This window comes from Hyalella azteca, unplaced genomic scaffold (assembly GCF_000764305.2).
Source record: "Hyalella azteca isolate HAZT.00-mixed unplaced genomic scaffold, Hazt_2.0.2 contig9456, whole genome shotgun sequence".
Lineage (NCBI taxonomy): Eukaryota > Metazoa > Arthropoda > Malacostraca > Amphipoda > Hyalellidae > Hyalella > Hyalella azteca.
The window spans coordinates 158,000-302,178 of record NW_025939527.1 but is presented as its reverse complement, the minus strand read 5'-3'; the positions used below and the strand labels follow the sequence as shown (position 1 = coordinate 302,178).

The 144,179-nt window shown below is 36.7% G+C and overlaps 4 protein-coding genes across 5 annotated transcripts in view; 2 read left to right on the top strand and 2 right to left on the bottom strand.

Annotated features, from left to right (window-relative positions):
• LOC108681937 (zinc finger protein GLIS2) overlaps positions 1-1,833 on the bottom strand; it is an 8,769-nt gene extending 6,936 nt beyond the window's left edge. Inside the window, exon 1 of the mRNA XM_018171021.2 lies at positions 1,497-1,833. Coding sequence (XP_018026510.1) covers positions 1,497-1,555 — 59 coding nt within the window. The 5' untranslated portion in view covers positions 1,556-1,833. The remainder of the gene's footprint in view (positions 1-1,496) is intronic.
• Positions 1,834-35,481: 33,648 nt separating this feature from the next.
• Positions 35,482-40,560, top strand: LOC108681950. The gene is made up of 9 exons (XM_018171037.2): positions 35,482-35,562; positions 36,277-36,381; positions 36,865-36,979; positions 37,259-37,426; positions 37,674-37,748; positions 38,067-38,289; positions 38,529-38,734; positions 39,452-39,624; positions 39,880-40,560. The coding sequence occupies exons 2-9, from the start codon at positions 36,319-36,321 to the stop codon at positions 40,153-40,155; spliced, it is 1,299 nt and encodes a 432-aa protein (XP_018026526.1). The 5' UTR covers positions 35,482-35,562; positions 36,277-36,318; the 3' UTR covers positions 40,156-40,560.
• A 2,353-nt stretch (positions 40,561-42,913) lies between these two features.
• On the top strand, positions 42,914-59,226 carry LOC108681947 (soma ferritin). Of its 2 annotated transcripts, XM_018171033.2 has the most exons (5): positions 42,914-43,327; positions 52,993-53,257; positions 55,806-56,030; positions 56,876-56,962; positions 58,060-59,226. In XM_018171033.2, exons 1-5 carry the CDS (start codon positions 43,248-43,250, stop codon positions 58,156-58,158), a joined length of 756 nt encoding a protein of 251 aa, XP_018026522.1. In that variant the 5' UTR covers positions 42,914-43,247; the 3' UTR covers positions 58,159-59,226. The 2 variants fall into 2 exon arrangements, with proteins under 2 accessions (XP_018026522.1, XP_018026523.1); XM_018171034.2 differs by lacking the exon at positions 56,876-56,962.
• A 2,276-nt stretch (positions 59,227-61,502) lies between these two features.
• Positions 61,503-137,264, bottom strand: LOC108681938 (high affinity cGMP-specific 3',5'-cyclic phosphodiesterase 9A-like). The gene is given in 14 exon segments (XM_047882029.1): positions 61,503-65,112; positions 65,565-65,726; positions 66,421-66,510; positions 66,806-66,956; positions 67,838-67,950; positions 68,556-68,678; positions 69,855-69,990; positions 70,640-70,741; positions 71,196-71,365; positions 72,408-72,519; positions 72,680-72,728; positions 86,677-86,826; positions 92,734-92,855; positions 136,990-137,264. Coding segments are annotated over 13 exon segments (2,943 nt in total). The 5' UTR covers positions 92,831-92,855; positions 136,990-137,264; the 3' UTR covers positions 61,503-63,624.
• Between the last annotated feature and the right edge of the window lie 6,915 nt (positions 137,265-144,179).

The window sequence follows — 144,179 nt, the reverse complement described above, 5'->3', positions numbered from 1 at the left end:
ATAATTTATTTTTGTACTACATTGACATCAGTACCCTATATGGGTTGTGAGTTACTTGCATCGTGAGACAGTTATAAATAATGACTATAAATCCAACATATTTTTGGCGATGATATCGTAAACACTTCATTCGCAAACGAACTGTAATCGTTATAGTCTAAACATCAAATTGTTAACATGTAAAATCATTTGACGCAAATTGGCAAAGTACGTTCATGGAAGAAACAGTAACCCCAACAATCCAAAAATTGTAAGCGAACGAGGAGCCAAACCCTTCATCATTGCGAAGTTATTGACCATTTCAATAATTTGTTATTGAATTTGTTATCCGAAGTTATTGACCCTTTATTTTCTTCAATAATTAGAGACGCATAAATATTATAACTTATCGTTATTAATTAATGCAAACACAGAACAAATGAAAGGCTCACACATGCATAAACAGGAAACTCATTTTCACGCGGCTCCTTCTCAGACATTCCAAGTTTGTTAAATTTATTTTTCTGCGCCGTCTACGGTGCTCCATCGAAAAAGAATCCGGTGATCTCCAAGTTTTTGCATTATAGTGAAGTAAAATTCGCAAATATGTCACAGGTAAGATTGCAGGAATGCTGAGTTGTGAGTCACACATACCGCCAACATTCCTTCACTAGGTAAAAATGAACGTTGGTCGTACATTTGTGACCGGTTTGCTATGATATCTGGTACCAGGAACTAATTTCTCAGGTCTAAACAGGCACTTTTTATCAGAAATATTCTAGAGTTCATTGAGAAATCTCGTGCTCTAGATTACTCAACCGCTGTCATTCATTGCGGCAGGCTACGTGAGCTAGGCTAGGCCAATGCAATGAATGTATTTTATGTATGTTTTGCAATATATTTTTTATGTGAGTCATATACTCGTAATATTGTGATAGCTTAGCATAATTTCTCATAAAAATAAACTATTCAAGACCAGGGAGTAGCAAATTTTATCATTTTGTACTCTTTTTAACAAGTTTTATTTGGATTTAATGACAAACATTTGTAATACTTTTATACATGAGTCTAAAACTTTTTGGTTTCATGCGAGATTTTCCTGAAAACGAATGTCAAGGAGAACAAACGAATAAAAAGCCATAATTATCGTTACAGGAATTATGTTGTACAATATTTCCCAATTTATTCAAATTCCGCGGAACTAATTATAGTTTTAAAGAGTTATAACTGAGCGGTCAGTTCTTATAGTTATCATCTATTAAAATTCTCCTTCAATGGCCCATAGCTGAGACAACTAAACCCTATATGGAGATGAGCAGAGCTAATTAAGTTCTACCTGATTCAAATTTTCAGATCAAATGAAATTTAAATCAGGGTAATATGTACTAAAATTAAGTTTATTATATATCAACTGTCGCAAGAAAAATTCAGGCTAGCGTATCATTCAAATAATTTAATTAATTTATCACCAATTTCATCATGACAAGTAGAAAACGTCTAATTTTTCTACACGTTACCTGCATACAAAGTCGCGAGATTCTTGTTCTTCGGTTGACATCGGAAGATCAGGTGTCATCGTTGTAGCCGGAAACAATATTTTCTGAATTTCAGCAGCCTGAGCCGATCAACTTTTATTTGCCGTTAATTTCGGATATGTTTTAATTACCCTATTATAAATCAAATCTGGCTCAAACTAGCCAGGGGTTATAAATGCCTCTGCATTTTGAACAAGGGAAAATTATTCTGAAATAAGTTGTTTTGAAAATCCGTATGAACGTGAAATTTTAATGGATGGAAGCTTACATACAAAATGGCGACTGAAAACAGGTAAAAATTTTCTGTATGACGGGCGAAATCTGTTCAAGGGAAAAAGTCAATTATTTACTTTTAAATTAAAATTTAATACACCTTAAGAGTATGTTGTTTGCATCATAAAAATTGAATAATTATAAAAAATTTAAAACCAAACCACAAGATACATAAGAAGAGAAATGATAGAATCTTCCAAAAGTTATTGATTACGTAGCGTAAATAAATCTACATGTTTTTATTTTGTTCAACGTAAAGCGAGAATAATTGATGCCATGGGAAAATTTTGGATTTGTTACGGTGGAAAAATTAAGCTCAACTCTTGCTTCCCGGGGATGGAACTTTAATCGATCGAGGGGAAATTTCCTGTAGGTGTCCTTCCATTTTTATATATGTGTGGGGGATGAATTATGTAAGTCATCCTCCATCGTGGGAAGCAATTAGCAGCAAAATTAATTGCCGATATTTATTTTTAAATTTTAGATAAATGATTTTTTTGTGTCATCCCTAATCGTAGATATCCCGTCAAGTAAAATTCTTCAAAAATTTGTCATTGTATCTCGTGCCTTGTTAAATATCGTATTGAGATTAGATTCGAATTCGAATTGAAGCTATTCGAATTTTTGTACCCTTGAAGAAGAATTAGGTTTTACATGTCATTAAAAATTTTTATTTCACAATATATTCCTTTGGTTCATTGTATAATCTTTTGTGTTTCTTGTTATAAATAACCAAGATTTACAATATACTCTTCGGCCTACGAAAAAGGTTTTAGTTGACATTTAATTATTTCGGTTACAAAATATTCTATGATTAAAAAATCGCTAAAATATTATATCGCTAAAATAAAATATATAATTATATTTTTCGCCTATAAATCAACGATAATTGGATGAAAATCTAGCGTCTTTAATCGTTGAAATTAACTAGCGACATATTTTTAAAATCATTCATTTTCGTAAGAGGATGACGGGGCAAGGCGAGGACCATGTTAGGTGAGACGCGCGAGCTTCGCTCATCGCGGTGCCCAGACGCCGCTTGCGGTGTGACTGGATGGTCTCGCTCGCCGCAGACAACTTTCTTCCAAATTACACTGATTTTTTATGTAAATGATCGTCGCCGGGGGCCAAGTATGCGCACCGCCCCGCGAGTACGGCAGTCCATCGAGAGCTATAGGCCCCTGAGCCGAGAGAGCTGTTCGAGGCACTCGTGGAATCCTCGAATGAAGTTAGTAACAACGACCGAGTTGCTACGGTGTCAAACTCAATCATAATGATTTATTGTATTTTATGTACGTGTGTGCTTCATTATATAGAACATTATTTTTACCGTAGTTGCGTTCTACCTAATCGATGTCACTGTTTGGAATGTCAGTGATTTTTTTTAAATAAAAGAAAAGGTTATGCAATTTGAGGATTTGAAAAAATACGTTCTTCTTAAATTCACCTCATTCCCCAATAAAAATGTCTAAGGCAATAGTTAATCGTTTTTCTCGAGTCAAGGACTGTAATAATTTTTGTGTGAAGTTAAAATTTTTGTCGCAATTTTTTGTCGCAATGTGTGCTTATTGTTCAGATTGCCGTGGAATTTTCAATTTAAACTTTATCCTCTAGCAGTCAAAATAAAATTACTTTTTAGACTTGTTCGTAATTGACCAAAATTTATTTTGCGAACTTATTTCAATCGCAAATATATTTAGAAGCCCTCAGGAATCGATGCAAAACATTTGGACAAATTGATTACGATAATGTAAAATAATTGTACGTTCACTTAGCAAACTAATAAATAAATCTGTATTTGCTTCCAGGAAAGTTTAAACTGAATCAATTGCCGTGTTATTGTTTACAAATTAGTGTGTAAAAATGATGCAAACAAAAACAATAAATGAAGCCCAAACTCGTAAGCAAATGATTAAATACTAAGCTTTGAATTTTTAAGAATTTACCACTTCGATAGCGATGCAATATGTATTTAGTTCTATAATCATGCAGGTACTTAAGACAAGCAATTTGAAACGACTGAAATTGGTAATCATTCAAAACTGATAATGTCTGAAAATTTTTCAAATTAAAAATTATTTATGCAGCTTTCCTCTGGCAGACATCGATCTCTGGCACACTGAACTTGTTCATGTTGGCGCTTGACTCATAGTCACTGCAAATCAGTAACAAATGAACAATATAACAAAAATTTTCTAATTAAGAGAGAGCAAATATAAACTTGATCTTGGTTCCAGACTTTGGAGTAACCAATCATCGAGATGCATTTCTGAATTGTAACGATTAAAAAAATTTATTTAAGCGGAAAAATATACTCAAAACAATTCCGGAATAGCAATAAATACATGTATAATTTTATTCACATGAGAATTATTAATTTACGAGACCAACATCACTGGATCAAAGACATTTTTTATTTTAATGTGAATGAAAAACAGCACTGCAGTAACACCAAAACACTTCATATACAATCAGTGATTCGAAAATAGGCCACATTTGTCTTATTTATCGCACGAATTAAATTTTTTCGCAAATGGTGAACAGTCAAGCATTAAAAACATAAGAACAGTTTTCACTGATTACCGTAGGAATTGTACCTTCACGTTTGATTGAAAAAATTATAAAACGTGCATTCCCACTGCCTATTGCAATAAATATTTCAATCGCAGTTAGATTGCAGTCGGAGAATACATCGATCAGCTGATCGAACCACGGGGGGCAGTCGGTACGCGAACTTTTGTAGGTCGTACAACAGCGATCAAGTGGCGGCAGATACGTAAGTAGTCTCAGCTCCTGGTGTGGACTGACGATGTTAAAGGAGCGTCTTTTTGGTGTGTGTTCACGAGGAGACGTCGGCTGGCTAACTGCGGCTTCATCTCATGGTCGGTAATAGGCCCAGAATAGGAGCCACCCGCCAGGTAAAGCCTCTGTTTTTGGTGCTGGATCAATGGGGGTACGGCCTATTTTTGCTGCGGGCTATGTCTGGCTATTACGTGCGTTCATGTACAGAAATGGACGTTTAGCTACTATTGCTGTGATGATATATATAAGTACCAAGATCTGATTAATTTGTAGCGTTTGTGAAAGGAAAAATTAGCAAAAATTAGATTCGTTAGAACAAAATATCGAACATACATTCTCACGATGTAGTGCAGGTATGGAAAGGACAATTATCTATTACTATGCTCCAGAAATATCGAGAGAAATTCATCCTTCCTTCAAAGCAGGAATATAAATTAAATCAAAATTGATTGTTAATATATCGGGCACATAGGATATTGTCAAGTGTGACCACGTATCACGAGATCCAACCGTTCAGGTTTGAAAACGATTAGAAAGAAAAAATCGGGATGAATACCGAGTTTCGATAAGCTTTAGTCACATAATTAAATAGATTTAATTACATTACATCTATTACATTAACACTAAGAAACTGAAATGTTTTGATATTGAATGGTGTGCTGTTGTGGAATAAGCAATAATAATTAAAGAAAGTTTTTAAAAACAGGCAAGAAATTTTTTTTTTGCTAGTTGGCAAAAGCATTTGGTGTAAAATTGAACGGTGAAATAAACCTCATTTTTCATTCGAGCTAACCGAGGCTTGCATGAGTAAGTTCACTCCAGAACTTACCCAGACTACACTAAAAAGTTTTATCGAAAAAGCCGTTCCATCTAAATTCTAAGGTTTCGAAATCTGATTGCAGCAAATCCATATGTACTTTAATAGCTGAAGGACATTTTTGACACCAGTTTAAAAAAATAATAAAACAGCAGATAAATTGAACTATACAAGTACAGACTGTCAACCCAAAACGTGAACTAAAAATGCACAATCCACCTTCTCGCTAGCCGGACATCAAGAGAAATAAGACTGCCGAGCTTCACAGCCTTTAAATGCTGCTAACAATGATTAAAGATTATATTTTCACACATTTTTGTCTCGTTTCCTTGACTGAAATCAGTCAAGATTGCACGAGCGGTCGGGTTCAGAAATTCGTAATCATCATGCCAGGCGGGCCCTCAATAATCGAAAAATGAAATATTAAAAATTTACATAGTATATATATCATATATATCTTACCTTATAAGTCCGAAAAAGTATTTGTGGTGATGGAATCTATGTTGAATATGAGATGAAAAAAATTCTTGCAAGATCGATCTCATGTTTGCTATTCTTGCATTCATTTTTCCGATTGAAAAGTGTCATGATACCGGTATTCTTTTTCGTCATTCGGAACGTTTGTGAAAAAGTCTAATTTAATCAAAACCATCGAGGAAAATATCACATCAAATATAATATTATTCCTGCCCGATGAATTCAGTTAATTTATGCCTTAACTATTTCGCTAAACTTTTCAATGGTATCATCACATTATTCCACGGCTTAATTTAATTAAATTTCAGTCACTATCAATTTCTTCTAAAAACTTCAACATAATTACTGCACCAAAATCCTGCGGTCAGTCGCGCGCAGCACAAATCTCAAAACCCCTTAACATTTTTAAACGACTAAATATGATAGATGGTCGGAAATATTTCTTTGGACCTCCTCAATGGCGTGAAGGAAACACGCGTGGTTCGTTGCCTCATAATCTGCCGCGCGTCTGTTTCCTCTCCTGTACTGCAATGCCGGGACGTATCGAGGATGACGCTCACCTTGTGACAGCAGCAGTTCAAGCTTTTTAGCCTCACACGTCATCCCAGAAAATCCCTAGTACCTAGATGATGACGTAGGCTAGATGAATCCTAAGATGATGGTGACAAGAGTGCCGAGGCCTAGGTACAAACAGTATTGCAACTCGCACTTTATGAAAGAAACACTTTCCGAATTCTGACTGATTCGACTTCTGGCGGAATCATTCGAAATTTTGTAAGTTGTAATAGTGAATGATTTACTGAATTCAGTTTGAATACGTTTGCGGATTCACGAGCTCACAAAAGCTTCCACTGCCAAACCTCCTCCGAAATGATTTTCCTAGACTATGTACGGTATTTGTACTATTCCATCTCTTCTATAGCAACGAATAGTTAAAACAATACATAGTTCTTAAATCAAAGAGAAATTCAATACACATTTGAACACACAAACTAATAATAAGTTTCATGATACTGGAGCTCTGATTGAGAACAAGACATTAACTTCGGAATGCTGAGCGCTATGAACGCCTAACCATCACTGGGCAGCAGCGGCGCGCGCCGTCCACTGAAACACTTTAGTCTGCAGGAATCGCGCGCGTCGCCTAACCCACGCTTCGTGGGAGGTACGGAGCTCAACAGCGCGAGCGCGATATTCGTGGGGGGCAACTGCGTATTGTAGGGTACCCGTCTTGCCTCCCATTAACTTTGCATTGCCGTAATCGTGACGGCGATAAATATCGGATTCGATGGGGAGCGCTAAATTCTGGTGTTCTAAGAGCAGGAGCCAGCCGCTTGAAACGAGATAGGTGGCAATGACGATGTTATAGGAATAAATGGTTAAAAAATTTTGTAAACTACGACTAACTACTTCACCTGATAATATCACCTAACTAATACTAACATTTTTACTAACTACTAACTAATCAATTCGTGAAATATCGATTACATTATTATTAACCCGGATTAGCAAATACTGATTTTTTTTCTTTTAGCATCTTAGCTCAGATCAATTCGAGCGCACAACAAGCTACTTACATTAGCAGCCTACCATTGAAGTTATCAAGTTAACATCGAAAATAATCTACCTGAGATGTTCCATCGGGCTGAGGCAGAAGCACATGGCCGCACCTGGCTATGCCTGCCATGTATTATACCAGGCCTCGCTACGTAACTGCAATTACGACCACGACGCACCATTGCCTGCTATTTTCTTTTGGGCTGGACAAGCTTGCATCGGACGAGCAACGTTTGCTTTGTTGAAGAGGACTCGTTTATGATGAACTTTTATCGGATAAAATGGCTCATGATATTAGGATTTGTAACTTTAGGTTTGCAGTCGATCGACTCACATAAAAAGTTTAGCACACATACGAAGGCTAAAGTCAGAAAACAACTATAGCTCGAAAAATTACTTGTAAATGTGGCAATTTTTAATGACAAAATCTGCTTTGCTAAAGTTGTCACTTTATATCGATTATGTTTTTATTTATCTACGTCTATTCGCATTAACAATATGTTCTTTGTTACCACTCGGGTTCTTCACATAATGCAGATGTGATACGCCTTCAATACTAATTAATACCAAAATTAACTTCCTACAATTTTTCATTGGCCTGACCAATTGTGTTTCCACATGTTCACTTGCAGCAAAAAGAGTGCAGCCTCTATTCAACGAGTAAAGTCCCTGCTATGAAAAGCTATTTCACTATTTCCGTTCATAACACTATGGTCATCACTGTTTGAAATGGGAACAGAAAATTCCAATTTCCACCACTTTTGACCAGTATAAAGGAAGCGAAATGAAGGAGCCAGCCACGACTACGTGAGCGTCTGAGCAACTGAGGAGGATCACCTCGTTTGGTATTCCCGCGCTCTGCGGACCCCATGCAGCGCTTGTCGACGTGAGGGGACCTTCTATCGCGAGCCAGGGAGCGTGTCGTCGTCGAACATCTCAAACTTCGATAACATTTCCGTACAATCACTAGCGACATCTAACAATGAACAACGGATTATATATGAGTAAATTATACCCAAATTAAACTGATGTAGCAAATTATTGTAAAAAGAAGTTAAGTAAGTATAAAAACGCATGTGTACTGCTATGAGTCCGGAAAGGTTAACTTAATGTCCTTTGTGGCGAATTTAGTCCAAATGATGGATCTTTCTGCTCCCAAACACTACGCACATGATCCAAATGAGAACAATCGGAGGGCGAAGACGATAGTAGGAGACCTAATCTACAAATCACTGTCACAAAATGGATACTTTAGGAATAAAGTTCTGCTTGTTGATTCTCTCCAGCCTCTAACATGAGAGATCAAAAGCTTCTGAGGAGAACACGCCATGTTCTTCGGTGCCTTTGAGGTTGCCACTAATTCTCGATGATCAAATTATTCGATAAATCGCCAGTGATGCTTCATCACGATTTGTAAGTTGTCAGTTCGTCTGTGCTTTGTTGTGCAAGTAAATGGACATTGAAGAAGGCGGAACTGCCAGACTGTGTAGTCTGTGACTTTGCAGACTGTAACGTAATGTCCCCGAGTGACTCATTTCCAAACCCAAACTCCAATTCAATTGAGCCCATAAAAATGTCCGTAGTGGATTTCAGTGATATTGGATAATTTTCCTCTAAATCTGGATCAAAATCAAACTCTGGGTCACTAACCTGAGAATTTAATTAATTTGGGTGTGATGTTTATAATGTCTCTGTTTTGGAAGGTATAACGGTTTAATTGAACAGATCGGAAACAACTTTAAAATTTAACCTTAGGATTGTTACTATCATTTTGCATTATTTTTCCTACTCTGTACCGAATCTCGATTGAAATAATGCATACCAATTACTAATAATATTAAAAACTACTGAACTTCCACACGAACGCGAAATTTTATCTCAGACTTGATTCATCAGCGACATGGAATATGCGGAGGAGCAACAATTGTATATGAATTCCCATAACAGGAACAAGATATAGTACGTTATTAACGGCTGTCCTTGTTATCTGTACATTAGGATCAAACTTAACCTGATTAGTTATTAAAAGTTGTACAATAAGTTTGCATTGTATTTATTTACAGAGTAACTCGTGTAATTAAGCTTTTTGCATAATCGAGTAACGATCAGGCACCAGCGTATTTTGTACCCTCTGTACTGTTGAATTTCTATCGACAAGCAATGCAATGAGCTATTTATGGCATGTTTCAGGCAGCCTCAAAGTTCGACTGAAAAAAGTCTCCAAGCCGCTGCCCATAAAGCTGAACTCTGCCTCTGGGTTCCAGTTGTTGATTGCAATCTCATTCAGCGCCGTGTGTAGTGTAGACTATACACACACACACACATTGCATGAACCGGTTGCCTGCATGACTTCGTTTTCTGGCTCACAAATACCCAATTGGAAAATGTAGCTGCTTTATCAAATGCTTACAATAGTAGACGATAGTTTTGAATTAGGTTCTGCCTCTGGCTCTTTTGCATTCCGAGAGTTTCAGAGTTTTGATGTCCTTTCCTAGAAAACAGTTTTAAGACCTGGCTTTTAATTTCTTTTACTCTTCACCACAAAACAGTTTCTTTTACAGTTATTTTTCTTTTGATTTAATATTTTAAAATGCTGTTACAGATTTTTTAGCTCTCCAACCCAACCAATGCTATTCGTCTGAAGATTTCGTGATATCAGAATCTAATACGGTGTAATCTGTCGCAATGCAAGATCGAGCGGTGTTGGATTAGAGTATAGTAATCCTATAAATCAAAACTTTACCAATCACTACAGTGCGCTTTTCGTAATCTGTTAACTTCACTACAAGACAGATTATGAAAAATATAAAGGTAAACATAAACACCATATAACATTGCGAAGAAATAACCTTCCTCCTTCACGAGTTATCCCTCAGTGACCAGACTCGTAACTTACGGAAAGCCTCTCTAAGTTTGTCAACCGGACTCTCGCCAAGACAATTTTCGCAAAGTATTAATGCATTAGTCATCGATTAATTACAGGCGTCTCGAGTGTCGTGCAAGAGTTGTTCATTAACCGATATTTAAGCCGATATTATAGTAGGCTGATCTACGAGTCAGACACTCGTACTTCGTGTTCATATCTTCTCATTATGCAAGCGTCTAGAAAACAAAACTCTTGGAAAGTCTGATATAGTTAAGGAATAGAAATTTTCAAGAAAATCTTCGAAACGGATCATCTCATCATGCACCCAGAAGTTTCTTATATAGGCGCGAGGTGCTCTTCTTCTAACAACATAAACACGTTAGATAAACTACAATCAATCATCGAGTTTTCAAGCATGCATCTTCAAACAAGAATCACTCGTCAGACGTACAGAAGTTAGTCATCGTGCTTTAGGAGCAGGAGTTCGCCAGCGTTCCAAGCATACCTGCCAGCACCAGGACCAGCATTAGTTGCGCCGCTATCCCTGGGCCGCAGGGCTCTCGTCCAGTCCACCATTAACATTCCTTCCGTTGAAAAAATGGCATAAAGTACGGCAGGCGTAGCATTAGATAAGAGGGCGCACCGTACCGCCTGGCCAGGGTATAGCAGGTCGCAAAATGGTCTGGATGTCGCACTCGATCTTGACCCACGTCAGGCCGAGAACTAGAAGTCGCAAATATAATTATGCATTTAGCTTCATCTGAGTTAGTTATGTGCTTGCAAGGTCAAAAAATGATTGTGTGTTGGAATTAGCCTTCTCTAGTGGGTTTATCAAATATAAAGAGGTATGCTGTACTTTGTGATGAACAGATAGGTATTTGGGTCGCATATCTGTCCTGCCCTGAAGAACAGCAAAAAATTTATGGCTCTCGTTCTTGGTTTGTTTTAATTTTTGTATTTCGTACTCTATTGCCCATCCCAAATTCTTTTACGTATTTATCACACCTGCGTTCCGAATCTTCTTCATGCAATCACGTGTGAGTGAATGGCAAGTAATTTAAAGTAATGTGATCAATTCGCCCTAATGGCACTCAAGCATTGCCAGAGCTCTTAATAATTACATCACACTATGCTACAGCAATAACCAGCTCACGTGTCAGATAAAATAGAGTTCTGTAATATACCTGACGCTTATTGAACATTAGAATCATTTACTGGCCATCACTACTCATGTCTCAGACATTGGGACAAACGAATGCTCTTTAAACTCGTCAAAAAAGCCAGCCCAACTTGGAGGTGTAACTCTCACAAAACTGGGCGCTTAAAGGGCAGCTCGCTGCAAGTCTAATGGTGAAGCCTCTTGTTAATGGGCATTGAAACGGCTGTCCTCAGGCGATCAGCCCTTTCCAACCAACGCTGAAAAATATGTGCTGCTACTTCTCCTGTAATTAGTACCATGTTTGTAATACAAGCTCGGACCACGAGGAAACTCGTCTTTAATTTTAGGAATTAACGGGATTTGATAAGTGAACTGGTAGCTGATATAGTTCAATTTGTACTCCAAAAGTAAATCAACGTGAATAAAAAGCTCTTCATCGAATAATTTTGATTCAATAATCGTCGTAGAGTTTGAGAAGAGAGAAAAAACTAACAAGGTTTAATATCTGAGAAACCGGTGAAAATTTTGACGCCTCTTAACTTAACTTAAATAAAATATATAGATAGCATTCATCGTCCAACTTTAAAATTCGACAAATCCAGCAGGATTTATTTAACAAATCAACAAAAATAATGTAGAAAAATAAGTATCGGGTTACATTTTGGATCAGGAAAAACTCTAAGAACGTAGACGTGGCGCATCATCGTCTTGGGAGCGTAGACGTGGCACTTCGTCTTGGGAGCGTAGACGTGGCGCATCGTCTTGGGAACGTAGACGTGGCGCTTCGTCTTGGGAGCGTAGACGTGGCTAGCGTAGACGTGGCGCTTCGTCTTGGGAGCGTAGACGTGGCACTTCGTCTTGGGAGCGTAGACGTGGCGCTTCGTCTTGGGAGCGTAGACGTGGCGCTTCGTCTTGGGAGCGTAGACGTGGCGCTTCGTCTCGGGAGCGTAGACGTGGCGCTTCGTCTTGGGAGCGTGGACGCGGCGCTTCGTCTCGGGAGCGTAGACGTGGCACTTCGTCTTGGGAGCGTAGACGTGGCACTTCGTATTGGGAGCGTAGACGTGGCGCTTCGTCTTGGGAGCGTAGACGTGGCACGTCAGTTTTAGATGATCCAAACAACCAGGTTCGTCACTGTAATGAAGCCCCAAACATCTACCCATAGCACGCCCCGTACAAGCCACTATTTTGAGTGCTCCTGAGCCTTTGGCTCCAAGACTGGTTCCATCATTCCGGTAGGAATAGCATCATGAATTGAGGCACGAATATACCACACGGTCAGTCAGTAAAGGGTTCAGATTTCAGATGTAAAAACTCCATGAGCGGTCCATCATTTTTGCCTGGTGCGATACCGGCACATGCAAATTACTCAATTGCTATTCAAGTTAAGTTCCGTGCTGTAATTTAGAAAAATAGTTCTTGCAAACACCTCATAATCTCAATTTGGAGTAAGCCGAAATCATCCGTCAGATCTCTTCGGCCAATCAATGAACAGCAATAAAACCACGAAGATTTTCAATCGGGTTTAGATGGCCACAATGCGAGTTGGCCCTTCGATATCAACCTGATCTGATATTCAAATGAACTGGAAGCCTTTCCTGGAAGTGGCGTGATTTTAGCAGGTGATCACACATTTTTTCCAGCTCGTGTAAGGTTTACATGACATCTCTAACATGCATGAAATTTTTCTAGCTAATCTGCGAGAAATATGAAAACCAACGAGTTTTACGAAGAATCTAGAAAATATTCCTCAACGTTAGATAAGCTTATTTAAAAAGTCAATACAAGCTTTTTTTTCTTGCGATTTAACGCAAGAAAAAAAATCTTGTCATGAATTCCGAATTTTTTGTTATTATAATATTAGAAACGATTATATTATATGAATATGTTATTATAATATTACGATTGAATATCGAAAAAAAATTATTATATTATTGTCTTCTTCATCATAAATTGTATTAGTATAACGTGATTTGAAGGGAATGACATACTTCGTAGTTAGTGTTAACTAAACTTCTTTTAATTTCTCCCTATTCTAATTTACAAAAATCTATGTAATTTACCTATGAAATTATGGAGATCTTTAATTTATATCTCCTTGTATAAAAAATCGAAAAATTCAATTGCCGAAAAAATATATTCATAGGAAGTTCATGAAATAGCTGCAAGACTCACCAGTCATCCTGCCTTTCGTTCACCGTTCAAGCTGGCAGAACTCACTTTTAATTTATAGATGAAAATCTTGTTTGGTTTCATAAAGGGTCCAATGGAGAGCAGTTCGGACAATAGTTTAATGGCATTTTCGAAGTTGAGGAATGTGGCACGACAACTTCAAAGTACAGCGGGCAGTAGATATTGCTGAGTCACCGTGCCTCCTCAGTGTTCGCTTCTATAGACCATTAAAGTCACCCCTTGCGGCTTATTTCTTTAAGAAAATGAGACCACAACGAAGGTGCTCCAAATGAGCTTCTTTAGAGGCGGCGTCGAGCAGAGACCGACTATTAAGCAGCGATGGCTCAAGTCGCCAGCTCGGGATTGTAGAGACCTCCTCGTTCTTCGTTCAAGATTTAAGAGCCTACTTCGATCTAAAGTGATGTACCGGCGCCAGACAAATTTCCTGATAAAATATTCGCCAGGATCTAAAGGACCATCAATCGAGACAATCAAAGTTAGCAATTGTCATGACATGTGATGTATTCAGGCGCCGCTTGCCAGCTCCCTGCCGCGAAATGTCTGCCTACTGAACGCATGTTTAAAATTGCCCATACAAACTTTAGTCGCTAAAAACGCTAAGAACTTAAAAGCCTAAAATTACCAATGGCGTTGGTGGAAGTCGGGAATCATTAAATTTTATTTTTGACAAATTGTGCGCATTTCGTTGATCTCATGAGTGTTCATGTACAAATGTACACGCAATCATAGAGATTGCTTTTACAATGGGATAATCGTCTAGCTGTGTTTGATTTAAAAAATTTTTGATGGAGGATATGATAATAAAAGTGTACCTTTCGCTGCACCGATTCCAGGAATATAAAAAATATTCAAGGTAAATGCTTATTCATGGGCATTAACATTCTTTCATGAGTTTATTTTGTACCCAAACTCGGCCGAATCACTTCATACTGATCTTGCCTTGAATTCCTTTACTTAGTATCTACAGTGGTAATAGCATAAAAGCTATAGCCATATGATGCCTTATTTTTATTTAGTAAATAAAATATTGGACTAATTCGATTGCATTTGGATTTAGGCACAATCTTTTTATGTGTTGCCGCTGAGAAGTTCATAGCACTGAATTTTGTAACTGCTATCATGACTTTAATCTCGGTTCCCGTTTATCAGCCGAAAATACTTGTGAATCTTAATTAAAGCGATTGCTTGTGATAGGTGCGTGAACATGTGAACATGTTTCCTCGACATAGCCAGGACTCATGATGATACAGGTTTCATGAAGATATTCGCCTCATATTGCAGGCAAGGCAGGCAAGGCAGGCAAGGCAGGCAAGGCAGGCAAGGCAGGCAAGGCAGGCAAGGCAGGGACAGCAGTATATCCCAGTAGCCCCACGTTGTTCCCTGTCGTTGGCAGGGAGGCGTTCTAATCGAGTGCCACGATACTTATTAAGGAACATTACCAGAAGTGAAGGATGAGCTTCAACTCGCTGCCAGCCGCGCCGAAAAAAAAACTTTGCCGACATTTTCGCTGATGTCTCCAAGGTTACTATACTCATGTTTCCAACTCAGTATCACCGCAGGGTTATTAACATCGAGTTCTTGTAAAGAAGCAATCACTGTAAAATCTGATGTGTCCGTGCCGACTCGGTATTAGCCCCTTGGTTTTTATCCCCAACAGCTTTTCACAAATTTAATATTGAACATCGTCGTAAATTTTCAGTGTGACAATGATTCGTCATTGATGTACCAAAGTTGAAAAATTTCGTACGATTTTTGTGTGTAATATTCTCTGTCTAATATCTATGTTGAAAATTACTTATGGAACACCGGATTCTATTCGATGAATGGTGAACTCTTATGAAAAATAACATCGCTCAACTCCAAGAAGATGCAATTCTTTAAGAGCAGGATAATTTCAAAGTGGAAAGTGAAAATTAACTTTAAGAAGCGACAATTAAAAGAATACTGAAGTCATAAAATAGAGTACTTGAAGTTTGGTATGAAAATGAGAGGATGGTGGTGGTCTGCATATTATTTAGTGGCATCTGTCGCACGCACCCGTGCAGCCACCCAAGACGTCCCCTGTCCTAACGAGATTCCTAAGCAGCAAATAACTATTGATCTATGACTGCATTATGTACATGATCAACTGTAACTATAATTATAAAATCGAAACTCTTCATCAGAAATGAAAAATTATATTGATTTTGGTATTTTCCGTGATTTAAGCAAAGTGGATCTTTTTTATATCGAAATCATAACTTATTCGTTCATTTACTATTCTATGTAGCCATTTTCTTGTTTCCTATCTCATACTACAGGTTGTGAACTGCTTCTGAATATCCTTGAATTATCTTGCGCTTAGAAATGCAAACTCAGACGCTGGTTTCTTATTTTTTCTGTTCTGGTTGGACTGCGACACGCAACATTCAAATCTGTCTATGCTGCACGAATGTCTATATATTTTGCATGATTTTCATCGTCTAATTTATCATAATTTCTGGCAAATGCCGTCGACATCGGTGAGATATGGCAGAAGGTTCATGTTCAAGACCAGTAATTGTATACCAGGAGACATTCTTGTAAAAAAAAGCGTCTCGTAATGGATGGACTGTGGACAGTCTCCGGGAATAGTTTTTGGTCCATTGTTATAAACAGGCTCTACAGAATTTGTGGAAATGATTGTTCGTAAATGAAATGTAGCTCTCTGTTCACAAATGAATATGGATGCATCATTTGCAAAAATGTTTCACCTCTGAAGAACGTCGAGTTCGTTAATAACTGAAAAATATATTTTTTAGATTTTCGGAAAAATAAAAAATTTAGCCCCTGTCGATTATTTTCACCTTTGTTTCCATTGAAGTAGATTTAGAAAAGTTTCAGATCTGATTAGCAGAGAATGGCATGGTCTTATACCTAGCAGGAAAACGTTAGTCATATGATAATATCAGGTTTTTTAAGCATATGGTCTACGAAATCACGAAAGTTATATATTTTTAAGTTGTTACTCTGTCCATGCACTTTCTGGGATTAATCAAGTGCAACATAGAATGGGTAGTAGATATCCAAATTTAGATAGTTAGTTGATGTAGATTGATGTGCCCAAATATTATATTTGATTTGATGTGCCCAAATATTATAACCTGATGAAAGTTTTGATAAACTCAGTTCTCAATTAATTGTCATAATAGGAACCTGATAAAATACTCCAATCAAATGTCCCAATATTCCACATACAATGTCTCTCTCATGAGCTAACTAGAAACTGAATTTCATTCATAAAATATTTATCTGTCCTGCCCAATGATTTACAATGGAAAATCAATCTATTCGTTACCATGGCATTGACGCCGGGAATGAATGGCTCGCGTGCCGCTTCATGGTAAGCAAATGCTTATACCTCGTGGCCCGTCTGTATCATTAAAGCTTCGTCCTTATAGCTTACTTCGAATTATTTATTACTAAGTGGACCCGAACGACCTGTAATATCCGGTTTTGCCTTACACGTGCCAGCAGGCGAAGCTGAAGTTCAAATTATTTGGCTTGTTTATAAGCAGTGCGTATAAATTATCAATCAAAATATCAATGAATTCTCGTAATTTTGAAACGATTTCATTCTTAGTTTTACTCCAGGTCAACTATGGGTTTACAAGGAGAAGGCTTCTGGATAACTAACTTCATGATAAATTGTATTAAATTAATATATTCTATATTTTTTTTCGATATGCGCTTGTCTCGACTTAACTCCGGTGGACTCTGCTTCTCAGCTACTTGACTTGACCCAATAAACAAACATATGAGCAAATTTAAGCTCGAAACAGTCACTTTTATCATGGTTATGTATCAATTTTGCTTCTTCTCTCCTTTTGATGTGTTAAATAACCAATAACCGTTGATTACCGCGGACTACTATTTTCAAGAATTGAACTTCTCTTACTTGAAACTTGCGAGTAACCGAATTATACAACAAACCTCAGCCTGCGCGGCCTGAAACAACAGCATAACATAGCAGCCACCATGCCTCCTAGGACAGCGACTTGACGAAGAGCAAATGTTGATCATAAGAGAATTGTGGCCGCGACCTCACGGGGCGCAGGCAGGTTTATGCGAGGCTCGCTGGCTGGGACGGTCGTATTTTTCGGACAGTCCATCTATGAAGAATTTTTTCTTGTTCGTACATTTTAAGGTTCTTTTTAAGTGTTGGCAAAAACATATAAAAATTTATAGGGCAATAAATAAAGATCGCTTCCTAATCTAACTATAGAGCAACTTTGAATGATTACAGCCATAAAGCTCAATATTTAGGTTTATAGGAATAAGTTATACTATCATTTAAAGCATTGAAATAAAATTTGCGGTTTTTCTTAAAAAGCGTGGACACACATTAACAATAACATTGGTCATAAAAAAAATCATTGGTAATTTTTAGCAGTATCAACTCAACAAGTTCATGATTTATTAAACGACGTAGGTCACATTAAAGTTCTATTTAAATTAAATATATAAAAATTTAGCTTCTATGATCTGTACGGCCACGATTTGAAATCTAGGGACCGACTAGTAATTCACCAGAAGAAAAATATGCGAAGCAGCCGACAATAATTATGTAGCGTGTGGACGTGCTGAGTTTCAATATATCTCTGAGCAGTTTCCCTCCATGACTTAGGCCGCCGGTGCCTTTCTTTAGAGTTGAACCTAATTTAAGCGTCCATCTCTTTCGAGTGGGGGTAATTAATTTCCTGCTGGTGGCCTATTTGTGGTCTAATTGCGCCCTAATGACACCCTTGGTCCCAAGGGCCGACATCTCGACTTCTCCTAAGGCCCCTCGCGAGACGCCCATGGCGGTCACTTTTTGGTCCTGAGCTAACAATCGACCACACATGACCGAGCGATCAGCTCCCTATATATACTCTCTTACGTCGGCCTACAAGCCCTTAATGCTTCATACAACCATTACGTCAACGCGTTAAAATTCCTTATCGGCTATAAAATTTGGTAGTTTTAAGTAAAAAGATACAATTTGTAGTACGAAGATCTGAACTGCTCAGCTGCCTTCTGTATTTCATTGGAATATCATTAAGTGAATTAACGTTGTAATACATGCTTAAAAATACGATAACGTATTTAATAAGATGAGCTAATTTAGCGCAGAGGAGCAATATTGCGCTGAAAGATCCTTCATAGGAGCTAGTTGAAATCACCCAGAATTTCAGCTGCGGAACTTGTGGGAAGTGCCAATTGACTAGAACTGTTTTAAAAATATTGATGAAATATGAAATTTTTATTTTATTCTACTTTTTTATAGGTGTTCTCAATTTTTCCGCTTTTGGAGGTAGAGGTTGAGATCTATAACATTTTTGTAGCTACAGAAGGAGCTGTACTTCGCTCATGGAGCTGCAAACGGAGAAGAGTAACGCATTCGGTGCCGTAAATGAAGTTCAATACATATGCTGAAGCTTCATCTACACACGAAGCTGTTAGAGACGTAATAACGTTGGCAGGAATGTGGTAATGTAACGTCAGATGAACCTGTCCCAACAGATGCCCACCAGATGCCGGCAGCTGCTGTCATTACTAAGCACCTGCTGCTAACGACACCTGCGCCCACCTTCTGAGTATTTTCATTTTTTTCTGTTTCTTTTATTTGGGCGTACGTCGTTTGACTTCGTCTTTTACTGTCATTTTCCTGTACGGCATTGAAAAATGTCGAAGCTATCCTTCAAATTTTCTGGTTTACTTAATTTCCTTACACGTTGCTGACTTTTGAAAATATCGAATTTTTTCATACCGCTTTTTATTCAAAATATTTAACTATTTTTCGCATGCTATAGTTTTCAACAAAATTTTTTTAAGCTCACCAAAGAAAACACTAATTTCAGTGGCTAAAAATTTGCCTCTTATTCATCACTTTATATGTAGTTTTACCAGGAATTCTTCGTGCACTAAACGTCGTAGGTCTTGTTCATTTTATCTACAACCAAAGGTCGTCACCCCGTCTGATTTAACGTCACTATCAACAAACAATGATTAAAAAACTAAAAAATTTAATAATCGCAATTGATTTTAACTTCTAAGCTGCCTGATCTTTCATCTTTTTGAGCAGTTAAGGTCAATGTGATTTCATTAAACTCGCTTCAATATTTTGCATAATTGGCATAATCATCAAAATTAGCATCAATTTAGTTCATAAAAAATTCTGCTGTGAGCTACTCGAGTTTCTATTTCTTTTAATGGTTCAGAGTCAAGTTATCAAATAAGAAAGAAAATCTTTAACAAAGTCTTCTTGGTCACCAAAGTCGAATTCTCTGGTGATGATCCGCTACGAATTGCAAATGGGGAGCCTGACTCACACAAAGTCACCTTTGATAATTAATTATGGCTGTGCGACCAAATTTAGTTTCACGACAATGTTTTTTGGTCAAATTTATCGAGAACTTTAAAGTCTGATAAGCCACATATGATCAATAACGCGTTACAGCATGGAAGACATTTAAACGTAAATTTATAAATGTATAAAATTAAAATTCTAAGAAACATTAATTAAAAAGTTCATGTGCGCAAGTTTTAGAACTAAAGTATTTCAACAACTGGAAATACATGGCAGGCATTGGAATTATTGACATTTACCTGCAGTTGGTCCGTGAATGGTTGTCTACATAGAATGGGGGCTTTCCAGTCTCAAAATCGCAAATAGTAACATCTAAAAATCGTATTATAATCACCAAATTATAAATCTTTATAAAAGTTAAAATTGAACCTACATTAACCAAAATGAGCATTTGCCTGTATGACATTATCAGAGGGAGTGAGATGCTGTTCTTTTCACCTGTATACATTTAATGTCACAATCGTGAAAATGTTTATTTATAGTTAGGGGTTAACACACCTTTAGTATACAAGTTACACTGCTTATAGGGTATAATTAACTGTGCTCTGAATCAAATTTTAAAAGTTTTAATTTTAATGTAAAACGGGGAAATTTTGAGGCAAGTGCATAATTCGATTCAACATACATACATACATGTTGAGTTATAAAATAAATTATGTAAAATTGTACAAATCTTTAGTGTTTTTTTAAAGCCTTGATCGGAAAAAAAATTATTGTTTGTCATCCTCACTCTGAAATGAAATCATCTTCATGAACTTAATACCAAGTATCTTAACTGGACATTTCATGACATTGTGAACATTTATTTAAAATTCAGAACCCTAACAATGCAAACCACCCAACACACTTACAAGGCTCAGATAAAAAAATTAATTGCTATTCAAAAATGTCGATTTTGGGCACTAATTTCCTAGAGCATAATATTATTAATATTTATTATTATACAAAAAACTACCACTCATAGATTAATGTGTGAGTAGTAGAACCAGGCCGTGCTATACATCTATACGCGACGCTCACAATAATGGACGTTACATTGTCAAACTCGAGATCGGTTAATTAAATTGCAAAATAGGAATAGAATTTGTCCCATTATCTTGAACGTTATGGACATTTCATGCTAAAAGCATCTAGTCGACGCTTTGGCTACCCTCGATCTCGATCGAGCTGCATCACTGATTTTTTGCACGCGGAATGATCCCGGCCAAAATGATTCTTAAGTTTGTGTCCTAAACAAAGCGCATTTTTGCACCAGCCCAATGAAGCTAGGAATTTAGATTACAGCTGGGTAGGCCCCTAGCCGTGTTGAGGCAGAGGTCCTTTTTCGGTCTAAATTACAGCAGCCACAAAAATACAACTTAGATGATCGTCAGAAAAAGATAGCACTATCGAGGATAGTAATTATTTGAAGCGCCAGGGGCCCAAACTGGAGACACTAAGGCATACTTCATCGCAATTATGAGGAGGCAGCCTGGAGAGCCATAAGAAACTTGCGGTGTCTGACCCTTGAAGCAACGACAGTATTTTTTCATTGTACCCTTTGGAGACCAGCGACTTCTGATCGTCGCACACTCGCACTAGCCCCGTCTTTTCGGTATCACAGACGTGGTGCCTTCTTGAACCGTCCACACATTTCGCATTGTTCGATTTGTGAACCAAAGTTAACAACTCGAACAATTTGAGTTTGAGTTGTAAACGAAAGTTCACAACTCGTGATTAATTAATGACAAATTTTTCAGAAATTTTGTCATCATTGCATTGCTACGTGTCATGCATGTCGGTTGAGGAGAGGTTTGTGTCAGTGGTTTTGCAACGAATTCAAATAGTGGATAAAGTTCCACGGCTCTCTAAAAATCTGCAACTTATTTCTACGATGACAATGTACGATCTGAGTAAACGTGAAATAAGTAAGCAATAAGTAAAACTGAACGCAAGGTTCAACGAAGAGGCAAGCAACCTCTTGAATTGAACAATGAGCATCGAAAAGAAATTTTGATCTAAAGGCCTCCCAAAAAGTCTATACCAAACCAAGAAAATAGAATGTAGAAAAATTTCCTCAAAATTAATTGAAGAAATGTTCCCTCACCATTTATTTTTATAGATATTTAGAACATAAGAATAATTTGGGTCTACACCATAAGCAACTAATTATAATGGTCTCTACAGTGTGATTATTCTATTTATTAGTTATAGTTTAGCAATAAATAATTCCCTGCATGAATTATTTTATAGGAGATGAAATGCCAAAAGCCAAGTACAAATTCAGTTGTAAAACCAGGGCTGAAAATTTTTGCATAATTGAAAAATTTCCCGTTAAAGGCTGCAGCTGTGTAATAATTTTTAATATAATAAGGCTGCAAATAATTTTTTCAGTTATTTAATTTTAATTTCTAGCTGGCGCATAAGATTTTCTGGGGGCGAAAATAGAGTTTACCCAAATACTCAATTACCATTAATAAGCCACGAATTGATCGATGATTCGAGGTAAATCGCGAAGCAACAGCCTTACTAAAAATAGAATTTTTAAGCCCAGGACAAATAGTTCAGTATATTCCGGATAATTATTAACCGAGAAATTAATACTGACTAGATTGATAAGGAAATTGGGAACAACGTTTATTAGGACCCGATAAATAAAGTTTCTGCAAACATGCTTCTATCCTTCTAACCGACTTCGTTAGGAAAAAAAATTTATCGAAAATGTCATCATTTCCGTCTACTGCATGTGAACTGAATGATGATACCTTGCAAATAATAATAATCTGTCGTGAATAATGATTATTTTCCTACGTGAGATATCCTATTCGTTGGATCTCAGAAGTTGATCGTGGAGGCTTGGAGCTTCTTTACCTGCTCACTGCAGTTCAGGGCCGGTGCATGGCGGGATATCAACCGCAACGCGCGTGGTGCATGTAATGCGTACCTCGTACTCGGTGCACGCGCCCGAACAAAAAACACTGACCGCAGACACAAGTGATGATATAGTGGCATGGAGCAGCTGACCAGGACGGTACCTCAACACCATAGTCTTCGCCTGTTTCTAAGTAACCTGGTGAAAGTTGAACGGGCTCGTCAGACTGCAAGAGTTGCCTAAGTCCGACTTCCATGTAGCGATGTTTCCTGACCGAGTCGCATGCCTGGCGTGCCACCACGAGGCTCAACTTCCTCCGCTACCTGACGTCGCACGCAAGAATTCGACTTCGCTTCCGCGCACTCGACAAGTCGTCGGAAATTTTCGCGAACTGGTGACGGCGAATATTGGCATGCTTACCATGGAATAAATGAAAATAACAATGGCGGTATAATGTTCTTTAGAAATTCTATTTTTTACCACAAATTAACTGTAATAAAGGTATCCGTTTTCGACTCGATTACTTTTTTTGAGTATTCGCTTTGAGGAAAATGCAGTTGTTACCAGTTACTTGTATGTAATGCATCAATCGATAGTATGTATGACCATATATTATACGTATTTTAAATTGTGAATGTTCACATTCACAATTCACACTGGATGTTTGAGCTCTTGTGTTTAAACTCCTGTGTTTGAACTCCTGCGTTTGAGCTCTTTGTATCATTTCTGGCTTCCATCAAGGTGTCGGCTCCCGTTGATCTTGTTATGGATCCGTCGAGCTCAATTCCATCAATCAACTGCTAGGAACTTTCTGTAGTATATGTTAGAAATAAGCGGTGGTAAGTGCGGCTGTGAACATTTTATTGTTCTAAAAATCAAGCACTCATGCCTTGAACTTCTCGTAACGTGAGTCTATTTCTATTTATCTTTTTTTTATCATTTCAATAGCTTACTTAACATTTGTTTTTAGTCCATCGCATGAGACTAAAAAGTTTGCATTCCATTGTTCATTTAATTTCATTATATTTGATATGATTATAAACGTTTGATGCATTTTCCAAATAGTTTTTCCAGTTTTTTTATGAATTTATAAGTTAAGGATCAGGCAACCGCATAATTTCGAACATTATTATGGGCCTATTATGTTTTCTCTTCTAAAATACTGTCAAACCTAATTTTTCACTTATTTTTTTATTCTGATGCCAGCGATTTTCCAGCAGTTGGTTCAACTTCTGCCTCTTTAGAGATCACCCCGACCTCTGTGAACCCAATTTCTCCTTGCGTAGAGTAAACTCCCTAAATTCGTTAGCCTTGATATTGTCTCCTATAATTGAATCAAAATTTAACTCATAATAATTCGCGGCGTTACACTCTATATATAATATAATTTTATAACCAAGCTAATATCAAACTGAGCAAAGACAAATAATGTTGTGATCCTACTCGTAAAACTTGATTGATGGAGGCTGATATAAATATATTTCTCTCCATAATTAGTCAAATTATGTACTGCGGTTCGTGAGAATCTCATTTTCGTGAGAATCGTGACCGTATGATGGGGTGAATGGCACTACCAACAATGCGTGCATTTCTACACTGTTAGAAAAATTACCGTTAACGGTATTACCGGCGTTTCAGTGGCCGGTCGGCACGTGAAAAGAAACACCGTGTCGCCGTTTTTATTCTAATTTAACACTATAAATCCGTAAAACATCTGATAAAAACAGCGAAACAGTTTATTTTCACGGGGCGACCGGCCACTAGAATGCCAGTGGGACCGTTTTTTCACCGTTTTTTTCTAACAGTGTATATCTTCATTAAACAGTATTTCCGTTCACAATTAAATGTTACATTGTTCACCTTAATTCATACACGCGAGTGATTAACAGGTTAACAACATTCATTTCTTCCGCTATGGACTTCATGTGTGATCATTAGAAACTTCGATTATCACTTATGTCAATTAGGGATTTTAATCCAGTAACGTTTTCAATGTAGATATGGAGAATTTACTGCTTGGAAATTTTCGATGAACATGCAATTTATGAAGAGTCATTATACGGATAAGTAAAATCATATCAATCATTGACAAAATTTACCCGTAGTCAGACAGTAGCTGAGAAAAAGAATCAATTGCACTTTTTGGACGAACGATCTTACTACGACATGCGTCTTTGAATAGGTCAATGAGATGCACACATCCACTCTCTAGAACAATCCACGTTCTTACTCGCTGCTCAGGTGTACAACGAACGGCTAATAAGAAATGCAGATTTTTTAGAGCATTATTAATTTTCTTTTAATCTCTTCAAACTAACTAATTCAACTCGAATCGTTTTTATTTAAAATGAAAGCTAAAATAGCGTTCAAACTGCTACGAATTAGGTCAGACCGAGGCTAATTAAAGTGTGAGCAATATAACTGTGTTGTGTCACCAAACTCCTTCCTGAAAATTTGCGGGTGGTTCAGCTTAGATTTAACATGGAACAACGCAATGCAGTTAGTTCACAAACAAATTAGAATTTTAAATTGATTACTTTAAAATCACCTAACCTTACTTTAACATACCTATATTATCGTATTACTGACCACTGACAATAATTCTGCAAATACATTTCAGCATCCACTTCAATACTTGTAACGTAAAATCTTATTTACATTTTTCATTAGTCGAAATTTGTGTGAACATATATCAAATTGGCTCAAGATAAAAAGAAGATTTTTACCTACAGTATCTTTGTGTGTCAGCCACGTGAATTTCAGATGCAACTAAACTGCAACGAATGGATCGAAGAAAAACCTCCACATTCCGAAATTAGTCTACGGATGTTGCATACCAAATTTCAGATACATTTTTTTCATCAATGTTATCAATAATAAGAGACAACGCCCTGTAAGTCATTCAAGATCGTGTGAAGAATGACAAAGATAATACGATGATTCAGTACCCTCATTTTGGAGAATATTTAATGATTATATCACAAGACCCTCATTCCTTCTATAATCAATTATTACGGCAACCTGGTTACCCAGTGTTTGAATCTTGCAAGTAAATCTCATTTGTTCTCTAAGTGTCCGGAAAGAGCTCACATATTTTTACCTCACGACTAGCACGTTGCTATTGAACTCTGCCTGTCGATGCATTCGGAAAATATAATTCAAGATAATCTTGGGTCAACTAAAAAAATCTAAACCATCAAAAAAATTTCTTCAAAAATAAGACTTTCTCTCCACCCTCTATACATGTAGTTGAACACTTGAGACCTAATGTATTCCAACTTATTCATCACAGAAAAAAATGTGACCAAGTTAAAGAAGGCGAAATGATGTATAGAAGTCATACGCAATGAATGCAAGGAGCATTTCTTGCGCCCCTAATAAGGCAAAGCTTCGCGAGCTATGCACTTGCCTCTTCGTCTGCTGTTCCACACACAACACACACATAACACAACACACATATACACACACGCAAAACAGACACACACACACTTGACCAGACGACATTCCGTGCAACTCGGATGCAGCGCCACGCAATGCCCGCCTAGTTTGATTTAAGCCAAAGAACTTCTACGCATGAGGTTTGATCTTCCAGTTTCAGCCACTGTCATTTGATATAGCCCCGCATTTTCCTACTGTTCGTAATTACGGTTTTTTATGATTCCGAAGAATTTGCTTGGCTTGATTTTGCACATGTAGGCATTGAACGATGTTAACTCAAGCGATACGCTCTGCTGTACGGTTTTGTCTCGTGTCAGATGTCACTAAGGAGACAGGTTGCAAGCAGAAATAAGTCTACTATCTGCAAAATTTCCTTCTCTACAATTAACTAATATTAATTCTTCGCTCATTTCTGAAGGGCTTTTTCATCCTTATGGAATACTATTTACCCTTTTTCATATTCCTTTAAATACTTGTTAAACGTTCTTCAAAATATTTAATTACATTTGCGGAGGATAATTGGCTTCCAATTTAAGTTTTTTTTAAGATCGCTGATATAATAGTTTTTTTCTTATTTCACTTAAGAACAATTCTGATTTTCGAAGAATCTAGAGAAAATGGTTATTAGAATTAACACACACCGATAATTATTTCCTTGCCAAATTCATTTATTAGCGGAAAACCGTGACTTCTGAAATCAAACCTGAGCTTCGGACGCTGGACATGGCAGTACACAATTTTCATTTAAGACTCTAGTCACACGCGCATAGCCAGAATAATAATTGTATTGAAAAAATCCGTTCAATAATTTAAAACAATAATTGTCAAGAATGACATACAAATTAAGCCCTAATCAATGACGGCTCAATTTTTTTTATTGATTTACCGAGCAAAAATAAAATTAATATGAACTTTCTTTCGTCTTTCTTTTGTTTGTGCGAGGAATTTTTTTTCGTTTTTCCCTTCTGGTTCTCTCGCTCGAGACACCCCAAACACTATCCTGGCGCACTTTCTTAACTTTCATTGGTCGCGAGTTATGATCTTACAGGTAGTCCCTCGTTTGATCGAGCTTTCATTAAGAGTTTTTACATGATTTAATAATCGCAGTGTCCACCTCCACGATCCTGATAGAATGCGCCTTTGGCGAGCGGTCTCACTATCATCATAAATACGGCGCACAATCTGATATTGGAGCACTTCTAATTGCCAGCTAATTAAAAAGTAAAGTTTTTAACGATGATCTGAAAATTTCATAGTAATATTATTAATGGACATTTTTGGCTAGTTATCTATGTACGTAAATTCCAAGTAAAATGCCAATTTTCGAGGGTAACTCATACATCTTCAAATCTTCAACCTGTCGAAATATCAATAATATACGAATACTTAATTTTGAGGTTTTGAACGACAGAGATTTATCACAATTTCGCTCGCCGAACAAGATGATTAAAATTGTGGAGTAAATACATATACTGTTCTATTTCCTCAATTAATACATATCTTATGATATCTCACCTACCTGCAAGAAAAATACATAGTTTAAAGAGTCGTATTTACTCTTTTTAGAGTATGATGCCAGATTAATCATCTTTGGTTCACCTGCAACTTTTCATCAGGATCTCACCCAACAGAGTTGCAGTACAAACAAAACATAAAAGCACTCATTCCCGTTCTGCATTTCAGCAGACGCCTGTAATCTGCCTCTTCTACAAGTGTGGTTCGTTATCATACTGGGCGGGGCAGAACCGATTCAGCAGTTTTGAGGCAAAATAAAAGAGCAATGGAGGTACATAAAGAAGAAAGTTTATTTTCCTCGATGTTAGCATAACGTACCATTTAGAATACTTATGTTTTGAAACGATATTAGGAAGATGGGGGCCGTTAGCTGCAACACACTGTTGGAGTCGTTCTCGGAGGAGAGAGTAACCGTGACAGTGAATTCCGAAAGCCATGCAATAATCAGAGCTGGGCAGCGTTACTTTGAAATGTAGCGGCGCTACCGCTACCGCTACACCCACTAGATTGTAGCGAGCGCTACCGCTACCGCTACAGTAAAATGTAGCGCCGCTACATTAGCCGCTAAAATGGCCAAAATTGTGGAAATCTCTAAAAATTTATTGTTCTGCTATTAGGATTTACTCATAAACATTTAATGATAATAAAACATTTTCAAAACATAGCAATGCAACTTTATTGCAATTAACCTAACCGAACTAGTACGGGTAAGATACAGTAAATAAAAGTTAGTTATTTTTATGTTTTACCTTACCTACATGGATGACTACTTTAATCTACCAATCTCAAAAATTATCCACATATACATATAAAAAATCAGTCTTTTATTTGTATATATATGTGGATTATTTTTGAGATTGGTAGATTAAAGTAGACATCCATGTAGGGAAGGTGAAACATAAAAATAACTGTGTAAAAATAATTGTATGCAAACTGAAACATGAAAAGTGGTAACTGGTAACAACTTTACAAGTAACAACTAACATGTTGACACTAGTAACAGGCTGAGGTTGACAACATTATACACCGAAATCTTTCGTACAGTTTTATTCTGTAATTTATATTATGTATGTATCATGCTGGTTTTTAAATAATATTTAATACTATTAAGTAAAATCTAAAGCAGTGGTTCCCAAACTTTTTCAGGCTGGCGCCCCCTTTGGCTCCCTAGTGAATTTCTAGCGCTCCCCACAGACACATATAAAAACATACGCCTCTTTCTTGAAATTTAGTACGCTGCAATTTTAAAAGATAAAGGTTAAACACAAATGTGTAATTCACGAATAGAACCCCATTTTGTGAACCAATATGTTTTTCAGCTGTTTAAACTGTTGCAGCACTAGAAACCTAGGACGTCTCGGGTAAATGTACGGCCGGACTAATGGCCGGTCGCACGACCAATCTCAAAATTCAATTATCAAGTAATATCTCCCAGACTAATGAACGCAGTTCAATGAAACTTGGAACACGTATTCATCAGAACCTAACGTGGATTTTTAGCTTGTAAAAACTACTAAATTTTACCTTCATTCGTGAGTTATATTGCGATACAGGCCAAAATTTACAGTGATCACAGAATTTCTTCCAAACTACTGAACAGATGAGAATGAATTTTTTAATATATATTCCTAACTGCCAAACGGTGATTTTTTTTGCTTGTTTAAAAATTTTCGATTTTACCTTCGTTTGCGAGTTTTATTTTTTTATTTCACCGTCATTCTTGATTTCACACTTCCTTATATTCGGCCCGTATCGCCGGATAATTAGTCGCTTAAATTAGCGGCGATCAAGAATTTTTTTCTAAACTACTGAACAGATTTCAACGAAACTTTGTATATAAATACCTAACCTCCCAACAGTGATGTTTAGCTGGTGACAATTTTTCTATTTTGTTTTCGTTCGCGAGTTATACATATATAGGCCGGAGAAACGACCAGCTTTTCTACCGGCCAGTTTAACCATGCAGGAGCCGTTTACGTATATCCGTATACGTATAGCCGTATAACTCGCAAACGAAGGCAAAACGAAAAAGTTGTAGCGAGCTAAACATCACCGTTGCTGAGGTTAGGTATTTAAATACCAAGTTTCGTTCAAATCCATTCAGTAGTTTTGGAAGAAATTTCTTGATTGCACGTATTTAAGCACGTATTGCTGTTTAAATCACGAATGAAGGTGAAATGAAATAAAAACTCGCGAACAAAGGAGCAATCGAATAAATTTTCACGAGCTAAACATTACCGTTCGGTAGTTAGGACTGTAAATTCAAAATTTCGTTCGAATCTGTTAATTAGTTTGGAAGAAATTCCTTGATCCCTGTAAATTTCGGCCCGTATTGCCATATAACTGCAGCAAAAAAAAAATGAAAGCAAATTTTAAAAAATTTCACGAGCTAAACATTACCGTTAGGTCCTATTGGATACGTGTACCAAGTTTCATTGAGTTAAGTTCAGTAGTTTGAGAGATATTCCTTTATCATTGAATTTGGAAATTGGCCGCGAGTCCGACCGTTAATTTGTCCGCGACGTAAACCCAGAAGAGGTTAAAAAAGCAGATCTGGGTGAAAAACCATAGATGTGAGTCATAATGTGCTGCACGTGTTGTGTACAAATCGTCAAACAAACTTTGAAACTTCTGACTCTGACTTCGGGCTGCCGCCCCCCCCGCCTACCGCTCCCCAAACGCCCTTTACTTCCTTACCGCGCCCCCCAAAATCTTTCTACCGCCCCTAGGTGGCGACATCACCCACTTTGGGAACCACTGATCTAAAGGCTTTATTTATAAATGTAGCGGTAGCGCTGTAGCGGCAAAACCTCGTATCGCTACTTATATATGTAGCGGGCGCTACCGCTACCGCTACATTGCCTTAAAATTAAATGTAGCGCCTATACCGCTACCGCTGCATGTAGCGCGCTACTGCCCACCTCTGGCAATAATGTTGCAAAATTTCTTGCAGCCCAGGATGGAAACATTGTTGAAAATGAAGCATTGGGAGACGTGTGGTTACAGCAGGATGGGGCTACAGCTCGCACAGCCCGGATGTCACTCAATGTTTTGAGACACATGTTTCCCGGACGTCTGGTGTCTCTGAGAGGTAATTTAAAGTGGCCTGCGAGGTCACCTGCTTTGAGCATTTGTGATTTCTTTCTTTGGGGACATCTAAAAGAAAGGGTGTTCAGAAGTCACCCTCACATCCTACCACAGCTAAGGGAACGGATTATTGCAGAGGTTATGGCCATACCTCGCCAGATGCGTGAGCGTGCTAAAGGAAACTTCCGAGAACGACTCCAACAGTATTGTGCAGCTAACGGCCACCATCTTCCTGATATGGTTTTCAAAGCATAAGTATTCTAACTGGTATGTTATGCTAACCTCGAGGAAAATGAACTTTCTTCTTTATGTACCTCCATTACTCTTTTATTTTGCCTCAAAACTGCTCAATCGGTTTTGCCCCATATGGTACATCTAACAGTATTGTAATAAGTAATATAGACGACTTTCGTTGCACTATTTTGTCCTATATAACAACCATTCCTTATTCTTTGAGCTCCGACTCTGAGGCTCACACCTACAAAAAAAAAGCAATTAAAATTCAATCACTATGGGGGAGTAATTCACCCGTGCATGTTCACCGCATACGTATTTAGATTAGTACTACATATGTTACCGAAAAAATGTCACAATTTCAAATCCATGCTGCGTCAATGGAAAATACTGAATCTATGAATGCAGAATTAAGGAGCGAATGAAATCCTTCATAGAGATGGAAAGCAACCTTTAATATTTAATTATTTTTAACTTTTTTATTTATCGCAATTATCATTTATGCTTCGGCATTCAAGAGTTAAATTAATAAACAAAAGTTAAATAAATAGAGTTAAATAAATAAAAACAAAACTTTATTAACTTTTTTGCGTTTTTTATCTTATTACTTGATTAAAAGAAAAATATCGGTACAAGCGGTATAACGCATTTTATGAAATCCTTTACCGTTTAGTGCTTGCTAAGCTCTATTCATTATATAACTCATTCCACATTAACAAGAAAAATTGACGAACTTTCGTCAAAATTTAATTATAAGTTCTTAACAGGTGCATTTTCATTTTCAATTCTCCACATCGTCTTGCAAGATTTCCCCACACCTAGCATGTCTTATCGTGGATGCCGTGCCGGCCGAAATAGGCGTCCTGCTGCCACCTATCGAGCAGCGCCCGAAAACGGTGTGTTCGTTATCACTGGCAATAGGCCGTTGTTACGGCAGCAATCATTTGCGCTGAACTCTACGAATGATTCTGAGCATCGGCCTGTGTCGACCCGTAGACCTCAAAACCTACTAAACGTTAGTGTTGATCGCCACTTGCTGTGTGCAGCCGTGTCGTCAGTTTTCGTTCGGCTGCCTTAACATCCGTTCGCCGAACAACAAGGTTGAGTGGCTGCTTCACATCAGCCGCTCGCGCTTACTAGATTTCGTCTTTCTGTCTGAGACCTGGCACGACACTACTCGGTTTGCATCGCGCGTCTACGCGCTGAAGGACTCCAGGTATTCGAACGCGCGAGGCCCAGCAGGCCAGCATGCAATTCTACACGCTGGCGACGAATTACGGTGGAGTAGTAAGGTACAGCAGCGGCGTGCACCTTCATCCTTGATACCATCGCCCGACCCACACTGCTATGTGCTAGGGTCACCTGCGCCTCGTTTAGGGGCGTTGCAGTCGCCATCTATCGTCCTAGATCGGTTGTCATGACGCGCGATTGTTTCGTCGAATTGAGCGATATCTTCACCTAACTCCTGATTTTTCCCGCTCAAGTCCTTATCACAGGCGCTTTAATCTTTAGACTAGATCGTGTCGGCGACCCATCGCCTCGTCAGCTGAACGACCTTCTGCCCACCTATGGCATAGATAGTCACGTGACCTTACCGACGCACGAAATGGACAGATTGCTGGACGTTGTCATCACGCGTGCTGACCTCCAAATTAAGCCAGTCGACATCATCAGGATCGCAATATTCGACCATAGACTAGTGCTGTGGACGAATATTGCGTAGACGGTGCTGTGTGGACGAATATTCAGTGAACGGTGCTGTGTTTGCGCTCGGTACCAGCGTACAAAACAGTTACCTGTCGTCCGTGGCGCGGTCTCGACGGCGGTGTCTTACGCGGAATACTGCAGTCGTCACGACTACCGTATGTCGGCCTGACTCATGGTTGGCGCTGTCAGTCAACGATCTAGTGTAACTATACCTATGGACTCTACCTTTACCTCGGAGACTCGTTGGGGTGTCCGAACTGTGCGTGCAGGTATGAGGTCTGCTGACCTGGTGCACGAGATGACCTCATTCATGCACGCACAGTTCGGATCCCGAACGAGTCTCCGACCATGAATATCGGGTCACGAAGCGGGGTGTTCGACTGCCCCAACTGGCTGTCTACCTGATGAACAGACGTGGCAATCCTGCTGCTGCAGCTGCTGTGGCCTCCATCTGGCGAGATGCGCGGCGCAATTATGTCGAGCTTCTTCGATCTAAAAGAGAGTCATTTTGGCGCCAGAGAGTCGACACGCAACGCAGCGACTCTCGAGCGCTGTGGCTATCGCTGGATAAATTCGTGGGAAGAGGTCATATGATGCTTCGGGTGACGTGTGCGTAATGGAATTCCATGCCTTTTTTTAACAAAATTTCTGCTGTACGATCGACGTCAGCCGCTGTTCCGTCGGCAGCTTTTGCGCTGTGCCCGTTCGACTGCGTGCTCCAAGAATTTACGAGTGTAACAGCTGATGACGTCGACAATAGCTGATGACGTCATCAGGTGATGACGATAACAGCTAATGATGTCGTCTTCATCTGAACAGCTCTAGCTCAGTGCATCAAAAACAGACTTTCTTTGGTATGCGACTGTTTGGTGGCAGCATCAGTCTCCAGCCAACACTGTTTGTGTGGGCAACGGATTCGTCTTCGTTTCGTAACCTGAGCATTCTGCTGGACTCGGAACTTTTTATCAGCAGTCACATTACCAAAGTCACCATTGCATGTTTCGACGCTCTGCGACGAATACGTAGCGTCCGCCGCTATCTCTCGAGACCCTTGTGATGGCGCTCGTACTGATCAGCTTGGACTATGGTAATGCCACACTCTATAGACTCCGGACCACGGCAATAAATAAACTGCAATCCGTAATGAACGCTGCTGCGCGACTCGTAAGCCATAAGTTAAAATTCGACCACGTGACGCCGTTATTGCGCGATCATCACTGGCTGTGCATGCAGCAGAGCACGCAGTTCAAGGTCACTGTTCTGTTCATGTCGGATCTGCCTTCTATAAAATGACTTGGTTTGTTATCAACAGCAGACCTCGTCGTTCCGTCTACACGTCTATCTACCGTCGGCAACATCGCGTTCCCGGTCGCCGCCTCCAGAACCTGGGACAGTCTGCCGGCTTCCGTAAAATCGGCTCCTTCGGTGCAGGCGTTCCGTCGACTCCTAACGACGGAACTATTTCGTAGATCCAATGAATCAAGTGCTTGGTCAATTTTGTCCGTTCTCATTCTTTCTCGTGGTTATTTATTTTTCGCTTGCTTCTAATCTAATTTGTTACGTGCCACGGTTACGGCTTCATGGAATAATGATAATAATAATTCTAAGTGATATTTATACTAATAATAATAATAATACTAATAATATGTTTCTGTTCAGTATGTCTGCCGTTTTAAGTTAATTTGACAGATGCGCAGTGCAACGCGATATAAACCCGATACCGTTTATTTACTAGAATTAGTTTCATTCGTTAAGAGTGTCAAGCCATAAATATCTAAGTGCAAAAACGGGACTTTTATCGTTTAACATACTTATTTCTTTCAGTTGATGTTTACCGAACAAAAACAATATATACACAATTTATCGAAATTTTTTCGTGTTTCATGTTCGAGTTCCAAAACAATGATAACTTCAAAGTAAGCACTCGCTATAAATCTAAATTAAAATTACCTTACGTCAGTGACAATAAGCATTAAATATCAACTGTACATATAGTGGAAAGTTACGTGATTTTATTTCCTTACTATCCAGCTAGTGAGTTCCAATTCATTTTGGAATGCAAACTAGATCAACGCTAAGACGAGAATTAATTTTATGTTAATCCAGCCATTATTTCAAATTGTTTGCATGTCAGTTGTGGATAATATAAAACAACGGTGTTCTTCGAATTCAATTGCGGCAGCGTGTTCACCTTCAATTGTATCAACTACAAATTCGACCCAAAATTCTAAATAAATTCTATGTATTCGTGAATATAATCTGCGGAGTGTAAGCATCAATCTTTCTTCTATCTGGCGTCCCAGACGTGGCACGGCTCGCATGCCACGTGAACGCCGAGCTCCCTTAAACTTAACCTTGTTGGCGGATTGCTCACGTTGCTGTCCGCTCTTTTCATTACTAAAAAGTCAATAGCTTTCATTTTAACCATAATGCATATGAATCGTCTATTTACTTTACTACATATTACAATACAATAGGTAAAAGTGTTTCTTTTTTTTATATACCCTTATAAAAAATTTGACTGCGGCATCATTTAGTTAGTACAGCTGCCATGAGGGCCACTACTGGGCTGCCGCTGACCTTGAACCAGCAGTGTTGCTGGGGATGTGGTGATATTAGCATCGCACTCGTGGAACTTAATGTTAGATATAATCACTGATTACTTATCGCAACCTTTGCAGCTACTTCAATATCTAAGTATCACTGTGGTAAGATGTTACTTGTCTTCATTTACTCGTGACCTGAGCACGCACACGCTAGGTGGTTATTCAATTTCTTTCCATTTGTGCATAACAGATTTTATTTCTCTGACAGTTGGACGATATTTTCTAGCAAACATCGTGGAGATGTTCTGGACATTGAATTTATGTCGCTTCCATGAGCATGAATTAATCAGATTAATTGAATTTCCGCTAACTAATAGAGAATTATATACAAAAATGTTTATGGAATATAGTTGTTGTGAACAGTTGGAAGTTTTCTCTTCGTTTTCTTGAATAAATGTCAAATTATATGAAAATGTTTTTATTAACTAGTATGAAGTTTTGTAGTATATTTAGCAAGGTTAATAAAATGATATTAACATGGGTTAGAAGGCTATAATTGGAATGTTAAAGTATTAATTTGCCTAAATTGCGCTTGTTACTAAATTTTATTATAATAAGATTGAATTAATGACCTTTACTTTGCCCGGTGGGTAATTAGTCTCGCACCATTTATATCTAAATAAAAACTTCGTAGTAGTAGCATAATCTTTCAATTAAATTGTGCGACTACTATCACGTATCGTAGAATTATGTGCATCTATACCTGCGATGCAATACATCATTGAAAATTGTAAAATATTGCCGAAAAAATGCTTATCCGCACTTTCACAGTATCGCGTATCCGGTTAACCGAGTTTTCTGATCCTCACTCCTCAGATTCTTTAGTCGTAGTCTTTTATCCTCACGTTAGTGATAGGCATGGCTTCTCCTGAACGGTTACCGGGCTACGGGATTAATTATGATAACTACCCCTTCAAAGACGTGAGTATTTGTAGTCACCATCCCAGAGTGAGCATTCAACTCTTGAAAATTATTCTTTTATTTGAGTTTTACTTCGATGTATTACATACCAAATTCGCGAAACCAAAAATAAATTAGTATGTCCATTTAATCGTTTTTTACGGAACAGGAGAAAACGAACGTTTCTGGGTAAACTAAATTATTTGGGAAAGTTCGCGAAAGTTTATAAATTTGTGAGATTCAAAATTTTATGTAACCATTCTTTGTTTCATTTTGAAAATTTAGATACCCAGTTTTGGATGAACTTGATTATAATAAAATTTTAATGAAATGCATCCCACCATTAAAATAAAATTACCAGCCACAACAATACTTTGACAATGAATTGCAAGAATATCTAATTAACCCGACGAATAAAACTATACTCATGAATCTATATAAAAATTGTAATGGTCAAAATAAAGTTTGTATTCCTCTCCTTATTAATTCACCTGTAATTTACAGACGCTGGACTGGTTTGTTCACGTTCGCTCCCCTGCGGATGCGTTCGCTGCTCAACCGTCTTACCTCCTCTCCGAGTATACGTTCTACGTCATAGGGCTCCTTACCCTCGTACATTGTAAGTAACGTGTCTTTATAAATCGTGGATTTCAGTTCATTATTGAGCAATTATTTTACTTTTTATTTTGATTTGAGTTTTTTTACGTACGGAGGCATACGTGGCTTTCCTTCATCATACACTGAAGGTAGGATGTGGTTTGATATCTCATCTGCAAGCATGTAGCTAAGATTCGAAGATTTCTCTGTCACACAAAGACTATATCCATTAATATACCGTATAATACTAGATAGCTATAAGCCAATTAATCATCATTTAAAATTGCTCTCGGTGCCGCAGCGTTCATCGTAGGTGGACGTTGGAAGTACCTGTGGTTGGGGTGCGTGTTCCACGGCATCACGACTGAGCTTGTATGCTTCGCGCTGCCTGACATCGACAACTACTGGCACTCCCAGACCACCGTCATGCTCGTCGGCAGGAGGTTGCCCCTGCATATTCCTCTCATATGTGAGCCATCAATGCAAGATATATTTTCATGAATTTTCGCGACATTTATTGCGTACACATTTCTTGAAGTAAATGGGAATTTTCTGATTCAGGGAATTCGTTCCGCAGCTGCGAAATGTTCATCCGGAATGTATGGCTGATTTTATTATCATTCTCTACTTATAAACATACTCTATAACTATAATTTAATATCCTTATTTGAAGAAATTGTTTTTAATTTTTAAAGTAAATGTGTGTTCTTTTCCAGACCCGTCGTTCATGTACCCAGCCGCGTACGCTGTAGCGCACCTGAGACTGCCTAGATGGGCCGAGCCGATGGCCGGTGAGATGAGACTTGACGAGAAATTCTATTGAAATATAAAGAAAATTTACGTTGCAATAAATTAATCAACTGTAAGCTAATACGCTAAACCCCTATGTGCAATTTATCTCATAGGCGATGACTTATATTGTTCGAATTGATTGACATTCTGATTTAATTTACATAGATCATTAAAGTTCTTACACATTATTTAGCGTACATATAATTGAACTCGCTGAAGACACATTTCGAAAACTAGGCTGGGTATATTTGTGTTCGGAATAAAGTTTTTGGTACATAAATATCTGATTATTATTATAAAGAGTTTCCATTTTGCAGCTGGTCTGGTGGAGGTGCTCGTCGACTTGCCATACGACATCGTGGCGGTGAAGTTCCTACACTGGACGTGGCACGACACTGATCCCAGCATTTACGACCGACATTACAGCGTGCCTTGGAACTCTTATTACTTCCATCTAACTTTTGGCACGGCATTTACTTTTGCTATTCACTTCTGGAGGAGGAAAATCACCGGCAATGATGATAAGAGCCGATCTTCCGGGTTAGTTATTTTTCATGTCTATTCCGCAATGACAATTTGAAATTTTCTCGCTCGAAATTTCGAATTTTAGTTCATCAAAGGCGCATGTACTAAATTTTTTATATTTTTATATATATATATATATATATATATATAATATATATATATATATATATATTATATATATAATATATTATATATATATACAATATTATATATTTATATTATGTAAAGTTTTATGTATACAAAATGTCTTGCAGGTTTATTAAGGAGACACTATGCGCCTTGCTCGCTGGTCTGTGTGGCATGCCGGGAGGTGTGCTGCAGTTCATATTCCTGTACCACCCCCTGCACGACAACTACCTCATACACACCGAGAACTGCTTCTTCTTCATAGTCGTTCTCTACATCCTGATCGTCTGGACCGCGGACAGATCGCCTGTTTTGGCGTCACGCAGACAAAAAGGTCAATTTTTATAGAAATTGGTGGATTTTTTATTCGTATATGAATTTTAGAACCTCGATTTAAGAATTCGGCCCCCCAGATTTATTACTTTATCTTCCACGAATAGGGATTTAATGAGTGGTAAAGTAGTTGGGAGCAATTGCCGAAGTTTTTCTTATGAAAGTTGTCAGTTGAAGCGAAAAATGATATAAATGATATTAATTGTCCATTTCTAATGATTGAAAATCTTTCCAAAACAATATTTAGGCCTACATGGGCTAACTGCAGCCCGTTGGCTGCTTGTGGCTCTCTACGGCCAAATTGACGCTTCGAATGCCGTCCGATTTAGATGTTCAATTGACATTTTGTATTCATATTTTATTATGCAGTTGATTATCATTGGAATATTTTATATAAATACGTACGATTATCTGATAACAATCAGCTTTCCAATGCGGCTTGCCGTTTAATAGATTTGCGCTTTCTTCAAGCGAAATTAAAATAGTAAAAAGGTTATTTGCAGAATGAGTTTTTCAAACACCGGATTACATACCGGTATGAAAGAAATTTACTAGCTTTAGACATGTTTTTGACGTGTTTTAGCATATTTTTAATTGATTTCAGTTGTTATCAAAAGATATTCAAATTTATAAGCGCATTTCGTGGAAAGTGAAACGTCTATAATACTTGGCAATTTGAACTGCGCGACCGCGAGTGCTGAAGTTGCCGCACTTGTAGGCGAGTCCTCGCACTGGTCCGTGTACCTGCTGGTGGTGGGGCTGGTGCTGCACTACTCCCTGTACCTCGGCCTGACTATCGCAGCGTCGCCGGAGAACGAGGTCTCCATTGGACTTCACGAGACCGTCGGCGCCTGCGACAAAACTTCCGACGTCAATACGGCCTTTGGAGCGGTCGGTTAATCCGCTAATGTAACAACAATTTTTCAAATAATTATTTGAGGTGACTTGGCTACATTTTTCAGTATTACGTCATTTTCAACTGTTGGAATTTTTTTAAAGTAATGAAGGTCACGTCTTTATGCTTCTTTTGATATCAGCTTGACATTGGAGTGATGAAATAAATCGAAAACACAAATTTATCGAAAAATCAACCTTATTCATTCATTTATCCTTCATATTCCTCGCCTAACGTTCAATTTCTCGCAGGTGCTGAAGAAACGCACGTATCTGTGCGCCAGCGACTACGATGAACCTTACTTCGATTTTCACTGCGCGCCTGGAGGTTCGCCCCCGCCAGCCAGCTCGTCGTGGTACACAATCTGTGGCACGCACTTCGCTAACCGCGCCGAGTACATCTCCATGTTGACGGGCATTTGTGTGGCCGCCATCTTCGTATTTTATAACATGCTTTTCAATAGCGCGGGAACGCTCATTAGTAAAAAGCAGCTGAAATACACAAACGATAAAAAGAAAAGAAGTTAAATCTGAGTGTTCACAGTCCATTGGATTAGGAAACATTGTTTCGTTTACGCATGATTCATATGTTAAGATATCCGTCGCAAAAGCGTAGTCACCCACATCAAGGGCATTAGTTTTCATTAACTTATTATACAATGAACTTTTCACAGTGACGTAAAGAAAAACCGCGAGATTGTAACTTCCCTATGATAATGCTAGCAAAACTCCCGTAAAGCTGATTTTAAAAATGTATTTCTTCTCAAATTAAATCAAATTAAATTGTAGAAGAAAAACAGTATGTGCCAATTCAACTTGCTGCTTATTTCGAAAAATAATCTCGCACCTATTGCAAATATAAGGTGCGAAAAAAGGTCACATATTTTGCTAAAATTATATTATTTTGTTGCTGGGATTAAATATTTATTGCTATTGGTGTTTCACTTGCTCATCATCTTGAAGGACGGGCTGCAGCGACGTAGAAGTCGCGGGAAATTCCACAGCATTACATGTAAATGGATTCACCCTTTTATTTTACTATTTTCTCGTTTTTTTCTGTCAAAAATTATTCTGTAAAAACGCATTGATCGGTTTAATTTTTTTCTGGAAACATTGTAATGTCGTGAACCAACAAAATGCTTACTGATATTGAAATATAAATTATAAATATTACATATTGACGCTGAGCATCACTAAGACAATATACAAATTTGATTTTTTTTTTCAATGAGCAGTTTCCCTAGATAAAAAATTGGTTGGTTGAAATTGAGAAATTTATAAACTTTCCCTTCGGTTTCTTTCGCTTTAACGGAGACCATAGATATCGTTAAAAATTAACAAATACAAAATTGATTGCATACGCAGGCAAATAGAAAAAAGTCTTATATTTGAATGCATTTGCATCGCGACCGTGCATGATTCATAATCAATTAAGGCAATGGAGATATCTGAACGTAGCTGCTCTGTACCCGGACTGGCATGAAGCAGTAATGAATAGCCGAGACTCTTCATTTTGCCTTGAAATTAATACGGTCCTAGCCCGTCTTGATTATCCATGAAAAATTTGTCGAGAAGAGAAAAAATAAACATCCCACTGAGATTCATTAGTGAGATTCACTATGAATGTTAAATTCATCTATTGTGCTTGGTTTATTCTACCGATTATAATACTGAAAAATACAGTTCTTATTTCGATCTATTTGCAATTTTTTGTTCCATTTACATTTTCCAAATCGCAATCATCGACACAAAGAGCCCTAATCTCAGAACCATCAAACTCGACGAATCTTATCCCTTTCATTATATTCTAGCAGAATTGTTTTCTTTTTTAATGTAGAACATATGGCAGTGCCCTAACATTATCTCATATTGCATTAAACCCCTGTTAATATCACAAAATAAATCAACTTATCACTTATTTATGTGTCGAACAATTCGCTAAACAAGCAAGACTTGTTGTGAACATTAGCAAAGGGGTTGCGTTCAGTAGAAACATCAGTTAATGAGACAACTGTGGCCACCCAGCCCTGCTCTGAAGTGCTTCAACACCACTAACAAGCTCTTATCGTCTTCAGTATTCGGTGCCAGCTAATTACCAAGATATCCGCCATGTAACAGACATCAGTGCATGTATGACTCCAGTTTAGCACCGTGCGGCGTCTGGCAGCTTGTTAATTGCAACATACGTTTAATCGTCTCACTCTCTCTCTTTCTAATCGCTATTTTGTTTAAAGCGCTTATTGGAGCCCAATTAATTATATGTGTTGAAGAACGGTACGTTCTTGATAAAGCTGCCATAATACTCTCTTTCTTACCAACTGCGATCAGGGATGATGGTTTTAATCAAACAATAGTTATTATATCATACTCAATGTTTTTTACGAAGCCAGGTATTTATATTATAAATGCATTATAAATCGCATGTTTTCATATAACTGGAAAAATTCGAAGTTGAGTAAAAATGTCAAAGCAAGAGGCCGTGGTTCAACTTAAACTCGTTTGTTAATATAGTGATACTTGGCTAATTATGTACCGTTAGGTAATAGAATAGAATGGAATAGAAGTGTCGGCACTGAAGAAATAGGCCCATGGCCTGTTGCCGATTCTTGAACTTTTCGTGACTTGATTCACAAGGGATCCGGCCTTTGGAACCCGATCTTTCCATAGCTGACGATTGATTGAGATAGCTGCTGGACTTATTGCCTGATCCGTAATTTGCTAGGCATTTTAAGACTGAACATATGCTCCTGCATAGCTTCGTCTAGTCTGTTTTTGAAGGCGTTGAAGGAGAAGAAGAAAGTTGAACTGTGAGGGGAAAACGATTCGAGATAATCTTGAAGCTATAGAGCAATGCTAAAAGTCTCCTCTTCATCGGACAGATAACTAGATTTATTAGCCCATCTGTAGAACAAAATTTTACGACTTCAGACTGGTCACCCGCATTAACACACGCAATATTTCCACGGAAATTCGCTTCAGATATTATGTGCGACGTCCTTGTTGACGACTGCTCAGAAGAACTGTCTTGAGGCAGGCACGACTCGAAGATTTATTAGCCCCTCTGTAGAACAAATGACAGATAATTAATTAATACATGCTCCAAAACTTTATTGGTTTTAATAATTTTACAATTCACATTCACTTGAAACAGTACTAATGATGGTGCCATTTTTGGCCCTGAATGTCGTGGATGGCCGCATGTGGCCGCTGGCCGCCTCTAGTGCCCTCTCGCAGGCCGCTTCTATAAAGCGGCGGGCAACCGAGCGAGACGCGATGAGTGCGACTGAGGAGGCAGTCTGAGCAGCTTTGCGTCGACGTCTCTCGTGAATTCCTCACTGCGCATCTGATCAAATTGTTTCTAAATATTTCATTGTAACTGAACTTTATTTACAAGAGTTGGGGAACGAATAGACTCCTCACAAATTTTTCATGATTGTTTACGTGAGAGAACATTTTTGTAAGTGTTGAACAATATACTTTAGTTATTTTATTTTTATACAGCAATTTCTCTTTTCGGAATATACAATTTAAGGAAAGAAGAATTTATCGCATCGTGTAAAGATCAACTCGAAATTTGATCGAACCGAACTTGATCCTTGAATTTGTCTGTGCCGTTCGCGATGGCTTCGATCAAAAGTTTTCTTCCAGTAACTGTACTGATTTTGGCAGCCATAATTTCGTGTGGAGGCAAAGCTCAAGAGTAAGTAACTTACAATAATTCATTCATACACCCATTTCTTCGAACATATACGAGGCTAGCCTTGTTCCTGTCACACAGAAGAGAATCAACTCTCAATGGAGCCGTTCATTTTGAATGACACATGGCAGCTTATTATACGATGAACATAAAATGTGCAATGTCCCTCGATTGTACTCTGGTCTCTGTGTCGAGGTTACTGAACTCCAATGTAACATTTGGCTCTGACAAAGCTGACTGATCAATCAATTTGTGATGGTAATAATTCAGCGCTTATTACCATTTGAGGCAAAGAGGCGGTTATAGTCAATGAAATTCACATCCATCAAATAAAAATATAAAACATAACAGAAGAAGAAAAAACTTGAATGATATCGTCTGTTTTAAGTTCAAAACAACGCTAAAAAATGGAGACGGATTTAAATTATGTGCAAAACCTAAACTACATTTATGAAAGTAGATCATAGAAGAGAGGGGTCTTTTCAAGAAATAAATAATTCCATTTAATAAAGCAAACAGTGAAGCGGACATGTAACTAGATGAGCCGAGTTGAAGAGTTTTTGCGGTGATCAGTCAGCCGGGGCACCTCATTGCAATTGGCTTCACAAGCGAAAGAGTTCAGAAACATGCGTTGCACTTGTCGCTTGTCATCACATGCATAATGTTCAATTCTTGTGTAACTGATCGGGTGTGATCACGAGACTGATGCTCTCACTGCACTACAGGAGCAAAGGTTTTTCCCCCTCAAATTTATTTTTGATCAGGCATTATGTTCCGAAAAGAATCATTTGCATGCAGTTGCTGGGAAAAATAAAATATTCATGGGTAATTTTTTTTCGGAAATTTCGTATTCAAGTTGTTTCATTTATATAAATCCAGGCAAATTTTATAGTTTAATACAATAAATTCATAGGTCCAATCCATGAGATTTACTTCCTGTTTTATAGAATATTTCAAAACAATCAAGATGAAAACCAAATTCCGAAGTGAACACTCGCAAATATCATGTTGCTTTCTAGTCAGGAGTAATAAATATATTTGCATCACTACGAAAGCTTTTTAAAATCGACCAACGCTGCAGCGAGCTTGCCAGATAATCTTAAATACGAGAGCACTGATCTTCAAGTGCTCGGTCACGGCATATAATGTACAAGAATATTGTCCCTGCCATGAACAAGAAGCTGAAGAAGATCAAAGTATCGTATAAAAAGCGCGTATATACCTCAGGAACTAGGTTTATGAGCTCGTATTTGTAGCTCGCTTTCTATAATTGAACGCTTGCAACAAACGCTGAAGAGGCATCTGAGATTTTAAAAAGTAATGAAAGCCAAGCATAAGCTGTTGTTCCCTTGAACGAACGCTGACAATTATGTCGGATTTCAATTTTAAAGAATAGCCCATTTAGAAAATGTTCATTAGTGATCAAGATTTCAAATCTATATACCGTGACCAAATTACTTAATTAAATTTGTAGACAAGTTATTATAATGGGTTATCTGTACGATGAAGTGGAGATTTTTAGCACTGCTCTTTATCTTCAAGATTATCTTGAATCGTTTTCCCCTCACAGTTCAACTTTCTCAAAAAATTTTACGACTTCAGACTGTTTTAATAATACATATGAAAATTTTACGACTTCAGACTGTTTTAATAATATATATGAATCTACAGGGAATGATTCAATACCTTAAACTAACAGCTCTAGTACTTCGATGCATTAATATAGAGTTTATTATTCATTGCTCACCACTATCAAAGCTTACTCGCATGGGTCACCGGCAGTATATTATTAACACACGCAATATTTCCACGGAAATTCGCTTCAGATATCATGTGCGACGTCCTTGTTGACGACTGCTCAGAAGAACTGTCTTGAGGCAGGCACGACTCTAAGATTTATTAACCCCTCTGTAGAACAAACTTAATACGAATGTCTGGCCTGACATGTGCTCATACTGAGTATTTATATCTGAGTTACAGCAACACCCTTTTAAAACTGAAACATAAAACTGAGTAAAACACAGAGTATTTGTATCTGAGTTACAGCAACACACTTTTAAAACTGAAACATAAAACTGAGTAAAACACAGAATCTTTGTATCTGAGTTACAGTAACACCCTTTTAAAACTGAAACTTACAACTGAATAAAATACAGAATATTTTTATCTGAGTTACAGCAACATCCGTTTAAAACTGAAACATAAAACTGAGTTAAACACAGAGTATTTATATCTGAGTTACAACAATACCCGTTTAAAACTGAAACATGATACTAAGTAAAACACAGAGTATTTGTATCTGAGTTACAGCAACACCCTTTTAAAACTGAAACTTAAAACTGAATAAAACAGAGCATTTGTAGATGAATTACAGCAACGCCAGGTTAAAACTGAAACTTAAAACTGAATAACAGACAGAGTATGTGTAGTTACAGCAGAGTATTTTGAGTTACAGCATACATGCACAGTTGCACACGGTCAAAACTGAGACCAAAACCGAGTAGAAAACAAAGTATTTGTAGCTGAGTTAGCTATGTAGTTTTGGAACCTGAAGCTAAATTAGAAATGAAACTGAAAGCCCCGAGTATAACACAAAATACCCATAAAAATGTTTTCAGGTTGAAAATGCCAAAGCCGGAACTTGAAATTGTGCGTCGAGAGAAGCAATAACATTGACTGTATATAACATGTACACGGAAGAAAACTTTACAATGTATATTCGATTGATATATCGATTTTAAGCCAATTTAAACTAAAGTTATTTTTCGGCTGCTTTCTGTTGCAGGGTAGGCACTTTCCTAATTAACCGTCTAACGTTGTCGAGCGGAAAACTTTTTTTAGTCGAAAATTTAGTTTCCAATTAATTTCTGCTCATCAATGTCGAAACATAATTGCCGGATTATCCAAAGATAATGAATACACCCAGCCAAATAACTTATTTGTGTATACAATAAAGCCTAAAACTTTATGCAATACTGAACACTAGTGCAGGTCATACAGAGTAATTTAAGCAGCAAAATAAAACGCAGTTCTCCGGGTTATTAAGTTTCGTAAGAAAGTGCGCCGTTTAAAAAATCTGCTCGATCTCAGATGATCTTTGCAGGGCGGAGCAGAGCTGAAAAAAGTTATATCCATAAGTGCATTGTTGTAATAATGTATATTTTGTTCGCAATATCAATAAATTATCTTTGAAAAAAAACGTTTATTTAAATCAAAGTCTCTCCGCTCCGGCAATCGTTTGATCTTCAGTTCCTAAATTAAATATATTATCATTTATGACCATAATAAGGTTATTTGTTACAAACAAGGAACGTAAATAGTTCTCTATTACAACCCATGACCATAAAAGTCCAAAGATCATCTAGTCTTCATCTAGGCCGAACTAGCCGCGTAGGAATATGAGTGACGAGACGCAGCGAATTAGTTCCCTCGACAGGTCTGGTTACAAGAAGGAATAAACTTTACAGCTTATGACTGCACACAATTATATTCAACTGCTCCTTTAATAACCAGGATACGGGACTAAGTCGACCAGGTTTCTAGGAAGTCATTGACATTATATATGTTATGTTTTTAACTCGATAGAATTTATGCGAGTGATTAGCAGCGTAATTAATTAATTGGCATCCGACATTAATATTGGAGGAAAATAATAGAAATATATTTTCTCGTTTGTTTATTCGAAGCAGGACGCTCTGCCTGAGCCCTCTGTGCACATGATATTTATATTGATTGCGCAGAGCCGTACGTTTGGTTTCAATTCTTATTGCTTTGAGGAAAGTGCGTAGTGGTGACTTAGAGAAACAAGCTGATGATGTGAATAAGATGTCTGCAAAAAATATTGATTCAAGAAGGATATTATTGACTGCTTGATTGATTTGAAGCCTGCAGAAATGAAATAAAAATATTATGAAATGACTTTTTTGAAGAATATCAAAATTGATTATCATATGATATTTTGATAACAATTAATATTTTTCAATCAATACAAATTATGCAATATTACTTTCCAAGCATGGAAAATTTTCCTGAAATTATACTCAAATTTTCTATCAGAAAGTTCCAAAGTTTGTTAACAAAACAATTATGTTTAAATGTCCGTGTATTTAAGAGATCAAAACAAGTCGATGCAGCCATGTTAAAGAGAAACCATAGAGACCGCAACAGTTGATCTTCACCCGCCTCGTGTATATATCACCTCGCAGGCCATCTTTTATGCAGTCACCATTTGCAGAACTGATGTTTTTGCTGCATCTTTGAGGTGGAGACTCCCAGAGGAGCACGACCTGCATCACATCACTCAGTGAGAGCCTAATAAGAGTTCTGCCTTTTCGATAGATAAGGGAAGCAGGCGATTGATGAGCGTTCGTTAACGAGCTCGAATGTTGCTTATTTATTTTGGGTTGCGTTGTTAACATTTCAAGTCAAAGCGAGAGCACGCATTTACTTCATTGAACAAGTTCATAATTAGTGCCAGCAATCTAAAGCCGTTTTTCTACGTGTTGTTTGAAATTCACTATCCAATTGTAACCGAGAAGTTTAGTTTTGATTTTCTAGATCACAAATCTAGAAAATCAAAAATATCATGGCGCCCATCTCATCTCTCAGTGAAAAAAGTTGTAATAAAACATGTGGAAAACCGGCGAGTAACGATAGAATAATAATTTGCTCAACGTTACAGCGTCCTGAAAACCGTGACGAAACACTTGCAAGACAGGCATCAAATCTGTGAAATATTCTATTTCAAATCAACGTAAAGCCTTTCACTGCAATTGGTTCAAGAGCTCATGGCTAGAAACCTTTTATTAATTATCTATTTGATAATTGCAGCTTGTAAAATTTAATTTATTCGGAATTAAATTTAATCACTATCTATAAACTATTCTTATTCGAAATAGCAATAAATAAATTATATTTTCACGGACTTCACTCAAATCACTATTTAATAGAAACACAGGACGAAAGAAAATGCAATATACTTTTTATTGAGAAAACAATGATAAATTCGTACATTTATTGCATGTTTGAGTAGATTTATTTTTCTTAAATCGATCGTTCATCCGCTACAATTTCAACGCAAAACTACTCAACAGACTATTCACATTATTACAAGTTTGCTATTTCTGTTATCCTTGAACTGCACTAAATCGTGCAGGATATGGCAAATATTTTTATAGGCAAATAATTAATTGGTTGAATTTTATTGCACTATGTGGGAACAGACGTAAAAACCTTAATTATGTTACGATGAGGCCTTGATGTAGGTGCTTTTCGAAAATCGGTGAGAATATTAAAGTGACATAATTGATTGTTCATTGAGAGGTGCATGCAATAAGGGACTTCAGTCAATACTAGAAAATGCCGCAAATCCGATTCCCATTCTTCTTTATTATTGATGGTGAAATAAGTTACGACTCAAATTTCATGGAAATCTATATATATGACGTTCGGCGCATTGGTCATTTTCAGACGGAACTTGAATGGGGTTATAACAATCTGTGTGGTAGTGTGATCAATGATGGCGTTGGGTCCTCAGGAAAAGATTGCGAACTGATCTTTTTACAGGTAGCTTGTAAGGCATTGATCGAGAAAAAGGCGCTGAGTTGACAGTGTGCTGTGACTGTTATATCAAGTCTTTTCAAATACCCGCAAAAGGAAGATGGACTACCACGAAAGTAATATGATGAAAAATACATTGAGATTTTATAATTGTGCCTTATCGTCTGAATGTTTGTAATTTTCTAGATTTACAAATTTAATTACGAAAAGGCAGTCAAGAAAACGAATCAAGCTTCAGTTAATACTCAGTTCAGTTCAGTTCCCAAACCCTCATGTCAATGTAACTGCAAAAAAAATCCGTTGAGCGAAACCAATATGGTATGGTATGGTATAATAGTTATGTATTAAACATTCTAAATATAGAAATACAGCAAATCAAAAAATTTTTCCCACAAAATGTATATATTATTCATGTGAAACATGGCATCTACAAATATATTTTATGCATAGTCGAACTTGGAAATCATTAATGCATGGAAGTTACGAAAAAGAAAGTTCGTTCTCCCACATCATGTGGGAGAAACTTTAAACTTTACTTTTGAGAAATTTATTAAGATATGCCACTGCTACAATCTTTTACGTATCTGATTCATTTTATTTAAATTTTCTCTTATTTTAGTTTGGCAGACAAATTACGTTTACTCGCGCTATCTTTGACGACCAATTGTCGCAAGCGATGTGCATTGCGGCCTCAGATCAGGCGTTTGCTCATGGGTGATTCAGCCATCAACCATCATCTTCATCCAGAATTCCGGTCCAGTAAATGCAAGATGAATTGCTCTGTGCTTGTCTCAGATGGAATCTTCAATAACCCGCCTGCCACTTCCTGTAAACATATTATGTTGAGTTACCGGAATGTGTGGCCGTATGCAATGAATTCGAATGCCAAGAATTCGGTGCGCGAAACTCCATGCGAGACGGTATAAGATGAAGGGTTTGGGTTACAGGTCCCCATAAATACTGTAAAGAGCCGGGAACATTTCCATCTGTTCAATATCGCCAATTTCGTATAGGTTGTGCTCGTCTCCAAAAATTTCCCAGAAGTAATAACAATAAATAATCATTTGTCGAACTGTTTTTAGCGCATTTTCTCACTTATGGAAAAAATGCACTATTGTGCTCGCCATGTCCGTCTGTCTGTCTGTCTGTCCGTCCGTCCGTGACCTCAAGTTTTCGTCGACGAGAAAATGCGCTCTCTGTCACTTACTGCAGTGAGTACTGAGTTATATTTTTTAATTAATTTCTTTAATTTGAAACTTAAATAATAATAAATAACAGCGGTATCAGTGTTTATTAGGCCGTAGGCCTGTCGCCGATTCTTAACATCGCAGAACATTTACGGCATTTTGCGGTCTCGAACTCGCAACTCACTGCTACAATTCTGCTGTGCTTAACCGCCCGGCCTCCTCGCCGATTCTGACCAGAATCTGGCGCACAGAGCTGGGATCGAACCCGCGCCTCTCTGCGCTAATCTTGGTACTCTGAACTTTAACCACTGGGTTAAACATTACACATTAGACAATTTCAAAATAAAAAAAAATTATTATCACTCACTACCTGAAAAAATGAATTATTGTAGCAAATTTTACCTTAGTATTATTGCAGATTAACTACATCCAAAAAAAAGGGTGTTTTTTTTTAATTATATGTTTTTTGGGGTGTAGATTACGAATCTGTCATCCATTTTTGGCGGTCGGCATCGGAAAACCGATTTTTTTCGCGACTTACTAACATGGGGGTTACGTAACTTACGTTACCCACTCACCTTTATTTACTAACATGGGGGTTACGTAACTTACGTTACCCACTCACCTTTATATAAAGGGTCGGATTGTTCATCGAAATTTTACAAAAAGCTCTTAGGTTGGGTTAAGTCAGCCAAGTTCCTTTTTTTAGATAGCATTTTGATCTAAAAGGAACCTGGGCGAACCAACCCAACCTGCGAGTTGGCGTTAGGTTGTGATCTCTCGATGTGGCAATGTATCTCCAGATTTATGGACAAAGAAGACGAAAATGTTACCCGTTGCACTGCAACGGGTAACATTTTCGTCCGATTTTTCGCCGATTTCGCAGATTTTAGGCATTTTTAGCGCGATTTTTGGGTCGGAAAAAAATCGGTTTTCCGATGCCGACCGCCAAAAATGGATTTCAGATTCGTAATCTACACCCCAAAAAACATATAATTAAAAAAAAAACACCCTTTTTTTTGGATGTAGTTAATCTGCAATAATACCTACCTTAGAAAGTAACTTTTGCTTATTTTGTTATCAAATCCCAAAGCCATGCATTAGCGAGCAGCACATGGCTGCATGGAGCGTATCTCACGTAAGATTTTATCATGAATTTGAGGCTACAGGAAATTTACGTGAGACAGAAATCTTATCGATTCTAAGAAGCAAACGCCAAATTAGTATCATCACTAATTAGTGCGTTCAAATTTGAACGGTGCGATTCTGTTCAGGTGATTAAAAACAAACATAAATACGTCAACTTTTCCGATTTACTATTATGAAAACATAATCAGTAGAAATTTGCCGAACAAGAGAGACTTTTATTTGACATTTATTGGTGTTTCCGATCTCCACAGCTGTGCCCATTCGATCTTTGGTTATCAAAACTGATTAAAATGAAGTCGAACCAAATTTCCCATTGATTGGAACTGATCTTAACAATCGAGTTATTATCTTGAGTTTGACTGCAATCAGCAGATCTGATCTAATGGCCCAACAAAGAAGACGCTAGAGATCAAAGCAATTGATTAGCCAGCGTTGGTCGCACAAGCAACGATAAAGCACAATTAAGCTCGAAACCTCTTATCGTAAATTTGATCTGCCGTTCCCTACAGATGGCAAAATATCATAACTTACGACGATGTTTGCTATATTTGCGATGTCGAATATCTATTTTTTCCTCAATATTAAAGTTTGGTAAGCAAACGAGTACAAATTATTCATATCTATCGTAAAATAGAGATATTACGTTTGTAACACAGCTCGAGTTGGTTTTTAAACTATTTTTAAACTATCAACGCAGATCTAAACGGTAATACGGTAACATGTATAATAATCGGATGACGGATTGAACCATATAGGGACTAACAGTCCGCTAACAAGACGACCAGCACCGGCCAACGGGTGTTGCAAAATAATTACCATTGGTCTCATACGCAAACTGAATAAATAATTATAACAACGAAAGGTTCACAGTACGATATAAAGCAGTCAGTGTTGCTAAGGATTAACCGGTTTGGCTTATCAATGACACTTATATAAGATAAACGCATTATCCAATGACTGAGCGATTAGACGAACGAATCCTAATGTGAAAGTGTCATACGAGACTCGTGAAAGCTGTGGCTATGTCATTCATAAACAAACACCGAATTAAAACTCCAATTATCTCTGGCGTCTCATTGAGTCAGCGATAATACACGGCTGAACTGCATAAGACTCGACCAAATCTAAAGCTAATCCTACTTTGTTCTATTTTTTGTGCATCACATATAAAGGGAGGCCAACCACAGTCTCATTTTTTCGCAGATGTTGTTGTTGTAAAAGCTTCACATTGAGCTTATGGTCTGTCTTAGCAGCTCGTGTATTTACGACGAGTCTTGTCAGCTAGCTTGCGAATATGTGGACATTTCGGTCGCTCTATTAAATGACTCAGCTGGCAACCCTTTTGAAGTAATTATTAGGAAACGTTTTTAATGTTCATATGTTAATTAGAACGTGTTCAATTAAACGCCCAGTTGCACTTATATAGCACCGCCTCATCAGAAAAAAACTGAACTTTAGAAACTCGATTTTGCATAATAGACGGAAAAACATTTAAAATATTAAAATCCATAATAGGAAGTCTTTCAGTCACAAATTTCACTGACTGGAATTGAATTACAGTTCACTATATTATTTTCATGGAAATTTCACGCGTTTGTCTGTTATAAATTTTTTCTTATGGTTGCTACCGTACCTTGCATATAACTCTACGTTCTTGGTATTCTTTACGCAATTTTTCTTTAGGCGTGACGACTCTGAAGGTAAGTTTTCTCACAAAAATCATTGAATTTCCAGGAATTCAGAATACTTATGATTATAATTAATCAATTTCAGAACTCGACGCCTAGAAGACCCAACTACGTTTATTGGCCATGAACACAGTCACGGTGGCCGTTCTTCGAATGGGCATAACGGCCACCTTAACGGAAACAAAGGCCACTCAAACGGCCACAATGGTCACGGCAATGGCCACAACGGCCACTCCAATACCATCATGCCTATATCGCGCTGCCGCCACAACTACCATGAGCGCACTGAGCAAGCCATCAACCGGCAAATCAATCTCTTCATGCACGCCGGTTATGTCTACAGCAGCATGGTGAGTGCTGCGTGCATGCTGACGTTGTACCTATTGTCATGCATGCCGGTTATGTCTACAGCAACATGGTGAGTGCGGCGTGCATGCTGACGTATTGTACCTATTGACTATTGTCATGCACGCCGGTCATGTCTACAGCAGCATGGTGAGTGCTGCGTGCATGCTGACGTATTGTACGTTTGTACCTATTCTCATGCTCGCCGGTCATGCTTGTAGCAGCCTGGTTTAGTAGCATGGCGAGTGCAGCGCGCGGACGCATGCCATTTTTTTAATATAGTCACGAGTGGGACATAAAATAACCCTAACACATTTTCATATATAAAGATCCGTAAACTATCAGTAATCACGATGACCATTGATCATCTCATAAATAACGGTGAATAATACTATATCCATTCTAAAACAATTTTTGAAATTATAATATTTAATATTTATTAATTTTAAACTGTGTGTACAGTAGGTATTACAAATAAAAATTGCACTAAAAATGAGAACATCGTCACTTCAGAAATATTAGTCTTAAATATTTTGCAATGATTGTGAATCTAGCATTAACTTTCTTTCTAATATAGAAATATTTCATTATTTAATCTTTCCTTTGCCTACATTCGCATGGAGACAATTACTAAATTTCGATTTTTTTAAGATTCGTCAATCTTTTAAAAATAGTAGTTATTTACATTTGAGGCATAGACATTGCCAAGTACGACCGCTGGATTCAAAAGAAGTACAACCGAATTAAATAGCTTGTAATTTTCTAATAACTTCAACACAAATATTTGCCGGATTGCAACACGTTACCAGAGATTGTGTACAAAAATATAACTCAGTACTCACTGCAGTGAGTGACAGAGAGCGCATTTTCTCGTCGACGAAAACTTGAGGTCACGGACAGACGGACGGATAGGCGGAAAAACAGACAGACGGACGGACGGACATGGCGAGCACAATAGTGCATTTTTTTCCATAAATGAGAAAATGCGCTAAAAATGGAACAAAGTATTCCCAAGAAGGGCGGCTGTGCTTGTGAGGCGACAGGTTACTACCTCGTCAAACCTAGTGAGCCTTAAATTTATTTACTGCAGTCATACGCGCCTTGTTGACTCGTGAGGAGCTTTAACGTGTCGAGACTCGCTTGCCGGTTGTCCGCTCAGCGCCAAGATTATTAAAACGTAAATTTCAGACTTGCTTAATACACTACGCGGCAAAGCGTTATATTTCTACGATCACAAAACGGTCTCGAGCATCATAATGTTTCTCGCGGAACTAAAGGCTGAAAGGTCTTGTTAAAATCACGCTTATGCGTGAAATTGGTGCACGTATTGGTTGATGGGTGGTGATTTTTGCAGATAATAAAACTACAATCCTATATGAATATGAAGTGAATAAACCATTTTTGTCAGTGATTTTTCGTCAAGTTTAATTAAATGATTGAAATTACGTAGACTTTTTCAATGCTGAATTTAAAATTATATAAAATCATTATGCAAGCAATCTCGTACATTTTCAGGCAATGATTTCATTCGTTAACTTTTTGATGGACTTTGGTGCTGGTCTTAAAACTTTCAGCTTCAGGATGAGTTTTTATTGATGAACTTCAGCACAGTTGTTATGACTTGCCGCTGCAAGATGCATTTGAATAATTCATCGAGGCTGCAGGCCAGCTCAGGTTCAGGTAAGGAGCCCCAGCAAGCGTCCTACAGACAGAAAACATCACAACTCGAGGCTATTTACGCGCCTAACAATTTCATGGCTTTTTTTATGACGACGAGTCCCTGTATTCCATTACGTCATGTGGAGCGGAGAGAGTCGCGGCTGCAAGAAGATCTTGAAGTCGGTCACAACATTGCACCTTTTTCTGTGAAATGGTCTTCTTATTTCTAATTTTGTTTTTTTTCACAACGAGTCAAACTGAGAGAATTCTAAAAAATTATATTAAGTTTAAATGTTATTATCCCTTCCCCGATATTTGCAGAAATAATCGAACATTGAACTTCTAACCAAGCAGTGCACACCGATTTCTTTCAAAAGCGATGTGAGCCTTAAAATTTTATATTAAAGATACGAACATCATACCTTAACCTTATAATTCTCTTCATGTGACTACGTTGCCGCTTGTTTGCAGTTAAATTGCATAACATATAAGCTCAGTGACGTACACAGAACGTTGGTGTTATTCTGCATTGGTCAGGCTGTCGCGATCAAAGTAATTTGTGGCCAACATGAAGATCTTACGAGACAGGCTCGTCAGCAACACTCGCTTTAATTTGTATGCGTGTGTATTGTGCACAGAACAGACGTTGCGATGACGAGGCTCTACCACGAGTATTAATTTAACCATCCACGACCCTATGAGACAAAACTATGAGAGTTCTGCGCCACTTATAGCTGTCAGTCTCAATGTAATGAAACAATCAAATAAATGATGCTACTATTTAGAATAATATGTTTTTATTATTGGTTATTTTATATAAGGTATTACTTACGGATTTTATGTTATTAATCACACAATTTAGGATTTTAATTTCTAGAACTTTCTTGTGACCAGGCTCAGCACTTCGGTCGCTGTGACGTGGCATTGCCCGGCTTCACGAAGTTCTTCCACCAGCTCGCCAAGGACCAGAGGGAGAAGTCTGAGTCGCTCATGACTTACCAGAACTTAAGGGGCGGCACCGTCCACCTCAGCCCCGTCACGGCCCCGGCCTTATCAGACTGGGGCTCAGGCTTGGAAGCTATGAGCCAAGCCCTCGAGATGGAGAAAAGCGTTAATCAGGTGAGAAAAATAGTAGAGGAACAAGAAAAATGAAGAATAAGTGAAGAAAAAGCCAAGTTGTTTTGAATTTGATGAAAATATCAGTCTATAGTTTTAAAAATAAACTTAAGTGAGATTTTTTTGGACATTTGTACAAATTTGTCGTTGTGAAAATATCATACTCACAGCCATGTATCTATTAATTACGGAAAAATCATTTCTAATTATCTACCAAGTATCCAATACCAAGAACCCTCTAACAAGTGCCCACTACCAATTACTCACTTCCAAGTACCCACTACCAAGTACCTATTCGTACCAGACAAACCACAAAGTACCCATTCGTACCAGACAATTGAACATACGACAATGGCAATATTTTAGGCTCTATAATGATCCCGTATCACACTCAGAAAATCAAGTGAGACTTTTCCAAATAATGACTTACTTTTTGCCAACATATTGGTCATTCCAACTCATTTAGCCAGCTGAAATACTTTGTAAGTTCTACGCGTATAATGTGTGTCACTATTTGAATAATATAAGCCATTCGTTTTCTGAGTGCACAGTCAAAACTTACCTCACTCAGCCATATTGCCATAAATTTCATCCTCAACACATTCATGTAAATTGACACAGGATTTGAAACAACGTTGATGGAAACATAAAATTGTCATGGAAGTGATGGAACTAATTCTTGCAATTAAACGAGCTGCTAAATTCATGAAAAAAAGTTTGAAGACTAAAATGTATAAAAGTGAAAAAGGTAATTAACTTTTTATACCATAAAATATAAAGACGGTTCAATCAGTCAAGATTAAAGTCCTGAGTATTAAAGTTTTGACGAGACGCGCGTGTACTTGCAGGCCTTGTTGGAGGTGTATAAGGCAGCAAAGCACCACGATGATTTCCATGCCCTCAGCTTCATCCAGACGACATACCTTGGTCCGCAAGTGAGTCAAAACTCTGTTATCACTCAAAAAATCTAAGGATCATATTGTCCAAATAGTGACACACTTCCTTACTTACGGCACGAGCAGGTAGCGGACATGGCCGTTCCTGCTCCGAAGGGATGACAAAAGGGTTCCAAAGGGAGCACAAAGGAAAAAAATATAACTCAGTACTCACTGCAGTGAGTGACAGAGAGCGCATTTTCTCGTCGACGAAAACTTGAGGTCACGGACAGACGGACGGACAGACAGACAGACGGACATGGCGAGCACAAAAGTGCATTTTTTCCATAAATTAGAAAATGAGCTAAAAAGGCGTTATTTGGAACATGGCGCTACTTGGGAAAAGACACTATTTGGAAAAAGCTTCACTCCTTTTTTTAGAGAACCCGGGCAATCTTGACTGCATCCGTCGAGCTGTCAATGTCTTTCTATACTTAGAAAGCTTTTAGCGCAGTGCAGTTTTCGAGCACCGCTAGCAACGCTCACACAATGTTTTGAAATTATTTATTTCGTCTGAGGAAGTCGAGTGATTAATTTAGTTGACGTCATGACTGAGTCAGTTACCAATGATCGTTGGATCAGCCGTCATATTCTATTACCATTTAAAAGGTTAACACCTCACACCCTTCACTGCAAACGCACAATTCCATTTGTATAAAAGTGACCGGTGAGAACCAAGCGTGAAGTTACAGAATTTACTTGGAACTTGTTTTTAGTTTCTCGTCGTGAATGTCTTATCGTTTAGTTGTGCAAATCAAAATGATCTTGCGCAAGTAATGAACGAAGAGCTTCGTTTGTCTAAATTTAAAATGAAAATTTTTAGAAATAAGGGCAAGTGATTAATGATTGAAACTTCTCAAATTAATTTTTATAAACATGTCTATACACTGTGCCTATAAAAAATGTTTAATATTGTTGAAAAGGAACCACATTACGAACGAAATTAAAAACAGCTGTTTTTTTCATTCACGTAATTATTGCAACGAGTTGACCACGTCTCCATCATACCATAATAATCTAATTTGATTTAGAATCTGCTTATTTATTCAGTGTGAAATTTGTTACAAGCTCCAACGATGTTATTTTCTGGTTGCCAGGTTGACAAGATCTTCACCCTAAGTCAGTACATCAGCAACTTGGAGCGCGTGGGGCCTGGTCTGGGCGAATATCTGTTCGATAAGCTGCCTCAGAATTGAGCCTCTGGACCGCAACATTGAGGCCCGCCACACCGACGATAAATGGACGTCTGTACCTGGGGGCTCCACGAGCCATAAATCAGACCAACTCTCGGAGCAAAATCTCAAAGAAAAAAGCTTCCTACCTTGATGTGGGCTGGGGAACAGAAGTGATCAATTTAAAGCTAACTGAGCTGAAATTCTTCTGATGTGGAAAATTTTTCAATATCTATGAAAAATAGTCTTGTGAAATTATTATATGAACTGGTTTCAGAAATCGGTAGTGTGCGTTGAGAGCTATATTGTTATAAGCTAAATATTTGCGATATATATAACACACGATCACTTTAAGTTTTACATGGCATTCTGACAAAGTTTTTTCAATGAATTTAATCATATGGTAGACACTTTTCCTGTCCTTTATAGGTAAATATTTTCGATTAAACTTGTTTACAAGCTTTTCAGTCTTAAGCCATTTGTACTTCCGCGATATAATCTATATGCCGTGTTCTATGTTAAAAATTATAGTGAACGCGTGTATGCAAAACATTGGTCTTTCAAATGGTAATGTAATTTGGCTACAAATAGATATCAAGAGGCAGATTTAATTATACGGATTAGAATAGTTTATATATAACTGAAGTGTTCCATTTAAATATACGTACAATCTTCCTGGAAGAAACGAACTCGATTCCTTTCATGGAGTAAATTGCACTATCTTCACAAAGAGCAATCGAACAAGAGTTCATTCTTTTATGGTTCCAGGATATGAACACGATCCTGAAAATGATATATAGAGTAAAATAATAAATCTACATTACGAGATAGAATTTTTGGTACAGTTTTTTTACGAGAAATTTACAAACATGGGTGATATGCCAAAATGATTGACTATTGTTTCATTTCAGAAAGAAAGTCAGGATTATGCCTTAATCAATCAATTTTTAGTTTAATAAAATTTTACTATAAAGCAAGCCAACTTATATTTCTGTGCCACGATATGTTCCTAATTAATTAATATTTCGGAGAGAGGTTCGTCCCATTGAATTAATGTCTGACAATTATAATTAAATGTCTTCTCGAGTTGCATACGTATATTTAATTTTATTATTAGATATCAAAGTATTACAGTTATAAGAAGAGATATAATATCCGATAACGTTATTTTATATATTTCTCATTATAGCGTTTGTTAATGATAATTATTTTAATTAGTTTCAATAAGCCCTTCGAGGTTTCATTTTTTCATTCATAATTTCTAAGTTAACAATGTAAATTCAGTACATGAATGATCGTATACAAATAGACTAAAATCAACGTATGAAAATTGAAAAAAGAAAGTATGGGAGGCTAAAAAAACTTTCGAGACATTTTGACACTTTATTCGGTACTAATCTGTACAGGTCATAGGAGATCATAATCAAAATATTACTGGCAGTTAGGCATCGCCATCATCATTTCTTATCTGTACATCGCATAATATTTTGGTTTATCAACTGAAATCTTCTTTACTCCAAATCCAAACTCCGTGACAAAGCAAAGTTTTCCTTTCGAACCTCAGCCATTACTGTCTCTTTGAATTCATTTATAAAATGCCTGGTAAAATTAAACCCTGAGAAAACAGATCATTTTCATTCGCCTTGAACATTTTTTAGCACATGAAATATTCTTTCCTTAATTGTTAGTTCGCGGAAAAATTGCCCAAGAAAACATCATAATTCGAGAACAGCGTGTAATGCATACGCGAAAAAAAAAAAAATATATATATATATATTGCCTTCCGTGAAAACAAATGTTTGCTATATGTAGCTAGTGAATGCCTGCCTGACATGTTGGCAATTGCTAATGAGTTTCGAGAACTATAGCACAGCCCTCAATTGAAGGAAGAGGGTGAAGAAATTAATTTTTTGAAAATTTCAATTTTCAAAATTGAAGAAAGAGGATGAAATTGTCATGAAAGATATGGGCTCGTACGTTGAATATAAGTCACCAACTGCATCGTTTTCTTGTGTATCGTCTACTAAGCACCTACAAATTCCTATTTCAAATGATATCATCTCGATAAAAAACTTAGAAATCCCAACAAAAAACTCCCTAGTCTAATAAAATCTGACGACAATTTTAGCGATAAATTGATAAATCAAAGCAAAAAACCTGCTGACGTTGTTTTACTTATCTCCATTTAAAACATAGAACTTATGTATGTGTAGACCCTCATAACTTTCGATAAAAATCAATTAGAGTGAATATATATATAATAACCTTTGAAAATGGAACCAACGTAAAATTTGCCGGCTATTAATTATCCATGTTAACAATAAGACTGTAGCGTACCAGCAAGTCCTAGAAACGAGGTCGCCAACCGGAATTATAAATCTTCTCATCGTAGTGTGTTTATTAACGCGCTTCATTCGCTGACACTTAACATGTATATTCAAAAGACACTTAAGTGAATCTAATTCGGAAAAAGCAAACGTTCAACACACAGAGACACAAATTCCATCTCATGGTCACGTTAAAATAGCCACAATCTTCGCATGAAATGCGACATTTTCAAACCACACCAAAAACATTCCTTAACCTACCGATGTTGATCATAAGTGATCATATGCCTTTAATTTTAGTCAAATATTTTCATTGGGGAGTAAACTAATACTTGAATTTAAAAAAAAAATATTTAAATACTTCTCTTTTAAATACTTGTCTTTTAAAATATATTTATTTAAGTTTGTCAATGCAGTCAGGTTAATAATAATTTTAAAAGGAAATTTTTTTCATACTCACGTCGATTTAAATGACACAAATCATACTACTTCGGCAGTCTGAATTTCAAATTGATGGAAAAATATTTTCATAGCTGTGTATCGCAAAATAAATATACGAACTTTTACTTTCATTTATAAATTTATTAACTACAAATTCGGAAAATCCAACAGTATGTCTCTAAATCATCTTGACTATTGCATTTGCTTTAACCACGTCATTCAACTGATAAAAATAAGTATGCATTCAGCAAATAATACCAGCATTTGTGAATGCACACTACATTTCATTATGATATGAATAAAAAAACATTAATTCGATTCAAATTCATTCTTCATGTTCAAATCCTCATCCCTTTCCAGTAAAAAAGTCCACACTATAGATTCATGATATATGTATTGTATTTTAATGAATGTTTTATACATTGTATCATAATCTTTAGGTTAAGATTTGATCAAGTGGCCAAAAATGGTCCCTGAAAATTTAATTATCACTTATTCGATTATATAATGTTTTTAATCGGGAACCCCCATAAGAATTTTATTTTTAAATTCAAGCAATAAATCACATAATTAAAATAAAACTTAGATATGCCTACCAAGCATTAAGATAAATTCAAGTAATTAAAATGAATATACGGGAATGAAATTTGTATAACTGGATAGAAACTAAATTTGTTAATTATTGTGATCTGTTTCCTTTATATAATAGTTTACATTATTAAGATATGTGTCAGGGAATACATTATCACATGTATCTTAAATATTTCTTTATTTCACACACATCCAGAATATCAGGAATATCTTCAGAATATCTATACATAACAATAATTCTAGCACCGCTGTTAAAACTCTTAAGAAGTCTAGACCAGCTAGAACATCGATAAAAAATTAAATTCATGCAGTTATATTAATTAACAAACTATGGGCCTTATAATTCTGCCTATATATGTGTAGTAAGCCCAATTTAAATGATAAGGGCCTTTTATTTGTATGGTTTTGAGGAGCGAAGCTGGTATTCATAATAACTTCGGTCATGAGTGACAAAGCTCGATAAAATAACGAATAATTTTTATTTCCAGTGCCAGAGAGCGGAAAATAAACGCTTATCAAGATTAGTTTTACCTACTTTTATTTAGTTCGATTTTGTTATGATTTAGTTGCAGATATTGACTAATGAGGGCTCTGCAGAAGCGTACAGCATACTTTACTTAAAATAATCTGTCAAAATTGAAAATAACCTAGAAATTTTTTGGGAGAAAGTTGTTTCATTTCTTCATTGATAGGCGTGAAAATTTGTAGTTTGGATATATATATCGAGGGGAATCAATTTCTTATATTAACTCGTGATCTTCAATTATTTTCACCAGTTACATTGATCAAAATTGTTTAGCCTGAAGCGACTTCTCTCTCTCTTGTTCTCTGACGTAAAGAAAATGAGTCGATGGACATTAATCCGATAGGCATTTTAATGATTATTAGGTTTCGTGGCTCTATAAATGTTGACCGATGTTAATTACTAAGAACATAATACTAAATGAACAGAGTTTAATATAGTGATGCAAGTAGCTTAGCTCACTGCTGTGTAAGAGTAACAGATTATCCAAATAATGCGTATCTTCGTAATATCTTTGCAAGAGAACCCAGAGTAGAGACGATTAGATGCTTCTGTACATAAAGTAATAATTCTTACAATGAACACTGACACGAATAAAGCTTTTAACTCACTATTTATACACCCAAACATTCACTTAAATAATTATTAATCATTTTACTTCGAAGATTTCGCTCAAGCCGGCCCAAGGCTTGACTCGCGTGTTATTCTTTTGATGGCTTTAACCTGAGCTGTCGAATTTTAAAATAACAAAAACTTTGTATCTTACCAATTTATAAAAGTTCATGTGGTTCATCATGTCGCATTTTTACTTTTGATATTTCGGATATTCACGGTATAATCACCATTACTAATTAAATTAGTTATAGAAACTAACGTGTATTTCTGGATTAATATTTCAAACTTACTTTAGATTTAATTCGGAATTGATTCAAATTAATGTTTTAATACGTAGTATAAAATTCTTCACACTATAGCCAGTAAAAATATCTATGCTTTGTCATGCCCTCCAAACTCCTGCAACATTCACAAAGTTCACTTACTAGAAAAAGCTACGAGCATGTTGGAATAGCATAGATACGAAGATATATTTTTAAATACAAAATATTATTCATTCAGAAAATAGGCTTCTAGGAAACGTTATAGTAATAAAATAGATTCATTGATGACTATTCTAGTGTACCCCAGTTCTGTCATGCTCCACCTCAAGGCCGAAAATAAATTCTAGAACCCGCAATATCTTACCGATGCCTACCGCTCTTGTACACCAATATTTCCGATCTGCAGCACACATTATTTTTAAAGTAAGTCTGTGCATCATTATAATATTAATCTGGCACCAACATGTCCGACCATAGATAATTATGAAATCGTTCCGTCGTTCTCCTTTGCTTAAGACACTCCTTCTATGGCACATGAATAGTTCATATTTTTTTATTTGAACTTAGATCATTTAGAAAGTGTTCAAAGTTTTTCTTAAAGCTATAATACGTAATAACAATTGATGACATTTAGGCAAGACTAAATTAAAGTGCAGCCTCGATTCCGAGCTGTTCTCGACGTGATCTCGGGATTACTTGCTCTCCTGGCCGAGACGCACGAAAACAAGCATCATAACGTGTTTTGGCGGGGCTCGTCTGGCTCTTCTTTGGCAGCGGGAGTTCTTTTCAGCAATGAAAATATTAAATTACGCGAGGCCTCACTTTTCTTCTTGTGAACTTTTGGCGACGAAGAAAGACTGGCTGGCTGAGACTGGGTCTTGATGAGATTGTCCTCCGAAGACGCCGATGGGTTCAGCTCCCCAGCCTCCCCGGTGCGATCGAATTTCGTATCATTGCGAGAAGGTAGCATATCCATAGAAACACTGAACTTCTTACGATCTTTGGGTGATTTCTCGGGTCTTATAGATACGCTTCCAGTTGCGCTACAATTTTCGGAGGGCGGTGAACTACCCGCTTGATATACGATAGAGGAGCAATGAGACGCTCTTCTAGCTGTTCTCGCCAATGACACCAGAGGCTGCAACTTGGTTCCTGTGCCGATCAATTTAGCTACATCAACTTTAGTCACGCTGGATGGAGGTCTGGTTGACCTAAAGTTGATTTTACTTTTGGCAAGGGAATAAGTTCTATTTGTGTTGGGTTGATCGGCAACCGATTTGCTTCTAGTTCGCTTGACTTTGATTTTAATTCCGTTGTTGGAGTGGAGGGAATTTTTCACAGACTCTTCGTCGCTAGAAATTTCCACGCAGGATTTTCTTCCTGCTCCAGTCAGCTTCTTGAACCTAGCAATGATCGAGTCCTCTTGTTCGGAAAGTGAGGAGGAAAGTGGTATAATATCTTTGCAGTCAAACTTGTAATTATTTCCTTCATCAAAGCTGTACGTTATTGTATTCGTCCTCGCACGCTTAGCAGATAACTTATGTAATTCACTGGCACTTGCATTTTTAAGAGATACTGCACGATAATCGGAATTTTCATCACTAACTTCTTTGCTGTATAAACGCCCAACTATACCCAGAGTGTCTCTACCTCTACCCTCAGCCCCGACTCTACATTCACTTCTACGTGCCCTGCCATCCACACTATCACAACTGCTCTTCCTGTCACCATTTTGGCGTCCGTCCCAACTCGGCCGTCTTTCAAAACTGCTTTTCTGTGACGCGACCAGTGGAGCCTCAGTGGATATTTTGAACCTGGACGTTCTTTCCATAACGTCGACCTCTGTTTCTGTCAGGCCTTCCAGTGAGCCGGAAACGTCTTCAGCTATTGGACTAGACGCATCCAAACTTCGCTGGAGTAAAGACGATCTCGACGATTCGATTGAGGAACGCATGCTTCCAATATAATCCTCCCTTATTTTTTCCACTACTTGATTAGCTAGAGACGAACGACGGGTTTCGTTTATCGATGAATTTGACAGACACTTTGGAGACTCGCTTGTAATGGAAAAATTTGTATCTTTCCCGTCAATTTCGTCCTCTTCAGGATTGGAGGCAAGAGTTAAGTGCTCGATGCGCACTTCGGATGGCCGCTTGTTCATGTCCTTTAGACGCCTGTAATGTTCCAGCGCGTAGCGAACTGGCTTTATTATCAGATCCTGAAAACACAACAATAAAAATTCATAAACCAGTTCGTTTTGACTGGATGTGTGGCTTTTGATCCTGTTGGTGCAGAATTTTGAGAACGGGTGCACAGTGAATTACGGATTTAAAAAATATCTGTTTTTTAAACCCTCCGCACTCTTAAATGAACAGGTAGGATAAAATAGAAGTGCGTGTAAAACATAAAATAATTCTCAAATTTTTAACGCGCTACTCCATGGACAGAAATATTTAAAAACGAATTATAAATGACGAAAAACGAGCATAATAAAATGGTAAATTAGCAATTTTTGTTATAAATAAAAACTATTTGTAGCTAGGTACTAATCGTGAAGATCTATTCATCATCCTAATCTAGAAAATCTATTTCATTCTTTTTTAAGTGACCTCGTCTTGACCTATTTTCATCATACTAATCTTGAAGATCTATATTTTTTTATTTAGTCACCTCGAGTTCAGGAAGAACTTCCCCCAGCGCCTCGAAGAGCGGCAGCAGCACGAGGCCGATGAAGGAACATTGCGAGGTCGGTTTCGTCACCTTCTCCCGGTCCATGAACGGCGACACCGGCAGACCTTCTAGCTTCTCCAGGTCTGATTGGTTGAAGAATTCCTGCAGGAAATAACACAACCCACGTGAAAGTAGGATGCTATTACTGAGTAACTTGATGGACAAAATTATGACGCAATTCAAAAAACTTTATGAACCAAATTTTTCTTTCAAATTCTTGAAAGCCTTTCAAAAAATTTTCTAAATGGCACGAACGAAAGCTATAATTGTGTCTCTTAGGAGCTTGAATGTCATCAATTGCTTAATTCTTGCGCACTATGAAAGATTTCAAGCCATTCTTAATTGAAGCGGTGACTAAGGAAAACAGCGAAAAATTGACTACGGAAAACCTTGCAAAAAAATGCTCCGTGCGATTACGACTATATAGCGTCAACTGTTAGAGACGAACCTTCCTCATATTACATTAGTCTCCGACAGACATTCTATGGCAAATGTTAGTGTTGGGACGAACTCGAGACTTAGAAGCTAAAATGAGCACCTTGATCAAACAGTTAAATTATATCATAGGCCGTAATTTTCAATTTTTTATTTTTACGCCGACATACAAGGGGCAGGTGCCTTTATTATAGTATAAAATAATAAAAAAGCGTTGCTATCCATAATATTGTGATTTTGTCCGACGATGCAATCAACTGACTTGCAGGAGACAGGTGACTTTATTAGAGGATAATATCTAACCTAACAACTTCCACCTGCTATAATATATAGTTATTTTTCGTCGTTATATCCCCCTGACCTGCATGAGACACTCGAGCCAAGGCTCAGCGATGTCCAGAGGTCGCGCCTCGTTGCTGATGTCGGCAACTTTGATCAGGATCATGAAGAGCTGCGCAGTAGGGTGGTAAAATTGAGAAGTTGTTTCTTTAATGGCTCTCTCAAACAAATTGTGGCAGATCGATGAAGAAATAAAGGCGATATTAAACCTAAAATAGTGTATTATGCCCCAAATAAAAAAAATTAATGGTATTTATGTAAACGAAAATTGTTGAACGAATATCTTTAAGAGGGCTGTGAATAAATTTCTATCCCAAATTGGGGATAAACCTATATGTTGAACAAATCCAGATAAAAAAATAGTATTGAAAAAATAGAATATTCTGAACGTCAACAAAACAACTCACCAGATTGACATGGGCCCGGTTCGAAAAGTCGAAGTCTGGGATAACTTCCCTGAAGTCCCGCAAAATTTCGTTGTGCCGCGCCATGTCAGTGGCCAGGATGCAGCGGATCACACCTTCGCGGATCCGTCGGTATTGTTCGTGACTCACGTTCCTGCGACGTGCACCGGAAATATCGTAAAAATTCTGATTAATTAGCGGTGCAGCGGACCAGCAACTAGTCTCATTAGCGGTGCAACGGACCAGCAACTACTCTCATTAGCGGTGCAACGGACCAGCAGCTACTCTCATTAGCGGTGCAACGGACCAGTCACTACTCTCATTAGCAGTGCAACGGAACAGCAACTAGTCTCATTAGCGGTGCAACGGACCAGCAACTACTCTCATTAGCTGTGCAACGGAACAGCAACTAGTCTCATTATCGGTGCAACGGAACAGCAACTAGTCTCATTATCGGTGCAACGGACCAGCAACTACTCTCATTAGCAGTGCAACGGAACAGCAACTACTCTCATTAGCTGTGCATACATACCAAATGTCCGAAACAAAAATGTTCCTACCCTAAAAACGTTGAATATGAGATTAAAAAAATGAAGAGTTCTATGATCTCGGTGCGGTAAGAAAAACAAGCTGTTCTTCCCTTGCTTATATCGCATATTTTCATTAAAAGTATCACTGAAGAATTTCGTAGTTGATAATAACAAAGTAAAAAGATTACATATTAAAATTAAATAAAAAATTAACAGCTGAATGACACTAAGTTTTGCATTAAGGTAAAAATATTTTAATAACTACATTTCAGAAATTTTGGTAAATGTTGAACGCTTTAAGAATATCAGAAGCGGAGACTGATGAAAAAAAATTCAAAATATTTTAAAAAATTTCAATTTCATAGAATAAACCTATATATCGCAGACTACACCTACATATATCACTGAAGAAGGTCTCCGATAAAAAAATTACCGCTGAAAGTTTCCTCAAACAATTTTACTGATGTAAGAGCGTGAGAAGACAAAATAACCCCATGGATGTTACCGGAAAATGTTGCACTGATGTCGCTCTAGTATCTGGAATGCGATGGAGCAGTGATGGTTCTCGAGGGGAGAAATATCGTTGTAGCGCAGCGCCAGCTCAGTGCGCGCGTTGATCTGACGGTGAACAAGCAAGAGTTCTTTAAAATAATGGAATGAGTTGGAAAGTTATGTAATAAAGAAAATTATTACTTTACGTAAATCGTGATGAGTAATGTTTCTGTGAGCAGTAAAGAGTAAGGTTTCTGGTCAATAACGAGTAATGTTTAGTTAAACCTATAAATAATAATGGTTTATGTCAACAATTGGATTAATGCTTGATTTAATCATAATTGATAATTGGTTGATGCAAGTAAGAGAGAATAATGTTTTATTTCATCAATAACGAGTCATTCTCTGACGCAAAAGCGTAGAAGACAAGAAATTTTTTCCGAATAATTGATGATTTTATGTATGTGTAAAAAATGTAAAATCTTGCTAATTTTAAAACAACGACGGAAGAATATTTCAGGAGGAAAATAAAAATCTAATTATTATTCGTCTGTTATATAGTGACAAAAGAACAAAAACAGAAAAGAAAATACGTTCTTTAACATTGATAATAATCTAGTGGCCAGAAACATAATACGGTAAACCTTTGGTACCTATTGTAGCACCGTTCGAATAACTTTTTAGAGGAAAAAACGTTCGTAAATAACCCTCATGGTATTTAAAAATGTCACCTGATAAATATTGTTGAAGCCAGGATGGTCGAGGTCATGGCAGATGCAGGAGGTGAGGAGGATAATGGCGTCCAGGTCTCCTAGACGCTCCTGCAGCCGGCACTTGCAGATCAGGCCGTACATCTCGAATTAGAATGGAGTGAATGAAAAGTTATTTCTTATTTTACTATGGATAAATAATTGAGTGAATGAAAAGTTATTTCCTATTTTACTATGGATAAATAATTGAGTGAATGAAAAGTTATTTCCTATTTNCAGCCGGCACTTGCAGATCAGGCCGTACATCTCGAATTAGAATGGAGTGAATGAAAAGTTATTTCTTATTTTACTATGGATAAATAATTGAGTGAATGAAAAGTTATTTCCTATTTTACTATGGATAAATAATTGAGTGAATGAAAAGTTATTTCCTATTTTACTATGGATAAATAATTTACCACAAAACGACAGATTAAATCAATTATATGTTCAGACATTAATATTAAATCATGAGAAGCAATGACATTAATCAATTAATCAACGTCAATAAGAAATTACAGACTAATAGTTCAAAATAGATAGGAATTGAGACCACCCGTGGAAGATCCAGAAATGATGTGCGTTACTGGATTGTTTGATTTTAAATCCGTAGATTTTTTTAACTCGCTTAAAATTTTTTATTTTTATTAAATGATATTTTTAAATAAAAGAGTATGTGTAAATGTTTTATTATGTACGGTCTAAATGTATGACAGTTCAATACAGAATCGCCTCGCAAGGATTGATCGTATGTCTCTAGATATAAACTGAGCGTCAACCAAGGATTTATTATTTCGCGTGAATATTCGTGCTTACGTTAAGATATAAGCATATATGTATATTTGCACTAGTACTCTGATAAATTATAATTTCCTTGAACGTGGGACAAGGAAACGAAAATTAACTTCCTTCGACTCTGAACATATTATGACTTTTGATCTTCAATCTACGTTTCCTCGCCACTCATGAAATTCATTTGTTTGCCATGGGGTGGCAAAAAAGGCCTATATATACAGTCTGCGGACAAAAAAAGCCAAAAGAGACCAACAATTTAACATTCAGTAGTAAATTTGTTGGTTGCTTTGCATAAACTAAGTTTTTGTAGACGGTAATAATACAATACGTAAGTACCATCATGAGAAATTTTTGCAAATCGTGGAATTTGTTCGAAAAAAAAAACCATCTGGCCACCCTGGCAGGTACAAAAAGTTTTTATTTGAATATTTCTACCTGTTTGCCCGCTCACCATTTAAGTAACGCAGAATTTATTTGCCCGCTCACCATTTGGGTGACGCAGAAGGCGTGGTGGAAGTTATGGAAGGGAACTTGGTTGTAGTGCAGGTACACCACCGACAAGAAGTTCCTCAGCACACCGATCTCGATGTCGAACTTCTCCAGCAGCCCCAGGTCCTTATACCTACGAGGGTAGCTCCTCAGGGTCAGTATACGGCTGATCTAAGTATTATTAGACAACACTTTTAATTTAAAGTTATACGATCAATTTCACGTTTCTTTGCACAAACTTAGTTAGAGTGATGTGCAGTAGCTGTAAAGCAAGATTCATTACGTGAGTACAGTAGTGTAAAATAAGTATTCAGTAAGTGTGCAAAAAGCGTTTGTATTAGTGGCTAATAAGTGCACTTTGAGCATTCAAGAAGTGTCTCCAATTGCACATTAACTATGCAATAGATTCACAGTAGACATCCATTAAGTGCCTTATGTCTATACTCCGAAGGTCCAGAAGTATGCATCACTCAATCTAAGTTTTCAGTCGAGGTATATCGAATGCCTAGAAAGTGCGATTGAATATACATCGAGTGTCCAGTAATTGTACAGTAGTTGTGCATGAATTGCATACTTACTGTGCATTTGGAGGGACTCATTGAACACTCAATGTGCACTTATTGACCACTAACCGTAACCTCACAAAACACTTTGGGCACACTTACTGAATACTTATTTTAAATCGAGTGTTCATAATGTGCCCAGCAGATGTACATCGAGTGTTCGTTATGTGCTCAGTATAGGCAGTTTGAGAGCCCAGTATAAGGACCCAGTGAGCTCACATGTGCTGTAGCAGCATCAGCACTTCGCTGTCGTCCCAGGCCCAGTTGTTGAAAGTTGGGAGCCGCAAACACTGAGCAGTCTCTTCAACAACCACCGAGTCCCTGCAAATATCAAACGATCTTGCTTATAAACATCATTTTTGTATAAGATTTCTTCATTGCTGTTAAAGAATTTTTAGGGTATCTTAAAATATAACCCCTCGTCAACATTCATTCCTTGAGAATACGCAGCAAAGCAAACGAATTAATTTTCAGCTAAGAACTATTGACAAATTTTGAAAGCACTGAAATATCTTCCGACGAAATAATATCAATAACTTTCCATGAACACTTTTTTAAAAAAGGAGCCCAAAAAAGATAAAAAGTAACATATTTTTGTAAAGTGCGAACAAAATAACTTTAGCATCACAGAATAACATTTCGGCTACGCTGCTGAATGTTCAGTGAAAATTTCAATAGGATACAAAAAACTTAATTAATGCCTAGCTAGAACGAATAGAATGCATGATAAATCATGATAAAAGTTTAAAAATTTTCGTATGAACAAGCAAGTTACCAAATCTCGCGGAACCTCGCGAAGACGAGCGAGACGTCCTCCTCCATCTTGCGCCGGTAGTGCACTCGCTCCCAGTAGGGGTGCGAGCTCGCGCGGTATGACCGGGGACACGGGATGCCATCTCCCTTATATTATAGTATAATATTATATAATACAATATAATATAAAATCTATATTAAAACTGAAAAATTTGTAATGCGCCTTTTTTACCGTTGGATAGAGCATGCTAATAAATCTTCTCAGGTTGTAGCTCATTCTAGCGCAAAAAAATGAGTATGATTTTAACTTGGGTATGACGGCATTTGGTGGCGGCCAGTTGATTAGCGTGAAAAAATCGCATAGTACTAATGTTGAGTCAATAGAAGTCTGAGCAATGAATGTAATGTGACAGTAGTCGTCTGGCAGAAAATATGCGATGGAACTTGAATCGGCGACAGGCTACGGCCTAATAATTAAAAACCGCGAATCCGCTATTATTATCATTAAATGTTGTTCATGATGTAAAATTCGGAGTAACAAGGTTTGAATTGTTAATTTAATGATGATGGTTCGTCGAGGAGCTGAGAAATGATGCGAGCGAAATATTATACTGAACGCCTAGCGACTAATAGACAAAATACATACATAAGCAATGAAATTTTAGCATATAAGGAAAAAAGCCATAAAAAAGTTGCCAGTGAATAATTTAAGCAGTAAACTTGTTTCATGTGAAAATTTTTGAAAAAATTATCTCGCTATCCAATGACATGTCTATGCAATGCTGGTAAGGACGTAATTCAGGAACTGAAAATTTGCAACCTCATTGAAACGAAGTGAGGGAGACGAAAAATAAGTTAGTCATAATCTCGAAATTGCGACACACTTCCCACACAGAGCATTGATACGTCCATTTACAGAGCTACACAAGGGAAAAACGTGTATCAGATTTGGGGCACAGTCTTGCTCATTTCTTTGAAAGATTGCAAGATATTTTGATGCTGCAGAGTGAGTAAGTGTGTAAAAATTTATTCTGCATGAAAGATTGATGGTGCATACTAAATAAGTAAGTATTAATGGTGCGTGACGCATTGATGGTGCGGAGTAAATATGTATTGATGGTGCATGAGGGATTGATGGTGCATATTAAGTAAGTATGTTTTAATAGCGCATGACGCATTGATGACGTAGAGTAAGTATTGCTGGTGAGTAGCAGTCACCTGGCAGTGATGTGACGTGCGTAGCTTCCAGACTGCGCCTGATGGTGTCCACTGCGTTGCGCAGGTCAGCCACGACAGGAGGAAGGTCTGACCTCAGCACCGCCACCGTCTGCTCCACCGCACGCAGTCTGGCGCAGGATATATAAAATAATTGCCTATTATATTAATGGTATATATGCAAACATGTTGATACACCACATTAATGATATTTAATAATATAATATAATGAGTAATATATCCTATTTCAAGCTTCCTGAATTACTTCTACAACAGAGTTGCGCGTCTCACCTGGTCTCGAGGTCCATGAGGTTCAGGTCGAGCTGGCTGATTTTGGCCTCTGCAAAAAATTGTCTGTATATTAGAACGAACGAAACAGCGACGTTAAGTAAGAAATGCTTATTAATCTTGTAATAGTAATCATGGTACGGGAAATTATTATGGGTGTAAATGGTTACAGAGGGGTCACCATTACTGGAAGCTACAAAGAATAAAGACAAAAATATCTCTGTGACGAACCAAATTTATTTTTATCATGGAATTCTCCTGTAAAGAGTTTATCATCACTGTGAAATTTATAATGAATTTCAAATGACGCGTCTTCATTACGACAGAGCAAAGGATTTCTAGTTTCCTTATATAGTCAAACTTGGATCTCGGAAGAAGTTTAGAGCTACTTCCCCCCAAAAAAATCTCATTGCTGAAGGCTTGCAGCTCTAATTTCTCTTCTTTTTGCCTCATTTTATTTCATTTTGTCACTGGGATTCGAACGCAAAGACGCGACTATACACATACAAAATTATCCGCGTATCATGGGTGGCCGTTCAACTGGCGCTGAAACACCGTCGATATCGTCTCATATTTTAGGCTGAGGGTAGGACCGGCTTGTGAAGCTAAGTTTGCTGTTCCTCGGGGAGACAAAGAAGCTCCAGTTATGGCCTGCCCCTCCATGGCGATCGAGGGCAGAGACGAGAGGTGTAGTGCAAGAGAATACCAATATATACTGGCCGGCAAAAAACCCAGACTGCTGACGTCATGCGGGGATCCCATAGGGAACATAAGGATGTAGCTGCGGTACCGCGCGCACCGGTGTGTGAACTAAAGGAAGGGCGACGTCGGATTTTGTTCGGTTTTGTTTTTAGTAAATGCAGAGAAATTTTTTTGAGTGGTGATAAATTACACCCGCAATTATATTTTTGCGGGTGATAATATGAAAGAAAAATAAGTCCAAGAAATTTAGGTCTTTCGCGATAAATTCGGATCGCGGTTTAGATGTGGGAACACTTATTAAACCTCGATCTCACAATCAATCAAAGGTGAATATGCCAGTCGTTTGACCTATTTTATAGACCATTTTTCTACATACTGTGTTTAAGCAAAACTTCGTAATGCGTTTCAATATGCGATCACTTCAACCGCAATGTTACCGAATTATTCATATGCGCAGCGAATGAATATATAATGTTCGTTAAAATAAAATATTTATTCGTTATTACAGTTCTCGATTGAATGATGATTATCATATAAATTCCTGTTATTTATTACTACGAGCTCAGTAATTAAGTATTGATCAGCAATTTATTGGTAAAAGTTCCGTATAGATAATCAATGATCGTTACTAGAATTCTTGGGACGGCGCTTCTAACATTTTTACTGCCATGATTATCTGATGAGAAAGATTCGTGGCTAAGAAAGTCATATTTAACATTTCAGTTATAGAATAGAATAGAATAGAATAGAATAGAATAGAAGTGTCGGCGTTGAAGAAATAGGCCCATGGCCTGTTGCCGATTCTTGAACTTTTCGTGACTTGATTCACAAGGGATCCGGCCTTTGGAACCCGATCTTTCCATAACTGACGATTGATTGAGATAGCTGCTGGACTTATTGCCTGCAGTTATGGACAGGAATTATATGATGGAGACATGGCAGGCGGTTGCGCCATCATAGCAGCATTGGATTGCCAGGTTTCTCTACTCAACAATACAAATTTGAATACATGATGATTTTTAAATGTAATTTTACCAGTTAAGTAACCTAGCTAGCAATGTACATATATCTGAATCGGTTCAATATTACGCATTCAAAATTACTGATTTTCTATATTCATTCAAGATTCGTGACATATTACGTTACCTAAAAAGGATTGCAGGGAGATTGTTTTGAACCATTTGATTGGTATATATGATTTTATCCAGTTGAAGGTAAAATGTTCATACAGTTTCGAATTTGTTAAAATATATTGTTCTAGATTACTACAGATGAGCCTGAAAACCTGGTTGCATCCTTAACAAATGATTCGTGCATGATGAGCGTCACGCAGATGCGAAACAACCCGTCCCGATATTGAGTATTGAAATCCTATACGACTTAAAAAAGTTCACTCGCAGGGATATTCTCGGAACCTAAGATGAACAAAGGAACTGTGAGGTTTAGGGGGACCCAAGACAGAGACGTGCAAGCCACGAGTCTCGCCAGTTCTGTTATATATAGCAACAAACTTTCTCGAGACATTTTTTCTACAGGATATTGAAATTGTGAATATAAATGATGAAGTGATTAACATTGTTGATGTATTTCTGGATTTTTCTTGTGTATCATTGAAGTTTTTTATTCGTTTCATTAATGATGCTCAAAGTATACAATTTATTTGCCAGCTATTATTAAAAACAAAATTCAGGGAGAAATGGAAATGATGTTCTATTTATTTCTCAAATGTTTTGAATTCACTACTTGACTACTCCTACTTTATTTACTGTTACTCAAACAACAGAATTTACTTCTGAAATATTTGATTATCATAAAACATAGTTCAATGCACTGAGAATTTTTTTATCTGTTGAAAATATTAATTAAAGGACCAGAGCTCATTTAAATCAAAATAAGTTCGATATTCATAATTCTTTTCTATTCTGGAGATGAGTGGCACAGTTAATTCTTGAACATATCAGAAAGTATATTCCAAATAAAAGTGAATGAATAAGACAGGAACTAATTGAGCACAAAAATTAGTCGAAATATCGCTTTGAGCAATCTGTTTTGCAGCGAGCCTCTAAGGATCAATTAGATTAGCCTCCAATTAAATGTAAGGGGCAACTAAACGAAAATTAAAAGCCACGGCCAAGTTGCAAAGGCCTAAAAAAGTTTAAATTAGGTTTGCTATAACATGGAAGGGACACTATTTATGTTCAGCATTCCCTTCAGATTAGCGTATTGATAAATTTTTTCCTTTAGTTATCAATTAAGAACATTAAAGACATGTTAAGCAAGCAGCTAGGGTTAAATATTGGAATTCCATGATTAACTGCTTCAGAAGTAACAAAGTCTAAACAGAACAGAGGTGACAGAAGCACCAATATATCAATAAAAATAGATGTAACTGTATTCTTCAAATACATCAGTAAAGGTATCAACAACTAGAACAACAGCAACGACACAAAGGAAGCTAGGAGATAAGCAAGATGTAGGTGCACAACTGTGCATAGACTGTGCTTATGCAGGCAGGTTAATAGCCTTTCCCTAGCACGCGCTGTGTAACATTAATCATGCACATTTATCTTGATCGGCATCCCAACGATTGCCGTTGTGTATAGCACGTAACAACAGATTGCGCTAGGTTAGAAATCGTATGTAATTTGTTTAATAAGCATATAATACGTTTATTTTCAAATGAAAAATTTAAATTGATGATTGACTTTGTCTCCGATACGATTTAAATGTAAATATGGTGAATTACCTTTTTTGTGTCAAAGCTTATAACTAAATAGTAATTTACGCAAAATAATTTTCAATTCTATTTGTTTCAAAGGGTTTGAATACGCCAGTTTCTAGTCACTTTTCATTAAAATCGGTTTCTGTAAAACATAAAAACACCGGTAAAAATGATTGCTTATGAATTAATATTTGACATGGTGTTAACAAACTTTCTAAAATGCTTTACTCCGAGAATAAACTCATTGATGTCCTAAAAACGGCTTACCAATTGTTTCCATTAACCAGGCACGTAAAGAACATCGAACTAAATCAACGACGTTAATCAGTTAATCAAAATCAACTATAACTATGTTGCGTACGACACACGCGTACCAAGCGGAAGATTTATTCAAAAATGTTATGTTAGGAACTTTAAATTCAACAGTAATAATATAAATACTAGTGGATGATTCCAGTAAAACATTTAAATATGACCATTTTATTTCAGTTGAATTACAAATAAAAGCATTATGGCTAGAATTGAATGTCGAAAAGGATATTAATCTAATAAGCTTGCATATACGGCCACTGAGTCGACGCTACAGTGGGGTTAAGCAAACCAATATCCGATGCGACCTACAGGAGTAATCGAGCTGCTCTACCAGATACTCAAGTTCTCAATCAGAGAGACTAATTGCCAGGATATTGGCGCTATTCAAACGGCTGTTCGATACGTCTTAGCAGAGCTACTGTAAATCAAGTTCCTTCAGCCTGCTGAGCCATTCTCTGAAAATTTACTTCACCATTTGAGCGCTGCACTTGGATGTGATACTCTATTATTTCATGAGTTTCCGCTCCACTTGTAACTAGAATGTTAAGATTCGTTATTTGCGATGTGCAAAGAGTTTTCAGTCATCATATAAATTTCGATTGGCGATTTTTTCACTTTTTATTGATGTCAAATATTGTTATGTTTAAAATTTAATAAGAATATACGTATATTTTTTTATTTTCAATTAAAATGTCACATATTTTTAATGGATAATTGTAATAAGAAATTTTACGATACTCTGACTCCAGTTCTGACTCCGGACTTCTGAAGTACAATGCTGGAAAAAATATATTGACCATAAAATACTTCAGTTCATAAGTGGATGTGCAGGTAAACTAGTTTTCTTGCTCTATATCTAATCCTACATAGAATGTTTTATTTTTACTTGATAGAAGTACCGAAAATCCCTACTTTAAACGTTATTCGAACTTATCGCGATTATTGTCACATTAATCATGTTATTAATCTGCCAGAGTCAAACAGCCTGTGTGCGCACGACGAGATACACCCAACACTCGCCGGCGCGCACAGGCATAAAATTTTTGACTTAACATACATTTTTGAAATCTCAAATTTACGTTTCAAAAAAATAAAATTAACCTCTTGATGTTGGCCGTGAATTAGTGACGCGACTTTAACTCACTTTGCAGAGCTCGTTTATTCTGCAAGGTGATCCCTAAATTGCCGAAAAGGATTTACTTTCCGGTTTCCCGCCTCCGTCCGACAATTTGGAGGGGAAATAAAATACATCTAACTCTACCAAGACGTCTCTGCCGTCACTCGCAGGCGCTGCACAAGCGCCTAGAAGGCGGATTGCCCCGAGAAACTGGCCTGCACCAAATACGCAACAAGCAGCAATGTAGAAAAGTAGTGGTCGTATTGATGTAGAGAAGTAGTGGTGGTAATTATGTAGAGAAGTAGTGGTCGCAATGATGTAGAGAAGTAGTGGTCGTATTGATGTAGAGAAGTAGTGGTGGTAATGATGTAGAGAAGTAGTGGTCGTAATGATGTAGAGAAGTAGTGGTCGTAATGATGTAGAGAAGTAGTGGTCGTAATGATGTAGAGAAGTAGTGGTCGTAATGATGTAGAGAAGTAGTGGTCGTAATGATGTAGAGAAGTAGTGGTCGTAATGATGTAGAGAAGTAGTGGTCGTAATGATGTAGAGAAGTAGTGGTCGTAATGATGTAGAGAAGTAGTGGTCGTAATGATGTAGAGAAGTAGTGGTCGTAATGATGTAGAGAAGTAGTGGTCGTAATGATGTAGAGAAGTAGTGGTCGTAATGATGTAGAGAAGTAGTGGTCGTAATGATGTAGAGAAGTAGTGGTCGTAATGATGTAGAGAAGTAGTGGTCGTAATGATGTAGAGAAGTAGTGGTCGTAATGATGTAGAGAAGTAGTGGTCGTAATGATGTAGAGAAGTAGTGGTCGTAATGATGTAGAGAAGTAGTGGTCGTAATGATGTAGAGAAGTAGTGGTCGTAATGATGTAGAGAAGTAGTGGTCGTAATGATGTAGAGAAGTAGTGGTCGTAATGATGTAGAGAAGTAGTGGTCGTAATGATGTAGAGAAGTAGTGGTCGTAATGATGTAGAGAAGTAGTGGCCGTAATGATGTAGAGAAGTAGTGGTCGTAATGATGTAGAGAAGTAGTGGTCGTAATGATGTAGAGAAGTAGTGGTCATAATAATGTAGAGAAGTAGTGGTCGTAATGATGTAGAGGAATAGTGGTCAAAATTGTGCTCAGAAGTAATGGTCGAAATTGTGCAGAATAGTTATGGCCGAAATGATGCAAAGAATTAATTGTTGAAATTATGCAGAGAAGTAGTGGCCGAAATTGTGCAGAGAAGTAGTGGTCGTGATGATGTAGAGAACTAATGGTCAAATTATGCAGAAAATAATTAATGGTCTAAATGATGTAGAAAATCAATGGTCGAAAGTAATAAGTGATGCACAGAAGTTTAGGTCTAAATGATGCAAAGAACTAATGGTCGAAATTATGCAGAGAAGCAGTGGCCGAAATTGTGCAGAGAAGTAATGGTCGTAATAATAATGTAGAGAACTAATGGTAAAATTATGCAGAGAATAATCAATGGTCTAAATGATGTACAAAATCAATGGTCGAAAGAAATAAGTGATGCACAGAAGTTTAGGTCTAAATGATGCAAATGAGAAATGGTTGAAATGATGCTGAAAAGTATGGAAAACATTACGTTCAGGGGGAGAATTAGCAACCGACATGCTTTGCATGACCTGATGTTTGAGTTAATATTAACCTAAACATTAATATGGGAGAAGAAACGTTCGGAATATTCGGGATAAAATGAGCAGAAAAATTCTGTGGAAAACAGTAGTTATTTCTGTGGGTAGACGAGTGACAGTTGAAAGGCGGTACCCCAAACGAAAAATTAGGTTCGAGATACGTTTAGGGCCAGAGTATAGTGATAATTGATAACACTGCACGGAGCATGCAACGCTCTGAATGTCTGAACCTACTCTAGCAGAATTGCCGCGCTCATGACAAATTGTCGCGCTCATGACAAATTGTCGCGCTCATGACAAATTGTCGCGCTCATGACAAATTGTCACGCTCATGACAAATTGCCACGCTCATGACAAATTGTCGCGCTCATGACAAATTGCCACGCTCATGACAAATTGTCGCGCTCATGACAAATTGCCACGCTCATGACAAATTGTCGCGCTCATGACAAATTGCCACGCTCATGACGAATTGCCACGCTCATGACGAATTGCCGCGCTCATGACAAATTGCCGCGCTCGTGACAAATTGTCGCGCTTATGACAAATTGCCGCGCTCATGACGAATTGCCGCGCTCATGACAAATTGTCGCGCTCATGACAAATTGTCGCGCTCATGACAAATTGCCACGCTCATGACAAATTGTTGCGCTCATGACAAATTGTCGCGCTCATGACAAATTGTTGCGCTCATGACAAATTGCCTCGCTCATGACAAATTGTCGCGCTCATGACAAATTGTCGCGCTCATGACAAATTGTCGCGCTCATGACAAATTGCCACGCTCATGACAAATTGCCACGCTCATGATAAATTGCCACGCTAATGACAAATTGCCACGCTCATGACAAATTGCCACGCTCATGACAAATAGCCATGTTCATGACAAATTGCCATGCTCATGACAAATTGAAACGTTCATGACAAATTGCCACGCTCATGACAAATTGCCATGCTCATGACAAATTGCCACGCTCATGACAAATTGCCACGCATGAAAAATTGCAACGCTCATGACAAATTGCCACGCTCATGAAAAATTGCAACGCTCATGAGAAATGAGAAATTGCCATGCTCATGACATAGTGTCCTAGTTTTGAACAAACCATCTTTTCATGCATTGTTTTCATTTTAATTTTATTTATTTCAGTTTTATTTATTTAAGTATTTAGGCAAATAAAATGAATAACTTGTCACTCAAATTTCGAAAGTTAATGCTTACGGTAGTAAATATATCTAAAAGGAATAAAATTAAAATAAATATATTTTCAATATATATATCTCCTCCTTATTTATAACAGGAGGTAAATGGGAGTGTGACAATAATTTTGAGTTCGAACAGGTGTAATCAAATTTTGTAGCACTAAAATAATTTCAAGGATTTTTGGTGACGTGATTCAGGTTGACAAAATTCTTCATGACTAAATCCAGTCTAGTGACATCAAAGACCTAATATAACGAATAATTTTGATTTGTACGATTATTCGAATTCAATTAAGTTGAATGTTTTAAAAATTTATACTTTATATTCACCTCATTTTATGCAAAAATACACATTTTAAACTGGTTTCCAGCTTCAATAAAGTGCAGAGTTGCCTAATGAAGAGGAAGCCCCGGGCCTGAACCAAGTACAATAAACTCGACCAGGTACAAAATAAGTTCAAAAAGAAATGAACTTCAGAGAACGAAGAGCCCTGGAGTGCCCGGAGAAAAGTCTGTGGCATCGATCACTCGGCCCTGGTAGACCTGTTTAATTACATGTGCTTGACTTGAACATACTGCATGTTATACGAAATTTTTTATTACCTAGCAAGTGTTATTCGGAAGAACGAAAGCTTTCAAATTTCGTTCTTCCACCGCGTTAAGCTGTTTTTAATAATTTAGTTTGGTGAGGAGATCACAGCAGCGCCATTAAATACTGTTTTGCGCACAAGTTATTGTATACTTCATGCAATTCTATACGCTCGAACGTTCCATCAACTTTAATTAATCGGTTCAAATCGCTTTAATTTTTGTTAATTTAGAATTTGAATTATTGTGACACCGTAATGCAAAGTGTAACTCTTCGTTTAATTCTTCTCCAGAGGTTCGTTTCAGTTCTCACATTAGACTTTTCTTCCACAAATAATTACATCACAAACAGCCACTTTGTACCTAGAATGTTGTGCGAATCACTAATTTGAATTCACAATCCGCGAAACGAACGGTAATCGAATCGCGATTATTTTAATCATTCAAAGTGTTGGAAATAAATATCTTCTACGTTTAAACTTCATTACTATCTGGTACATGTGCTGAAAATAATTCGCAATAGTGCAAATTTGCGGGAGTTTTTGCGGCAGTGCAGTGCAACATGAATATTTTATTTTTATTTTTATATTATTAAAACAAAGCTGCCTATTAAAGCTGGCTTTCTTGTCTCCTTTTTCTGTACACGGGCCGCACGAGTCGACGCTGACACCAGAAAATTGATGAAAATTTTGAAGTTCCAGCAGAATATTTAATTACTTGACTGGCTTTGAATAAATTCAACAGAACATTGGCTGAATCAATCAATAATTGATTAATTATCAATAATCAATCTTCGGCTGAATCAATATGAACAATCAACTTATCAGTCAAGCAAGACATAATTTGATGCCCCACGTTTAGTATGTAAAAAATATTGAGATAATCGTTAACAGCCATCTAGTCGATAACCTTTGAAAAGTTAACAACTATCATGGTCATTAAAAAATCTATACAACCAATGATTCTCCGTACGTAGGCACCTTTCTTCATTAGATATCACGTCTTGAGAAGCGCGACGGCAAACCACAATTAAAACGTACGCGTTTCTTGTGCGGTCAATAATTTTATTATTACCAAACTATCGTTCTGAAATGCAGTTAAACTGAATCATATTCTTTTTCAGGAACTAACGTTTAAAGGAGGATGATTTTGGAGAGAGAAATGTCGTTCAGGTGATAAAAATTAATTTATCGTTGAATGTTGTTATATATAACCGATATATATGTGTCAATTATAACCATCTTTTATAATATTAATAGTTCTATTTCACGGTTAGATTTTTATGCACTATATATTTTAAGAATTTTCACGGCATTTGCATTCATGCTTAAGCTGCGCATTGATGAGGACAGCCACATGACTACGCAATTTGACATAACCGGTCTGCCAAATACGAGATCATAACAGCACACTAAGTACATTGGTACGTATGTGTACGTGTCAATATAGTATAAATGTGCTGCAATGATCAGAACCCTTGCCTAGCTGTTTAAGTCCAGTCGCAGAGAAGCGAAGTCCCCAGCAAAATGAGAAAAAGGAGGAAAGAAAGTTAAGACTTCCGCCGATCTCATTATTTCGCGCAAAAGTTCCTTAATAAAGGATTTTGACTTGAGTTCCAAGAACTGAAGAGTTTTCAGATATGTACTTGAATCTTAAGGAAGAGTGGAATTTTTTAAACAGTTTATCCGCAAACGAAAGTCGGTGAGGTTTTTTAGTTCGTAACTTTGCGAACTAGAATGCGTTTTGCTGAGCAAAAAAAAAAGTTCTAGTAACTGAATCTGTTTCATAAAGAACTAAATTGAAAATAGAGACCAGCGGTTTTGATAGACAATTCAAACAAATATTTACCTCTTCTGTAGAGCTCATACCAATTCTACTAAAATCAATTTGACCAACAAACTACATAAGTATTTAACATATATTGGACACTGACAGAATATTTTGAATTAGATAAAATTATTGGTGCAACCGATTCAGATAACTAATTAATAAATGAAATTGTAGGTAGCACTTCAAGAGATGAAGGGGTGACTCAGCATATAATAAGGAATCGTATCTGTTCATATCAATTTTCCATGTCAGAAGCTCTTAGACTTATTGTTCTCAGATATTACGCGATAAAATTACGAATTAAAGATAACTGATGGGTATATTGATCAATTAAAGTCCTATCAGCGATACGGATCGACATCGCAAAGATCAAGCTGATTAAATTGAGAGCGTTTTGTTGGCTGCCCCCCGGGTGTCTTGGAACCGAAAAGCCGCTGCTGCTGCTACCCCAGGGTGCAAGCTAGCGAGTAAGTGGGAAGCCTTACGAGTCCCGAGTAATAAGTTGAAGTGCACTGATATCGTGCGGCGATATTGTATCAGTTTAATCAGAATAATCAGTTGACTGCATAGGATTATGTTGGAGTGAACTTATCTAATATGTTTAATTGAACGTCTGAAATGATAGTCTTGGAAATAGTTTTAATTTTTTTACCGGTTAATTGAACTGCTTTAAGATCATTATAATTTGCTTATAATTCATTTGATTGGCTTATTATGATGCCATAAAACCATCATCTGTTAGCCAACGTGTGGGGCTTCCACGAAATCAATGTCGTCACGAAATGACGCAATAAAATCAATACGTTGCCACGCAATGTCCACTTGCGTGCGACCCTTCGTGATTAATGCGACATGGGCAGCGTTGAGCTTTGATTATTTCATCGTTAAGTTCGACCAATCAGAGCATCCTGAGCACTAGCTTTAATTAATCAAATGAATCTCATCACACGAGAACCAGCGCTGGGCTGGAGAAAAACGAAACCCTCCGTTCCATTTTAACGAAGGGTGAGCTGAAGTAAAGGGACAGAAAGAGGTGAAGAGTAAAAGAGAGGGAATAGAACATTGAACAGCTGAAACACGAAAAGGGCAACATAAACAGAAAGGCAATTGATCAGATGAAGATATATAAAGACTGTAAAGTTACAAATGCAATATTTATCAAGCAGTTGTGATTCTGCCTCAGAAATGACAAGAGCCGAAACATGCCTTGACGTTTACTAAAAATAAAATATGGTACAGTCATTGCGACTCCATTATTGACAAACTTCGCCTAAACAAAGTTTGTGACAAACTACGCCCGGTGCTTTGAGAAATGGTTTGAAAATAAATTAATGCATCTAAAATTTCTCGTCTCACTGTATCTTTTACTGAATGTTGATGAATAACAATAACTGCGCCAAGAAACTTCACTATACACTCGTGAAATTTAATTATATGCATACCATATTCCTCTTACCACATTATTCTAAACAATAAATCAAAACTTTTACTCAATTTTAAAAAAGGTAATACTGCAAAAGATTATTTCAGCGTTCAGCCGTGAGACACAAAATTGGTTTCTTAAGGAAGGAACCTAAAAGGACAAGAAATTAAAAAACAATGCAAGCCAGTGAGAGGAACGCCAACTCTACAATATACATGTAGAATCCTCAACAAGAGAAGCCTCAATCCTCAACAAGAGAATTCGATCTCAAGCCATAGAATCCAGAGGTTTGAAATTGAGACGAAAAACAGGATCTGAGAATTTAAGCCAACGCCCTTGGAAGGCGAGTTTAAATATAACTCTCGTTGCAAATAGATGAAGAGCTCACATCCAACGAGGCTTGTGAAAGGAGAACTTCTTGTTAATATATAAATTCCGGATTTGTGAACAATATTATATATAAACAACCTTCATGATTTGTGAACAATATTGTTAATTCCTGATGTGGAATTGTTGAACGTAAGTAATTCTATCAAAATTCTGTCAGGCATGCACCTATAATCGATTCAATTGAATAGCTGTAGTTTATATAGAATATTCAAGAGAAAATTCTAATGAAATAATATTTTCCAGAGAATTTTACCAAAGCATATGGCAAAAGTATTCAAATAAGAGAAAGCTTAAGTTTGAATAAATTTATATAACATGTTATAGTCCTAAAAAATGAATTATAGACAAGACTACGCTGCGGGTCGTTTTCTGCTCAGATCAACAGTAACAAAATTAGCATTAACTCGATCAGGCATGAAACTCGCCCCAACCCAAATAAATTGGTTTTTGAAATTCACCCAAGTTAAGGAAACTCCAAAAAACGAACGCAAAATACACGCCAAGTCTCTGTACTCAGTCTGGCGGCAGCTGAAAATCGGTATGTACCTTAGAAATGTTATAACAGCTGTGAAGTCTGGGGTTAACACTCGGCACACAACACACGAGGATGTAACGTGCGTACCGGCATGGAGTTTTATGTACATGAAAACTGGAAATTGCGGGAACGATCGCTGAGAAAACGTCCCAATAAGCATCCAACGCTAAATAACGGTAATTAAACGTTGTTTCGCCGAAATAAACACGTAATCAACGTTGTTTCAACGTCATTTGCTCGTAGGCGCGGCTCGAGACGACAGCTCCATCAGCCATCCGTCCAATGAGGCAGCTAATACGAGACTGATCCGCCAAAGCACAAAGTATATCATGACCGATAATGGATTTAGCTCACGTTGAATGATGCGTTTGAAAGCAACGAGGTCAGAGGTTTCATATATCATGTCCCACTGACAATTATTTCACTGTCCCCAAATTCGAAAAGTATTAAGTGACACAAGGATTCTGAACAGACCTCGTGAAACTCCACAGCCATGCTCAACATTGTTGTCGCAAATGACTGCCCTTTACTCATCACGAATCCCAATTTCTTTCTAGGTGTCAGTGACTTCAGGAACGTCATTCATGACTTCAGGAAGTCTTAATCATGAACATACATGTGAGTCTCATACATTAACATAGATGTTAGACTCATTCATGGACAATCATTTTTTATTAATATTTAAACATTCATGAGAGTCTCATACATAATATACATGTTGGTCTCACACATGGAAAAACATGTTCGCGTTATACACAAACATACATGTTGGTCTCATACATCTTAACATACATGTTCGTCTTAAACACAAACATACATGTTGGTCCATACATGAATATACATGTTCGTCTTATACACAAGCATAAATGTTGGTCTAATACATGAACATACATGTTTGTATCATAAACAAACATACATTTTGATCTCATACATGAACATAAATAAAACATAAAATAAACATTAAAAAAATGATTGTCTCATACGTGGACACATTTCCATATGTTATTCTCATACATGAACAATTGAACGTACATCTTAGTCTCATGTATGAACATACATGTTAATCTCATATATGAACCTATATGTCAATCTCATACATGAACATGCATGTTAGCGTCATATATAAGCATACATGTTGTCTCATATATGAACGCACATGTTGTTCTGATACAAGAACGTACATGTTAATCTCATACAAGAACATACACGTTTGCGTCATACATGAACATACACGTTTGCGTCATACACAAACATACATGTTGGTCTAATACAAGAACATACATGTTGGTTTAATACAAGAATATGCATGTTAATCTCATACATGAACATACATGTTTGTATCATGCACAAACATACATGTTGTTGTTCTAATACAAGAACATACATGTTAGTCTCATACAAGAACATACATGTTGATCTCATGCACAAACATACATGTTGTTGTTCTAATACAAGAACATACATGTTAGTCTCATACAAGAACATACATGTTGATCTCATGCATGAACATACATGTTAGTGTGAATGGCAAAAACTGACCTTGGTACGAGGTAGCGGCCAAGTAGATCTTGTAGGGATCGGACGGCGAGTTTGGCATGAGGTCGGCACTTGGGTTGATCAATTGTCCGTCTGATCGACAAAGTTTGATGACATCACACTGGCCGGCATTGGCGACTTTCCGTAGTAATTCTGCAAAGAAATAAAGTGCGTGCTTAGGAAACAGTGAGTATAGACAAAGAAACCCTAAGGAACAAAACAGGTATGGCATTCTCGTCAAAGTAATTATGCGGAGAAATAGGGTGCATGCGTAGGAATTAGTGAGGTTAGACAAAAAAATTTTAAGGGAAGTACTGAAATAACATTTCTTTCTTATCAAAGTAATTCTGCAAAGAAATATATATATAGTGCGTGTTTAGGAAGCAGTGTGGGTAGAGTCGACAAGTGAAATATTAAGGATATTACTGGCTTGACATTTTTGACTTTTACTGACCAAAATAATCATTTATTAAAATAAAAAATTTGTAATTTCTCTATTTTTATGCAATCGCTTTCGTCTGCCAGAATCAGGAAAAGTTATATTTTACTCATTGTATTTAACCCTTTCACAAACATTCCTAAATTACTTGTGGATGTAACAATGTGACATATTTGTAGTGAATGAATAAAACGTAGGTTCAATTTCTTAAATTATTTTCTGTTACATTAACGCGAATCTAATTGTGAAAGAGTTTCCCTAATTGTCAAAAGGCAACTAAACATTAACTAGAAATTATGATCGAAAAAATGTTCATGAACATTATAGCATTGATATGTATGAGTGTATGTTGCAGCTCGTGATTGTTGCGTATTAATACTTAAAAAAACATGAAAGTCATGCGCATTAATACTGAATAGGGTAACATGGGGCAGCGAGCCCACTGCGGGTCACGGGCCCATAGCGGGTTTCTCGCTAAGTATGGCAGATATTGGTCCGTGTTCTCTCCCGCCGGTCGACAGTTTCACTGGGATGAAGTGTACGGATTTACGTTTTGCTAAGTGTTTGCGTTATTAAGATATTTGTGAATAACTGTTTCAGCCCAGATAAAGTTTTTTTTTTTGCTGCTAAATAAAACTGTTTTCGATTACCGTAGATGAAGCTTTTGAAATTACAGTGAATTATATTTTGAAAGTGATATTTATAGGGATAATTTTGAGATCAAGTTCAGACTATTAGCTTTTAAAATAAAATGTTGACACGATATAAATTGAAATGATACCTAGTGGGGCAACGGGCCCACGCGTGTCACGGGGGCAAAGCGCCCATGGTGAAGTCTTGTGTTATACATCATTAGATTTGTCTCAATGACCTTTTCAAACTATGACTAGCTTTTTGAATTACAAATTACACTTCATATTGCATGATTTTTTGATTTGCCGCCTCAAGGCAGCAAGTTTAGTTTATAGTTATGCGTATTTATGACCCCTTATCGAGTTATTGACTCTTGCCTTGCCAATAGTTGATTTCAGTCAACACCAATGAGCCAAAAGTTGATCAGTTTTTATGGTCTTGGCTGAAATCACGATTAGGTACGAATTCTCTGTACATAATATCTGGATTATGGACGAAACTGGAACGAAGTTTTTTTCTGATCAACTAAATATATTTTTTTCAGTCAAGGATACATTTTTTCATGTCAAGGACGACTTTTTTTATCCCAAGGATATATTTTTCAAGTCAAGGATATATATTTTTATGTCAATTAAATATTTTTCTTCACGTCAGTGATAGACTTTTTGAGCCAAGAGTATATTTTTTCAAGTTAAGGATATGATTTTTTGAGTTGTTAATAAATGAATGAATGTCATATTTTTTATTACATTTTTCTTGTATTTAACTGTAAAATGTTGCTTTATCATTTTTAAACGAAAAATATGCAATTGTCGTAAAGGGAACATGGGTGGGCGCCTTGCCCCAAGCCCATGGGCCCATTGCCCCAGGGGTGGGGCAACGGGCCTATTTTGACACTGTTTAAATAAATAGTGATAAAAAAACTAAACACTAAAATAGAGTTTCATTAAAAATTGAGTTACTTTATAGGCGTCTAATTCACATCATACATACCTCATTAGTTGTACCTTTAAACAAAACAAAGAACCATATCGTATCAATTAAAACTTCATTGAAAATTTAGTTTAAAAAAAGTGGGGGGGGGGCTGCCCCATGTTGTCCTATATCCCGAATAATAATGCCATATTAAATAATGTGATCAAAGCAAATCGCCTGCAGTGCGACGCATCTCGTTCAAAATCATCAGCCAAGCCTGTAGAACAATGAGGCTAAGCCTTCAATTTTGAACCTATGGATATTAAGAGGATGTAATTTGTACAGGCGAGATAGAAATTAACTACAGTCATGAGGAGAAGCGTCTTAGCAAACAATTGAAATATTACCTGCAAAAATGCTCATTGCTAAACTCTGCATTGTTAAATTAGATGCTTAAGAGTAATTTAAAGGAAAAATAATCAGAAAAATGAGATTTCGAAATTCCACAAAAAAATTGAATGGAGCCTCGATACCAAAATTCAAAATCATTTCACAAAAGTTCACAGCTTTGGTTATTCAGACTTAGATTTCGAATAGCTTAATATAAACCTCAATCTACAATTTTTATTTCAGTCACCGCGTGTTCAGTGAAAAACATATGGCTTCCCTAAATAACATCTGGAAAGCGATCGTTCAGTTCACAAGTAACCTTCAAAACACCATAAGTATCTGAGACGTACCGCTGACGTTGTCAACATCGTCCAATAATTAATTTAGACATGAAAAGGTCATCCGAGTTTCGTCAATGAGTTTCGACAATTCTCGAGGGCTCGCGTGCTATTCATCGTGAAGCCCACATGAGAGCTCGGCGTCTCGGAAACTAACTGGCACGCGCTGCCACGGAACAAGAATGAGTGGAAATTCTTCCAGAGTCATGGGAATTCAGGGTAAAATATTCACTGCGGACGAAATAGAAAGCTTCTGCTTCTTCACCTGTGGGCAAAAGTGAACACGTGCGTCACCAGCTAAAATTAAAAGCGCTTATTTCAGAAGGAAAGGAAAATAGCCAAACATTACCAGCTGGAAACACACACATATATATTAAATTTGACTTCTGATAGGCATTCGGGGTCTGCTGCTTAAACATTCGCAAGTTAACCTTTGCGAAAACTTCCTAAAAATTCCATAAATATTTCTTTGAGATTGACCAAATCAATTTTCGTTAAAATAAATTCTGCTTCATCGTGAGCTTTTCCATAAAAGGCAGCATAATTATTTTGCGAAGCGCATTCGTTCTGTTGATCCCATAAAAAGGACGTAGACTCGAAGAAATATTTAAAATAATATTATGAAATATATTGATATTCCGGTAAAAGTTTCTAAAGAAGCCTTGCGACGAAGGCCTATTCCGACCCCTTCAATGCACCTGGGATCACAATCATTAGTGTAAAATTGTTATCAATTGTCAGCGGAACATCAAATTTAATCTATAGGAGTTGACTTCTTATAGAGAATCTTTGGTTTGCAAAAGAGACCAAGGTACACTGAGACCCGCCTGATAATTGATTGAATTGCGTAAATGCCATGAAGAACGGACGCTGTTTGCCATGAGGAACGGACGCTGTTTGCCATGAGGAAAGATGCTGTTGGCCATGAGGAACGGACGCTGTTTGCCATGAGGAACGGACGCTGTTTGCCATGAGGAACGGATGCTGTTTGCCATGAGGAACGGATGCTGTTTGCCATGAGGAAAGAATGCAGCTCACGTACCATGAGGATTGGATGAGGTTCACCCCGAAGAATGAATGCTGATTGATACGAGAAATTGCTGTTGTTTGCAGTAAGAAATGGATATCGTTTACCATAAGGATTGGATGCCGCAGGAAATATATGCTGTTTGCTGTGAAGAGTGAATGCTGTTAGCTACGACTAATAAATACTTTTTCTAGAGAAATGGATGCTCTTTGCCAAAATTCAATCGCTTACAATCGAATTGATTTTAGATTGCAATCACCAAAAGAAAAAAGATAACTTCCCTTTATTTTTGAATGAGTGAAGTAACAAGATTCGGCCTGCCAAAACCATTAATAATTAATTCCTTGTTGATTTCCGAAAAAATATTATTCATTCAATGGCACTAACTGGATCATCGTTATTATATTCAATAAATGTGTTGTCCTTGTTCTAGAAAAATTATCATAATTTGGATGTTATATCGTGGCAAAATATAGAAAGCCGCTTGAATTTTCATTAATAATAAAAAATATGCTTGTGTGTACGTGTGAAAGAAGTTACAATTTAAAATTTCAACCTCAAAAATTAAGGAATCAAACAACAAATATTTTTTCCTACCGTTATAAGCATTCATGAAAATAAATTTGGTCCAGGCGCCTATTTGTTCGTAGAAACAAATTTCAAATCAGGGCAAGTGAGAAGCAATCTCACTAGAGTCTGCCGTTAAGGGTGCCCCCTGAGCTCTTTGTTTTATTGGAGCGTTCATCAGCAAACACTTTTATTTCTATTGCATTACTTCCTCGTCTTTAAGAGCTCGTCTGCATCCTCTGACTGCATCAAATATGGACGACGACTTGCGGTTTAATAATTTAAAATTTTATATAAATTGGATATAAAAGCGTTCGATTTAATTATTCAATTTTATATGCATGAGGTTTACCTGAAGCCTTCGTCTTCCTACAGCCACTTAAAGAAACGTCGAACTCTTTGTCCACGAATGTTTTGCTGAGTTTTGTTAATTATTTCAAATGTATAGGGTATTTTAGGCAAATGAGTTCAAATAAAACTATGTTCTATGTCAAACGGTTGGATCACCCTATATCATTATTTATGAGGTTGTTTATTTACCGTTTAAATAATTGTATTTGTATCATTGATATTCCGTTTATTTCTCGACTCTAATTTAAAGGATGAATTTTGACCAAATGAATACTCGAGCTCGTATCTTTTAAATTTGGTCAACTTAAAGGAGAGCAAAATTTTTACCACCGGAAACTTGGACACGGGATTGCAATATCATGAGGGCTGTTTAATGAGAGATTGGGCAGTGATTATAGTTAAATATTCTCAGAAAATTTGAGGAGTAGTTTTTTTCGAAATTATGTCACACTTCCAGCATTTAGTGCTGTCCCTGCTTTTCTCCTGGTCAACCTGGGTCAAGATGCCCAAAGATGGCAGAAAGTACTTCTCTACTTTTACTACATGTTATTAGCTACATGATATGCAATCGGGAAGACTTTTATATAATACTTTGCATAATATGAATCTTTTGTCGTATTAAATAAAATAGCGGTACTTCTCGTTGTCATTTCTGCCTCCCACTTCCGACCATTTACCGTCAATTATTTCCCCCATAACTTACAAGGCTGACATTTCAGTGATTAAACCAGGTGATTTCTCGGGCGAATTCAATACTGGTTTGAAATCGAAAAACGCCGACCATCAGCAAAGACTGGAAGCCGAAAATTAACCCAGTTCACATCGCCAGTTTAATGTCTCCTGAATACTACATTCGGTGTGGGCAGTTTTTAAATGCAGATTATATCAAAAAATTACATGCAAAACAAATGCAAAAACAAATTACAAGTACAAGCCATGGATGGACGAATGAAAAGCAGAATGAGCAATTTCTTAACTTAAACTGCTAGAATTTACGGAATTTCGGATACAAATTACAACTTTAAACTTTCCATGTAATTGAGCAGGACCAAATGTTTATTTTTTGCATAACTTATTTTTTCAAGCCCCGCTATCTGTGACTCAAACCAGACTTACCGATACAGTAAGAAATTTGTTTCAGTTTCCAATATTAGCTAGAAGAAATCTTTCATTTTGATTTCGACTATACTTATAGCCTTTATTTATCATATAATCGAAGTTGCTCAAACCATAATCATTTCATTAAAAATTTAATATTATAATCGAAGGTAATCGAACTATAATTAATTATTATGCCCAATCTAAGAAACATTACTTTTCATTTTCTAGTTTATTTCCTAGTGCTAACAGTCAGCTTGTATAATCTTTATAATAATTACTGAACATCGTGAGATTCCGACCTCTGACGCCATCAGTGGTGATGTTGGCCGACAGAGCGATAGTCTTGACCTGTGACCCAGCGAGCACATACACGACCTTCTCTTTACCCTCCTCCATGCCCCATGGCAGGCCACGCCGTATCCTGCAACAAAATTATGAACAAAGTTAACTTTTAAAATATAGTATAAATATGTGAGTGTGAGGTGTACAAAGTTACTTTCACTCCAAGTTACTTTCTACAATGGAGTGAAAATGTATAAAAAGTATTGCGTTGAAACGCACGGCATGGCAGGCGCTGCCGTATCCGGCAAATGAGCCGGATTAATATGTGGATTAATAATTTTTGATTAATATGTGGAAAATGCTTGGCGCCGCCTTATCCTGCAACCAAAATATAAACAAACTTACATTCTAAAGAATAGAATAAAAATGTGAATGTGAGGTCCGTACCTCGTAACAAACAATAATTATTCAATGCTGCGCTACCGTCTACAATGCAGTGAAATTATGTAAATTAATCGAGTTTTATGGTAACGCAATTTGCAAGCACCATTGATCCAGAACATGTTATTTATCGTCTTTATGATGTTCCGGCCGTATTAACTGCACACACAGTTAAACTTGAAAGCACAGGTAAAATTTTAATTAGTCTCAGCCATTGAAGAACTCTCTACGGCTGCATTAACATTCAATCTGACCATCGCGCTGAGCTGTGTTAGCATCGCCAGATCTTTCATTCTCATCACTTTTCATGCATCGGGTAAAATATTCGGTATTTAAGTCTATTGCATTATATATCCTTTCATGATTACTTTTCCTTTTAAATTGGAAAATACAAACGCTAATTCCATTTGTGTATTTTGTTTTGAGTTTCAATCTCGGACGACCAAACTTAATTTGTTACGAGATTTTTCCGTTCAATGACATCAGAGGGAAATGTGATGAAGTGAAGAGGAGTAATTGGATGGAGAGTGTCGGGATATCCTATCAAAAGGAGATTATAACAGCAGTTATTTACTATTAAAAAACTTTGTGCTGATTTCTGGTGCGTAGCCCGATGAAGCTCGAAAATTTTCCTGCGTCACAAGTTTTCCTACGTTGAACAAAAAGCACTTCACAAGTTGATTCTTTTCGGAACGGTTCTTTTAATTAATTTTTAGTAACAAATACAATTGACCAGTTTAAATAATTGTTGCGATATAAAAAAATTGTTCATACTGATAAAAACTTATCAGTAGTACTGATAAAATGTCATTCAAGTTAGATCAGCCAAAACTTTCATCTCATTTGACGAAGAAATATCGATGGTGAATAAATTTTGATTTTTCATTTCAGAATCAGAAACCTGGAAAAATTAGCTAGAAAAAAATACCAATCTATAGGTCTCCAGCGCTTGACAATCTCAGAAGAATCTAACCTGCGGAGATCGATCAGCTAATTATCTTACCTGTTGGGATCAACTTACGATCAGCTGACTAATTATCTTACCTGTGGGGATCAACTTACGATCAGCTGACTAATTATCTTACCTGTTGGGATCAACTTACGATCAGCTGACTAATTATCTTACCTGTTGAGACCAACTATCGATCAGCTGACTAATTATCTTACCTGTTGGGATCAACTATCGATAGCAGCTTGACGCTCAGCGAAGGATTATAAGCGTGCTGAAGGAATTATTCGGAGTCAAAAGTATATTATATGCTTTTTGTATCAAGTGTTCATATCATTAGTCTGCCTAAATCTCAAGTTCACATGAATTTGAAAGCAAATAAAATGTCAGTCCAATTCAGAGTATCTTCATTGAAAACGTTTCGTAAACCAGCTCCATCATCAGTTCACGAAATTTAACCAATTGCAAGTACACACTTGCATAAGCGCAAATATAAAACAAACGAAAAATAATAAAACCAAGTAACGAGAAAACGGAAAATAAAATCCTATCGATTTACAATATCAAGAGGATAATAACTGTACGCGTTATCAAGAAAAAGTCTTCGCTTAAAAACATGCAGCGAATCCGAAATTCCTAAGTACTTTTAGTATCAACGAAGCATAATTAGCCCTCGAACATCAACCACAATAATTAAAATATCTTGTACCGACAATAATATCGCATAAAAATACAATTTATAATAACCATGAACATATATAGCCCTCGAACACAGTGATAGCCCGCATGTGGCCAATAGCACCTGCACCAGAACCGTACGTAGTCATGTAACTCGAGCGAAAGTCTGTCAAGAACGATAAGTCATATGACAGAACAACGCTATAATAATCTAGTGTCTGAGAGTGATGTTCCTTTATGGTGCATGGTAACAATAATATTTTTGGCATACAAATGAGAACTTAATCATCATTTCACTTCCAAAATGAAAGAGAACGCTTCTTTAATTAAATTTATTGAACAGCGTTCAAATTATTACGACACGCACCTCGCCCACCTCATTATAAAGGACCATAAATCTCTCAAAATTTGTAAAGCTTTACTTTAAGACGTTTAAGCTGACTCAGAATAGCATGAAATTTATGTTGTTCCTGTGGCCGAACATTAAAGAGAACTAGAAAGTTATTTCAACATACGACATGAGTTCTGACGCTGTTGTTGTTTCAACATCACGGTTACCGGATGACCGGAAAGTAAATAAAACAAACCGCAGACCTAATCTTGTTTCGAGTACGAGGTCGAAAACAAGGAGGCGAGGAAAAGGAGCCGAGGAAAACAACAACGATGCGAAGATAAGGAGCCGAATTAAGACAACAACTGCGGCGCGAGGAGAAGAGAGTGAAGACGACAACAACCAGACGAGGATAAGAAGTCAAGGAAGACAACAACGAGGTGAGGATATAGGGCGGATGATGACAACAAGGAGGCGGGAATATTGGGCCGAGGACGACAACAACGAGGCGTGGGTAATTGAAGCAAATACGACAACAACGAGGAGATGATACGGGAACGAGGAAGACGACGAGGCGATGATATGAGACCGAAGATGATAACAAGGAGGTGATGATACGGGAACGTGGAAGGCAACGAGTCAATGATATGAGACCGAAGATGATAACAAGGAGGTGATGATACGGGAACGTGGAAGACAACGAGGCTATTATATGGGACCGAGGACGAGAACAACGAGATGATGACGATGATATGGGGCCAAGGAAGGCAAGAACGAGACGATGATGGCCGAGGACGACAACACCGCAGTGATCAGCTCGCACTTAACGTTCGCATGAATTAGATTTGCTGCAGGCGGACGAGGACTGAAATAAGATTTTATTGGCAGGAAAGAGGCGCTGAAAATTTGTTTACACGAAACGCGAGATTTATCAACGGAACTGAATTGCGATGCAAACAGATGCTGCTGTCATGTAAGAACCGGCTGCTGGAATAAGGTTTTACAGTAAAAAAGTGACACGATTTTGAAATAACTATTTTCTTCTAAGAAAATAAACCAAATTAACTTCATCTTATCATCGCTTGCGCAGGAAAAATCACATTAAACTTTGCACAATATAGTTCAGGATGAGATGAAATATCCATCGTGGGATAAAATATTGCACATAGAGAATTTAGGAAAAATTGCTGTCTCTGCCTCATATATAGTAATCAGTTATATTAAAAATACAGCATGGGCAGATGAAATGAAATTTAAATAAATTACAAATTTTTATATTATTGTAAAATGCATGTAACCGCAGTTCATCAACTTTTAAAATCAGATTATTATTTTTCAATTTAATTTAGGTAATATCTGCTAGAGTAGCAGATTGAGGACTCGTAATCTCTGGGCCGGCCATTGTTCGCGCGTCTGTGACCAACGACGGACGACGAGCCACTTTACCTGTGGTAGTTAGTAAGTTAGAATTACCTGTTAATTGTGTTTATACTACACGTATATACCTGTGCATATTTTTGATCATACATTTAATGTCTATAACTACGCCGGTGTTTCTAGTGTATATATTCATTTCTAAATGTTTTTATGAAGATATCCTGAATAATTTCAATTTGTTTGTTCCTTCTATTAAATCAAAGAAGCAAGCAAAGTGTTAAATTATTGAACCTTCTTTATCACTTAGAACTCAGCGTGCTAGGAGGTGAAATTCAGAGTTAAATCGTCCTAAGCGTAGCGTCTTATGAAGAAGCCATTACATGCAATATGGCAAAAACATTTTTCTATCAAACAGAAACGTGAACTTTTCATTTCTAGTCAAACGCTAATAAAATAAAAAAAATACTTAGGCATTATGCACCAGCGAGCATAAATGAAACGATGTTGTCCTCGTTAGGTAAAACACTTTATCTCTTATTGCTCGACAAAAACACGTTAATTATTGTTGCTAAACAAAAATACGATATAAGATATTATTTTTTGAAAACAAGTTTTTTCGATATATGTACGTTATTGGTTCTTGCTACTCGAGAAGAAGTTATTTTGCAATTTTCAATTTTTGGATTTGCGATACTGTAGAATAATGTTAAAATACAAATAAAAAGGATGAGGCAACTACTATGAGCCAATGAAAATATGCGCAGATTTTTTTTTCTCAGTAGTTATTACTTAAACGCTAATTGAACATGGTGCGAAAAATCGCGGTGATTTTATCTTTGACCTGCAGACAATAAGCATATATCAATGTCGTAATAAACGATGCCTTGAGGGAGGATGTAATAAGCTGTTATGTGAATGATATTTGTTTTACAGAACAATTAATTCATCATTAAATAATAAACTGAAACAATCGGTGAAAAATAATATTCCATAATTAGAACAACATATTTATCTTGCGTTCAATGCATGCATGTATTCGAGTTGCGAGTTGAACGAACTGCGCGTAAAAATGTTCCTGCAAAAATACAGGATGAAAGCATGAAATTACATGAATACGTTGACACCACTATTGAAAAAAGTCTTCATTTATTTATTGTCGAAAAATGAAATTTATTACATCCTCTGATTGATGGTTTGTTTCCGAATTCGATTTTTATTATAATAATAATAATCTTTCAGAATTTGAACCCACAAACGCTATCAAAATGCATCGTTAATAAATGATATCGTACCCGAGTCTTATTAAAAAAAAGTAAATCAATAATTTCCATTGAAATATTTCGCCCAATGATTAGTTTATTTATTTTAGAGAAGTCTTTCTCATACTGCAGCCTTCAGAAATAAAAAAAACGTGGCACCGTGTCAAGTATAGCAAACTTTTGTAGGTTCTACTTTCTTTACTTTAGGGAAGGCTTGGAAATTCCCATCGGGCGAGTGGCTTCCTCGCATCCGGAGCGACTTGAAATTTTTTCTGATACCTTGAGCTTAGGATAACAACCGCTGGTTTGGTGGGAACCAAAAAAGAAATGAAAACAACGTGCAGGACAAAAGCGACCTAAAAAATTCTAAGGGATTTTTAGTTCCACAACGAAAACACAATATATCTAACGTAGAGTTCAGAAGTTTGAACAAAAAAAATTCTACTAGAATCGAAAATGTTTTTTTTTCACTCGGCTTCCGTGAGTTTGGAGGTAAAAAGGCAGGAAATGTATAAGAGGCATGAAGGTTTACATACTCTAGGTGACTATATTGTATTTAATGGGGAACCCGTCTTACGATACCAAGTCCACGACGCGGACTGGATACAGAGTTGCAGGAATATATCAGGATACTGAGAGCATCTCACGATACTGAGAGCATCTCAGGATAAGAAACGATGCAATTTCGCGAGGAAGAAATAGCGTAATTGCATTCAAATTTCCAAACCAAATGAACCTCTTGGCTGCCGTCAAGGGAATGTCGAGCAGCGAAGCGTGAATGATGAGCGCCTGATGCGACCCGACGTTCGTTGGCACTAATGACACCACACGAATCTCAGAACCACTGCTCTCTTCGTGCGCAACTTCCTCAGCACAAACTTTCGTCAGCTGAAACTTGTAGCCTGCAGGAGCCTTTCTGCAGCGTCCTCGTGTTGTTCAATCTCGAGACAAAATCTAATAAGAGGTGCTAGGGACATGGAAAAGTTTTCGATAACAAATGAACTGCTGGCAATTACGTGAGTCCGTGATCAATTAAAAAATTTTATGAATTGCATGTCGTAAGAGGGTCATTACGAATAATTCTTAAATGCACTTCTGAAATATAATTTACCACCAGCTAGGTTGAAAGAGTAACATAACATACAACTTACTCATACTTCGTCGAAAAGTGAAGCAATCCCATGAAGAAAAAATTAATAATGTAGCGAACATTTCACCGAAAAATCGAATTGTTGCGGGCTTCGAAAGGCCGATTCATACGCACGAAAAAAATGACGTAAAAAATTCGTGTGCGATTTTTTGAAAATTTAGGAAATAAGAATTAGAGTCGGAAAATCGCAAGTTATACATTTGCACTTGAAGGTAAAGCCTTGTATGTATAATTCCATAATTAATATTTGGGGTGGAGTATTTGTTAATGTAAACCAGAATAAATTGCCGGCTTCGATTTGCATAACCTAAAATAACACCAATTTCAATATGTGGACACATGCCTTCAATAACAAAAATTTAATTTAGGAGAAATTTAATATAAGAGAAACTTAATTGAAGAGAAATTTAATTCAAGAATGCCGTGCAATATGATGAAGAAAGAATATGTAGCAAAATAACATAATATCCTGTAGCAAAATGAACAATATTCATACAGCAATATCAGCTATTTCCTGCAGCAATATGAACTAATATGGAGCAGCTGTAACGACTTTTATGCAACATATGTACTATTTTTATGCAGCAATACGAACAAATGTCTTGCAGCAATATGAACAAATATCGCGGGACAATATAAGCGAGTGTCCTGCAGTAATATGAATGAATCACATGTAGGAATAACAACGAATATCCTGCAGCAATATTAACTATGTCCTTCTCTAATACGAATAAATGTCATGCATCAATAGGAACGATTTTCATGCAGCAATATGAACAAATGTTTTTTAGCAATATGAACGAGTGTCGTTCAGTAATATGGACGAATGGCATGCAAGAACAGGAACGATTATCGTGCAGCAATATTAACTATGACATGCCCTAATACGAAAAAATGTCGTTCATCATTAGGAACGATTTTCATGCAGAAAATATTAACTGTGTCCTGCGGCAATGTGAATGAACATAATGCATGCGTCATGGTTGTGTAAGATCTTACTCCCCGGGTTGGGTTTGAGGGGAGAGCGCGACATGACAATCCAGGCTCTAGGCGCTCCTGATCAACACGCTTTGTTTGTGAGGACTGAGACCTGTACGCAGCGCTGCACTAAATGCATTTAAATATTAAACGAGGAATTATGAAGCTCTCCATGTTCACTCATTGTGAACTATAGACTTTGTGTTTGGAAATTGTTCTGTTATTCATTGAACACGAGGTCCTTATATGGTAATAAATTAATTTTAAAACTTTGGTATGAAGGGACAGTTTGCTACATTTTCATTGGAATGAAAAATAATTTTAAGTAACGAGATGCAGCATTTTACATATACTTTCAGGAATACAACTTTTTCGTTAAAACTTTTCGCATTTTAATCATTAATCTAAACATAAGTTTCAGTCAGTGTCATTGCAATCGAGAAAACATCATGTAGTATATTAATAAATTGTCGTATTAATCGCAAATAATATATTAATTACAAATAATATATTAATTGCAAATAACATATTAATTGCATAAGCCTATTTCCTGAAGAATAAATCAACTTTACATACCCCGATGCGGATGCCTTAATTCGTCCACCCTACAATTATAATTTCATCTCAAGTTTAATCCTTGGAATAATTCACCGAGTCATAAACCGATGTCGGATTAAGACCATCGCACGAATCATTGAAATAGTTTTTCGGACGCAGTATATATTCGATGTGGGGGCAGGACACACGAATACATGATGATGGTCGTGAGTTGTTATGACGATCTGTTTACCATCACAAGCCCGCATATCTAATAATGAAGAGCTGCGAACTTCTGAGAAGAGCCAATCTCTTTGATGTCAATAGCAGGGGCCTTCAATGTTTCTGCAACGCGGCCAGTGATCTGTAATAAAGAATAAACACAAGGACCCTCCAGCGTGCACCGATATTGGGCAGTGATGTGAGCTCCTTTGATATGCATAATGCGCTTTGCTTTCAAAGGGTTATATCAAAAGGTTCAAGCGCATTGTTCATTTGCATAACATAGTGAAAATCAGTTATATGCACCCCAATAAAAATAAATTAAAGCGATAGCAAACTTGACCCCAGTGATCCAGGATGCGCTCCCCTCTCTTCATATGATTTATCATAAGTCATGTACAATCTTATATCAATTATTTTAAATGAAATTAAGCCAGCTTTGGCAATATTTACTCAATAATTTGACGTTAATTAGATTTATTTCGTAAAAATTCAGAAATATATCTAACAATTCCAGCGTGCTCGTTTTGAGCACGCTGAGCACTATCATCATACTATATTTTGAGCACTATCCTCATTTGAAGCATGATTGTCGGTAGCTGATTGTCATTTAAGGATTCCGTCACCAGAGATTGGTTTGTTAATGCCACATTTGAATCTGGAATAAGGCAAATTGAAAGAATTTTTTTAATCAAGACTTTCGCATGCACCTTCAACTTGAACGTGTTTAGTTTGCGATGAACCCGTACAATGTTATCTGCTTTAGACTTGCAAGTCTTCAGGAAAATTCCCCTAAGAGTTATTACCGGGCTGCTGTGACGACAGAGCTTCGCGTCGGGCCTACTACAAATGTAATTTGCTGCAAGCTTCTGAAAAACAAAAGTGCCCCTAAGTGCTTTCTGCCGGCGCTCCTCCATTTTGATTGGTTTCTGCGAGACAGTAACGCCAAGAATAAATCTATCAAGTCACCTAAAGTATTTACGCGACATTTATATTTGTTTTAAGGCCTTGAAGATATAGTTGAATATCAAGAAGTTGTCTTGATATTAGGTTGTAGTTCACGCCAGGTATCAAGTGGCAAATTAATAATAACAGATTTATTTTATGAATTATTAATTTCGTGCACAATTTTTGTTAATATAACAAATTAAGTTGAAGTCTTCGATTGCTGCATGTCAGAACTTTATTGGTAGTGATTATAACGATTTCAGTAACATTTATGCAATTTATCCACATTAACTTAAAATTTTGCTGTCAAAATGAGAGGACAGAAAAACAACACAGAACAAATTTAGTTCCAGAATACGTGCTACATTTGACGTTGAGCTTTCTGCCAGGTTTTTACAAAAATATTACCCTTGATTTCGTTTTAATGTTATTACTACTTACCTAAAATTAAATATTTTTTCTCTCTATGTGTGGATTGTAAGATGCTAAGAATTAGTGGTGCAAGACGTCTAATTTTTTCATCGATTTTTCTCTTTCTTGAAAAAAGCCAGGTAGCTCGTCATATTTTTTTCGCCCGTGTCGAACATATTGTACCGTTCATCAAACACAGTCAAGTTTACCAGTCAGAGCGAGTCTGTGGACACAGCCGTACGTCGCTCGCTCTTCGATTAGAGCTCGCAATAAGAACTTGACACCGAGGTCATCTAATAGAAAGAAGTGGTATTGTCGTCCGTATTTCAAAGAAGCATTCGATCGCACTTTAGCATTCAATTACATGACCGGTAATTCGTCCATTGCCTCACTAAGTACCTCTATACCTACGCAAAAATCTACGAGTTATTAGCAAACTAATTGTGATTGACGATTTTTCCGGTAAATTCATCGAGCAAGTTAAAATTTTTAAACAAAAACAACATATGAATTATTATTATAATTATTATGCCTGGAAGTTTTTCTTGCCCTTAATTTTTACAGCATAGGCGGCAAAATTACACAAACCTAATTTTAAAAATTTCGTCGATAATTCATGGGTGATACCGACGTGCAGCCATCAAATATTGATGTCAAGTATTCAAAGAAGCCTACGCAAATTGACAGCAATAAATAGAAAATTTACCACATTTCCCAACTTTTTTCAGTATGCAGTTCAATTTTTATTCAAAATCTGGACATTAATTCAAAGTCCTAGCCGCACATTCAGTGAATGAAGATGCAGGATATTTATTCGGTATACGGTTTTAATATTCGATCGAATTTTTATGCAAATCAAAGAAAAACATGAAATTTCACAAGGAACGTAGGGAGTGCTGCTGCACTCACGACACACGAGTCACAGACTCCCCATCATTAATGTCTCACGTAAATAAGTTATCAGCCAGCACGGCAGCGACGGACCTCGCTCTTAACACAACGCAATCACCGCGCCAAAATTTCCATCAGGAACATCAGCCTCAGCTTTCTATTTTCCGCCCACGCTATTTTTTGTGCACCACGATGTCAATGTGGGCGAAAATCAAGTTCGGAGAGTCAGGAAAAGGTGAATCTGAAAATACGAGTACATCTATGGTCTGCATTGTTTTTTGAATGAAAGATAACCCCAGTATAAGCAATCGATGTTAAATCAAACGAAATAATCGTTTGAAACTAGCAATGAAAATGAAATAAAAGCCAAGTAAGAAAATTGACATATAAAGTTCTTCAATATTTTTAACTGAACCCGAGACTTGCGAAAAATAATTTTCATTTGGCCGTCAAAATTTGATCAATTTCCTAAATGTCCTTAATATATCGTACGTTCGGAATATCGTAAAAGTTCAATAAGGGGATTGATGAGAGAAGGGATATCTTTACGATTGGTACGTAGAGGCAAAATATATCCTATTTCTGTTTTCAGCTCGAGGAAATGAACTTTTCCTTGTCTCCAAATAACTTTCATTTTCCGAGAAAAGTTACCGTCTTTCATCCAAACTTCTGATATGTGCAGCTGATATGGCTACCTCAGAAAATCTGAACAACTCGATATTCTATCTGATCATCTATTCAATGGATTATTTATTTATTTATTTACTTCATTGCCGCCCTCTGGACAATCACATTTTCACATTTTGTGTGTGAAGATATTGACGCATCAAAACCTAAATTTCGTCACAATAAAGCATTCAAGCAATATCATGGAACGAATTTACTCTCAAACGATGTCGAAGGTTCGAGCATACGTTAAATATTCAGTTTCTACCCTCTACTGTGATTGAAATGGTTGGCCTAGTGTTTTAATTAATTATCATGTTCCATGTAACGACAGATGACCGGTCACCTCTAATTGACCAATTATTTCGAATGCATTACAATGTCCTCTCCTAATTATTATATTGGAAAATAACACCGACACAGGAGCTCCAGCTCATCAGTTAATGTGCATTATATTTTAAGTTTTCAAATCCGGCAACTCTAATAACGTGTGCAACTATCGCCCCATATCTACTCTACCTTTTCTTAATAAGATTTTCGAAAAAATTCTACACTGCCGACTTACAAATTTTCTTGACAAATTTTCGCTAATATCTGATGATCAATTTGGTTTCCGTTTTTCGATTGTATAATATCGCTAATGTCGCCTGTGAAGCTTTTTAGCTTATATGGGCATTCGCATGGAAGCATTTTGTATTTTTTTTCTCCAAATTTTTGTCATTTTCTTGTTATGAAATTTTTTTGTATGCTCCTGTGTGAATAAAGAATAAAGAATAAAGAATAATTGAAACCTGAATTTGTTTTGAAACCTGAATATATATATATATAAGTTTACCTTGAAACAATTTCAATATTTTAGTCTAGAATGTGAGAACGCGAACGATATCGTTATGTATATACTATTATTCCAATTCAAATTTAAGCCTGGCTGTAAAATGTTTTTTAATTAATCCTTGATAAAGTCCGAAGAAATGTAAGGGATATTTTATTTAATCTAACTGACATGCGGGCGAACAATTTTGACATTCGGCACAATATTTACAATCACAAATATACCAGGAATGTTGAAAAAAATGCTTTTAGATAATTTTTCTGCCATCTCGTCATCCGAGAACTCGGCCGGTTTAATCGTCGTGCAAGAGGATTTATGATCTACTAAAAGCCACGCCATGCCATCAATCATTTTAAGCGCCAAGAAAATCCACAAGCGGTCGAAAAAATCTTACAAGCGAAAAATAAAAATTTTCCTACAAGTCCTACAACCTGAAAAAATCCATAGCTGCAGAAAAAAGATTCGAGCGCAAAATAAGTCAGAAAATAAGTGCAAAATTGCTACAAACTTGACGCAAACATGATACTGCAGGACGAACGTAAGCGTTAAAGTTTAAGATATGAAGATATCGCCGTTTTTATTTATGTTATTTCAAAGTAAAAACTTGATGCAATTTTCAACTATTTACCAATGAACAACATAACTTTCTAGGAGATCGTCTATAATAATAAATGTTATATATTTCATGCAAGATTTCACAACGTTTGGCATAGCTGAACATAGAGGCGACTGTACACAGTTTGTACTATGCAATACTAAACTATAAAAATGAAGTGTACAGTTTGCACTAAACCAGAGGAGAATTTCCAGCATGTTCTATTCAGAGTAATTATTAGGTATATTCATTTAATTATTAAACGAGTAGGTGGCATGTTTTTGGGGCAGTTTTAGTCGTTATTCTCATATTTTGCCAATTCCTGTCGATATTCATCAGACGATGAATATACTCAGAAAATGCGTCTGAGATGAATAAAATTTATTCAATGCAAAGATAAGCTCCAACATTTAGCCGGGTACGTGTGAATCATGTTATAATTCATGACTAACTGAAAGCCAAAGTAATCGGATTGAAAATCCCAGACATGCTTTTCAAGTTTTAAAAGAACAATATTAGGTCGCTAAGGCCACTACAATCAAATCAAAAACATTTTTTATTTAAACGTAAGATCAGAGTCCTGGCAAACACATCGTAGTGCGCACTCGGCAACAGGAATTAGTACCGGAGCTACATGATTAAATAAATAACACAAATGATTCAAAAAATCTAATTTACGACCTCTGACTACAAATTATTTTGTTTTTGAGGTGATTCTTCAAACAGTGTACATTTATCTAAATTGATTATTTTTAAAACAAGGTGAGGATATATAGACATGAACAATTTGAACTATTCAAATGTATTAAATCCGATATAAAAAAAGCGTTTTCGCGAAAAGCGTTTTCGCGAATGCAAACGGCCATCGTTCACAGCATTAAGCACTTTAGCAGAACTTTATAAAAAAATCTAGTTAAGATTCAATTAAATGCATTAATTTTTTGTTTCAATTACATCGTTACTTACAGATCCTTCGTCATAAAAAGGCGACAAAAGCAGGAACAGAAGAGTGTTAAATTCTGAACTTACAACTTAAATAAAAACAAAGTGAAATTCATTGGATAAAATCAAGAGGTAATCGACACAAAGTTTCTGCTGCTAAAAATAATGTTGTGAGCAAAAAATTTGAAATTACAAATTTGAGATTTAAAATTCGACATGAACGATGAAAAATTTGAATCACAAAATGAAAATGAAATGACAAAAAAAATGTGTGATTTGTGATTCAAAAAAATTTTGAATCACAAAATGAAAATGAAATCACAAAAAAAACTTGAACATGACAGCAATGAAAACAAGACTATTAACATGAACGAAACAAATATTTATTGTACAATGCATGAATGTCGGAAAATATAAATTTCGAACGGCATCATATTGGTTGCTATGTTATCAGTCTGTGAGCCGCCGCCTCTGCACCGTTGCCGGGGCAACGGATGCGGTAAGCTGCTAAAGTTTCTGCCAGTTTAGGCTCGCACACAATAAAAAATCACAATACGAATTACTTGAACGGAAGATTTACCAAAAATATACGCACAGATATATATTATTCTAATAAAATCAACTAAAAACAAAATCGCGACATCACGCGAAAGGCTTCGCAATACACACCGGTACACAAGTACACATTTAAAATTTTTTTATACATTCGAAACGTCGTTAATAAACAAAAACTACTTCCTGAAACTTGGTTCCAATCTACCGTCATCTGAAGAATTATTCTACTTTCTGATAATTTAATTCAACGATATCTCTGGTCATCAATCTCACGTTTTTAAAAGTTTGTACATACTGCCTAAACAAAAATTCCGATATACCAGCAAAATTCTTATTGCTAATTCACCCAGAAGATAGCGCAAATATAAGCACTAACAGCAGCAGCACCCACAGTAGCAGCAGCCCAGCGCAAACAGCAGCAGCAGCATCAATAGCCACAGCAAAAACAGCACCCACAACAACAGCACCCACAGCAGCAGCAGCACTCACGGCAACAGCAGCACTCACAGCAACAGCAGCACTCACAGCAGCAGCAGCACTCACGGCAACAGCAGCACTCACAGCAACAGCAGCACTCACAGCAACAGCAGCACTCACGGCAACAGCAGCACTCACAGCAACAGCAGCACTCACGGCACCATCATCACCCACAGCTACAGCAGCACTCACAGCAGCATCATCACCCACAGCAACAGCAGCACTCAGAGCAGCGGCTAAATGTACCCCGAATGTATAGCATCCCGCAAATGTACCCCGACCAGGCTGACAGCATCTGCATGAGAGGCCGCGCATACGGCTGAAGGTTTCCCTCCCTCACTCGCCAGCCGTCCTGTGGTTGAGGAGAAATTTCCTGGACTAGAGCGACAGGCTCGCATAATAGAGACGTTCCTGTGAGATCGATACTTGGGCTGCCTGCGAGGCAACTTACACTAATGGCATCCGAACTTAGGTACGTGCATTCAACTAAGTTCCCTGCGATCCTGAGGCAATCTTGTGGGTGGCAAGATATATAATTCAAAGGCAACATATATCAGCAATAATAATAATCCCCACTAAAATGTATAATCTTCTTAGTAAATGGTCCTGAAAATCCAGCTTTTCGAAATAATTCATGCTGACAGTTGACAGAAACCGAAAACCCGTTACGCCTGAAATATTCTAATGTAATTTTCGAATTCGCAGCATGCCTGGACAAAATCACAGCTAAGTACACATACATGCCTACAAATACTAAGCAATAATCTCATATTTTAGTGAAAAAATATGTCTTATAACTGATCATTCTGCGATTCTTAAAATTTTGTAGCGATCATAGGGCTTTTCTAGGAAATGTTTGAGTGATAACATTTGCTGACTCTTTCTTTGCTTATATATTCTTGATTTTCAAGTTGCTAATTCAGGCCATCACGACGTCGTTCAGTATATATAATTATTGTGTATTGATAACAACCTCGAGCACCCTTTTCAACGTGTTCGCGAACGTCTTTGCTTCTATGAAAAAATTACGTTAATCAAAAAATCAACCCATTCTTTCATCATTTCAAAGTTAAATTTGAATTTCAATTCGTAAATTCAGCCTTCGTTTCTCGATGACTCATAATCATGAACCTTTATTATGGTTATAAAATTAAATTTTAAAACTAGGTACAGTGCCGACACCGTGCGCATTATTCATGAGCTCTTAGGAAAACTCCTTTCAGCTTTCGGTGCCGATATTCATAATATTAATGAACACGCATGCCAATGAAATTCACCAAATCATACAGGGATTAATTGCTTATATTATCACTCGTGTAATGATTAGAGTTATTGAATATGGGTAATTTTGTGAATATAACAATAATGTTCAAAAATTTTCACGTGCCCTATAAATACTCTCACTCTCAGATATATGATGACAATTATGATGTGAGAGCACTACAATGAGTGATTCATTTTCTGTATAACATGAAATCTTTTTTATCGTGTTTATTGGAATGGACAACACAAATCCAGGTTACTGCCTTATTGAGGATGATGTAATTTCCACAAAAACCTGCAACTGTTAAGGACTGACCCAAGCTACAGAAGGAAATTTAATTTTAGGTGGTTTTCTATCTCATTAGTTTTTTACTTTATTTTGAAAATTATATAAAATAACGATTAAAATTTCATGCCTTCCTCTTAAGCCGAGCGTGACAGCAAAGGTTGACGAAACAACAGAGTTTGGAGTCTCGCGTGGACAAACAGGCTGCAGCCGGGAGAGGCTGGTCGTGTACACAACAATTATCTCAACACGTGCACTCGTGCAGAGTAACTTATCGCCTGTTTTTTAGTAGCACATTTAATGATTTTCTCTCATTGTATTTATAAACCTTGTTTCTCTTGGATATCGGTTATCTATTGAATTACAAAAAAAATCGTCAGTAAAATCCTAAATCGTCGATGGGCTCGAAGGTTTAATGACGAAAGTTCTTCGTTGAAACTTGTAAAAAGCGAAACCCCTTCACGCTGGAATCCTCCTTTGGTTTATCCCTGATTCTAGAACAAAATTCTAGTATTTATTTGTCCTTGATTCACAATTAAAAAAAAAATCTGCCACCATAAGACTTTCAAGAGTGGAAAAGAATTGGTTGAAAGGAACTAGCCTTGATCAGAGCTGCTGTACGACTGACCAGTTTCGCCTCGCACATTCAGCAGGCTGGCAGGGTAGGAACATAACATTCATTGATGGGTCTCATAGGACTCACTGGAATTTTCTGTGCACAGGCAACATCAGCACCGCGGGACAGCTTTTATGCCGTCACAGGGATAAGAAACATAGCCTTGTTCATGCCGCGGGATAAGCTATTAACGCACTTCCATGCGAGCTAACGTGTGCATGGGTCCACTCTACTTTATATTCATAGAGTGAGTATTATTAAGTTAATAATATTCATTTTCTGAATGAATCTCACCTAAACCGAAAAATTTATCTATGATTAAGGACATATGTTTCCTATTATTAGTTCTTTACTGTGCATCATAGGCGCACCTTTCTTTCGTCGTTATATAGTCGATAAAAGTCAAGTCACGAATAGGCTCATAAAGTTATGCAAAATTTAAAGAGTTATGTCCTCAGAACTGCCCAAAAGAAACTGCTGCACGGCGAGGAAATTAATGTTTCTATAGTATCCAGCATCCATCAACTAAGGCTAATACTAACCTTTACTTTGCTCACGTGCAATAGAAAAATCTTCGTTTATGTTAAATTATGATATTATATTTTCCTGGACACCAGTACTTTATGATATATATATTAGTACTTTCCTCCAACTCATGCAAATCAACCGAAATAGGTTAAGTCGGCGTCAAAATAGCAAAAGAAAAATGTGAGTATTTTAGCCTGACCCAAAAAATCCTAATTAACTCTTACCAAACCTTCGTGTAAGGCTAATGAAGCGATATCTGCTAAACTCCAGAACGCAAAGAGAGCACTTCTGCTAAAATATGATGATAATATCCTGCTGCTTCAGGAGCTGCATCAGCGAAAATCTTTAATACAACAACGACGAGACAACGCAGCGCATATTCCATGCCACATAATGGGTAAGTAAGCTTCTTAGCTTTTGGTTGGTTAGTTTCGAGGTTCAGTCTTTCTCTGGAACAACGAAAAAGCTTCTAAAATAACTAAAGTCGCTTCGCTCGAAAATATAGCGCAGGGACTTAGAATTTCGCTCCATTCTTGTTGGATCATATAATACGAAATTTGCTTGGTTTCATTTTTCATAAATTATTTAAATAAATTTGCTCGACCTGAATCAATTCCGGATTAACATCTTTTTCTCAGCAAGTTTTCCTTCGCTGTAACTAACCTTCAAAATTGCCCGCCATTACTTCCAAAAAGATATTAAATTGCCCAAATTTGGGTATATTTCTAAGCGTATAATATTTCCAAATTTTCAGGACTTGATACTAATTATACCAATTAAATATTTGATATATAATCAAATAATATACAGCTCCCTCATTGAAGATTTTCTGCATTCTCTGGTAAACCAAAAAATAAATAATCCTTGACACTCGTTCTAAAACATTATGCACACTCCACGTTACCTTAGAAAGTATCCAATCGATCTTTTTTCTATGTACAATTATCAGTGTAGTACAATTAGAATTGGTAATTGTACTAATTGTAATATAATTTATAATTATATTATGCAATTTAATTATAATAATTACTAATTATATAATAATTGTTCATAAGTATTAGATATAATTTAATAATTGTACTAATTAGTACAATTATTAGTGTGGTATGCCTGCATAACAATTATTAGGAGGCGGCAGGGCTTACTTCACGCATCGCTTGCAAAATAGCTTGCAAACCTTCCTGTACGCGACGGGGCGCAAGACGTGCAACTTGACACGACAATGAAGGCATCTTCACGAGATGAAATCCTTTGTTCGTCAACAAAAGCGGTGTGCCAAGTTTGGCGCTGGTCGCTACTAACGTCCAACATCTTATCTGCACGTCAGACCAGCCATAAATTCTGCAAGTTGGGAAATTTATAATGGAATTTTACTCCCACTTTGATGAAATTCTTACTTTTTAGTTGACGCTAAGCAATTTGTATTATTTTTTCATCAACTCTAAACTAATTTTCCAGTGAGAATGTAAAACAATATGAGCTTGGTATAGAGTACGCAACAAAATATGTATCAACGCTTAAACTTCTTAAATAAACACTTGCATTTAAGCAAGATTTATTATGATAGTTTCTCACATTAAACTTTGTAAAGCAAACTTACGAGTATTTTTACTTAACAGATCAACTTTTTCAACCAACCCACATTTTCTGACGACGTTGCTAGTTATCTTGTCTAGTAGAAGCAGCCTTAGTAATAGGAAAACGCAACATTTAGTTATTATCAATTGTGTCAACATTTATGATTCAAGCAGAAAAGGCCTCCATGTGCAGTTACAGCAATCCAGCTGCGTTGGGCAGGTGCGGCAATCCTAGATCGTTAATCTACAACAATCCCGACGAGTTTCCTTAAGTTCTTTATTATAATTTACTTGACTTGAACTCACAAAGTCACGAGCCTAAGCCTGAGCTCGACTTGTACCTGCTTGACTCGATTGTCTGTAGAACAAGATATGAAGAAGTCGACGGTGAAGAGATCTGAGTAACAAACTTAATCCATGTGATAATTGAACAGAGAAGGACGAACTTGATCAACGTGAAACCTAGAGAGAAAAGGCTTCTGGTTTTTGTCAGATCCTGTTGTTTTGACAGGAAATTTGAAATGTTCACTGAACTTAATTCCTATTACAAACCTACGGAAATTACACCGAATATTCAAGTTCCAATTTCAATTTGTGCAATGCATCAGAGGATTCTCTTATTTTTAAATTTCTATTTTAATATTTTTAATTTTACTTTAAGTTCTTTTTAACGTTAATAAATATCCTGAAAATTATTGGATACATTTTACATTTCAAATATCTCAAGCATCTCGGTTTTTTACAACACTTCTCATTAACTTCAATTCTTGTTGTTTGTTTGTTTGTCTGTCTACTACAAATCTTATAATCGATATTTAACACACTTATACATCTCCAATCGATCTGAAATTTTGCACACTTGATTAAAATTGGAGACAATGCATGAATCAACTGACAGAATAAATAATTTTGAAAATATAAATTTTTCTATAGAATAAAAAAAAGTAAAATTACATTTTTTAATATATAAAAATAAAATAATAAATTCATTGTACAAGTGTAACATCTGAAACACTGGATTCTTTAGAAGTGTTGTCTTCAAAAATAAATTTTTAAACGCATATTATTTGTCATATAGTCACAAAATTCACATCAGCGCCGCTTTCTTCTTGCTGTTGTTACTATACGTTCATGTCTACTGATCGCTTAGGCTTGACTGGCTTATGAACATCTCGTTCCTATTCTCCGTAATTTTTAACAACTATTTCCCTTCGTGTATTACTTGCTCAAGTTTCAGGACTTATTAGTTAGAGAAAATGAATGGTAATAGTGAATTGAGTTCAATGAATTAAGCGGTTTCGTTAGCTTCATGAAACAACTAGCTGATATTATTAATATTATTAATAATACTTTATTTTTATCTGATCTTCAATATTTAGGGGAAATCTGATGCATTATTGGTATCTAGGGACGCAATAACCAAAGCATTATCATTTTTATATCCAAATTCTACAAGGCATGATATAAAAATAAAAAATAAATTGTTCAAACCTCCATTTACCAAATAAAACCAAAATTAAATTCTGAAATGACAGTTAGTATTATTCTAACTTTCTATCGAAGCAGTGTTTTTTTATAACAATTATAATTTATAAACAAGTTTTATTTTTGTTTGAATTCGGCAGTTTTTTATTCGAAGTTGGTAGTTTAGTTCTTATGGAAAGAAATACCTGGTAAAATGTAATCATAATTATACATGAATGGATGCGTACATTGTAAATGAAAAAATTTGTATTATCAGGTGCCGAGGATGACATTTTCACGAGAAAGCGTTCGATCCAGGAGTGCAATATCACGTGCAAATATTTTGTATTATATCCATGTAACAAGATTGAAAGATAAGGATAAGATTTAGGCATTTCAACGTGACCCGAATATATTTCAGGTTGGAAAATTAAAAAGAAATTCATTTATGTTGGGGTCCGCATCCCCTCCTGCCGCCCGGGGATTTTGCATGGTACAGAAACGGCACGGAGAAATAAGCCCCCGCCCCGCCACATGATCCGCACTTATGAGAGTTCAGACCCGTTAGATCTGCGAGGTCTTGGGAGGAGAGTTCTGAAGAAGAGAGCTCACTTCGAGCTCAAGGGTGATCAAAGGCTTCACCACTTTTGCAAGAAGATCAAAACTTGGCATACGAACCAATTTGGCTCTGCAAAAATCCGTAAAATCGCAGGCAGCTTTTACAAGAAACGATATCGAATAAAAATTGTGAAGCCAATAGACCATTTACATAAGGGTCGTACAAAATTGTGAAACTCATGGAGCATATACATGAGTGCCGTATTATATTATCAAGCTGATAGAGTATTTGTACATCAATGATGAACAAAATTGTGGTGCCTATAGAGCATTGAATCAGAGGTGAAAAAATGTGAGACCAATAGTGCATTTACTTCAGTACTGAACGAAATTTTGAAGCCAACTGAACATATACACAAGTGCCCAACAAAATTGTAAAGCCACTAGAGCTTTAATATTAGTTTAAAAAATTGAAGCCAATGGATCTTCTAAATTAACCTTAAAAATAATTCTACCTGGGCTTATGTATATTGTTAGTTTTCCTGCGTTTTCATTTGTACAGTATTTTGCCATTCGTCGAGACTGTTGAAGGCCTTTCAATGCAAAGGAGGATTTAGCAATTTTTTTTAGAAATTTGTTGATTTGTGCTTGTAATGACTTAAGGTCAAGCCATTTGGGGTAAAAAAAATTCTTCAAGGCTGCAAGATGGAATGTAGATTGGAAATCAAAGTTGTTACATTTTATGAAGACACCGAGATTTAGATCTGAGATCGGGTAGATCCTTTATTTGTATCTACTTTCGAAAGATATTGATATAAAGTATACGGTAGGAGACAGAAGACCTAGAATAATGTCGCTAAATGAACTGAAAATTTGTATTATCTATTTCGAAAGGGGGGGGGGAATCTTCTTCAATAAAATCTCAATAAATTTCGGGTGTTCGATACTATCTTTTTACTTAAGGATCAGCAATTGGGAAGCACAAACGAGGAATTTAAATACACACTAAACACTCACAATTAGTTTCAAATGTTAATGGACTAATTTAAGGTATTATCACGTGCAGTAGCTGAGTGAGTATACTCGTAGAAAAATCTAATTCACACAAAACATCCACTAGCATATTATAGTATAATTTTATATAATTCAACTGCTCTGCATTTTACATATCAAAAATAATTGGAGGTTCGCCTATAATTTTTAAATAACCGAAAAAGGAAATTAACCTTATTAGGGTTTAATGTCTACCTTCTTGCCTTCTTGACCGCTTGCTGTGCTTGCTGTGTACAGCAAAGGGCAGTTCTAAGAAATAAATATCATTTATATCATGTTCAGCCTGGTGCAGTTAAGAAGAATTAATAATATTTTTCTTTAGAGAAATAATGAAGGCTTTTTCAATTAATATTTCGTTTACCGTCTTCCATACGCCGGATTCACAATCTTTTGCCGCGAAGAGTACCACAGAAATCTTTCATGAAACGCATCCAGTTTTTTTAGTTTAAAATCTATACAGCAGACTTGGCAACGCACTGGTATTCTGGCACGACCTAAGAACTCGACTTCATTACGAAGTATGTATGTTTTCAATGAATAAAATTGAACATTTGACTGCCCGAATTAATAATTGCGTGCTTGCTCTGGCATTGATTGTAATCCTATCACATCCTACGAGTTTTTATATCTAACGATGGTAGCATAAGATAATAAAATTAAGCTATAATTTATCCTCAACTCAATTCTTATTCGGCAATCACCTGGCAAACTCAACACAAACTCCGAACGCAAACGTTTTATTGACGCAAGGAAAAAGTTTGGTTTGATTGACACGAGTAAGAAAACTTCTTTATAGTCCCGGACGCTGAACGAAATTCGCTGAGGCGAGTGTTGTGAAAACTGAATTTCCAACTTATATCTTGGACATAGGGATAAATAATTCAAGGCTAAATTTCGAACTTATATGTTTGGAGAGGAATGAATAATTCAAGAATGAATTTCCAACTTATATCCTTGGATATATGGACAAATAGTTCTAAGCTGAATTTCCTAATTATATCCTTATATAGATGGGTGAATAATTCAGACAAGCATTTCTATCGGTCGGCTTTTAGAATGTCCATTGATGATAAATTTTCTTTTTTTGAAAGCCTTCTATAGTGTAGATGTTTAGTAGGCTCCTAGTTTATATAGGATAGTATAATAAGAAACTCTTAAAGATTGAGCTAATTTTTATATTCATAATTAATGTATCCAAAAATTTTTCCATACATATCTTTGAATGACAACAAATCTTATCAACATAACATGGAACTCCATTTCCATCGAAAAAAAAATACAATATTTTCTTCCCTCCGCGTGATGCTGTACCATATACCGTAAAGAAAAACAACAAGATAACCTCTATAAAACAATATTTTTGTTCATTTCACGCAGGGTAGGAGCCATGCATGCAAATGAGACCAGAAGCAGGATCCCTGCAAGACAAGCTCCTGAGGTCCGCTGGCCACGGCTCGGCTTGCCGCACATACCTGGCCCACGTAACCGCGCCCCATACACTCAGAGACTCGAGTGAGATTTTGACCAATAAAAGATGCTTGTCTATGGTCTATTCTGACGCAGTTTTTTCCAGAAAAAAAGAACGGATCAAGACTACTGGGGATGAGTGCGTCACTAATTGGACTACATGACCCATCTACATCTCTGAGTGAGTGTTTACCCTTAGAGCGCGCATGGACAGGCAATTGGATTCTGGTAGCGGGAATTTGTGATAAAATAACAATTTATTTATGATAGTTGTAAGCTATATAGATACATTAGTAAATTTGACTTTCTCTGTGATATTAAATAATGGATTACAATAACTAAAAAAACTTTCGCGGTATAAATACATCGAAAAGTTGTTTTCAAAATATTTAAGCTCGAGATGCGAGATTTTATTTCAAGTAGAGTTTTTCCACTAGTTCAGCATCGTTCTGGTAAACAATCATAAAAGATATAAAGGATATCTTATAATGAGCAGAAAGTGTGATTCGCTCTTGAGTTGGAACCAGATTTTCGATGATAATACAGTATGACATTGTCTTTCCGTGACCCGCTCGAGAAACAATTCCCTTGAATATAAATCTAACTACTTCAACTATCGCCAAATCATATTGTTTGAACTCAAGTTAACATAGTCAGCCTAAAAACTTATTAAATACTAATACCATTAGATAAAAAGTTTAGTTTTACTTATTCTACATGGAGTTATTTTCCAAGTAAGTGTAACGTTCAAGGAATTGCAATTTTGAGCGAAAAACACATTTTGCGCGTCGGCCGAGAGCAGTTACAGCACCGCGGCTCGAGGCTGCTTACGACCAGATCCAAATTTCATCAAGACGAGTTTGAAGAGCTCCAGTAAAGGCGATGGCGTGGAGCGCAGCCTGAGCTACATGCGGCTTGCTCGCTCCGACCTCTGATGTCTGGGGTGGCGAGATGGAAACATGTTGCTGTGAGGTATTTAAATGAAAACTGACGAGCATTATCATGTAATTGCAAAGTCAATTTAGCGCTATAAAGAATTTAATATGCATCGGCTTGTAATTTAAACATCTGTGATGATTAATTATGAAAAATTAATGTGTATCATATGGTGATGGTAATGTCTATGGAGATAACGTGCATCAGCAAGTCATTGGATTTGGAAAAAATAATCAACTGAAGCACGTCGATCAGTTTTTAGTTATAAATAAATGAAATTAACTACTCACTAGTTCATGAGTTCTGCATCGAGCAATTGCCATTAAATAATCTTAGTTCTTAGATGAATTGCGAATAATAAATGTAGCCATCTTGGGTTGCAAATTGCAGCAGGTTCGGAGCCATGGTCAGCCGGCGACAAAACAGGTCTGAATTTCCAGGGACTATCATTTTGAACTAATTTTGTGTGGTAGACCAGCATAAATGCAGCATTGTATTAAGAAATGTGTCATCGCATTCGTGTGATAAAATTTCTAATTGAGGCTTCTCGATTGAATACCACAATTTGCAGAATACAAATTGAAGATGAAAAAATCATACATGAACCTCAGAAAATAACTTGCATCGATCATTTTTAAGCATAGCAAAATAATAGAGAGAATGAGTGCAAATTTATAAAGATTTGGAACTAACACTCAGCGGAACATTTAAGCAATCCTAATGTGAAAGCACGCGTTTAATTTTTCATGACTTTGATGAATACAAGTATAAAATCGAGATGCAAATATAAAAAATAGCCCATGAAAATTATAATGAAAATTTAGAATCCGGCAAAAAATACAAATACAGAAAGGATTCAAATTTTTAATTAAGTAAAGAGCAGAAAAAATCGCTGTCCCTGACCTCGTCCAGCATTTGTTAATCATTAACGAATTCTGCGAGAAAAGCGAAATCAACTTTTACCGCACTTGCTGAAACGAACGAACGATCGAAGACCCGGAGAAAAATTGCGGCTATTTTCCTGAAATTTTGATTAAATTCCAGTGAAAAGTGGCCAGATTGAAAGTGAATGTGAGAGACGCGATCGCGGGCAGGTCATTGCGAAGGTATTTTCGGATTAAGATTGCTTTCGGGCCGCAGGGCGTCTGAGCGAGGCGTTCAGACATGCAATAAACACTGCTTTTATTTCAGATGCACGGCAATCCATGTCTGATCATTCGGAATGTAAAGCAGTTGAAACAATTGAATATTTCAAATTCATATTAAAACAGCGTGAAAGCGATTAAAACGGGTTTTACATGATCAATTTAAAAACTGGAGAAAAGGGTTTTCTGGATCTGCAAGTCAACGGTATGTTTCAGTCACAAGAAATGAATTATTTTACATGTCATGTCTGTCACTCTGCTTAACAAATGTATGGTTTTCCAGAAATTATTCATAATCATTTTTTTTATAAATTTCATACAAAAAAAAACGATCGTTTTTCTATGATGAGAAGCCGATTAATCCTGGACTAGGACTGAAATTAAAAATGGAAAAAACAGAAATGATCCAAGAACTACTGACTTTAGCGGATAAATGACTATAATTTTATACCATAGTTCCGTTTTCGAATGAAAATGAAATGAATTAAATGTATGAATTAAATGAAAATGAAATGAAAGTATAAGCATAGCAGTTGAAAACAAGAGCGCAAGAAAGTAACGACAGCGCATAAGAGTTTCGATTCGAGCCACGTATGCTTCCGTGATTATTGCGTACATTTTTTCACTGTTGAAAATCTAAGAAAAATTCAATTAATTAATAGAAAAAATCACTTTGCCAATTTAATGCCTCATTCGCCATTTCATCTTCATTTTTCCTTCGTTTGAAAGATTACGCTTTTCTCAACAGAAGCAAAATTGACAACCTGGTTGACATGAATTCATTTCTTGCCGAGTCAACAACTAGCGTGTGTGTGTTGATATAGTTGATCTTGCAGGCGTTGATGAAAGTAATCGTGCAGGCGTTGATAAAGACAATCGTGCGGGCGTTGATGAAGGTAATCGTGCAAGCGTTGATGAAGGTAATCGTGCAAGCGTTGATGAAGGTAATCGTGCAGGCGTTGATGAGAGTGAGCGAGCATGCGATGTTGTAGGATAGTTTCCAACATGTGTGAGTTTTCAACGCCGGCTATATGAAATTTTATTGGGAGACAAAGAAAACATTGATGGTATCAAGAACCTTTAATCGCCTGCAGATAAGATATGTTAACATTTATAATATAAACAAGAGCCCTTTTATCGGATAAAACAAAATCCTCAATCAAACGCACGAATAACCATTTGTGAAACCATAAACAAAATGCATGAAAACTTTTTGCGATGTGACATTTAACTTCGCAGTTCAAATGTGTATGGGCGTCGATAATAGCTTTTAAAAATGAAATGGTTCTTGGCTTCTACTCGGATAATTTTTTAGGTTATTTCTGGACAAGCAAGTTCTTCTTGGTTACAACGATTCATGTTTCCTTCTCAAACGAAGTTATCGTGCATGCTTGGTGAAGAAGATCGTGCATGCGTTGATAAAGGTGATCATGCAAAATGTTGATAGAAGCGATAATGTCAAATGATCAGGCATAACAAAATTAATATTTATTCTGAAGTAGTTATTGGAGCAAAATTTCCTCAGGTTCCCTGGTGTTGGGTGTCATATACAGATTTAGCTACGTACTGATAGGAGGACGATAAGCCCGCCGTATTATAGATAACAAGACAAATTATTGCCTTCCGTATAGCTGCTCATAGCCATAGTGCCGTTAATTAATTCCCTTGATTGATGAATATGAAAGGAACCTGCCGGATTGCGCTGGATTACGAATCACAGTGAGGGCGCACGGACGTGAGTCCGAGCCGCTCTAAAGGTTATTGCTTTCGATCAATCAATCAATACATTATATATGCAAAATCAATGCATATTCAATATTTTATCATAACATAAAGAATATATATATTCAAGGTATTAACAAACTATCACCAATATACAGTATATATTTGCAATATATTGCCAAAATTTAATTGATAACCGAAGTTACCAAACCTCTCAAAACCAATGTATTTCGATACGTTTACTTCACTTCATAATTACCAATTAAAAGAAATGTGTCTATAAATCTTGTTTTGAGTTTTGTTTAGAAATTAATTTGTAGAAAATAATGAGCGTAAATCTGAATTTATCAACTATACTGAAATTATAGCACATACATTTTGAACTTGCACACACCTATTGCCATACCAGCCCATGCAATCGATATTAACGTGTACGAAAATTGTGCACATTTCAAGCACAATACAAGAACTCTCGTGCTTACTGAAAACATTAAAAAATATTTTTAATTCCTATTAGGCTAATATGCTCGAAATTTGGATGAACTTGTTTCGAATTTGGAAAATAAATCAATGCACTCTACTCTAACCAAAATTACGGAAATTATGGTAATATTGATAGAAATCTCTGTTATTTTTTAGTCGTATTGCTTGAAAATCGTCAGGTGAGATAATCACACACATTTTTTTGTAAAACGTTTGAAAGAAGACATTGACATCAAAACCTACATCTGTATAGCAAGTGGCTTTTCGATGTTCAATTAACTAAATATATATATAAAGTTACGTTACTATTCAGAAGCCTGATATTTTTGATATTGAAACTATCCAAAAGCTATGAGATTTTTTATACTCCGAGTTCTTAACTTATCACCAAAAACATTTTAGTCAAGCTCTTTGGTCAATATTTCAGCAGTGCGGGAATGTTAGATATTAGTTACAAATGTTTCTTTCTTCATTTTTAGAATTCATCGACCTAGAATAACCATGTTTTTTAAATATCAGGAAGTAACTTTATTTTTTTATTCAAATTTCGTGGTTACGAAAATTATTAGAGCCAAAGCAGGCTTAACACACGAATGAAAATAAAATAAAATCAAATTACACCGAAAATAATAAATAGAATAAGATTCAACCGGAAGTCCAGGGATCCTTCAATATATTGTGTTAAAAATGCCGTCATTTCAGTACTTGCCAGAAGAACATCCAGGCTCTCTGAACTTACGAGCTCGCTCTATTCGAAATCAATCACGATAAGTTTAGAAAGTTTGACTTGAGCTTCCAGGTATAAGAAAAACCAGCGAGCCCTTTAGACATGATTAAATTCCATGAGCTTTTCGTAGAGCCAACGTTGGCGGCCAAATATTAAATTGAGTTTTCGAGATCCATGACAGACATGACGTATTCTGAAGCCTCATTAATAAAAACATACCAGAAAAGTTGCAAGCAAGTTACATCATCAAAACAAACAGACAAACTTTAATCCAGGAAATGGATCGTAATAAACACAATAATTATTTGGAACACTTCGAAAATAAAGGTTTATTATTTTCACCCTGGCAGCTGTAAACACCATGTTCACAGTTGAACAAAGGACTGTTTTTTTTTAACTTTAACCACAAATTCTTCAGTTAACAGCTGACATGTGAGAAATTTCCCTTCAATGGGTTGACTACTTATGATGTTCTAGAAATCAAACAAATCTGATTGAATGTCAGTGCAAAATAATTATGTTTACTCGCTGTGAATCAGGTCGAGATATTCAACGGGGACTGAAAATTTGGTGGCAATATTTCTCTTGAATGCTTTGGTGCGATCGACGTTCGATTGGAAGAACTCTATTTTGAGGGCCCTAATGTCGATGCAGAACTCTTATCATCGATGTTGTGTGTATGATGAATAGATGTTAAGAATATCTCTTCTGTGATCTCATTCTCATTTGTTTCTAATTCCAAAATTTCCCCTTACGTACATAAAACTTTGGAACTTTTTTTTTCTTTGACTGATCTCAATGGAGTATCACACAATTTAAATTTTTCAAGCAGACATTATAGGCTAAATAATTAGTATTTTTCCCTGAAATATTAAATGATTTGGGAAAGGACACAAAATTAAAATTGGGCATCACAAAGTGCTGTGCTTGCTGGATACGCACTTTTCGTTTCAAACTGTTACGTTTTTCTCGCACTCCTGAGTACTTATTCCTTGCAATAACATGGTTAAGCGGGACAGTTAAAAAAAATAACCAAAGTTGCAGTCAACTTTTATCATGTAGAAATTCAAACACGATCCGATAATATTAATTAATTAATAATAATGAATTATATTAATACTTAATTAATAAGTTGCGATAGATCGCACATTACAAGTTATAAAACTCAGACCGTAAGGACCATAAGTCAAGCCGAGCAAGTGGAATGAACATCAGTTGAGTCATTCAAGTAATCAGTCACGCCACATTGAAGATTTCAACTAAAGATAGCCTAAAAGTCCCTTAACAAGTCAAGTCAAGCAAGTGGAATGAACATCAGTTGAGTCAGTAAAGTAATCAGTCGCGCCACATTGATGAAATGTGGTAACGAGAAATCATGTCTTCTTTCTGAACCTCCAATCATGAGGCGATTGCTACGCGACCTTTTCGGATACGTTGCTTGGCTCATAGGTCGGTGTACTTGAATTCGACTCTTCTAGGTATATTCTGCTGCAGACAGCCGGAAATTATAATAACTTGATTGTTTATAAAATGGCTTGCAAGTTAAGGATCATTCGTTGCTTAATTAATTTACTCGACTCTCAATGAAAATATAACATCACTTCTTTTAAGATTGAAGGCGCTCGCAACAATCTGTTTGAAAATTGAATCATCATTGTGCTCCACTCGAGACGATACGAAAATTAATGAAAACGAGGTTAACTGGTATAGAAAAATAGCTGATTTGGGGTATAAATCATCTCTTTCTCAAAAAGAATCATTTTGTGCGCATTGTTTTTCAGGTAAAACGAGAATAACGCCAACCTTAACTTTAAACTTGAACCATTCTCCTCTTGCAGACTCGCAATTAAGAGGAAATTGGAAGCACGGCATTTTAGAAGCATCAAGCTTCACTGCCATCAAGTTTCAATTATCTGAAATTTTGCTCGAGACAAAGTTCTGAGAAGAAGTAGAAAAAAACTTATCGTTCGGAAGAGTTTGTGACCCCGACAAGAAATACGACTCGAGAAGGTTTCAGTAATTTGAGTACACTCTTCATTACAATTCTTTCTTAAAAAAAAAAAAACATTGTAATCTTGCATCATGGGATGCTAACAGTGTTAGCATCAATGGTAAACAGGAATAATAATGACAGAAATAATTTGAAACGAGATGGTTTAGTCCATTCCGCGTTAAATGATTCATCAACAAAAGTGTGTGCATGCCTTATAAAAATACATGCAGGATCAACATAAAATAGTACCAAATACGTGTAATACCAACGTAAAATAAACATAAAACCAACATTAGATTCAGCAGCAGTAGCATCTGACTCCAACTTAAGAAAACAAGGCCTAAAACTTCACAAAATCGAATTGATTAAATGACAAAATAATTATAATTTTTTATATAATTTTAGGAAATAGCAGTGAGCCCTGAACGTATTAAACTCTTACGCGCTGATAAATATTCATAACTGAGTTATCGGAAACAAGCTGAACACAACCTGGAAATAACCTTCAAATTATATATATATTCATCGAGTAAGTTCATCGAAAAGTTACGTGAATGACGGTTTTGTATACAAGCATCAAGCTAATCTAAACACCTGAATGACGCAGGAGCATGACGTGGCACACTCGCCTGTGACGCACGACAAAGTCCTGAGCTTTGTAAAGCTTTCACCGACTTCCCTGGAGGCTTGAGTAAATAGCGGCGTCTGAAGACACTGCACATACCACACAATTGCAAAAATTATGCTAGCAAATATTGAAACTGTCTAGCCAGACCACTGTGAATTATTCGCTGACCATTATTGACGAACAGAAGTCTAAAATTCTCCTACCGTATAATTTTATAATTCGAAAGATGGATGCTACAGTCGATGTATAAAGCAGCACTGAAGTTAACGTAGATTATTTGTTGTAGACTCGTAACTCAATCACAGTAATGTAATGGTAACTGATCTTAATGCATAATTAAAGTTATACTATTACTTTAAAAATATATAATAAATTCTTATGTAACAAAATATTTTTAATATATATAGTTAATTTAAGGTGCATTCATTCCTTTCTTAGCAAAAACTCAACATATGACAATGGAGAAATCCAGAATGACACCGCCTTATTTTTAATCGTAAATCTAATTCAAAGTTTTATCTAAATAATTTACTATAAAATAAAGTGCTGGTTCTTGTTGTTTTCAGTGAAAAATTATTCATACCATTTGATTACTACACGATCGTAATATCACATTCAATTAGAAAATATGATTATTTTATTCGCATTTTCACGGCTTTTAAAGTTATAAGGTATCGTCATAATCACCATTGTCAAAGTTGTCAAGATGATATTTCATGTCGTTCAATAATCATCAATTAAATGAAACTAAAAGTTAATTCAATGTTAAATAATTGGCATTTGCTAAACTCAAGGCAGAATTAATATCAAAGTAGCTTAACTTTTGAGATACGTGGAAAAATTTTTTACTGTAGCTTGAACATCCAGCCGACCATTTGTTCTTTAATCAACGTCTTAATTATTGAATGATGAGCTATATATGTTTAGAGATGCTAAAAGAAATATAGAAGCCTAAATAAAAACTTCAACCAAACAATCACACTTAGAAAAGGAAGCATAAAAATGTGAAAAATGTCACTCGCACACAATATACATAACTTTCGGAATTAACGATGCAATCCTAGACAATAAGGCAACATGAAGAACGTATACAAGGTTCGCCTCTGAAATATCCCTCATTCAACCGTTTCATAACAGAGCTTACGCACAAAAATGGGGCGGTAAATTTTACTTGGCGTAATTGAAAAAGTTTGGTCATGACAGAAATTATAGCGGAGATTCAATGATGGAAAAAAACACAGATATACAACCAAGCGGCTAAAGATAGAATAGTACAAAAATGAGTAATTTTGCATAATTTTATATTCACTGTGGGAAATTTCCCACCGTTAATCAGATTTCTATTCTTCAAACTGAATTTAGTTATAATTTATGTTTGGGTAATATTAAGATTAGTCTAGGGTAAGTTTAATGTTAGGGTAATTTAGGTCAGACCCGGTTTTCCTTATTTAAGAAGAGTTCGCACCGTAGCCACACCAAATTTTGTTATCTCCAGCCTGCCTGTCGCTGCCGCCGCTACTTCACCTGCATTCAACCATAAGTCTAAATTTCTTCCTTGTTCTGTGATTTATCTATTCCTTGGTTTGAGTGCCCGATATTCTTTCGTTTTGTTTATTTTGCTCAAATCTATGCTTAAATTAACGTGTGCGATGCTTCAGACTTCAATTGTTTAATTTATCAAATTTAATTTCAATGATTCAACTTTAAGTAGATGAGGTACCAACTAGAGCTCTATTTTTTAAGAGTTCACGCCGATTCGCTTAACCTTTATTCTTACTTCAACGCACCAATCTTCAACTATTCTTACTTTAATTCCGTCTGATATTCATTATCTCTTGGCTTACCTTTTGGCGCAACTGAAACCGTCCCGGCTCCAGGAATTCAGCAAGATTCCAAGCTTAAAGTTAATATCCAGACTACTAAATTCAATAAATTTTCTCGAAAGTTTTATTTGCTTCACTACCTTAACGAAAGATACGATTGTATGAAATTCTTCATATCACTAATGAAGTTAAATTTTTACTGATTCGATAAAGAGCGTATCGACTAATGTCGATTTGAGAAACGAGCTCCATTTTGTAACGTAGAACAACGACACATCTTGTCATTTTTCACACGTTGCGCTAAGCCCACAATTTTAGTGCAATAAATGCAGGTTTCGGAGGAAAATGTCCGCTTGTGCGGCAGAACGCTTTGTCAGAGCAAACTGCCTTCGCGTTTACACGCAATGTGCGCGATCGTTGCCGTAAATAGCACTTCAGGCGCCGTAAATAATATACAGGTGAGGCTGCATGTTAATTTAATAGAAAATGAGTATAGCTACGTGTAATATATAAGCAACTGATACAGCTAGGAGTAAGTAAATATAGGTTGTCCTTCTAGTTTAATGTAAAAACGTTAGAAAAATTTACGTATTTTTTGTGTTGTCGGAAGCTTTCGCGTAATGGGAAGCGAGGGCATTAAAAACTAAAGGTTCTTTCATGTAATTTGAATTAAAAATAATTCTAAATAATAGAAATATTTTATTCGTGAATTTGAATTGCTCTCCTAGGAAGAAAGTTATTAGCATAGCATTGGTTGTGATAAAAATCATCAAGTTTGCTATGATATTCCATAAGAGAAAGCAACACAAAATTATGAATAAACGGTGTATCGTGTATCCAACTAAACTGGTGTGAGAATAGAAGTGTTCTAGAAGCACATTAGCAAATTATAATTAAATGGGAAGGTAATTTTGAACGAGATTAGTAACAAAACATCGCTGGAAGAAACACGAACCAATTATAAAAACGCGGAACAGTCATTATGCAAAACTAATAAATTAAAATAAGTAAAATTAAAATTTAACCCTTCACGTACGGTCATGGGTTACACAAATGAATTGTCTTATTCAGAAAAAATGTTATCGGCATGAAAATAATGATTTCTCTGCTAGCTGTAGTACTTTAATTTGTATTAAAAACTAATTCCGACAAAATCATTGCTCACAATTAAAAGTATTAGATTAAAAGTATTTTTCAAGCAACAAACAAAACTGAACGTAATCGGCGAGCTCAATGGCCACTCGAAGGCTGCGAAACCGCAAGCCTCAGTCGATCCCGTGAGGCTCTCGAAGAGGCCGCGTCATCGTCATTAGCTAAGCGAGCTTCAGACGCTCAAGGGAAGGAATCTTTTACTGAAGAAGCTTGAGCTCCTCACAACAAGCACAGATGCTAATTATGGGTAGCAGTGTAGCCCGCTGCTAATGAATTGCAAGGGGAAGCCACGAGTAATCACTTACGTAATCAAGTCTTCAGTCATTTAGACATTAAGAGATTCACTGTTAGCTTATTCATTGATGCCGAGCGTATCACTGAAGCAGGGGTGCTATCAGATCCATCCTCTACACTACACTATAGATAAAAAATGTCCGCGTTCATATGGCACTTTTTGAATAAAGCTGCTATTGAATTAATACGTGTGGATCGCACGATATTTCTAATGATTATTTCTAAAAATGAAAAAAAACAATGCATGAATGTATAGCCCGCAGTTAATAAGCCCTCCTTAAAATGTGTTAATTCACGCATTGAATATACGAAAATCAACCTACGATAACAAGCTTATTTCAAAATATTCAGTTCATTTGATATCCTTGCTGTCATACTTGCCGCGGTATTCTAAGGACCGCCTGACATTCTGGACCCATGTTGATGCGTTACCCTGACGTTCCTCGCATATATTGAATGTCAATTAGCCACCATGTATGTAGCATGACACCGTTGTTGTCTGTAATATAAGACTGCAACTGAGGTAGCTACGATCAAGGCGGTCAGAAAGATTTTTTCGTCCTGACTCCGGCAGACAGACATTCTCCCGCGCACACAAAGTGCAGCGCTATTGAAGGAGCCCTCAAGTGGGCACTGAAGAAGCGCCCGCACATTGTGCTGTATTTTGACTCTAAACAGGAGCTTAGGAATTCATTTGGCGTGATATTGATGCACTAAACAGGATAGATTCAATAAGCCTTACTACGCACAAGAGCTTGGCGCCAGGAGCAAGGCTCCTTCCAATCTCTAGCTATTTGACTAAATGTTATATTATCAGAATACTATGAATGTTGTTTTAAATTATCACATAACGGTCATTTGATCGTTCATGAGACTATAAGTAACAAGATAAGGTCAATAAAAATAAAGCCAAGTGATGCAACGAGCAGTGAACTCTTAAAAATATCAGCATCACACGCAGCCAAACAAATTATATCAAGTCAACAATACAAAGGATAATTGTTCAGCAATCCGTCCGAACCGAGAAAATGTGACTTAAGAATCCATTCATACCGAGAAGCAAGTGCAAGTTAATACTAATACAACCGTTGATGAAACGAATAAAAACATATAAAGACACGTCACATATTTACGGCTTAATTATTCCTGGCTACGCCATGCAAGGGAATTGAGCGTAGGAATGTAAGCAACTTCGACGTGCCAGTGATATTCAATCTTGCAAATAGGTCGGAATGGGAATACGTTTAGTATCGTTAATAATTAATTAACGGCACACGTTTCAAACCTTGTTCTGCATTACAAGCTTATTTATATGCATCAGTCTAACAAAGTAGATTACATCCAATGAATTTGAATAGGTCAATATTGAAAAGTATTAAATATGTAACATTTGATAACAAAGGGAGTAATTCACTTGTTTTTAAATTACATAAATTCAATAGGATTCATAGAAATAAAATTAAATTTTACTGCCAAGTGTTAATCAGAACAAAGAGCCTGAACTGTAATGCTTTATCCATTAAGTTCGAGCAGTCAAATAATATAACACTCTACATTGAGTAACTCGAGGTCATAAATCTGGATTTGCCGCACACTATTGCCCCTAAGCCGATTAGCGCATGAGCTGGAGAGCAGTTCACGTGAGATGACAGGAACAGGAGGGACGTAGAAATTGTTTTTCAATCGAAATATTTAGTGATTCCTTACCGTTACCGTTCCTTACTGCTCAATACATGTTCTTACAAGTAAAATCAAGCTATCATACTGTTCTCGAAAATAGCTCTGATAAAGTTTAATACTCGTATCATAAATTAAACTCGCATCAAGTTCTTGCACTCGTGTCAAGTTTTTCCACTCATATCGAAAAAATCTCGCATCAAGTTCTAACACTCGTGTCGAAAAAATCTTGCATCAAGTTCTTCCACTCGTATCGAAAAGATCTCGTATACAGCAAATGAGACAGTATACAGCAAAAAAGATAGAAAGAATAAAGAGAAAATGAAAAATTCATTAAGCAAGAAAAAATGAAATAAATGACAAAAAAATTTGGAACATTGCAAAAAAATAGTTTAATTTTATCTAAAATTCATATCTGACTATAATCCAGCAATGTCCAATCGGAGACGTCTCTTCTAATATTGTTTTTATTAATTTTATTATTCATCACCCGATATCCGCCCACCCATAATTTTAAATTAAATTGTCGTTCTAATATTATTTTTATTTCATTAAAAACAGCAAATTCTGCAGAGATGAATTTGTAAGATCTCGCTGAACTATCGAAAAGAAAATGATCGGTGACGAACACGGCTTGACAATTTTTGTATTAAACATTTATGTAGCAATGCTCCGTAACTTGTAGGTCGAGAAATTCTGGTCCGGTACAACGGATAGAGCAACCAATGTAAATGGCTCACACGATACCAATTAACGATATAAAATGAAGCTAATATATTGTATAGATGTTGGCGAACTTGTCCACCGCGGCGCTTGGCAACAGCGCGCAACTGACATTGAATGCGTGGCTTAGTAGAGTAGTTACGTGTGTGTTTACTGCGCTAGTGCGTGGGGTCACTAGCGCACGGGTGTGTTTAGTGTGCTAGTGCGTGGGGTCACTAGCGCACGGGTGTGTTTAGTGTGCTAGTGCGTGGTGCGTGGTGTCAATCACTGCACTGGTGCGCGGTGAGACAAAGAAACAACACGAGTTAAATTTTTCGTAGCACATGTTCTGTGGGCAGGTAATTTAAAAGACCAGGTTTGTAATGAGAATAGAAAGAAATACATAAATTAATTTTTCTCGATTGAACGAAAAAATTATATGAAAAAAAAGATCTGCACATTGATATGAAATTCAAATAAATTAACTACGGATTCCGTTCCGGAAAAAGATACCATCAGTGTCACTAATTAGTGCTTCGGCTAAACTTTAAGTTGATTGTTTGTACAAAATCAGAATAATTTAAATTTATTCAATATCTCTTAAATTCAGAATTTATTTTTTTTTTTAAATTCTAAAATGTTTTCGAAAATTCACCGTATTTCAGTTATTTGGACTAACGTGATTGCAGTACTCCAGGAATTATATCCACCCCAAGCCAAGTTATAAAACTACATCAAGAAACATCAGTAATTAATATTTAGTCTAAATATAGCGACACACTTTCCGCGCGTCGCCCTCATACGCCCTTTTTCCAGGCTGATTTGGGTTAGGATTACCCACTTAAGGGCATGAAGTGAATCAATATTTGGCAAAATTTCTCGCATTTTTACGAATGCAGTAATAGATTAATAAGTTAATAAAGCAACCATGCATATGCTTGATATTTAATTGGTGATGAAAGCTTTCAACAAACAAATTCAGCACGTTAAACTCATGGCAAGCTATTATAGGACTTAAATAAGATAAAAGGTTGCATAATAATTCCTGCTGAACAAACCGTAAGCAGCCAAAAACCCGAATTTTGAACATATTAAGCATTTACAATCAAATAAATAATTAAAAAGTCGGCTTCTCCAAAACGAAATAACGAAAACACGGACAAGTTACCGCCTCAGAAGCTAACATTACGCAGCAGTGTAAGATCAACAAGGGGAGTGGACTGTCAAGTTTCAGCATGTGAAGATAAACTCAGGACGACTCTGCAGTTGCAAGCCTTTTGTCACACTCGGTATTTATAGAGACCTGCCAGTCAGCTGCCTCAACATAGAGAACTCTTCGCTCCATGCCGCTGACGTATTGAAAATCTTCGTCGGATTATAGGAGGCCATTTCTTGGCTTAGCTGGATAGTTACACATTAAAAATCTTCGCCTCATTATACGAGGTTTTCTTCTTTTGTTTTTGGTTTCCTGATGAAATAATATCATAACAATCTTCGGATTTTAAGAGACTATTCTTTGTCTGAGGTTTCGTAAATAAATTTATAAAATTACAAATGTGAAGATAATAATCGCAGGTCATTTCTATGTTAGAGGTTAGATATTACATATTATATTAATATAAGAGTATGATGCCACACTTTTATTGTTCAATTGTTGCTTATGATATTTGAGAACATAGATTGACTAATTGAACCAAAACCGATGCAGGAAAGAACTTTATTGCTTGCAATGGGCTTTGTATGAGGGATTGGAGTTAACTGGTGGACTCACTTCACCGCAGCCACTTTGATGCTTTATGGTAAAGAACTTATAGAACCTGAATAATGTAATCACCATGTTATGTACGTCCTAAGTTCGATAATTAATTATTTCAAGAATTACATAAATAATATTTCATTATCGTCAGAGATTTCGATTATTGCAGAACTTGCGGTCACCACAATACCGTTCTTGAGAAACACTTAATGTAGGTCAAAGTTTTCAACTACATCAGCAGGTCATCTACAGGGTGCGGCGCGGGAACTTACTTATTTGAATTGCGCGCCACGTGGCGGCCATTAGTCCTAGGAAGGTGGCGCCATGCGCAATATGGTGCGCGGGCTATGAAGTTTTTCGTCCACTCAGTTCAGTTGCGACCATGCAGTATGTAGCTCTTTGTAAAAAAGAAAGAATTAAAACGCTATCTTTAATACTTTTTACTTTGTGATTTTTTTAAAAGAGTAAGTTCCCACGCCGCACCCTGTACATCTGCCTGAATTTGCAGATATTGTCTAAAAATAAATTGCAAATCAGCAAATAATTTTGATGCTCAAATTTGAAGTAAATTTTATTCATATCATATTTAGTCTGAACCGAATACCTGCATATTCAAGAGTTTTAATTTCTTGGCAAATTTCACGATAATTAGATTTTCTCGAAGGTAATTTGAACAGAATACCCAAATATTCAAGAGAGTTGCAGGCACTGATTTTGATGCTTATAAATATAAGTCAAAGGATAGTTCAGTGCAGATCCTTTGGTGCAGAAAAGGATGTAACTATGGATAGTAGCGCAAACAAGATAGCATCATCTGCTCCATTAATTACACCCACGAAGAAACAATCGCTAAAAATCTATATTTGCTAGTGGACATTGAAAATTGTCACGACGCAAAAATTACGAGTCTCATTTATCACAGTTTGGGGAATTTTCATCCCAGCAAAAATGTTATTATCATAAAAAATATCAATCTTTGTTTTCTTCAAAATTAAAAATAAATGAATTTCATACATATTCAAAACCTGTGCATGGGTTTTATATTACAAGTCTGTACGGCGGTAAACGAGAGCGGATGCGAGGACTGATGAAGGAGTCCTTACTAAAGGCGCCACCGGATGCCGGGGCCCGGTTGCACGGCTGCAGGTCAGCGTCTTGTCCATACGCTGACAGAGCGATCAGAAAAATGAGGGAGACATATTGTCCAAATACGGATGCACAGTCTGCTTTTTAGCGCATTTTCTCATTTATGGAAAAAATGCACTATTGTGCTCGCCATGTCCGTCTGTCTGTCTGTCCGTCCGTCCGTCCGTCCGTGACCTCAAGTTTTCGTCGACGAGAAAATGTGCTCTCTGTCACTCACTGCAGTGAGTACTGAGTTATATTTTTGGTGGGTCATCCTTACCCAGTTTTGCCGGGTACAAAGGAAGCATCTTAATTAGACATCTAATGTTTTGTGGTAAAATGACTGTTGATGTATTCATACAAATCGCAAATGTTAGGTGTTCGGATTCGAGCGTTGATTATTTCCAATCTTAGTCAAATGATTTCTTTGAAGTTAAGCTAGGTTATAATTTCAAGCATCAACAAGGCAGAGCTTTTTCCTTCTCTTTTTCAATAATAAGGTTGACCATCAATATGATGAATATTATCATTATATGACAGTTTTTTCTGTATTTTAATCATGCTTAAATTGCCAGTTAATCGTGACAATACCAGTATTTTTTTGTTGTATTTCGTCCGCATATAATGGATATTACGTTGAAAAATTATGAGAATTCGTAATACAAATATGTTCAAAGTCCGTGCGTGATTCGTTTCAGTTATGGGAAGCAAATAATTTATTTACTGCCGAACAGTCTTTTATATAGAAGTTAAAAACACTGTTTAATCTGTACATTAGCAATAATAATCTTTTCTACGCTCCTCGCATCCTAAATCGAACAACTTGAACTTTTTTTACTATGTTAACATAAAACTCTAAAAATGTTTATCGGTCCCCGGAACATTGCACTGCTTGACCTAATGACCGATGGGAATTAGCCGGCATTTTTTTTTTTAATTTCAATGACTCAAAAATTTTAGAATCATTACATATATAAAGAGCAGAAACCTGTCCCAAAAATCCCATATTATTTAAAGATTTGCATTTTGTTGCATTATTCTGTAATAATACCATTTTATTGAAAATGGGATCAGACATAATCATCAGAGCAGACCTCAATTTGGTATTTTCTATCACTGCTTGTTTCTTCTTTTAAAGTTTGATTTTCAATCGTCCACGTGCAATTCTTTGTACAATTAATTGAAACTCGTGTTCTTGAAATGATGATACAGCAGGTCTTGGGAAATTTTCATTAAAACATACTATATTATCTGGAGAGTTTTCATGCAATTAATTTCTTACGTAATTTGTGATGATTCAAGCTGATAATTTGCATTAAAAAAGCTTGATACAGAAAAAAAGGAAAATTTAATATCATAAACGTTTCAGGCACACGAAAGCTCCAAAAATTTGTTTCTTTGCATAATTTTGAATAAATTATTAGAACAAACTTTCAACTTCGACACGTATGGTTTGCCGTTAATATGAAATAGCTGTTGAGTGCGTGACAGGTGGCACTGATGTATTTCTTTCCATCTGTGATGGCCGTTGGTCTTACGTCTTCCAGGAAGAATAATTATACAAATTGATGAAGATAAAATTTACAATACTGAATGAACAATACATTTATCAGGTTTTGAAATACTGGAAAATCATGCAACATTGAACAAATTTGTTGATGTATAAATGCAGAAAGATCCTCTAGATCTGTTTATCACGAATTTTTTTAAAGTACTTCAAAATTTGCGATAGTTGTGGGATCAGATTTTTGCTCGTTAACATTTTTTCTGTAGACAAATTTGAATTCTTAGACGAATTCGAATGCCTTTTTGAATATATATATAGCCTACCTATACTGTTACTATATAAATGAGCACGATAAAAGCGATGAAATTATAGCTATGTTAGCACCACAAAACCTATCAGCTATGCACCGCACCTAGCCAGGAACTTCAGCTGTCAACGGCGTGCTATGAATGGAAGATATCAGAGAACATTTTCAAACTCAAATTTCTTCCCACTAATTCTGCAGTCAGATGTCGATATAAAAATAGCCGACACCTATGATAATGAATGTAAATTTCAAGAATTTGTGCATGTCTTTAAAAAATCGATATCGTTATGTAAGAAATGACCATCTGTTAGAAGCTCGGATTGCTCATCAATATTTTTAGTTGCTTTCTAAAAATTGCATACATTCCAAGACATAATACGCAAATATTGTCAATTTTATTGCTCACAACTCAAAGAAAATTTGGCGATAGGCATGGATTACATCGATCGCGTTGATAGTACGCAACTGCCGTCAGTTGATCTCAAGTAAATACGGTAATACAAATGCGTAAGAAAATCATTAAATGAATTCCTAGCAAAGCCTGCCAAATGCGTTGCGTGACCAGAAAGTGCGATGTCCAATTCGTACGACTACCGTAAACACTGGATGTTTAATCGTGCAGCGGATCGTAGATACATGTAATGTATCTACGATGTAATGTATCTCGTACTATGCGCGTCATGCTTCTACTGTTTCAACTACATGTTAGCATTTTAAACTAACCTGAATACATGTTAGTTTTTATATTTACTATGTCGCAGCAATTGAGGAACAGGGTGTAGAATAATTATAATATTTACACAGTAATGGATACAAAATCAATTACCCGGAAAAACATTTATTTACAGAAATATTACATGACCAGAGCTTAGGCTGATCAATAACCTGACACCACGAATTATATAGAACAATATCCAAAGTCTGATTAAACGAAAGAATTTAACACAGAGACGATATGAGTAGTTTTTTAATTCTTAAATTAATTGACTCAATTAAAAACGAAAAGTCCTGGCCTTCTTAGTTAGCGCATTCGCCCTTGTCGATGCGTGCTGCATGTTCAGGACCCGATACTCGAGAACAACATATATAATCTTGGGTATGGAGCCATGGTAGTGTATTAATTACACGTTGCATAACATGCAGTGCCCATCGATATGTATAGTGTATAGGGAACTTATATCAGGCAATGGCTTGTAATAATACAAACCAGAGTGTGGGATGATTCTGCAACGCGCTTAAATAGAATAATAGGTTGGGAGAGATTGGGGGAAAAATGAACGCAAAATTCATTGATTCTAACTGGAAGAGATGATCGATAATTGAAAACATAAAGATTATCAATTAATATTTATAAGCAGAACAAGCCCCTAGAATATATCTCTCAAAATAGATCCCTAGCTGTCACAGGGGACACGAAATTGTCGAGAGGATTAGTAAGGGGACGGGGAAAGCATAATCCCATATGCGGTTCAGTCGCCACCACAGGACCCTTCTCATCGGTAAACTCTAATAGAACAATCATAATGTGATGCTTAATTAATGCAACATTTCTTCTACATATTGGGACCATAAGTTATTCAGTGTCGGTGATGAACTGAGAAAAAACATCTGAAAGATGAATAAAACTTTACAAGTATTATTATTCACTGCAGTACTTGTGGTGTTCACAACACTAGATGTTTCGCCTTTACATTCCGTATAGTATGGAATACATTCAATAGTCCTCGGAATGCAATACACACGGGATAAAATATGCTGTACATTTTCGAAAGCTCTATAAGCGTTGTCCTATTTCCGAGGTTAGGAAATTAATTCGATCTTTTATGAATTTAAGACAGCCAATGCAGTGAGTATGGACTATCAACCATACACCCTAAAATATTCTGAAAATCATCTTGAACACGTGAAAAATTCATTATCCGCAACGTACGGAAGTGAATTCCTAATTCAGTAAATTTAGGACTCCGTCCTAAATAATTAAACTACGATTCGATAAAATTCAATAATCAATTCATGAAAAAAACTCAATCGAAAATAGTAACGAAATAGACTTAGCTGAAACATCTCTGCCAAAATCAGCATATAATAATATTGATTTAATTTAGTCGGTTAAAAATCGTAGTTATTTCTATTATGCATGCATGCAACGATTAAGTTCTCATTTCCTACAAAGATGGCAATCTTCAACACTGAATTGGTTATGTTCTACAGATAAGTTTTAAAGCATAATTTACACCACTGATTACTACCAGTTACTATTTACACAACATTCATGTATACAAGTTTCCACACAAAACCTCTAGATGAAAAAAATATGATCCGAGCAAGCTTGACGCGCTCACGAGTACGTCGCGCAATGAAGCCATATATGGCAGTGCTTTTCTATAAAATCCTCTACCTGTGAGCACAATGGAAGATAAAGACGCATAATAGGTCTAGAAAAATTCATCGATAGCCATTTTTATATACCGTCCCATTGTCGCACTAATAAATTTGAATAGGAAGCCAATTACACAAAGAAAAATTTACACATGATTAAAGGTGAAAAATTGGAAAACAAATGCAAAAATCGGATCCATAATTTGATGGTTTGATTCACAATAGGCAATTAAAAGATTGGCTGAAGATAGCATAACTGACCTTGAATAACTTATAATTCTTTGGCTATACTGCTCACTCGACAACATGTAGCGTCCATTGATCTCATTTCTGGAAAAATTAAATGTATTAAACGCTGTAACCTTCCTTCAAGATGGCGCACTCGATTTGCAAGAGAAACTCACAAGTCCATCATCATCACTTTTTAAATGGATAATCTCCACTCTCAACGACGGTTCATGTGCAAGCTTCAATGATATGTTATAATGCAATAGACATGCAACAATTGTCATCATGTATCCACAGGACGGTGGTCGGACAACATCGTCAGCGCAAGGAAATTGACAATCACTGCAAGAGTTGCTGTAATACATCAGAGCAAAATACGGATCTGTTAACTGAACATCCAAGCTCGAATGCAACCTATCAGCTCACTTGACAGTTGCAGAGCAATAATGTATTGTAAAACAATAACATACAATTGAATTCTTATTGTTAATAAAATTGAAAAATGCATCATTTTCAAAAGGGTTTACAAAAAATATGTTTTATTGTATTCAACTCATTAATATTCCAAATTATTATTATGTGTTTTAATACTGTTAACATTTAGAACTTAAATCTAGTAACATTGGTTCAATACTTACTAGGGTCTCAGCAAGATGACGAAGTAATTTCTTGCAGAGATTTAAATTCTTCAGAATTATAAATTGAAAATTCCTTGAATTTAACACAAATTCTCAAGTTGGATTACTGCACACGATTTGCAGACACTCGCTAAATATCGTGAACAATTCGAACATGGTAGCTTGAGCGGATTTATAGTACCTTTCCAGCTGCTGACGGCACAACAGTTAGCTTAAATTTACCTAAATACTGCTACTATATTGAATTTCGAAATCAATACAATGTTTCACCACTTTCGAAGTTTATCTCTGCTCAAGAAAACCAAAATTTATGAAACGATTCATCTCTCAAAATATACGGAGTTAACGAAAGTGACAACGAGAGAGTTATGGTCAGTTCCAGGTCCAATGCTTAAACAAAAAATTTCAGGCTGGTTTTTAAAAATACATCAAAAGTTATCAAATTTAAGCGTTTTTGATAAAGCAGATACCTATAATGAACCTAGAAGAAGAATCCTAAATTAAGAATTGAATCAAATAGGATCTAAGTCGGCATGTAAAAGAAATTTATTAATTTTCTTCTCCAGTAAAGTAAACTTTCGACATGTTTGATCATGAGACAAGAAAGGCTAGAAGCAGCAAGCGAGAGATGCTTTAAAGCTAATTGACTTTCGACTTGATAATTTAGACATGGTTGGCCCAGAACAATGAAAGATTTAAAATATATTTGGAGTTTGGGCGTATAAGATATGACACAAGATGCGAATGTCATTAGCGTTGCAACTTAAAAAATGGAACAAAAAAAATTCAAAATACGTGAGCTAACGAAAATGAAAAGTCAAGAAGGTTCTCATAATTTGATGTCGAGTGAGCCCGATATCGGAGGCTGCGTCTCTAATTATAGAAATTTTACGTCCCATCCTTTCCCTTTGGCTCGGTAAACCTAACAACTTTCAGGAATCACACACGCAGGCTGAATCCTCACAAATCTAGCGGCAGGCAGCCACTGATTGAAGGAAAGACTATACTTAGAAACTTATCCTAAGAAGTGTTTGGCTTTCATTACAAACTTTATAGTACGATTGGTTGAGAATTTCTTATAACGAAAAGTACTTCTGCTACAACAAACATGAGCCAGGTCGGAAAACTTTGCTCGAGTTCTTCAACAAAAACAAGGGTTTGTTTCAGCCAATTTATTCTATTGATAACATGGCAGCAAGGAAATTTTCTAATAACAAGTCGAAACGTTTAAAAAAAGTTTCATTTCAGAAAATTGAAAAAATGCCAAACAAAGAAAGCTAAAAAAATTTTTTTCAGTAATAAAAAATTTGTGCTTGGCTTAACTGAGAAGATGCGCTTATTGACAAGTAAGTTAGTTGATGTGCTAATTAATAATTCTTTGACATACCAAACTGAGGATAGATGAAAAACACGAAGAGAACAGTTCTTAAAAGCATTTAAAAAGGGTACTGAATATTTCAAACATTATTTCGGGACTTGAAAACTAAAGGCAATTGATTAAATATGTAGAAAGATCTTTTGTATATGTAATTAGTGAGATAGGTAAACAATTTTTTTAACTGAGAACGCATTCACGCGTAGAATGCTTAGCGGACGTACGTTTGTAAACCCCGCAAGCACGTGTAGGAAGTTGCACGTTCGCCGGATAAAGATAAAAAATTTCTACTATTTTATCGGGAGTTACTCAAAGAAGTGGAAATGTAACTAAAAAGCTCAACCAATTGTTTTGCTTTGCATGTGCAATGAGGCGATTCATGTTGTTGGCAGAACTTAATAAATTCGGCAGAACGTACGCCTACAACATGAACTGAATTTATATTTCAGACGTAGCGCGGTAAAACGCTAATGTAATTTAATATTTAAAAACTAAATTCACAAATTGGATTCAAAAATATCGTGATAAATTTTCCTTTCTTCTTAAAATTTCTCGCACAGTTCACGTACCATTACACTCTTTCTACTACACTCGCGTCATTATGCACTCGATCTATACACAATTAGCAATAAATCTTCCATTAATCATAATAAAGTCTTAAAATGATAGCTATGCTATTTCAATGTTAATTTTATGTAGTAACATGGCACTCGACCTTCTTCTGACAGTCATTCCAGCCAACTACAGTCTCTGGAAATTGCCCATTTCTGATCATAAATTGCAGCGCTTCAAATTTATCTTCTCCCGAAACTTCATCTACAAATTTAAATGTAAAATTGCTCGGAATAGACAATAATCATGCAGGAATTTCTAAATTGGCACCGCCCGCCCCTAATTGGGTCGAGGTCAACATGGGGAGCTGCGGGCCACGGCAGATGTGTATGTGTATCCCCGTTGCAAGCTTGTCGTATGCAAAGCTGCTATCAAGTGACTTCTCAAGCCAAGCCCATCAATGGAGATTTAATGAAGGCCATGAAGGATTACACGACCCAACTCGCTCATAAATAATTATAATAAAATCCGCCCTGAGCATAACCCGAAGATATGGATGGAGTTAGCAGCAACTTTAGCCTTAAAGGGAAACTTTTGTGAGCTTTCCAGAGCTGCTATAATGGGAGCGAGAGCGTCATACGTGTGACCAAGTTCTTGGGCTTCGACGGTCAGATAATAGAAAATTTATGGTATTTGACTCACTATTTACAATTCAAAATTTACGTTTGATTTCTCATGGTATTGATTGAGAGCATTTGGTTTGGTTCAAGTATTGATTGATGATGAACTTACTAATTGCTTCATCGAACGAAGTAGTTGACGTGGTATTTGTTCAGCGGCGCATGGTAGTTGTACGATGAAGTATTCACTTGAAGATCATGACAAAATATTTGTAAAGTGCGACAACTCAGTCGCGCATCCTGAGTGAAAGTATATCGATGGTGGGGGCAAACCCTGATTTTGTATGCCGCTTTTCCGCCCGTATACCTCGGTGTGTTTGCTTTGTTGTGTTTGAGAAAGATAAAAAACGTAATAATTTCGAAGTTAAGAAAACCTTTCACTCTGCCATAAATAATTTCTCGTCCTGTAAAGAACCATATTCCATAAACCTTAATTTCATGTCTTTAATTCGATGTCTCCTCAAAATGCATTTAATTAAATTTGTTGAGCAAAAATGCACCCAAAACACCGATAGAAGACAAATGCTAGCCACTAAAATGGAAACTTCAGACGAGTATATTCAGACACTAGAGAATGGTTCAAATGTATATCTGAAGCTTTCATTGAAGTTATATCCATGCAGAGGCTCCTCGAAACAGAAAGTTATTCTAGGAGGCTGACTGTAGCTTTTCCTCCCTATGCTGCTGCACTTTTGCATCAATTAGAATAGTATTCGTCAGTGCATTGTAAGCAAATGATGGGAAAGAATGGCTAGTGATCTTCACTTCTTATCACGACCGACAGGAAGACTATATAGGTCTGCAATAATGACGGCTCATATAGCGCGCCACTGTTAATTTAAGCTATAAATTCACATTTCACCTCCACCTACCAGTAGGAATTTGAGATCATTTTGGAAAAGGGAGATCATTTGTCCGCTTAAGCAGTACAAGTTTTCAAATTTAGTATAAAAAATTCCAGATTTGCATAGTCTACGATTTTTTTTTTGTCAGCTGAATTGCTCCAACATGTAAAGTTTGATGTGTGTCTAATAAAATAAAAATAAAATATTTAGCATTTATTTGTAAGTTGTACCGTCAATGGAACGAAGTTTAAATTTTACATGGAATAACTTCAAAACTCATATCGTATACCAAGTAATCCGTAAAAAATTAGCTGATTTTCTTGAATTCAGTTTATATATCCACTACTAGTACTATAAATTTTATCATCCTGTATTTAACAATCAATCCCAACTTATTCGTAGCCAAGCCATGACGAACGCTGCAGCGAGCAACGGATTACCGCGCTATCTTATCAAGAATAAATCCCCAGCGACGATAGCATCGAAACCGATAAAATAAAACTTATTTCAGCTTTAGTGGAATATTGCTGGAATTTTTATAGTAGATTGCATAAGATCCATCATCATATCCCATACATGATAGACGTCGCTTAGATACGGTCATCTGTCATGATATAGATGTCATTAATCCTGAATTACATGCAGAATGTTGACATTTTTTACCGATGTTATCAGCTTCGGTTGTAACTTCGCGCTTATTTTCGCGCCGGACGTTAATTTAAACTATAATTGTGTATAGTTTATTTGAATGCTTTTGCGCTGATGAACCGCCCACTCCACGCGAAATCGTGTTTGGGTGTGATTTGTGAATACCATTTACTACGAGTGTTAGGAAGGTGGCCTTCATCCGACATTGACGTGGATCTACATGGCATATAAGGAACTCAAACTACTTTTATTTCTGAGCTGAATGAATCGCTGTCAGTGACTGGATGACATTCATCTAAAATGAGACCCAGCCGATCAAGTCCATCCCCAGCCGATAACCCAGCCGATCAAGTCCGATCAAGTCCATCCAACAAACTTCTTGGACTAATCAGACGCTCATACGAGTTCCTAGATGCAGAAACGATGAAGCAGTTGTTTGTTGCCGTCGTACGACCGAGTCTAGAGTTTGGAAACGTTGTGTGGTCACCGAGATTCGAAAAGGACAGAAATTTAATAGAGAATGTTTAAAGACGTGCAACAAGGATGAAGGGCAAGTCCTATGAAGAAAGATTGAAGATTATGAAGCTTCCAAGCCTCAGTTATCGACGTCTGCGTGGGGACCTCATTGAAGTATACAAGTATACTCATGGTCTATAAAAGGTCCCTGAAGGGTTACTAGAATTTGAAACAAGAACCAACACCGGGGGCCACGGCTATAAGCTAAAAAAATTGCGCTGCAACTTCTCCACGCGACAAAATTTCTTCTCGCTTCGAACAACCGACATGTGGAACAGCCTCCCCGATGACATCGTTGGCGCTCCAAGCATGAACGCGTTCAAGAACAGACTAGATAAAGCTATGGAAAAATATATGTTCAGATTTGAAATGCCTAGCTCCTTATCGAACCCGGTGGAAGTCTAGTAGCTTCTTCAAACTATCGCCAGTCATGAAAAGATCCGGTCAAATGACACGAGTTTAGACCTATGAACAAGGCACGAAATGGAAAAGAATCGGCGACAGGCCACATCAGGCCTACACTTCAGAGCCGACATCACTATGTTATGTTATGTTAAGTGCCAGTTTAAAGTGTCAGAAATTTGCATTTTATCTAGTTTGGCTTCTAGGTCCCTATTTCAAGGTCTTAATCACCGTGTGATAAGGCCGGATTTTACAGGCGAGCTTCAAGGGTAAAATCAAGGGAACTGAATGCAACAGTACGAGATCAGGGCTAGCTGCGAAAAATAGCAATAGTACTTTTAAAAGCATACTGCAGTATTAAAAAGTTGGCACCCGTATCTTTTTCAAGATTCAGTAACACGGTTGACTGCAGTTTCATATGTAGTAAAATGTAGTGTTTATATTAGAATACACGTAGAGCAACTAACGAACAAGAGAGCAATCGCAAGAGTTCAATGTACCGAGCATTAACGAGCAGGCTGCATGCCAACAATTTGATACAGGCATCGCTTAGAATAAATACATTCACGTTTCCTAGAAAGGCTGCGATGTATTTCAGAGTCTCATAAAACGCGGATGCAAATATACACGCATGGCCATAAATTATGACACTGCTCATGAACAAACATTGACTTGCATAATATCAAGACGTTACTTGTAAGATCACTTGACAAATTAGAGGCACCTTACACCAGCCGAAATGTCCTACGCATTGTAAGGCACAGTTCAGGGAGAATCTGATGCACTCGCAATGCAGTTTCACTGCAGCCTCAAATACCACTAGGCGAGCGCTCTAGAGCACAGACTCGTTTCACGAGACCACCTCCGCCACCACCTGCCTCGTCTGCAGGTCCCGCATCACTGAGGTCTGAGGTGAGCGGCTGAGCGCAGACATGGTAAGCTGCTGTAATGTATCGCAAGCCTGAGGTGTCGCCCATCCCAATTGCAGAACCGAACTTTCTGGATATCTGACATCGTTTCCTATTTAAGAGAATTATTTTAATGCACATGAAAGTATTTTTACTTCCGTGCTGGTCTTGTTTAACGTTGATTAATGCTTACTTCAACCAGTCTAAAGTACGTCATCGCCAATTAATAAAATCGTGTGGAGCTCACATCAGGTTCATCAAAATGGAAATGACGCATAAAGACCGTGGTCACTTCGCTACAGTCCACTTTACTACGAGCGAAAACTTCAACGTGACTACTGTAAACTCAACATTGAATAAAATTTTACTTGTCATATCAGAATAATAATATGCACAACCACAACCATATTAACTATGAAATTAGTGTTTTAGGCACGCATCAAACTTTACATTCTATGCGCACTTTTCAATCCCCATGGCTCTTCCACGCACAACCTGAAGCAACACAGAGGCGTGTGTCATGGCCTCGAGGTAAGGATAAAACAAGCGAAGTAGCTGCATGAGAGATGTTCGTTGGTGCCTGCATAATGACTTCTTTGTGAATGAGTGCCCACCATCGACTGCTACGTATGAGCTACTCAGCATCTCCTGTTTTGAAGTTCATCCAGATTGATTCGATGTAGCTAAGCAGCCGCGCATGTTATGGCTGCGGGTCCAAGAACGGCAAAACTGTTCACTCGTGTAATGTCGTAGGATGAAGCTGTGGAACCAAGTTTTACGACGTGCCGCGTTCCGTTTTGGCGGTTGACAGCTTCATGTCGCGACCGTAAGTCTAAGATATTCCCTCGTCCGTAACTTGGATACCACAAGCAAACACCCGACATATGATAGCGACAAGTGATTGATAATTAGATTGATTCGAATAGAGATAAATTTATAGAATGCCATCAACTGGTGTTTTCTGAACAATGATAAACTAAAGCAGAGTATCTACATATGTTTGAATTGACCACCATGTATACGTGCAAGTTGGAGGGTATACGAGAATATATAAAAAACTGGCGGGGCAGGATCCGGCGCAAAGTGGCCATTGCTCGATTTCTGGATCATCCACTCAGTGGCGCTGGCAAAAAGTCTAGCCATAAATAAGAATTAAGGAGCCTGTTTACGAAACCCGCTACCATGTGCGACGTTACCAATGCGCAATTCACTTTACTTCAAAGCGTTATTTCTCTTGTGCCCGATATAAAATTATATTAATGTT

What these genes read in the sequence shown, in the direction of transcription:
- LOC108681950 (XM_018171037.2), top strand. Translation starts at nt 36,319, where the DNA reads ATGGCTTCTCCTGAACGGTTACCGGGCTACGGGATTAATTATGATAAC. An exon ending in GATAAGAGCCGATCTTCCGG is followed by an intron (nt 38,290 to 38,528) that starts GTTAGTTATTTT and finishes AATGTCTTGCAG; the next exon opens with GTTTATTAAGGAGACACTAT. An exon ending in GGCGTCACGCAGACAAAAAG is followed by an intron (nt 38,735 to 39,451) that starts GTCAATTTTTAT and finishes CCGCACTTGTAG; the next exon opens with GCGAGTCCTCGCACTGGTCC.
- LOC108681947 (XM_018171033.2), top strand. Translation starts at nt 43,248, where the DNA reads ATGGCTTCGATCAAAAGTTTTCTTCCAGTAACTGTACTGATTTTGGCA. An exon ending in TGTGGAGGCAAAGCTCAAGA is followed by an intron (nt 43,328 to 52,992) that starts GTAAGTAACTTA and finishes AATCAATTTCAG; the next exon opens with AACTCGACGCCTAGAAGACC. An exon ending in GTTATGTCTACAGCAGCATG is followed by an intron (nt 53,258 to 55,805) that starts GTGAGTGCTGCG and finishes TCTTGTGACCAG; the next exon opens with GCTCAGCACTTCGGTCGCTG.